The 139818-nt window shown below is 40.5% G+C and overlaps 3 protein-coding genes across 12 annotated transcripts; 2 read left to right on the top strand and 1 right to left on the bottom strand.

Moving 5' to 3' along the window:
- Positions 1–28119: 28119 nt before the first annotated feature.
- FAM114A1 (family with sequence similarity 114 member A1) lies at positions 28120–84771 on the bottom strand. 2 transcript variants are annotated; one of them, XM_082645307.1, is made up of 13 exons: positions 84416–84771; positions 74299–74386; positions 61201–61314; positions 60975–61081; positions 57742–57876; positions 52835–52987; positions 46353–46476; positions 41240–41331; positions 38790–38951; positions 37801–37940; positions 35166–35238; positions 30879–30932; positions 28120–29676 (listed from the first exon to the last, which is right to left on the bottom strand). In XM_082645307.1, exons 1-13 carry the CDS (start codon positions 84761–84763, stop codon positions 29575–29577), a joined length of 1692 nt encoding a protein of 563 aa, XP_082501433.1. In that variant the 5' UTR covers positions 84764–84771; the 3' UTR covers positions 28120–29574. The 2 variants fall into 2 exon arrangements, with proteins under 2 accessions (XP_082501433.1, XP_082501434.1); XM_082645308.1 differs by having other exon boundaries at positions 60975–61078.
- An 8648-nt stretch (positions 84772–93419) lies between these two features.
- TLR6 (toll like receptor 6) lies at positions 93420–110537 on the top strand. Of its 6 annotated transcripts, none has more exons than XM_082611685.1 (3): positions 96967–97031; positions 100829–101052; positions 107577–110537. In XM_082611685.1, exon 3 carries the CDS (start codon positions 107646–107648, stop codon positions 110037–110039), a length of 2394 nt encoding a protein of 797 aa, XP_082467811.1. In that variant the 5' UTR covers positions 96967–97031; positions 100829–101052; positions 107577–107645; the 3' UTR covers positions 110040–110537. The 6 variants fall into 6 exon arrangements, with proteins under 6 accessions (XP_082467813.1, XP_082467812.1, XP_082467811.1 ...); XM_082611682.1 differs by lacking the exon at positions 100829–101052 and adding an exon at positions 104977–105012 and having other exon boundaries at positions 96971–97031; XM_082611684.1 differs by having other exon boundaries at positions 96975–97031; positions 100785–101052.
- TLR1 (toll like receptor 1) lies at positions 93420–131108 on the top strand. 4 transcript variants are annotated; one of them, XM_082611691.1, is made up of 4 exons: positions 93420–93502; positions 121428–121492; positions 122781–123111; positions 128339–131108. In XM_082611691.1, exon 4 carries the CDS (start codon positions 128406–128408, stop codon positions 130794–130796), a length of 2391 nt encoding a protein of 796 aa, XP_082467817.1. In that variant the 5' UTR covers positions 93420–93502; positions 121428–121492; positions 122781–123111; positions 128339–128405; the 3' UTR covers positions 130797–131108. The 4 variants fall into 4 exon arrangements, with proteins under 4 accessions (XP_082467817.1, XP_082467815.1, XP_082467814.1 ...); XM_082611689.1 differs by lacking the exon at positions 93420–93502 and adding an exon at positions 96953–97031 and having other exon boundaries at positions 122781–123107; XM_082611688.1 differs by lacking the exon at positions 93420–93502 and adding an exon at positions 96953–97031.
- Positions 131109–139818: the final 8710 nt, after the last annotated feature.

The raw sequence follows: 139818 nt of genomic DNA, 5'->3' as shown, positions 1-139818 counted from the left end.
TATTCATATTGAATAATTTGGGTAGAGTTTCATAAAGGGCCTATTAAGCCAGGATGTGGGAAAACCAAAAAAGGACAGTATAGCATCCTAGGACTAGTAACTGGGGGCACTGCTACTGTCCCTAAGACTAAAGGGACAAGGAACTCAGAGAGACAGAGACAGAAGCACACACATAAACACACAGAAGGAATATGTGGGGAGGGCTGCCTGATAGGAGCTGTGGCTTTTGGTCATGGACACAACAGCCTGTAGTTGCCCTGAGGAGAGAGAATGAATATCCCAACTTGGCTGTTCTGCTTTTTCCCCAATGTCTAGTACTCCCCATTGGCCAAACCCAACCAGAGCCAGAGGACACTGGTGCTAGATTGAGACAGTACATATAGATTGGCCTCCCAGAGCACCAAGCAAAGTGGACAAAAGGGGAGGGCAGATCTGGAGAGACAACCAAAGGGATCCAGCATAAGTGGCCCAATACATCAAACTGGAAACTAAGTGCCAAGGAACACTTTGTCTTCAGGACTAGAGAGAGGCAAGTCTTCGTGCTTGGGTCTTTAGTGCAATCACAGTCTGCTGTTGGCTCAGAAATTCCTAGGGAGAATATAATGTCATCATATAATTGTTTTAATGAAATGTTACTGGCTATTATGCTTGATATTTCTCATTCTGGTCCTCATTCTGGGATGCTCAAGCTTGCATGTGAAGAGCTCTCCTCTGTCCTTTTACCAAATGCTTTTGGAGCACCTACTGTATGCCAAGAATTCTGCTACTCATTGGCAAAATAACATGCAGTCCATCAGTGGAGGAATCATTAGGGAATCCCTAATTCCAACTGAGTGTCAAGTACCATGACGGAGGCACCCACAAGGGACTTGGGGAGCGTTATGGGGAGACCCCTCATTCAGAGGACATGTTGCCTAGCACTTAATAGATGTCCAATAAATATTTAGTGGACATAAGTATTGAGTGAATGGATAAATCTCAATTTCTGTGATTCTCTACTAGAATCATGGACTCCTGTAACCAAAAGAAACTTGCATGAACACTTTCACTTTTATTTTATATAAGTGGAAAATAAGCCAAAAAAATATAGTGGCAGAGGCTGGAGGAGACCCTAGGTTTCCTGGGACCTGGGACCACACTGTCTACTTGGGGATATAAAGGAGGGTCCATGGCATAACAAAGGATTGGAGAGAGCCCTTAATCAGTGACTTTAGGAAGTTTTTTGTGTTCTTATAAGACATAGTTTTAATAAACGGTTTAAAAATTTTTTCCACTAATAATTTTCAGGTCAACAACATTTTTGTGTGAATAATATTTGCCTTTTTTTAAATCTTCAGACTATCCTTATGAATTCCTCTGGGCGATTTGGATTGAATCCTTCTGAAGAGTACTCATAATTCTATTCTGGTAATGAGTTAACTGGTAATAGTTGGTCTGGCTGAGGATGCACAATAGGAACCAGTAGGAGTGCTGACTGGTTGATGGAAACTAACTCAACAGCACTCATTTGACCCAGGAGATCAAAGGGACAGAGTTTTTTCAGGAAGGCATTATGAGTCATGGAAAACAAGCTAATGAAACCCATGGAAAAAGCAAGAGAACACTTACTCTCTTTGTTTATCCATCATTATACAGCTTACACTAGCCCCAAGATTTTGATTTTGAGGAACCAAAAACAGGGTTAAGGATGCAAATCCTTTCTCTCACTGGCCCACATTGCAGATCCTGATTTGATGTGTTTTCTTATATAGATGGATTGTTTCTATTTGGCAAATTGCTTAAGAGGACCTGGGTTGTTTGTTTATAAATTTGTTTGCATCTGTAAATCTTTCCTCCTTTTGGCACTGGGATGTTTAAAAAAAATTCAAAATACCAAAATAAAATGAATTTAAGTGAAGTACTTGAATGTTTAAATCTAATAACAACATGTTTCCTCTGTTTCTTTTGGCTTTCATCTTTTCATAGCTATCATTGATGTCAAGAATAATTATAGTTATTAATTACAGTAAAATCATATATAAAAAAGAGGACAGTTCTTAACACTGAAAAATACTTTCCAAGAATTAATATTGTTAAAATGGCCTTACTACCCAAAGCAATCTACAGATTTAATGTGATCCCTATCAAACACCCATGACAGTTTTCACAGAACTAGAACAAATAATCCTAAAATTTATATGGAACAATAAAAGACCCCAAATTGCCAAAGCAATCTTGAGGAAAAAAAAAAAAACCCAAAGCAGGAGGCATAACCCTCTCATACTTCAGACAATACTACAAAGCTACAGTAATCAAAACAGTGTGGTATTGGCACAAAAACAGACATATGGATCAATGGGACAGAATAGAGAGCTCAGAAGTAAACCCACACACCTATGGTCAATAATCTTTGACAAAGGAGGTAAGAATACACAATGGGAAAAAGACAGTCTCTTCAGCAAGTGGTGCTGGGAAAGTTGGATAGCTGCATGTAAATCAATGAAGTTAGAATACACTCTCACACTATGCACAAAAATAAACACAAAATGGCTAAAAGACTTAAACATAAGATATGACACCATAAAATTCCTAGAAGAGAACATAGGCAAAACATTCTCTGACATAAATTGTACCAATGTTTTCTTAGGTCAGTCTCCCAAGGCAATAGAAATAAAAACAAAAATAAACAAATGGGATCTAATGAAATTTACAAGCTTTTGTACAGCAAAAGAAACCATGAACAAAATGAAAAAACAACCTATGGAGTGGGAGAAAATATTTGCAAATGATGAGACGAACAAGGCCTAATTTCCAAAATATACAAACAGCTCATACAACTCAAGAGCAGAAAAACAAACAACCCAATCGAAAAATGAGCAGAAGACCTAAATAGACATTTCTCCAAAGAAGACATACAGATGGCCAATAGGCACATGAAAAGATGCTCAACATTGCTAATTACAGTACGTCCCCTACATATGAACCTTCAAGTTGTGAACTTTCAGAGATGTGAACATGCGTTTGCATGTCCAATCATGTAAGTTCATGTGTCTCGCATACCTTGTCACGTGTGTGCATCCTCTACAAGTGGTTGTGCTTTTGTGTACTTTATTGTACAGTACTGTATAGAGTACAGTAGTACAGTATCATTATTTCAAGCCCAGGATGTCCAGAAGCAAGAGTAAAAGCTGTGGTATATAGCCGATTGTGTTAGCTGGGTACTTAGGCTAACTTTGTTGGACTTATGAACAAATTGGACTTATGAATGCACTCTTGGAAGGGAACTTATTCGTATGTAGGGGACTTACTGTATTAGAGAAATGCAAATCGAAAGTACAATGAGATATCACCTCACACTGATCAGAATGGCCATCACTAAAAATTCTACAAATAATAAATGCTGGGGAGGGTGTAGAGAAAAGGGAACCCTCCTACACTGTTGGTGGGAAAGTAAGTTGGTGCAACCACTATGGAAAACATTATGGAGGGTCCTCAAAAAACTAAAAATAGAACTACCATATGACCCAGTGACCCCACTCCTGGGCATATATCTGGGCAAAACTATAGTTCAAAAAGATACATGCACGCCTGTGATAAACTAGAGGGGTGGGACAGGGGGGTGGGAGGGAGGCTCAAGGGGAAGGGCATATATGTATACATATAGCTAATTCACTTTGCTGTACAGCAGAAACCAACACAACGTTGTAAAGCAACTATACTCCAATTAAAAAAAGAAAAAAAAAAGATACATGTACCACTATTTTCATAGCAGCACTATTCACAATAGCCAAGACATGGAAACAACCTAAATGTCCATCAGCAGACGAATAAATAAAGAAGATGTGCTGTATATATACAATGGAATACTACTCAGCCTTAAGAAAGAATGAAATAATGCCATTTGCAGCAACATGGATAGACCTAGAGATTATCATATTAAGCGAAGTAAGTCAGACAGAGAGACAAATACATGATATCACTTATATGTGGAATCCAAAATATGACACAAATGAAACTATCTACGAAATAGAAACAGACTCACAGACATAGAGAATAGACTTGTGGTTGCCAAGGGGGAGTGGGTGGGGGAGGGATGGACTGAGAGTTTGGGGTTAGTAGATGCAAACTATTACATATAGAATGGATAAAAAACAAGGTCTTACTGGATAGCACAGGGAACTATATTCAATATCCTGAGATAAACCATAATGGAAAAGAATATCAAAAAGAATGTATATGTATAACTGAATCACTTTGCGGTACAGCAGAAATTAACACAAAATTGTAAACCAACTATACTTCAATTTTAAAAAGGAAAAGAAAACACCTTCTGGGAATTAAGGTAGAACAATCTCCTGATGTCATTATATGGTTAAAATTGCTTATCTGAGTAGATTTTCAGAGTTTAACTGCAGGGTCAGATTTAACATTAAGCAACCTAACAGGAATGAATGTTTCAGCACACAGGTTTTTTTGGTACTCCAGTTTTTTTTTTTTTTTTTGGTTAGATCACAAACTGAGATTCTAATTGTATAATTTAGGGGTTGAGGATTTGGCAAATGGAATTCTACTAGTCATACTTTTTCTTATTTGTATATCCCTGATTAATAGATGAGTCAGGCTCAGGTCTGGGATACTTCAGCAGGAATTGAGGGATGTCACACTCTCTGAGGTATGGATCTTATACAGTTTGAGAAGTCAAATTATTGTTTCCTTGCATATCTCCTATTATGATCTGACAAATGACTTGGAAATCAATGGCAACTTGGCTTACAAAAGGCATAAATTAAGCTTCAAGTTCTGTTACATTGTGGCAGCTTTTAGAAGCTAATTTCACTTATTTATTAAAATACTAGACTTTAACAGAAACTGTGAAGCACTGAAAGATGTAGTGTTATGGGCTGTCCGCCCACAGCAAGCTTACGATGTGGTGGAGGAGACAGGATATGAATGCCGCTAGTTATAATACTAGATGCAATGGTAAGATAAGTGTCATTAGCAGGCTCCATGCTTCATGCTGAGAGTTCACAGGCCAAAAGAACCATTGCCAATGGGGGTAACCTGGTGGGCTTCTTGGAAAGGCCACTTTTGAGCAGGGTCTGGAAGATGGCTCTTCCTGTTCTGTCAGTAGAAGTCAAATCTCCCAAGTATACATGTTCTCAGCCCTCATAGCCCTTTTCATATTACTCATTTACAATTATTTTTGTGGTTGTTAATTAATGTCTGTCTCCTTCTCTAGACTGGTTCTGCTCACCATACTATCCCTGGCAGCTGGTAGAATGCTCAGCTCACAGTAGGCGCTTAATAAATATTTGTTGGATGGAGAACTATTTCTTGAGCCTCCCTATGCATCAGGCACATTCCGTGTATACTCATTTCCTCCTCACAACTGCTCTCAAGACAGGTGTCATTACCCCTGAGGAAGCTGAGGCCAAGGGAAGCTCACCAGTTTGCCTGCCATCTCTGGACTAATATTTGGCTCCAGGCAAGGTCTGTAAAGCCGGTGCTGCTCCCAGGACTCGCACTGCGGGGTGGAGATGGGGCAAAGGGTGCAGGATCCTTGGAGGGGGTGCCTGAGAAAAGGGCTCCCTCCGAGAACACCAGCGGCCTCTCTTCTGGGAGTGCAAGGAGGCTGGGTGAATCTGCCTTTGGAAGAGGCCTCTGATGGAACTGCCTCGGCATTGCTGGTCCTGCATGTCTCCCTCAGCCCCACAGTTCTGCTCGCCTCCCTGCCCGCCTGGCTCCAATAAAAATGACCCTGTGTTCCCGGGCGCCTGGTGTGATGCCTGGCTTCCAGTCTACACAGCTGAGCCTGACTTTTAGTCCATCCCGGTTTTCAACTGGTTTCATGTCTGACATTGACCCACCTCGTGCCCCTTCCCTATGACTTATAGCTTTGTCGTCGTGTCTGTGGCTCTCACCGCAGGCTCCCCTTCCCAGCTGTGAGCCACACTCACCTCCTTGACCTCTGTGTCCTGCTCAGCAGCAGGGACCCCAGCACTCCATGCAGAGGGGTTCAGGTGTGGACTGGAGGGGGAGGGAACCCGGCGCCAGGAGGGGAGGCTCCCAGCGTTGCTCAGTCACTGAGCAGACACGGTGGAATTAGAGTGGTAGAAAGAGGGATAGAGAGAGACAGAGAGGATGTGAGGGGAGAATTGGTGGCACTTGGTAATGATTTGATGCAGGTGTGGGAATGAAGGTGGGGCAGGAGAAGGCGGAGAGAGAGAAGTGGCACGGAGGGCACCCCTCTGGATCTCTATGTGGGGAAAACAGCATCACCCAAATTTATAGCTGCTAGCTTGGGTTTCTAGAAGAATTTTCATCTCCCAGAGGATTCCCTTCAAACTTTACTTTCACCCTGGTTGTAACTTCTACTTCCCCCTGCCCCCTGCATCCTTAGTCATCCTGGATGGAGCAGTCATTCTTCAGACCACCTTGCTCCTTCTGCCTCCTTTCTGACTGTGACATCTGCCCTTTCCTTCCATCTGTAGAAATCCTCTCCACCCTTCAAAGGCAGAAAGGCTACCTTGTCCATGGAGCAGCCCCTGCTGACCGCAGCTGGAATAATGTCTCTTTTCTGTGCTTTCCCAGCATTTAGTCCTCTTGCAAAGTACTTCTCCATCCTGCCTCACACCACAACCATTGTACTCATGTCTGTTTCCCCACCAGATTGTGAGGAGACCTGGAACCACATCTTCTCCAGCTTCTGAATCCCCAGGGACAGGTACTCACCTCTCCCTATCCGCTCCTCCCTCGCAATGCTCATCAATGGAGCTTGACAGGTGTTGGCTGTAAATTCAGCACAGTGGTTACCTCTAAGGCGATGGGGAAGGGGCTGGGGCTGGGCAGCTACATGCCAGGGACTTCTAACACAACTGTTATGTTCTGTTATAAACTTGGTGGTGGGTATATGGGAGTCTTTGCCATGATTCTATGTAGCTTACATATATTTTAAAATATACTTTTGTACCTACAAAAAATTTAATAAAACCAAATTTTACAAAGGATAAATAGCATATAAATTGCATCTTCCTTTCTCCCTCTGTCAGAAGATAGCTCTGTCTGTCTCTCTCACAACTATATTTCTTTCCCTTCATGTAAAACATGGTAGAATAAAGACTTGGAATCAATTTTCTGACAGTTGATTCTCATGATCTGATTTTACTTCCTTCTCTATTTTTTATTTTACTTCTCTTCTCTGTCTGTAATTTTCTTAACCATCTCCAACTATTGGTGCTATTCCAATGGGTGGCAATCTTAGGATAATGAGTGGAAGGAAGTTCTTACATTTTTAAAATCCAAATAAGGTATGTTATTGATTAACTGAGAGATATGACAACAAAAGATGCATTTAAAAATCCTCTATGAACTGGGAATCATGTACTTTACTAAAGATAGGGTAGTCTAGAAGCTTCTATAATTTGAAGGACAAGATGGAGTATGCATGCAAGGGCATGGAGCAAAACAGGACATTTTGGCAAAAAATAATACTCACAAAATTCTTTGGATGAGTTATTTTTTCACCTGAGAGTTAAGGCTGTTTCCAGAGAGAAATATGGAGATAAATTTATTGCTTATTGAAAGAATATCATTTTGAGGTTTATAATTGAGGTACTTTCATCTGCAAATAATAGCAGGCCCAAATCAAAATGACAGAAATTATAAGATAAATTAAATTACTGTCTTACCTAATAGAAATTCTCAATAGGGTGCTTCCCAAGTTGGTGAATTCAAGAACTCACATCATCGAGCAGGCAGGTTCTTTCCTCCTTTTCCTCTCTGCCATCTTCAACTTGTTGGCTTTTGCCTTCAGGCTTCCCCTCTTATCGTTTCAAGAAGAGATTGTATTAAATGGTGGTGCCACAGCACCAGCCACCAGCACATTCTTACACCACAGTATCCTTTTTAGAGTAAAGAAATTTTATAAGAAGACCCCTCCTGGAAAGATTTCTCCTCATGTCAGAGCATCTAGAATTGGATCACAGACCCACCCTTAAACCCATCAATGACAGGACAGGGGGTTGGGACCATTATGACTAGTTTAGAAGAACTCAGATTTGCTTGGTTTTTAAAGAGGGGGGAGGAATTGACCATCAGAATGAAAACAGGGCTCTGTAAACATGGAAGAAGAGGAAATGACTATTGGGTGGCTCTGGGAGTGTTCCTCCTCAATTCCAAGGAGATGTGCAGAGAGAAACTGATTGAAGACAAAACACAGGCTTACTTATGTTTCCCCCCAGAACAATCTCTTGGGGGCATGCTAAGGCTGTTTGCCAAGCATGTGTCATTGCCCAACATTTCACAATGGGTGTCAACAGCATTGTCATGGGGCCATTATCTCCCTCCAAAGACATGTCTATTTTCAGATGGACTGTGAAAATAACCCAACAATTTCCACATAGAAAAGTGATATCAGTGTGTGATATTACAAAGGCAGGCACAACATTTGTAGTGAAGAGCTGCATGGTCGTCATTACCTTTCTTTCGTGGCCTTATATGACTTTCCTCTTAGGAATTCTCTCTCGTCCATTGAATGATGTCTTGGCAAGACTGCAAATCATGGTTTCTTTCCCATTGGCCAAGGGGTGACACATGACCCGAGCTAGACCAATTTGACCCACTTCCTTAGGACTTTGATTTATAGTGACATGAGGGTGGAAAAAAAGATCTGAGCTTCTTCATTCCAGCTGCTGAGTCATTCCTGCTTTTAGACACCCCAATATCTCCCTACCCCCACCAAACTGCCTTGTTCCCAAGCCTGATTCTCCAGTCTTCCCTTTGATTCTGTGAGCTACCAGTAACATCCTTGCAAAAAGATTTTTTCCTGCTTCAGTTTCAGAGTTGGTTTCTGTTGCCTGCTATATACATCTAACATCTACTTTATTTCATAAAATCATAGGATGTCTGAGCTGTAAGAAATCTTATAGATCATTTGGTCAATGCCCTTATTTTACAGCTGAGGAAATTGAAGCTCCCAGAGATTAAGGGTTTCACCCAAGGTTACATCACAGAGCTTGTCGGTGACAGAACTGGGAATAAGACAGGGTCTCCTTTGCCCAGGGTAGTGCAGTCAGTTTTTAATTTTAATTCCTTTTTAGTATAAACCACAGCCTGACTTTCTCTTCTCTCTCTCATGATTAATACAGAATAGTAACTTTAAAATCTTCATTTCCCCCTGAAAACTGACAATTTGCTTTGTGTAGTTAAAAAACTTGTTTCAGAGATAGTCTTTTCAGGTATATGGCATCTGGTAAAGACAGGCATCAGTTTATATCCTTATATGGAGCCTTAATTCCTTCCAGCTATCTATAAATGTTTATTTTTCTCTAGAAATTCATGTTTGGAAAGGAAGTGGTTTGCTCTAGGGAAACATATGGGCTAGGGTTCTGAAAGTGATTATCTACCATTTTTAACTCTAGCTTCTAGCTATGTGCATTTGGGGAGAGCCTTCCTCAACTCACACTAAAAGATATATATCTGCTCTATTTTTTCAGTTGCTTTAGGGCAGTAGTAACTCATATAACTGCTGCCAAAATAGCCCAATGTTAGGGTAGGAGTTGAGGAGGAGTTTAATGTAGTACTAATTATGTGCCTGTCTCTATTTTAAGCACAATACCAGAAGGTAAGTACTTTTATCAGGACCCCAACTTATAGGTGAAGAAATTAAGGCAAAGAGAGGTCAAGTAGTTGCTCAAGGACACACAGGTTTAAGTGGCAGAGTTGAGATTTGAACCCAGGTGGTCTGGGTTCAAAGTCCATGCCCTTAACCCTCTTCCCTGTTATACCTTAATTATGGAATCTCTCTATGGAGGTAAAGGTAGATCCATTTTCTTAGGAAGAGATTGTCTAATACCTTTTCATAAACACTTCTAGCAGGGGGTTCTATAACATGAATCTCTTGCGTCCCAACAATGCTTGGAGGGTATACTTAAAAAGCACTGCTCAACTGCAAGTACTCCTACACAACAAATGCTTTTCTTGTCTCTACCCATGCAACAAAGCACATCTAAAGAACTTAATTATTTGGTAGTTGTGAGAAAAATTGCACAGAAGGAAGCTTTTTGCTCTGGATGCTCATAAAATAGGATCAAAGGTAAATCATTTAATAGATTTTTTAAAGAGTTAGATTCTTTGAACTCATCTCAATATCCCCTTTGGTGAATGATATTAATTACAGTGCAAAAGCAGCCAAATATTGATTAGAAAAAGCTGTGAACTAAGTACCTGGAAATTCCCTTTCTGCTTATGGGTTCACAACATTTTTCTACTGGAAATTTTTTACAGAGAAACAGGAAATCATTTCTATTCCCCATCCTATTTTGGCAAACGGACAATGTTTTATTTTTAAGCAATTTATCAAAACAAAGTTCCACTATCAACAGTGCTTAAATGGGGGACACCTTGAAGATGGCGGAAGAGTAAAACGTGGAGATCACCTTCCTCCCCACAAATACATCTACATGTGGAACAGCTCCTACAGAACACCTAACTGAACACTGGCAGAAGACCTCAGACCTCCCAAAAGTCAAGAAACTCCCCACGTACCTGGGTAGGGCAAAAGAAAAAAGGAAAAAACAGAGACAAAAGAATAGGGACGGGACCTGCACCACTGGGAGGGAGCCGTGAAGGAGGAAAGGTTTCCACACACTAGGAAGCCGCTTCACGGGTGGAGACTGCAGGTGGCGGAGGGAGGAAGCTTCAGAGCCACGGAGGACAGCGCAGCAACAGGGGTGCGGAGGGCAAAGCGGAGAGATTCCCGCACAGAGGATTGGTGCCGACCAGCACTCACCAGCCTGAGAGGCTTGTCTGCTCACCCGCCAGGGCGGGCGGGGCTGGGAGCTGAGGCTCAGGCTTCGGTTGCATCCCAGGGAGAGGACTGGCGGCGTGAACACAGCCTGAAGGGGGCTAGTGCGCCACGGCTAGCCGGGAGGGAGTCTGGGAAAAAGTCTGGACCTGCCGAAGAGGCAAGAGACCATTGTTTTGGGGTGCGAGAGGAGAGCGGATTCACAGCACTGCCTAAACGAGCTCCACAGACGGGCGCGAGCCACGGCTAACAGCACGGACCCCAGAGACGGGCATGAGACGCTAAGCCTGCTGCTGCTGCCACCAAGAAGCCTATGTGCGAGCACAGGTCACTCTCCACACCTCCCCTCCCGGGAGCCCCGCCACTGCCAGGGTCCCGGGATCCAGGGACAACTTCCCGGAAGAACGCGCGGACGCGGCTCAGGCTGGCGCAACGTCACGCCGGCCTCTGCCGCTGCAGACTCGCCCCGCGCTCTGCGCCCCTCCCACCCCGGGCCTGAGTGAGCCAGAGCCCCCGAATCAGCTGCTCCTTTAACCCTGTCCTGTCTGAGCGAAGAACAGACGCCCTCCGGCGACCTACACGCAGAGGCAGGTCCAAATCCAAAGTTGAGCCCCGGGAGCTGTGCGAACAAAGAAGAGAAAGGGAAATCTCTCCCAGCAGCCTCAGGAGCAGCGGATTAAATCTCCTCAATCAACTTGATGTACCCTGCATCTGTGGAATACCTAAATAGACAACGAATCATCCCAAATTGAGGCGGTGGACTTTGGGAGCAACAATATATATATATATATATATATATATATATATATATATTTTTTTTTTTTTTTTTACCTTTTTCTCTTTTTGTGAGTGTGTATGTGTATGCTTCTGTATGTGATTTTGTCTGTATAGCTTTGCTTTCACCTCTTGTCCTAGGGTTCTGTCCATCTCTTTTTTTTTTTTACTTAAAAAATTTTTTTTCTTAATAATTATTTTTTATTTTAATAACTTTATTTTATTTTATTTTGTCCTCTTTCTTTCATTTTTTCTTTCTTTCTTTCTTTCTTTCATTCATTTTTTCTTTCTTTCTTTCTATTTTTCTCCCTTTTATTCTGAGCCGTGTGGATGAAAGGCTCTTGGTGCTCCAGCCAGGAGTCAGTGCTGTGCCTCTGAGGTGGGAGAGCCAACTTCAGGACACTGGTCCAAAAGAGACCTCTCAGCTCCACATAATATCAAACGGTCAAAATCTCCCAGAGATCTCCATCTCAATGCCAAGACCCAGCTTCACTAAACGACCAGCAAGCTACAGTGCTGGACACCCTATGCCAAACAACTAGCAAGACAGGAACACAGCCCCATCCATTAGCAGAGAGGCTGCCTAAGATCATAATAGGCCACAGATACCCCAAAACACACCACCAGACGTGGACCTGCCCACCAGAAAGACAAGATCCAGCCTCATCCACCAGAACACAGGCACTAGTTCCCTCCATCAGGAAGCCTACACAACCCACTGAACCAACCTTAGCCACTGGGGACAGACACCAAAAACAACGGAAACTACAAACTTGCAGCCTGCGAAAAGGAGACCCCAAACACAGTAAGTTAAGCAAAATGAGAAGACAGAGAAATGCACAGCAGATGAAGGAGAGAGGTAAAAATCCACCAGACTAAACAAATGAAGAGGAAATAGGCAGTCTACCTGAAAAAGAATTCAGAGTAATGATAGTAAAGACGATCCAAAATCTTGGAAATAGAATGGTGAAAATACAAGAAACATTTAACAAGGACCTAGAAGAACTAAAGAGCAAACAAACAATGATGAACAACACAATAGATGAAATTAAAAAATTTTTAGAAGGAATCAATAGCAGAATAACTGAGGCAGAAGAACGGATAAGTGACCTGGAAGATAAAATAGTGGAAATAACTACTGCAAAGCAGAATAAAGAAAAAAGAATGTAAAGAACTGAGGACAGTCTCAGAGACCTCTGGGACAACATTAAATGTACCAACATTTGAATTATAGGGGTCCCAGAAGAGGAAGAGAAAAAGAAAGGGACTGAAAAAATATTTTAAGAGATTATGGTTGAAAACTTCCCAAATACGGGAGAGGAAATAGTTAATCAAGTCCAGGAACACAGAGGGTCCCATACAAGATAAATCCAAGGAGAAACATGCCACAACACATATTAATCAAACTATCAAAAATTAAATACAAAGAAAAAATATTAAAAGCAGCAAGGGAAAAACAACAAATAACATACAAGGGAATCCCCATAAGGTTAACAACTGATCTTTCAGCAAAAACTCTGCAAGCCAGAAGGGAGTGGCAGGACATATTTAAAGTGACGAAAGGGAAAAACCTACAGCCAAGATTACTCTACCCAGCAAGGATCTCACTGAGATTCAAGGGAGAAATTAAAACTTTACAGACAAGCAAAAGCTAAGAGAATTCACCACTACCAAACCAGCTTTGCAACAAATGCTAAAGGAACTTATCTAGGCAGGAAACACAAGAGAAGGAAAAGACCTACAATAACAAACCCAAAGCAATTAAGAAAATGGTAATAGGAATATACATATCAATAATTACCTTAAATGTAAATGGATTAAATGCTCCAACCAAAAGACATAGACTCGCTGAATGGATACAAAAACAAGACCCGTATATATGCTGTCTACAAGAGACCCACTTCACACCTAGGGACACATACAGACTGAAAGTGAGGGAATGGAAAAAGATATTCCTTACAAATGGAAATCAAAAAAGCTAGAGTAGTAATTCTCATATTGGACAAAATAGACTTTAAAATAAAGACTTTTACAAGAGACAAAGAAGGACACTATATAATGATCAAGGGATCAATCCAAGAAGAAGATATAACAATTGTAAATATTTATGAAACCAACATAGAAGCATCTCAATACACAAGGCAAATGCTAACAGCCATAAAAGGGGAAATCGACAGTAGCACAATCATAGTAGGGGACTTTAACACCACACTTTCACCGATGGACAGATCATCCAAAATGAAAATAAATAAGGAAACACAAGCTTTAAATGAAACATTAAACAAGATGGACTTAATTGATATTTATAGGACAGTCCATCCAAAAACAACTGAACACAATTTCTTCTCAAGTGCTCATGGAACACTCCCCAGGACAGATCATATCTTGGGTCACAAATCAAGTGTTGGTAAATTTAAGAAAATTGAAATCGTATCAAGTATCTTTTCCGACCACAATGCTATGAGACTAGACATCAATTACAGGAAAAATATGTAAAAAATACAAACACATGGAGGCTAAACAATACACTACTTAATAACCAAGAGATCACTGAGGAAATCAAAAAATACCTAGAAACAAATGACAATGAAAACACAATGACCCAAAACCTATGGGATGCAGCAAAAGCAGTTCTAAGAAGGAAGTTTATAGCAATACAATCCCACCTCAAGAAACAAGAAACATCTCAAATAAACAACCTAACCTTACACCTAAAGCAATTAGAGAAAAAAGAACAAAAATAACCCCAAAGTTAGCAGAAGGAGAGAAATTATAATGATCAGATCAGAAATAAATGAAAAAGAAATGAAGGAAGCAATAGCAAAGATCAATAAAAGTAAAAGCTGGTTCTTTGAGAAGATAAACAAAATTTATAAACCATTAGGCAGACTCATCAAAAAAAAAGGGAGAAGACTCAAATCAATAGAATTATAAATGAAAAAGGAGAAGTAACAACTGACACTGCAGAAACACAAAGGATCATGAGAGATTACTACAAGCAACTATATGCCAATAAAATGGACAACCTGGAAGAAATGGACAAACTCTTAGAAAAGCACAACCTTCTGAGACTGAACCAGGAAGAAATAGAAAATATAAACAGACCTATCACAAGCACTGAAATTGAGACTGTGATTAAAAATTTTCCAACAAGGCTTCCCTGGTGGCACAGTGGTTGAGAGTCCGCCTGCTGATGCAGGGGACACAGGTTGGTGCCCCGGCCCGGGAGGATCCCACACGCCGTGGAGCGGCTGGGCCCGGGTGCCATGGCCACTGAGCCTGTGCGTCCGGAGCCTGTGCTTCACAACGGGAGAGGCCACAACAGTGAGAGGCCCGCATAAATTAAAAAAAAAATTTTTTTTTCCAACAAACAAAAGCCCAGGACCAGATGGCCTCACAGGCGAATTCTATCAAACATTTAAAGAAGAGCTAACACCTATCCTTCTCAAACCTTCCAAAACATAGCAGAGGGAGGAATACTCTGAAACTCATTCTACGAGGCCACCATCACCCTGATACCAAAACCAGACAAAGATATCACAAAGAAAGAAAACTACAGGCCAATATCACTGATGAACATAGATGCAAAAATCCTCAAAAAAAATACTAGCGAACAGAATCCAACAGTACATTAAAAGAATCATACACCATGATTAAGTGGGGTTTATTCCAGGAATGCAAGGATTCTTCAATATATGCAAATCAATCAATGTGATACATCATATTAATAAATTGAAGGAGAAAAACCATATGATCATCTCAATAGATGCAGAAAAAGTTTTTGACAAAATTCAACACCCATTTATGATAACAACCCTCCAGAAAGTAGGTATAGAGGGAACTTTCCTCGACATAATAAAGGCCATATATGACAAACCCACAGCCAACATTGTCCTCAATGGTGAAAAACTGAAACCATTTCCACTAAGATCAGGAACAAGACAAGGTTGCCCACTCTCACTGCTATTATTCAACATAGTTTTGGAAGTTTTAGCCACAGCAATCAGAAAACAAAAATAAAAGGAATCCAAGTCGGAAAAGAAGAAGTAAACGTGTCACTGTTTGCAGATGCCATGATACTATACATAGAGAATCCTAAAGACACAATCAGAAAACTACTAGAGCTAATCAATGAGTTTGGTAAAGTAGCAGGATACAAAATTAATGCACAGAAATCTCTTTCATTCCTATGCACTAATGATGAAAAGTATGAAAGGGAAATTAAGGATACACTCCCATTTACCACTGCAACAAAAAGAATAAAATACCTAGGAATAAACCTACCTAAGGAGATAAAAGACCTGTATGCAGAAAACTATAAGACACTGATGAAAGAAATTAAAAACGATACAAACAGATGGAGAGATATACCACGTTCTTGGAGTGAAAGAATCAACATTGTGAAAATGACTCTACTACCCAAAGCAATCTACAGATTCAGTGGAGTCCCTATCAAACTACCAATGGCATTTTTCACAGAACTAGAACAAAAAATTTCACAATTTGTATGGAAACACAAAAGACCCCGAATAGCCAAAGCAATCTTGAGAAAGAAAAACGGAGCTGGAGGAATCAGGCTCCTGGACTTCAGACTATACTACAAAGCTACAGTAATCAAGATAGTATGGTACTGGCACAAAAACAGAAATACAGATCAATGGAACAGGATAGAAAGCCCAGAGATAAACCCAGGCACATATGGTCACCTTATTTTTGATAAAGGAAGCCAGAATATACAATGGAGAAAAGACAGCCTCTTCAATAAGTGATGCTGGGAAAACTGGACAGCTACATGTAAAAGAATGAAATTAGAACATTCCCTAGCACCATACACAAAAATAAACTCAAAATGGATTTGAGACCTAAATATAAGGCCAGACACTATAAAACTCTTAGAGGAAAATGTAGGCAGAACACTCTATGACATAAATCACAGAAAGATCCTTTTTGACCCACCTCCTAGAGAAATGGGAATAAAAACAAAAATAAACAAATGGGACCTCATGAAATTTAAAAGCTTTTGCACAGCAAAGGAAACCATAAACAAGATGAAAAGACAACCCTCAGAATGGGAGAAAATATTTGCAAATGAAGCAACTGACAAAGGATTAACCTCCACAATATTCAAGCAGCTCATGCAGCTCAATATCAAAAAAACAAACAACCCAATCCACAAATGGGCAGAAGACTTAAATAGACATTTCCCCAAAGAAGATATACAGATTGCCGAAAAACACACAAAAGAATGCTCAACATCACTAATCATTAGAGAAATGAAAATCAAAACTACAATGAGGTATCACCTCACACCAGTCAGAATGGACATCATCAAAAATCTACAAACAGTAAATGCTGGAGAGGAAGTGGAGAAAAGGGAACCCTCTTGCACTCTTGGTGGGAATGTAAGTTGATACAGCCACTATGGACAACGGTATGGAGGTTCCTTAAAAAACTAAAAGTAGAGCTACCATAGACCCAGCAATCCCACTACTGGGCACATACCCAGCGAAAACCATAATTCAAAAAGAGTCATGTACCACAATGTTGTTTGCAGCTTATTTACAATAGCCAGGACATGGAAGCAACCTAAGTGTCCATCGACAGATGAGTGGATAAAGAAGATGTGGCACATAGATACAGTGGAATATTACTCAGCCATAAAAAGAAACAAAATTGAGTTATGTGTAGTGAGGTGGGTGGACCTAGAGTCTGTCCTACAGAGTGAAGTAACTCAGCAAGAGAAAAACAAATACCGTATGCTAACACATATATATGGAATCTAAAAAAAAAAAAAAGCTTATGAAGAACCTAGGGGCAGGACAGGAATAAAGATGCAGATGTAGAGAATGGACTTTAGGACACGGGGAGGGGAAGGGTAAGCTGGGATGAAGTGAGAGAGTGACATGGACTTATATCTACTACGAAATGTAAAATAGATAGCTACTGGGAAGCACCCACATAGCACAGGGAGATCAGCTCAGTGCTTTGTGACCACCTAGAGGGGTGGGATAGGGAGGGTGGGAGGGAGACGTAAGATGGAGGAGATATGTGTATATGTGTATATGTATATCTGATTCACTTTGTTATAAAGCAGAAACTAACAAAACATTGTAAGGCAATTACACTCCAATAAAGATGTTTAAAAAAAAAGTGCTTAATGATTACATCATAGTGAGATTTCTTTTTCTTACATGATTCTTTATTCAGAGTGAAAAATTCAATAGAAAAAAAGGTACTTTAAAAATTGTCTATTTTATTCCAGCTATCTAAATAACAGACTAATACTAGATGAAAAGTTTATTATTCAGTAGTAGTTGTTGCTTTTTTTTTATCATAATAATTAGATCAATGTGAGCAAAAAGGATCTCTTTCAATGCATGTTTTACTGACAGAAATGTCATCAGAGACAGAATTCACACAGGCTGTATTCCTGAGAAACCGCTGGTTTGCATGGGATGGGTAGGGGTGGAGGAGCAGTAGGGAGGAGAGAGGAAGAGGAGGTAGGAGGCTTCCTGCCTCCCTTGAGAACTGGTTGTATGAGCCCTGGGCATGTAGGCCTCCCCTCCCCGGGGACCCAGGTTGGCCTACCTGTGCCCCCAGCAAGCTAGTGTCTGAGCACCAGTAACGAATACTGGTATCTGATATAGAAATTACCCAATAAGTGTTTGTGGACTTAATGAATGGAGTGCTATGGGAGCCGAGACAAGGGGAACCTAAATCAAGGAGAAAGAAGTGAAGGAAAACTTCCTGGAGGAGGGGACAAAATCTGAGATTGAAAGGAGAAGTTGGCCAGGGTGTAAAGAACACATACGAAGGCACTTGGGCAGTTGTGTACAGAAAAGGGGGGCCTAAATTAAGATCTGTGTGTCTAACACACACACACACATACACACACACACACACGTGTGAGCTCCTGTAATGCAGGAGACAGAAGCATGCTCTCTTTTAAATAGTAATAACCATGCTATTCTCTTTCAAGGACATTGCAGTAATAAATGGGAGAGGGATGGGCTTTGTTAAACTTGATAATGTCAGGATTCTGCAGGGGAAAACTGACAATACTGTGATCTATTGTGATATTCTTCACACTCTATAATTTGAGCTTGTAACTGCTTAAACAATTAAAGATTAAGCAGGCAGGCCTTAAATGCTACTGCACAACTGAAAGAATGATTTATTACTCACAAGGTTATTGGAAGAGAGGGAAGTCAGATTGCATTCAGAGGAACACCACTGGAGGTGGCTGTTAATTGAGGCTCCAGATCTAGGCTTCCTTGTTCAACCTGGAGAGAAGCTGCACCTTCAGTCCGCCTTTTGGAGAGTTTCAATGCACAATAATAAACTGAAAGGTTTGGGAATTCACCACAGTTAAAAAAAAAAAGGTTTATTAACGGTTAACGCTCTTCTCAGGAAAATTCTTTTTTCCTTCCCAACTATCCCTGAGTACCAGTTTTTGAATCATTGCAGTAGGAGAAGATTGAGACACTGGAAGAAATTCCATCCCTCTTTTGGGGTTATATTATAGCCAGATTTTTAAAAATCCAGTCTAATATAAATTCCTTTAAAGCACAATTTGTGCTGATGATGCTATGCTGATTTTAGGAATGCCTATTTGCTGTTTTTCAAGTGCCTACAACTCAAAGTAATCAACATCCCAAAGCAGCATATTTGGGGATGGCATGTCCTGAACTCCTACACTTATATACTGCAGTGGCATATGCTGCTACCCTTCAGTATCTATTACACCAGTTCACAGGAATGATGAGAAGAAAGGGAGACAAGACTGAGGCAATGGGATTGAGGAAGATATACACAGAAGTAACTGATAGCATTTGGAAACTGATTGGGTGTTGAGGGTGAAGAAAAGCAAGAGCCCAGGGTGACAGCTAGGCTTCTGGTAGAAGTAACACTGTGCATCCAACTAAGACAGAGAATGTAGGAGGAGGGGGAAAGGTGAGGAATTCAATTCAGACATGTTCAGATTAAATTTACTAGGACACCCAAATATTGATGTACAGGTGTCTGGTAGGAAGCTGACTCTATGGCTAGAATCCAGGAGTGATATCAGGGCTCCAGGTAGAAATTTGGGTGTCATTAACATATAGGTGGGTGGTTGTAGAAACCATGGATATACTTAGTGGATTTTTTTGCCCAAACAGATTTATATAATTTTGGATAAGAGAACTGCAAAGTCAGTTTCAGTTTGAATTTCAAATTGAACCCTATTTTAATTACTAGAGGGTACAACAGGCTTGCAATAAATGTTACGTACTGACTGGATGAATATATGGATGAATGGATAATTGAATGAATGAAGGGTAGAGCTTCATGAAAATCAATAGATGTTTTCCTCTTCTACTTTATCTCATGATTTGTTTCAGTTTTAGCTCTGGAAAGAAGAAAAATATGACTATCTCAAAGAAGCAAGAAGGCCACAGTGGATGGGTTGTTTGGATGCAATACATGGAAGACTGTATTCCTGCTCTTAAAAGCCAATGAGCCTTTCATTTTTATGCCAACTAATTTCAGACCATTGATGTATATTACTCCCATTAGGTATTGAAGCCCTAGCAGTGGCTGATCGACTGCTGCCTTTGCAGCAAACCCAGATGGAGATGACCAGTCAAGCGACAGACTTGTTACTGTTCAGTAAGCAAACATGTTATTTTGCACATGACTTTCTTTGAGTAAATGTGAGTCTTCACTCTATATTCCTTGCCAGAGATCAACTGGTTTTAAAAGAAAGATATGTAGGATACCAGGCATTGGATTGAGATACCCATATCTTATATAAATGGCCATACTATGGTCCCAGGGGGCTGTAGAATAGTCCAAGACTCCTTAATAATCAATCACACTGCCGTCAAGACAATAGACAGGGCAGGTTGGAAACAAGTCTTCCATTACCACTGGTGGATGACTTTTACCTTTCCATGGAAAGGTAGTTCTGACTCTTCATGAATCATCGAGAAAATACTTAAAATGCATGGTTCTGGCCCCAAATGGTGAAAACGTTTTCACACCAGGCACCAAATGGTTTGGGCAATGCCAAGAAAATCCATTTTATAGTTCAGGAAGGTCATTAGGACTCAAATTCATTATCTGCTGAGACTTTTCTTTGTTTACCATTCATTACTCTCCTTTGAGTGAAATGGAGCTATAGGAACAGAGCACAGACCTCAGTTCACTCACCCCTGACACATTATTCATGTCTACAATTTCGCCATAAATTTGGAGAGGGAGAGACAGAAATTGCAAATGCAGGGATTTAAATCCCCTTGTGCTACATTTGTCAAGATGAACAGATTGTAAACTGCCTCTTGCAAATATGATATGCATTTGGGCATCAAACTAATAATTGTGAACCACAGACTCATTCATTTGTGTGGTGTTTCCCTCCAGAAGTTTCTGAAATTGCTTTTGTAGTCATTACATAGACGTAGAATTGTTCAGGTTTAGTAGGAAGATTAGAGAGACTATCCAGCTAAAGAAGTTGGCCTTTTCCAATGATATAGAAATGACAAATTTTTCTGTTTACATCATCACAGTCTTTACAAACTATGCATTTGGAATACTTGGTTTTGGGCTTTTTTGAGGAAAGGAAGGAGAGATTTGTATAGTCCTCAAAATTGTCTTAGAACTTTATAGAAACATTGATGACAAGGAAATCCAAATCATTTAGATGCTCTCACTCACACTACTGGCCCTTCTGTTGAAAAATAACCTGTGTATTTTACACTTTAAGTCTCTGGCAGGACCCTATCCTCTCGTCTCCCTCATCAGAAGCTATGCTCTTTTGCTTCTTGTTTTGATTTTAAAATTTTCATTATATAAGTCATCCATTAATATATTTTCATTATAAAAATATTTAAATATTATGAACAACACTGGAGTTTCCTTTGATTACTATGTCAAATTCTGATGTTCTCCCCACCCTATTGCAACCTTTTCCACCCCTGATCACAAGCATTGTTGATAGTTTTGTGTGTATCTTTCCAGATCTTCTTCTAGGAATGTGTGTGTGTGTGTGTATGTGTGTAGTATATTTTTGTGTGTGCACATGTTATTTGAGATAAAATATACTAGAAGTACCATACTGTAGCTTTCTTTTTTCACTCAGTGATACATTTTGGAGCTCCATTAGTACAGAGATCTCTTCCACCTTGTTATGGACTGAATGTCTGTATCCTCCCCAAATTCATGTGTTGAAGCCTAATCCCCAATGTGATGGTATTTGGAGGCAGGGCCTTGAGGAAGTAATTAGGTCATAAGTGTGGAGCCCTCATGAATGAGATTAGTGCGCTTATAAGAAGAGACATAAGAGAGCTTGCTCCCTCTCTCTCTTTGCTCTCTGCTGTGTAAGAATGCAATGAGAAGACAGCCATCTGCAAACCAAGAAGTAGGCTCTCACCAGACACTGGATCTGCCAGCACCTAGATCTTAGACTTCCCAGCCTTCAGAACTGGAGAAATAAATGTTTATTGTTTAAGCCACCTAGTCTATGGTATATTTATTACAGCAGCCCAAACAGATCAGGACACATTCTTTCTATTCTTTTTAACTGTTGCATAATATTTCACAGTATTGGTATACCATAGTTACTTATTAAGGTGGTTCTAATTTCTCACTATAGTCTACCCTGGCCTGATGAAGAGCCTTGAAAAATCCCTTACAGAGTGAATTCTTCTAAGTAAAGAATGTAAATTCTTCACTTTAATGGAAAAAATGTTTATGTACTTCTAAGCCCCCAAATCATGCCCATTTACGTTACAACACCAAATACCATTAAAATGGACACAAGGACTTCTATAGTTAACATTAACTCGATCAGATATTCTCCATCATTAATTACTCCATAATATGGCTGTTTCCATTCTCTTATTCAGTGTTTACAGATTGCACCTTTAAGACTTTGATGTATTTGTTCATTCAACAAATCATTACTGAGCCCCTACTATGAGCCAAACACTGGTTTGCATGCAAGGAATATGTTAACAGACAAAAAAATCCCTGTCTTATGGAAATTACATCCCAATGCAAGAGATAAATAATAGACAAGAAATATGTAAAGATGGTAGATAGTGATATATCCTAAGGAGAAAAAAACAAAGCAGGGAAAGGGAATATTGGGAGGGTTGCAATTTGACCTGGAGGTACCTCACCAAGAAGGTGTGCTTTTGAATAAAGACCTAGAAGAAGTGAGGGAGGGATGTGTGAAGCTGTCTGGAAGAAAATTATCCTATGTATCCCTGACTAAGATGCCCTCTAGGACCAAATAATTCTTTCTGACAGAAATGACCAGTCTTTTTGCCCTGCAGTGCATCATTAGTTTCTTGTCCTTTATCACATTTCCTAGCAGCGGATTTTTTCGCAAAGATAGTAGACTAGAGCTTTCTTGCAGAAGTGTTAAGAGGCAATCACAGTTTTCAGTGAGAAATGGACCACTCAGCATGAGATTTATAACATGAGGGAGAATGGGACACACAGGCTACCCACTTTCTCTTGGGATCAGAAACATCAGCAGGAAAAATGTGGTTAGCCTTCTGACAGGGAGATTTGTGGAGCAATTTGTCTCTGCCTGAGGCCACAGGGTAGAGAGAGGAGAGCCTAGGTATTAGCCAGAAGAAAAGAACTCAACCTAAGGGAAAATGAGCAACTTTTCCTTTTCTTGACCAGGCATCTCCTTGTCTGTGGGCTCTGACTAGCATTTTATACACTGCCTGTATATAAATCCTATCTCTTCTGAGTATCAGTTGGATAACCTCAGGCAGATTATTTAATCTCTCTGTGCTTCGCTTTTCATCTGTAAAATGAGTATGATAATAGTCTCTATATCATAAGGTTGACATTGGGAATTAAATTGAGATCATGGAGATAAAGTGTCTGGGACATAGTAAGTACTTAGTGAATAAGTTCATCATCACCATCACCACCACCATCATCTCTATCACTACCACCACCATAATTTCTTGGGCTTACCAGGGAACAGCACCAAGTTCAGGGACAAGCAGGCGTTACTGAGTACATCCTTAAAACACTTGTCTGTATCTCACAGCACCTGATACTGAAGATTCAGCAGAGAGGCTGCCTAAAGTCAGTAATCTTCAAGGCAAGGGAAGCATAAAACAACCCCAAGGTTCAGGCAAATAGTAGAGGGTTAAGGATTTTCAGAAAGGGTGGTGATATGAAAATGGGCTTCCTTGGCACCAGTGAAGGGGGAGGGAAAGGGGGAAATGGAGCCGTTTTAGGACAAAGGCACCTGGGAGACAGGCTGCTGTGCTGAAGTTGACCAGGGAGCTGCTTGATGTAAATGTCTGTGAAGCGGTGAAGAGGCCTGCGGTGAGAACCATCCAGGGGCTCAATAACCTTGCATGGCTTCATTCTGTGTCTCTTTGGCCCCAGTGTGTCCTCAGTTGTGTGGAAACAACCAAAGCTGACGACCAAATCTTTCAGCTACAAATCCACCTCACGGCATAAAGAGAACTAAACACATAAGTGTTCAGGTGTCTCTAAAATAACATGTTACTTTTCTCTTTTGTTGGGAAGTTCTACACAATAGTTTACAATGCTAGCTGGTCAGGACAGACATGGATTTGAATCCTGGCTCTGTTTTACTAGTTGTGTAAGACTGGATGAGTTACATAATTCCTTGGGTCTAAATGTTCTCATTTAGACAGTGGAAATTGTAATAATATCTACCCAATAGGGTACTTATGGAGATTAAATGGGATAATGCATATAAAACACTCAGCACAGTGCCCAGCAAACAGTAAATACATATAACGATCATTATAGAAATCTTTTGGCTGGATTGTTTTCTGGTGAGGTAAATGGGGAAAGGAGTGTATAAATGCAGAGAAAGAGAAAGGATAGAAGAGGAGACATGAAAAAGAGAGGCAGGATGTGAAAAGCTGATCCTGGAAGACAGGCACTGTCAAAAAAGTCCTGAGAGAGAAAAAGCATAAAGATGGCAGGGACTCGAGGCAGAGAATTAGCTTTGCTTTTTTGCCAAGGTTTCATCCATCTGGTCTTGGCTTCAGTGCTTGCTTTTTCCTCCAAATGCAGCTCTAGAAAGCTAGTGGTGAAACCCAGGGCAAGGAGACAGACCATTTCTGAATTACCCTAAACTTCTGTTCTCAGGGAAGGCATATATGAAATGTACATATTAGTCTTTTGCAGTATGGAATTTCTTTGAGACTAATAGAAGAGACAGGCCTGTCAAGTGAGTCAGCAGTGACCAAAGGCAGACATAATCCTTTTGCTTTTTGGCTGACAGCTCATTCAGAGAAAAATATTCTCTGATTCAGACAAAAGTAAATGTAGCTTCAATTCCAACACAAAATTCTTACCCTCCATAATCAGCTTCTATTCCCAGTCTATGATGACAAGAGACACTAGAAATATCAGAAACACCACTGATTTCTTACTGTTGGGTTGTAATAAGTTAATCATTGCTAAAGGTAAAATGCCCAAACGATAGAATAACTCAGATTATTTTTAGGATCTAAGTGTGTACACACACACAAAGAATTTAGATTTGTTTAACAGCAGATATTGTAGTGGAGCATCTATTTATAGGTAAGTATACAGGAAATGAACACAAACCTGAATAAGTTATGAGATATCTAGAAAAATACAACAAATGGTTAACCCCATGATTTTTTTCTTTAATGTGAAGAATGGCTGGTCTGAATCCACTCCTAGATTAGATTTTTGAATTCTAATCAACTACAAAATCAAGGCAGAATTGCAGTTCTGAACTGAATTTTCATTATGATCTCTTCTGATGTGCCTTTACAAACACAATAATTTAAGAAACCAAGTTGAAGCCTGGATCTGAATATCAGAATGTAGGGCACACTTAAGAGGAAGACCAAAGGGTAATTTTTACATTACAAAATTTACCTTGACCTTGAAGAGTCTGCTTTTATAAAATTAAATACGGATTGAAGTCATGTGTTATGATCCACCCCATCTGTTCAGCATACATACATACATTTTTTTTTTAGGAAAAAAGAGAAATATGCTTATTTCACATTTTTGCTGAATTACTTCATAAGACGTTATTTCCTGGACCTCTGAGATGGCTGTGACTGGAATCTGCCTGCTTTTGTTTCTAGCTTAAGTGCAGCCTGGCTGGCCTGTGCAGAAGGTAATTTCCCAGATATGCAAGCACCTCAGGGCAGCTGACTTCTACAAAGCACTGGAGTCACTCTCATTTCTCCGTTGGGACTTCTACCATGTAATTCGCACTTTCCTTTGCCTTCCCAAGGCTGGTGCTTCTTCGCCTTTGAGTTCTGCAGCTGAGGTCCATGGTTCCTTAGTGGGTGCAGCTGAAGCAGCTCATTCCTGGCACTGCCCCAGTGAGCCACACTGCTCATTTAAACATGGGCTTGATGTACAGCCCAGTGTGAGACCCACAGAAAAGAGAGGCTTCTGTCCTCGGTGGGATAGAATATTTAAGCTTAGGACTTTGCTTTAAGATTTGGGATTTTGCCCTTCAGAGCTGTATGTATCAATACCCCAAAGCAATTTTTTCTTGGATGCATTTTGCTTTGCATTTGAAATATGCTTTTGATGCTTTTTATTTAATAAGGCACAGGCACAGGACTACATTCATTATTTAGACTAGAACATCTTTTGCACTTGATGTAAGGAAAAAATAAAAAACTGGCATGCATGTTCAGGGTAATTGCATAGAGTGAAATGAACCCAATTTATGTAAAGGATTATTGAAGGAATACAAAACTTCCAAAGTAAGCCTGCTAAATCATTCATTCAGTAACGGACTGACATGTGCCCAGATCTGGATCCTGTGCTTTGCTAGCTTTTAAAGCAAAGCAAAGAAGCAGTTATTTAAAAGTGATGGTGGGGGGCTTCCCTGGTGGTGCAGTGGTTGAGAGTCCGCCTGCTGATGCAGGGGACACGGGTTCGTGCCCTGGTTCGAGAAGATCCCACATGCCGTGGAGCAGCTGGGCCTGTGAGCCATGGCCGCTGGGCCTGCGCGTCCGGAGCCTGTGCTCCGCAACGGGAGAGGCCACAACAGTGAGAGGCCCGCGTACCGCAAAAAAAAAAAAAAAAAAAAAGTGATGGTGGGGGCTTCCCTGGTGGCGTAGTGGTTAAGACTCCACCTGCCAATGCAGGGGACACAGGTTTGAGCCCTGGCCCGGGAGGATCCCACATGCCGCAGAGAAGCTAGGCCTGTGCACCACAACTACTGAGCCTGTGCTCTAGAGCTCGTGGGCCACAGCTACTGAGCCCGTGTGCCACAACTACTGAAGCCCTCGCGCCTGGAGCCCGTGCTCCGCAGCAAAAGAGACCGTTGAAATGAGAAGCCCGTGCACCGCAACGAAGAGTGGCCCCCGCTCACCGCAACCAGAGAAAGCCCGTGCACAGCAACGAAGACCCAACGCAGCCAAAAATAAAAAATAAAATAAAATAAAAGTGACGGTGAAAAACAGTATTGAAAGAGAGAAATCCTGGAGAGTGGATATATTTTAAGTGATGATTCTCTCTTAAATAATGTAATTCACAGACCATGGAGCTACTAGGCCCCAGGAATCATCCCTCGGCCTACGTTTCCATTTGGCAACCCTCGACATTCTATCATTAAAAGATATATAAATGCATTGTAAATAATGTCAACCACTTTTAAACGAATAATTATCTCTTGTTCTTTCGCAGATTTCTATTTCATTTTATGATTAAAAATTTTGCTATGCACTAAATGGGTGCAGTTAGGCTTAAAGTCTAATTTTGGGGGCTTCCCTGGTGGCGCAGTGGTTGAGAGTCCGCCTGCCGATGCAGGGGACACGGGTTCGTGCCCCGGTCTGGGAGGATCCCGCATGCCGCGGAGCGGCTGGGCCCGTGAGCCATGGCCGCTGAGCCTGCGCGTCCGGAGCCTGTGCTCCGCAACGGGAGAGGCCGCAACAGTGAGAGGCCCGAGTACTGCAAAAAAAAAAAAAAAAAAGTCTAATTTTGGGAATCTAGCCCCTTTGAAACTATTGGTTTCTTTTACATTTCCAGTTAACGTCTATAAATCCATCTGATGCTAAAACATCTGATGTGAAGAAATTGTAAATCTAAACCCTTCTGCTCTATACACAAAAAGTCTAAAATTTATGATGAGGCAAATGGAACACTTTCATGAGTTAATTGTTCTCTAGACTGAATAGCAGAAACATTTCAGGCAATCAAAAAGCAAGTAGGGGGACTTCCCTGGTGGCTCAGTGGTTAAGAATCTGCCTGCCAATGCAGGGGACACGGATTCGATCCCTGGTCTGGGAAGATCCCACATGCCGCAGAGCAACGAAGCCCGTGCGCCACAACTACCGAAGCCCGCATACTCTAGGGCCCGCGAGCCACAACTACCGAGCCCGTGTGCCACAACTACTGAAGCCTGAGTGCCTAGAGCCCATGCTCCGCAACAAGAGAAGCCACCACAATGAGAAGCCCGCGAACCACAATGAAGAGTAGCGCCCGCTCGCCACAGCTAGAGAAAGCCCGCGCACAGCAACAAAGACCCAAAGCAGCCAAAAACAAAAACAACAACAACAAAAAAAACCAAGTAGGAAAACCCAGCTTTAATTGATTCCTCAGAGAATTTTTTTTCCAGATTATAAATTCTTATATTTTCCATTTCGTTGTTTCAGGAGATACACAAATGAAATGCAGAATATTGGAAACTAAAATGCTGAGAAGTAGGATGATGTGAAAATATCCCTACTTTGCCTGTATGGAACTCTATCAGGGGAATAAAACCAAAAGTGAATGAGGGATTTTTTCACCCTGGCAAAAGTATAGGCTTCATTTGGCCTGGAGAGAGCCACTGTGCAAGACACCTTGTGACAGTACCTGGAGGGACGTCAGTGGGGCTCCCAGATAGGAACATTGTACAGGACCCCTCCCCAGAGTGACCATCTGGGGCTCGGGGCGAGAAATGCCCATTGACAAGGCCTCTCCTGGCCGCAGGGTCTTCTGTGCAGCCTCCTGGATTGTGACCATTTAGTCATCCACACATCAGCATTTTCTGTCTTTAGAAGCAATCATTACATTTGCCATTGGCGAGTGTGATCTGTGTATTCATGGAACACCTTGACTCAACTGTAGTAGATTTAAAAATGCAGTCCTGGGGGTCTACTCTGTTGTAATTCCCTTAATTTTCTATCTGAATACTTACAAGCTTTATGATTGTGCTATTATGTACTTATGGTCACAAGGATTCAATTTTAAACAAAATATTCTTTAGTATCCCGTTTCATATGTATTTTCATCCCATATGTAAAGTTTGGGATAAAAAAGTACAATCAGTTGAAGGGTAGAACATTTAAAAAAAACACTAATTTACCTTGTTCTTCAAATTTTTTAGGGTTTAGAAAAGTTAGTAGTATTTTAAAGCATTTAAAGAATTATTATAAATCCTCTCTCAGAATATCTGTCTCTACTGGGGTGAGATCATGTTCCTCTATTGTGAGCACACAGTAGGAGCTCAATAAATGCTTGTTCTGAGAATACATGACTATAAACAGATACTTACGTTCCTCTTTCACCATAATAGGTAATATCTATGAGTAGTGTTATCTCTGAAGGTGGCATTAATATAACAAAACTAAGTTTAGGATAAGAATTGATTTTAAGTCATACTATAAAAATGGGAAATTTAAAAGTGGAAATTTAAAGTCTTGGGTCTGCCCATGAATTTCCAAATACAACATGCTTGACCAGGAAAATAGAAGTGAATATTTTGAGTGAACTCCAGATAAAGGAAATTATTAATACAAAGCCATGTAAATTTAAATTAACATAAAGGAAACATAATTACTTGTAAAAACAACCATATACATTAAGAGAAATGATATTGTCTTTGAACTTGCATTCTCAATCTGTCTGTGCAAAATTGCTTGTAGTGTCTCCAAACAGGCATCTGTGGTCAGATGCGTCGAAAACATTCCATGAAATGGTATATATCAGAGCAACAGGGCCTGTTGTTTCCTTTAACTAGATGGAGTCTGGCCAGGTCATGGCTGTGCTTTGGAACGACTGGTCTGGATGTGTGAAACCTGCAGGACAGGCAGCAGCAGCTGGAAGGCATCCTGTATGTATGTGGTGCTATTGCAGCCCTATGAAGGGAGAAAATTGTGGTTGGAGGGTTATTGTCAGAGTTCCAGCTTGACAATTCCTCCCATTTGATAATGTTCCTTCTCCTCATATCCCACACTATTTTAGAATATTTTTCTTTTAATGTTGGTGCTTAAAAAAGATGTAAACACATTTCTTTGGATGTTTCTATTCTGCCTCTGACTGCCTGGGTTTCCTCTTAGCTGTGTCCTCCAGAGCCTGCCTCTATGGTTCCTTGTCTCTTCTTGTCAACTCTATCCCCCTCTGTGACTGTGTCTTAAACAATAACATTTGTTGTCACCACATTGTTATTCTTGTACCTTGGTAGTTTCCCTTAATGATAAGACCCAATTCCTAAACGCATTGCTATAAATACATAGGTAGCCCTCCCTGACTTTTTTAATTTCCAAATTTTGCATTTGACAGGTACTTCAGACAGCAAGAAACTACTGTATATGCATTGCCCATGTGCAAACTCAACTTGTCAACACCTTGTGGCTTCAGTGGGGTGCCCTGGGGCTACAGATGTGCCAGTTCCTTAGAGTTGGTCCCTAATAGGTTTTCCCCCACTAATCACAGGTGGAACACAGTGCCTCTGAGTCAAGAATGAGGCCTCCTGGGCTTCTTTTCTTCGATTTTACATCATTACTTCTGGCAAAGCCACAGCTGTACGGGGCAGCTGCATGTCCATGTTACAATGTCCTGATGGGTGGGCAGGCCACGGAGTGAGTGGTCACAGAGGATCTTGCCTCTGGTCACTGAACGGGCAGATGCTAAACATTCTACTTGTCATTTTTGCCAGTCTGGAGCTTAGACCCAGCTAAACTCAAGGTTATGTAAATGGAGGGAAGTGCCCATTTTTATGAAAATCACCACTGAGCAAGAACCCCTCATTGCAGCCAATTATCACAGTGTTGAATCTGGTGTCAAACTTGGCAGCAGAAATGTGCTTCTGTCGGGGGAAACAGCGACAGAAATAACATGCGAGCTTAGCATTTCTCTTTATAATCAGAATTCTTGAAAATGAGGTACTGCTGCTTCACCCGAGGGTTTACAGATGGTTTAACTACACAAATGTACTCAAAAAAGACTGTAGACGATAAAATTTAGAATTGCAATAACACTTGCTGCCTGGGAGAAAAAAAAATGTAGCTCTAACATTTGCTTTGATTCAGAAGCACTTTCTCTCCAGGAGGCCACTTACCTCTAACAATACACTATTGATCATGGGGTTAAGGACCTCAGCCTTCTTGTTGCTCTGTGGAATCAAAAGGATGAAATTGACAGATTAGGTGCTCGTACTCCAAGGCTTGTCCCAGAAAATGTAGATGCTGGCTTTGTTGAGGAATCTCTTAGAGAAGAAGGGGAGAAGTGGAATGCTTACTACAGACAAGGCTTCATATTTGGTGCTTCCCCTACACGATCATTTAATTTCGACAGAAATCTTAGGAGGTAGGTAGGTACCATGATAACCCCGATTTAAAGATGAGAAAATAGGGGACGTCCCTGGCAGTCCAGTGGTTAAGACTTCGCCTGCCAGTGCAGGGGGTGCGTGTTCAATCCCTGGTTGGGGAGCTAAGATCCCACATGCCTTGCCGCCAAGGAACCAAAATATAAAACAGAAGCAATATTGTAACAAATTCAATAAAGACTTTAAAAATGGTCCACATCAAAAAAAATCTTAATAAAAAAATTAAAAAAAATAAAGATGAGAAAATAGGAATCAGGAAGGTTGAGTAACTTGCTTAAGGTCATGTAGCTAGAAATTTACACTCAGACCTTTTAAACTATTTAAAGCTCGTAGCAGGTCTGGGATTAGGGGGAGGTGAGTGAGGTTGAGTTGTACAGGGTCGGATTCAGTCTTTATTTAAAATTTTGATATTTTGTTCATCATGATTTTTTGGTGTTAATTTTGATTTTTAAAATACTGCATTAAAATATCTATCTAGATGACTGGGGTTGTTTCTTTGTCTCTTTTTGTGGGGGGGAGTCCCCTTAAATTTGGTAGACATGTTAAGTACCTTTACTTGCCTATGCTAGCTCCAGCCCTGGTCTGTAGTCTTTTTTCTTTTAAATGCAAACACAGGTACTTGGTTATAGGGTGTGTTTTCAAGGTTGGCAGTAAAGTTAAAACACTCTTAAATATAACTTGCAAACAGGTCAGCATATCCCAGTTTGCAAAACATGGAAAGCAGAACCTGATATTAAGTAGGTGTTCAAAAAGTGGGAGTTAGTGTTCATGTCACCGTTATTATTATGTCCAGTCTTCTCTATCTAAAATGTTCAATCCACTCTTAGACAATAAATAATTACAGGGACTAGAAAGAAGAGGGCAATCTTAATAGGCTGCTTTCTCTCACTGTACTTGAAAGACTTTATGGCAAACAAAAGTGTATAAATGAACTATTTCTTCCCAGAGCACCCCACTTTCACTGACATTACTCTACCGAGGGCTAAGTAATGTCCTACTGGGGAAACCAGAATGGAGTCTTGGGAAAAAACTCTTTAAAAACCCAGTCATTTTAGTAAGTAACCAGAAAATCCATTATGGTTTGCTTTCATGTTTATTTGATTATCAATAAACCTCTAAAATATAATCAAAATGAGGGCAATAAAATGGCATTGGTTTTCAGAATCAATGAGATGTGCAAGCAATTTAAATAGAGTCTGGAGAGCAATATACACTCATTAACTTCAAGTTATGAATAATGGCTCTTTTAGAGAATACAAACAATGACGATGTGAATGATTCATCACAGCACAAGATGAGAGGTACTGTTGTAGTGAGATGGTATTTCAGTAAACTCCATTTAGATTTGGATTTTTCTTTCTCCAAACAATAATCTGTGTGTTCCTGATTTTGTTCATATAAACATTTGGACATAAGTGTGTGTGTGTGTGTATTTTTTTCTTTTTTCTTTTTTTTTTTGTGGTATGCGGGCCTCTCACTGTTGTGGCCTCTCCTGTTGCGGAGCACAGGCTCCGGACGCGCAGCCTCAGTGGCCATGGGTCACGGGCCCAGCCGCTCCGTGGCATGTGGGATCTTCCCGGACCGGGGCACGAACCCATGTCCCCTGCATCGGCAGGCAGACTCTCAACCACTGCGCCACCAGGGAAGCCCTGTGTGTGTGTATTTTATGTGTGTGTATTCATTCAAGTACACACTTATCTGCTAGAGCTTTGCTCCTCAAAATGTAGGATATGAATTAGGAGCACTGTTACCACTTGGGAGTTTGTTAGAAATGCAGAATCTCAGTCCTCATCCTAGACCCACTGAATCAAAATCTGCATTTAATAAACTCTCTAGGTTATTTGCTTGCACATTAAGGTTTGAGAAGCACTGTGCTGGAATACAATACATTAAAGGGAATGGAAAGCAATACCATGAATATTACCCACTAACATAAATTAATTAATGTTTAACATGAATCATATAAAACATATAACACACATAGACACAGACATATACATCCTCATCACTAGGCAACCGTAGAGAACCAAACAGTTAGCTATCTGTCTGCTTTGTCTGATGGGCAGCCAACTGGGAGTTGAGTCAACTGGGTGAATCGTTCACCCTTCTGAGACTCAGTTTCTCAGGTAGTAAACTGGAAAGAGTGAGAAGAGGGTACAGTAGAGCCTTGGGAAGCTGAGTCGCCAAGGTCATTCCATCCTGATTAAGAGCTCACACCTCTCTGTAAATCTAGCAGTTACACCAAAGTCCATGGGCATCAGTTAACTTAGATGATGCCAATCACATAAATGTATTTTATCAAGCCTATCCTATCAATGAGCTTCTACCCTCCCCCTTCACTCTGCCTGTTTACAGTGAAGCTCTATTGCTGAAGGCCTGAAATTAGACAAATATAAAAGCCGGTCTTTTACAAAATAGGAGAAGCAAACCATATTCTTTGACAGCAGAATGAATAGTTGGTATGTAGCTCATCCTTTATCAACTAAGCCACTTACAGAAGTCTGAGAGGCACACAACTCGGACAGCCCAGTCCACAATCATTTTTGTGTTTTCTGAGAACTGCTCTTTGCCTGGGGTGGGGGTGGGAAGAGGTGTACCCCAGCAGCAAAGTAGGTCTACATGATATGGCCCTGTCCTCATCACTACTGGAGACACCAAGATGCATATCTGAGCCTTTCAAACCTTCTCACCCAGGATCCTGGAATTTGAATGGAGAGAACTAGGAACTGCTGTAGTTGAGTCACATTAATAACAACACTTTAGAGAGAAGGTACATGAGCTCCGGTGATGGGTCCCCCACGGCTGCTCATATACCTCCACTACCTTTAATAAGCTCCCCTTTCTGTCTAAATTATTTAGTGCTTGTTTCTGTTACTTTGTGTTACAAAGAGAAATGTTGAAGTCCTAACCTCCAGTATATCAGATTGTGACCTTATATGGAGATAGGGTGTTGCAGTTTCAATTAGATAAGATGAGGTTGTACTGGTCATACCTTAATCCAATATGACCGCTGTCCTTATAAGAAGAGGGAAATGTGGACACAGACACACACAGAGGGAGGATGATGTGAAGATAGAGAAAGAAATTGGGGTTACACTGCTGCAAGCTAAAGAATGCCTGGGAAGCTGGAAGAGGCAGAGAAGAGTCCTTCCCTAGAGGCTTCAGAAGAAGCATGGCTCTGCCAATACCCTACTTTCAGACCTCTAGCCTCCAGAATGGTGAGACAATACATTTCTGTTGTTGAAGTCACCCAGTGTGTGGTACTTGTCAAGGTAGCCCTAGGAAACTAATACATTTGTAACCCAAACACCCTAGCTAAAACAGGAAGTGAAACTTGCTATTTCTCACGTAAAGAATCATCTGCCTTTGCATCCAGGGCCTTAAAAGGAAAAGTAGAAAGGTTGAAAAGGAATAATTGCCACTGTCTTCTCCAATCCCATTAGGTTGAGTTACAGAACATGACTGATTTCTAAAGAAAATAACCAGAAGCCATAGCTCCAAATGAATGCTGAACCTTTCAAAATCGTTGCCTCGAGAATAGAAACACTTCTACAGATTGGTAAAATTTTTTTCTTTTGGTCAAAGTTGAAGTGTAACAATAAAGCACAGACATTTTTGTCTTGTGTGGCTTATAAAATAGGCTTTCAGGGCAACAGTGAATGTGAATATTAAAAATGAATTATTTTACTAGAGACTGTGGAATTATATATCACAGATGTTAAATAATAGAAGGAACCTTAGTGAACAAATAAAGGGAATGAGGCCCAGAGAGGTTTGAAAATCCACCCAATACCTTGTATGTCTGATATGGTGGTATCAGGGCTAGAACTCAGTCAGATGAGAGCCTTAAGCTGCTTATAGCTAGAGAAGATATTCAGGCCTCGTTTTAGCAAATGTCCTGGCAGAGCTTCTGCTTTGTGGAGCTATCAAAGAAGGTACTGTGTCCTCCACTTCATATCACAGCCCCTTGTAGGCCTTCCCCTCAAAAAGGTGAAAAAAGAATCAGTATCATAATCTTACCCCAACAGTGGTTAAAGAATTTGTAAACTTCTCTGATAAGGAGGCCACTTCCTTGCACATTGCAGTAGTTAATCTGAAAGAAGAAAAAAAGAGATTTGGGTATTTTTAATAAAGAAAAAGAATTGTATTGTTAATACAATTATTGATATTAATACAGTATTCCCTTTAAAAGAAGGGCACTCAAGTTTGAAGATGTTCTGTAGAAATGTTTTCCTCAGTATTCTTCCATGATTCACAATCACAGTTTAATCTAATTCTCACCCTATCTCTTTTTCGAAGCAAAAGCATATGCAGGAAAATACCAGGCTTGAGCTCCACAAGGGGTATAAAACTCTTGCCAAGGGACTTTTCTCCAGCATTGTTCATTTGAAAATAATAATGAACATTCACTGAGGTACTATGTTAAATACTTATATATGCATGATCACATTTAATCTGTATAATGACCTTATTAGGGTCCATTATTATTCCCATTTTATAGATGAAGAAACTCAAACTCAGATGTCTCTTCATATCTTGATTTTTTTTTTTTGTTTTTTTTTTTTGCGGTACGCGGACCTCTCACTGTTGTGGCCTCTCTCGTTGCGGAGCACAGGCTCCAGATGCGCAGGATCAGCGGCCATGGCTCACGGGCCTAGCCGCTCCGCGGCATGTGGGATCTTCCCGGACCGGGGCACGAACCCATGTCCCCTGCATCGGCAGGCGGACTCTCAACCACTGTGCCACCAGGGAAGCCCTTGATTATGTTTTTATGAGATGCCTCAAAATAAAGATCCTGTAGAATATGTTTTTTAAGACTTACATCAAATACATCAAAACTTTACCCCAATGTTTATTCCAGCCATTCCATGCCTAGGACTTTACCCCAAGAAAATAATGCAAGTAGATACAAATATTTGACAAAGCAATGTTTGTCCTAACATTATAGATGATGACAAAAACTGAAAACAATCTACCTAACAATGGTGCATTTTGCCTGATTTTTTTTAACAATAAGTATGTATGACTTTTAGGAAGTGATTAAAATGCTATTAGCAAAACAATAACTTCAAGTTAAGAATCTTACATGTTAAAAAGATCTAGTGATGTCAGTAGAGGCAAGTTTCGTTCTGATAAATAGGGGTTCTGTCTAAGCTATGTATTCAGGTTTGTTGAGCTATATCCATCTATCCCTCCTTCCACTCATCTATCCATCCAACTACTCATCCATCCACCCAACCATCCAAAACTTATCTGCAGAAAGGGTCAGGAGTAAGGCCAAGGGATAGCAAAGAGTAGTTCTGCCTATGTTCTTGGGCAGGTGGGTGGAAAGGCACTTATTGTGCAGATATATATGAGGCCTTATTACATTTTGCTTGGAGCAGCTTGGTAAGGTTGGGACAATCAGGGGCTGAGAATCAGACAGGAGCTAAGGGTAAGGTTCTGCTTTCCATACTCAGAAACTTCTGACTTCAGCCCTCCTCTTTCAAATCAGCATGCAAATATAAAACAGTACTCAGATGTTTTCCTCTATACTTGAAACTTTTCCTATTTTGCCCTTTCCTCTTCCTTCTTTACGTCGAGACAAGTACATATTCTTTGTAGGCATTTTAAGGGCAGGATTGTGCAGTGCTTATAATATCTTCGATTTTCACGTTTAGATATGAAAATCTACACTAGATCACAAATCTGTACAAGTGAGGAAAAATGCCATCAGAGACACTAATAATGAATTTTTGGAAGGTTCTTCCACCAAAAATTTGCTCCCCAACCTACAATGACAAATGTAGTAATAAGTGAAGACTAGTTAGCTAGCAAGTGAGTGAATGTGTTGAGATGTGTATGTGTGTGTGTGTGTGTGTGTCTGTGTCTGTGTACCCATATATTTTTAGTAGGCTCTTATTTTGGCTCCTGTGTCTATATAATAATGAGAGGGCATTTGGACCTGTGCTGATTTTCTATACCACAGCTTACAGTCATATGCGTAAAAGTTAATGACTTATTCTTCAGCTCCATAATCAACTATTTTAATGAACGCTCCATACCAGCTATTTTCATGTGTATAACATTATATATATATATATATACACATTTTTATTTCACTAAACTAATAATAGTAGCTTATTGAAGAATAAACATATGATAGCAAATACGCACGCAAAAGCAATCCACAGTGAACTGGCTTATGTTAGTGACCATCATTGCCAGAATTCAGAATATGCAGAGCTGGTGTAAGTCCCTCGGAACAGTGGGGGTGTGTTTGCATGTTTCTGTGAAACTAGTTGAGAAGGTCCATTAAGGTGTCTTTTATCTGTGTGGCATGTTGAAAATGTAATTATATTCAAAGGTCTGTACTTTCAAGATTCTGATCTATTAAAACAAACACTTAGCTCTGAATGATTTAGGGTGTCTTCCCTTAAATCTCTTCATAAATAATTCCTGGAATGTCTAACTAATTATTACTGTTCTCGCTAACTTGGTTCATTTCTTAAGAGAGTCCTTATTTCTTAAGATGACCACAGAACAATGGAATTAGTTGACATGAAATCTGAATCTTTAGTAGGTGAGGGTGTATGCGTGTGTGTGCGTGTGTGTGTGCATTTGAATGGCACGTATACATAAAATTGGAAAAATAAGAATTAAAAGTAACATTTACTTTATCAGAACTTTTGCTTGGTCCTGAGCTGGTTTTTCCTCTTCTTGTCCATGAAGAATTAATTCTGCTACTTTATGAAGCTGCTCAATACAGCGAGCTGTTACTTCTGCCAGGCTTTCGATGGACTGCATGTATGCTTCCTGAAAGCAAAAAGTACAAGTCAGAAAATTATTCATTGGGCAGATGCTTTCTAAAAAACTCCTGTGACATTAAAACAATTATATAATTCCTGGAAAAAAATTCCCCAAAACAAATATGACCAGAAAAAATTTACCCAAAGATTAATGGGTGTACCTAAGACTTTTCTAAGTGGAAATGCTACCATAAAACAGAAGTGTCACCAGGTCCCAGGGACATAACAAGCCTTCTTCACAGCTGGGTCCCCAGTTCTCAGAGCAGTGCTGGGCACACAACAGACAGGTACTCATGAAAGCGTGTGGAAGGGTGGCTGAATTGAACAGACCTCAGTGGACATTTTTCTTTAGAGCAATCTAATTTGAAACTTTCTCTAAAATTAAAATTCAATGTAAAATGAAGTTATTACAAACTCATTTTTGAACATAGGCAGATTATAAATTATGAATATATAAATTTATTAAACTACAGAATAAAAACTGTGGCAATGAAATGCTTTTTTGGAAAAAGCTTCAATTACCTCATTAGTTATGGGGCATAAGGACATGTTATGGTTACAAATTTGATATGATGGAATTTTACCCTAAAGATAAATCAACTATGTTCTTAAATATCTTTTTTCCTTTAAATTATAACTGTAAGGCTATGGAGGAAAGCTACAATATCTATTCTAAATCACGAAATGTCCTGGTATAGAGAAATTTTAGTGTTTATTACATTAATACTCATATTTCTATAGTGTGGAATAGGGTATAAATGAAAATGAAATGGCTTTGCCTCACTTAAAATTCGGCTATTGATAAAATGAACATAATATTACTGCTCTTTAGGCGGACGATCTGTAATGCATTTACCTCGACTGTCTTAGTTTTCCTTTCTTCCTTCTTGTCTTCTTCGGGGTTTTCAGGTTTCTCTTCCTTTTCTTCCTTCTCTGTTTTGTCCTCTGACTCTTCGGCCATGTCTACTGGCACCACAGTTTGATCCTCTTCCACCCAGTCATGAGCTTTTTTCATGGCCTGCAAAGGCCCCCAACCAAAGCAATATGTTTATTGTACAAATATGGAGACACAAAAGCCAATCCCATGACTTGGATCAAATCCTAAACCGCCAAGGGTGGTTCTCTGTACGTTTAAAGAGTGATGGGGCAATTCCTCAACTTCCTTAGAAACACCTTGTTGTTGCTTTCTGGTAAAAAATACAGTAAGAAAAAGGGACAGAATAGAAAGAATGTATGGAGAGATAACTGCAGGGCCAGAGGAATTTTTGGAAAGCATTCTAAAATGATACTCAGGGCTTCCCTGGTGGCGCAGTGGTTAAGAATCTGCCTGCCAATGCAGGGAACACGGGTTCGAGCCCTGGTCCAGGAAGATCCCACATGCCGCAGAGCAACTAAGCCCGTGCGACACAACTACTGAGCCTGCGCTCTAAGAGCCCGCGAGCCACAACTACTGAGTCCATGTGCCACAACTACTGAAGCCTGCGTGCCTAGAGCCTGTGCTCCGCAACAAGAGAAACCACCGCAATGAGAAGCCCTCACGCCGCAACAAAGAGTTAGCCCCCGCTCACCGCAACTAGAGAAACCCTGTGCACAGCAACAGAAGACCCAATGCAGCCAAAAAATAAATAAATAAAATCTTTAAAAAAATGATACTCAGATAGAAATAAAAATGACCATCACTTTGGAAAAGCCATAGTATATTTTTCACTTTTTGTGACCAACTGTAAAATTTCATATATATATATATATATATATATATATATATATATATATATATATATATATATGAAATTTAGCCAGGGTCATTGCTAAAGCAAATTTCCTCATCTGCTATGTCTCATGAAGCCCTTAATATTTCATGAACCTAATAATGTACCACACCGGAAGATGAAGATGGCTCTGTTCCTCTCCAGCCATGCCAGAAGCTCTCAGGGCGGGGTCGGGGGGTGGGAACAAGAGAAGAACTGTGATGAGTTTCACTTCACATGAGTGCAGTTTGAGCAACTTGTGGCCTTAAAAGTTTTTGAACAAGCAGAAACCACCTTCCCTATCTGTTACTCCCTGAATTTTGAAAGGGCAGACTCACCAGTTTTCATATTATAGTTTAAGCTGTTTGCTTAAGTTGCATCTGAGCTTATGCAAAACTTACTTCTCATTTGAAAGCTTGCATGTCAAAGTTTAACGTGTCATGGTGTTGATGGCAAGTTAATGGGGAGAAGATTAGGGGAGACAAAACCTAACAAACCATGCTTGGTGTGTCCTCTTTTAGGGACAAAGGTTTACCTATGTAAATAAGCCAGTGAGACCTCGGAGGCACCACACACACTCTCTGAGCTGCGGCAGGTGCTGTGTGGAGATGAATGAGGCAATTTCCCTGCTGTGTTCAAGTCACTGACCTGCCAGAATCAGTGACCTCTATCAGAGATAAAGAAATTGCTCATCTCTCCACTTCACTGCCTCAGTCTGCCCTTTCCTCACGCACCTTGATGAGTGAGGACCTGTGTCAACCACTGATCGCTAAAGAGAAGAAAGAGAGCGGGTGGTGGTGGGATGAACTGGGAGACTGGGATTGACATGTATACACTGATGTGTACAAAATGGAGGACTAATAAGAACCTGCTGTATAAAAAAATAAATAAAATAAAATTCAAAAATTCCAAAAAAAAGAAAAGAGAAGAGAGAGAGAAAGAATGGGAAAAATGACACTTTTAAGTAATTAATGATCAGTGACCTCATTAAGAAATGCCATAGCAAGACCTTGTAGGAACTTGCAAAACATCCAGTGTTACTCTCAGAGGAACCCAGACAGTGAAAGCTCAGATGGTCTTAGACACGACAAAGCACCAGCTTTCCAGTGGGAGGGGTTGTGTGAGTGGCCTGGCTCTGGCAGATGTGCTTTCTCTGCCTAATGCTGGCATGTCACTTTCGAGGGGAGGGGAGATGGAATTTGAAAAAGCCCTTTGGTGATTCCGCACCTTCTTTCCTCCTGTAGGCTGAGGATAACCACTGATCTGATCTAAGACCCTATTTTAAGGAGAAATGACTTGTTCAAGGTCACAAGGTAATTACCAGTGAAACTGCAACTAAAACGCAGGTCTCAGGACACAGCCTAGCAGGTTCTCTGCAGTCACATTTCATGGTGTTGCCTCCTCGAATCTTAATTACTGACCTGGGACTCCCCTCCCTCTATGTGCCACTGGGACTTGGGGTTTTTCTATTTCAGGTGGATTTCTGGAGTTTACAACCGAGACCTTTTAAAAATAAAACAAACCAACAAGCAAAAACTGAGATTCATACGGTGCTGACCTTATTGAGTTTGTCAGGCGTGGCCGCAACATGCAATTCAAAGAGAAGCTCTGTAAGCATGCTAGCAAATTCTTCTCCCTTTTCCTCTATCCCTGGAAATAGAAAATGACAGAAGTAAGAAGCATGATTTATTTTTCATCCTTCAGAATGTGGCAGCTCCCCCAACTTTACAGCCCGCAGTCAGAGTATAAGTGGGGGCAGCAGCAGCCCGCCCTCCAGCCGCTGGGCAAAGACGAGCTGTGCCCGTGTATGAGCACAGAGGCGAGGCTGCAGCTGGGCGAGGGGCTGGTGGAGCCTTGCTGCTCGCAGCTCTACCTGGGGCACCCCTGGGCTGGCCCGAAGGGCACATGAGGGCAGGGAGGGACCTACTGGTCTTGTTCACAGCTATAGGTGGTCAGTAGCTGTTTGCTGAATGACTGAATGAACAAATGAATGACCCTTCTCAGGCTTGAGAGCCCTGGGACAACACTGTGTTTATGACTTCCAGTATTGTTATGCTTAGCATTGCAACCCTTAATGATACTCAGGGTACCCTTTTAGGTCCACAGAGCTACAGTACTGAGCAAGCAGAATTAGTCTCCATGCATCATCTACTTATATCTTAATACTTATAACAACATTATATCTCTGGAGAAATTTCCCACGGTTTCCTAGGACACCTGCCTGGTCCTACAATATTACATAATGATATGTCTTCCCTTCAGATTGGAAGCTACCTAAGGATACAGACAATATTTGTTTTGCTCATTCCTGAACCCAGAGCATCTAACACAGTGCCTGGAACATAACAGGTGCTAAAATGAATATTTATTGAATAAATAATTTACTAATATATTATACCATAGATACTAATATATGGATTATCTATAATATAACATGTTATATATATATATATATATATGTCATGAAATAAAAATAACAATATTATTGGTGGGCAATAAAGAGGAGAGATCTTTAAAAGTTACAATATTATATCTCTTGTTTGTATCTACAAGTTGAGGCCATTTTCAAAGTTTCTTATAAGTGCTAAAGAATTGATATCACAATGGATTGTATCACCAGTTTGGGGCGGTAGTGGAAGGATAAAAGCATCATTCATCTGGCCTTATTACATGATCTCAGAAACCCTCTGAGAAGAAAATACCGTGGCCTATGTTAGTGGGTGAAGGCAGTAGCTTCAGAGAGGATTAAGCTATGTGAGAAATACTGTATCTAACACTTGTCTGCTTGTGCTTATTTCTGTTTTAGAGACAAAATGGTTAATCAGCAGCTTGTGAAGATAGCCAGGATAACTTGTAGGTCTTTGTTCAAAGAATTTGGCCTAATCAGTTTATCATCACCTAGAATTTATATATTCTCATTGGGGAGCAGGTCAATAAACAAACTAGAGAAGTAAAACATATATGTCAGGTGAGAAGTTTTATGGAGAAGTATAAATCAAGGGAGAGGAATAGGGACAGCTGGGGGTTAGGAATTTCAAATGGAGAGGAGCTGAGAAAATGGCCTTTGAGTAATAACCCAGAGGAGGAGAGGGATGAGCCACACAGATCAGGGGAAGAGCCTTCCAGGCAGAGGCACTGCCAGGGTCAAGTCCAGGAGGGAGTGTGCCTGGCTTGCTCAGGGACAGCAAGGAGGACAGGGTGACCGCCACAGGGGGAGGGAGGCATGTGCCTTGCGGTAGAGGGAGAGATGGCTGTCTTTGTTCACAGTGAAGCTGATACAAGCAAATCATAAAACCCATAAAGCAAGTGCTCAGATGGAGCAGTCTTCTGCAACACTTGATCCAATTCTCAGGGGTATTAAGAAACCTTCCTTGGGGAGGTGATGCCTGAACAGACCCTTCAAAAATGAGAAGGCTTTAGTCACATGTACAAAGGGAGAGCTGGAGGGCTACTGAGTCAGAGAGAGAATGAGAGAGAGAGAGAGAGAGAGAGAGAGAGAGGGCATCAAAAGCTGAGATTCTGTCTCTGTTGGGCAGAGATCTTGGTCTCATCCTCTCTAGGTAGGCAAAGTAAGAGGGGCAATTCCCACGGGGTCTCGTTTCCAAACTGCCTGGTCCTTCTCCTCTCCGTGAGGCAGTGCTGCAGGGCAGAAAGAGACCTGGACTGAGGCCGAGGACGTGGAGGTTCTTCCCCAGCTCCTGCACTGGTGGCTCTGTGACCTGGGGCCAGTCACAGGGCTTCTTAGCCTCCATTTCCTCCTCTGTAAATACAGGATAATAAAACCCAGCCATCTACTCTTTAGTGTTATTGTAAGGAGCAAATGATACAACAAATGTGTAAGTATTTTGTAAACACTAGAGTTTTATATAAACTATACTGTTAAGTGTTACAAAGATATAAACATAGGGAGATTAAAAATATTTGGGAGTAATCAACACTGAATTAGGATACACGTACTCTCTGTAGCTCCAGCTTTTAAATGTGCATTCGTTCTATAAGACAGAGACATACACCAATCACTTGTAACAAATGTTTTAGGAAAATCATCACAGAGAAAAATGGACGTAAATAAAAAACAGATGTTAAAGAATGTTGCAACAAAGAATACCTATTACTACAACTCTTGGTCTGTATGTGTGGCTGAGAAGATCTTCACCAAGTCAATAAAAAGAGAAAATATCTTTAAAAAATCTTTTCACAGCAGTGGTAAACCAAATTAGAGACCCACGGCAGTGTGATAAAATTACACTCCGCTGGTAGGACAAACATGCAAATCATTAGCTAATGTTATTAAATGCAGAGGAGCCCAATATTAAATTTATCTAAAAATGACAGTTTATTACATTTTCTAAGACTACCAAATACATTATTTAGGTGTTGGGGGCTTTTAGGAATGCAAGTGCTTACAAGAAAAAATATGATGAGAATGCTGTGGTTTCTCCCAGAATTTTGCTCCTGGATTGTCTGCTCTCCCTCACTAATGAGATTGCTCTCGACAGCTTTTAATTAATCCCTCACCTTTCTGGAGTCGTAACACTCCATCATATGGATTGATTTAATGACAACCCTGCTGTTCTTCTCTCCCATTCTTCTTTAGGTGTCTAAATGACATTTATTTATTAAATTAGGTTAATTAAAAGTAATTGTGTTTTGATAATCTGGAGCTGCCCTTTAGGAAAATGGACATATTATGGGAGGTAACAGGGTTCCATCACTTAAAGAGAGATTAATCTACCATTTCTTAAGCATGCTGTTCAGGACTTCAATTTTTTTGGGGGGGTCATATTCAAAAATCTCCATTTACTGAAGCTCTATATTAAGACTGGAACGTAACACATGTAGTAACATTTTCTATTGAACAGGATCGAATCAAGTTTTCTCTCCAAGAAATTGCACTAGTTGGGGATGCCATACTGCATTAACTTACACTGGAAACAATATTTCTTTGATGTTAGGGAGAATTTGGGATCCTGTTTTTATCCGTTCTGAATGACACCCCCAATAAGGCAGAGGTCTACCTCAGGCATCATAAACTGAAGAAAAATAGCCTGCATCTTTTTGGTGATTGTTACTCTGGAAAAGAGGCATCTACATTAGTTCATCTTGGGTTCAGAATACTAGCTGCATGACCTTTGACAGCTAGTATCTTAGTTTCTTCATTATTAAAGCAAAGACAAGATTGTCATCCTTTGTGACCTTGTAGAAACACACAAATGCTCAAAAACATTGTTCTCCAACTGTCTCTTTGATATTGACCTTTTCCTATGCTTCAGTATAATTGATTCTTCTATTTTGATGCAGTGAGCATAAATCTCATTAAACTGAAGGCACATAAGGTCAGCATGCGGGGCTAAAGCGGGAGATAGTATTTAAAAGACAGTTTGCAAATCCTTAGAATAATTTTGCCCTGAGCATCTAGGCTGAAGCATTTGAGCTCTTGTGTTTGAGCTTTGATTAAAGGTATGTAACACGTCTGGGCACAAAATGTTTCCAGAGAGTGATGTACATGATACACATGTACATTATCACAAGTACAATTGTAAATAAAAGTTATCACTTATTGCATCTTTACTACTTTCCTGGAATTGTGTTAGCACTTTTAATAATAATAACAGCTAACACTTTGAGCAGTTCTGTGTGCCAGGCTCTGTAATATGTTTTTGCATATATTATCTAATTTGATCCTTACAATAGCCCTCAGGAATAGGTATCACTGTCTCCATTTTACAGGTAAGATACTGAATTTCAGAAAGGTTGTATAACTTGTTCAAGGACAAATAGCAAGTGAGTAGTGAAAATGTTGCAAATAAGATCCTTCAGATGATCCCAGGAGAAACCAGCCTTGTGTGTCCAAGGTTGCTTAAGTTTTCAGCGTAACCTACGTGAAACAACTGTCTAGTGCTTGGTGATGACATCAATCACTCTCCACGTACACAGCAAATGCTTTACTATATTCTGCTCCCAAATGGACAACTTAATCATTAAGCACATCCAACTTTGGGAACCTCTTTTCCTCTCTCAAGGAAGCCTTGTTTCTCACAAAATAGGTTCTAGTCTCCTTGGGGTCATGTCATTGTCTGGCTGGAAGACTGTGTACCTGGCTCACTTTAGTGATTGACTAAATCAAACCTGACAAATCACGCCTTGATGCACCGTGTGCCTTTGTTATTTTTTGGGTGAAGTGTAGGCCACTTACAAATACACCCTAACTCCTACCCACAGAAATTAAAAGGAAGAAGAAAAATATGAAAAGAAATCCATTGAAAGACCTGCTCACCATCAACATCAACCACATTCAACAACTTCCACATGCAGGTAAAAAAATCAGACACTGGAGCATGAACTCTAGTCTTCAGGGCCTTGTTGAGTGCACTGTGCTCTTTGTTCACTTGACCAGATGCATTTGCTGTGTGCTTGTGACATGCCAGGGACACCAGAGAAATAAAGGTGCCTCACTCAAGAGTTCCCGCCCAAAGGACAGGAGGACCATAGGTCAATGTGTGACCAGCTCCTGTAACAAGAGCAGATGCACAGAGAGTTTGGAAGTGAGCAGGAGAAGCACCTCAATTAAGTAATTCTCCCCTGTTCAAAAGGCTATGCTTATTAACAGCAGTTTCGTAGGGATGGTACCAATCGTTTGTCTTGCTATTTAACTGGTTATTTTCCTTTACCTTGCACTTCCTGATTCTCTTCATTCTCTAATTCTTTGGCTGCAAAGATATCTTTAATGGAAATTAGGTCATTTTTTAAGACTTCCAGCTTCTCTCCATCAAGTGATGCTAAAAATGACTGAACCTGAAAAAAAGAAATAGGTCAGCATAACTGTCATCTTTTCTTCTCATTAATGATGTTTACGTACAGCTGTGCCCAGTTCTCCCAGGTGATACATGGTGTGGGAGGTAACACTGGGTTGAATGTTGGATTTAACTGCCTAGTAACTGTGCAACTTTGGGTAAGTTACGTAAGCTCCTTGGGCCTCAGTTTTCTCATGTTTTTAATTGAATATATTTGACAGATAACATTGTATAAATTTAATGTGTATAACATGTTATTGATACATGTGTATATTGTAATATGACTGCCACTGTAGCGATATTTAGCACCTCTATCACATTACATAATTATACTTTCTTTTTAGTGGTTGAGACAATTGAAATTGTCTCTTAGCAAGTTTGATGATTATAGTACAATACTGTTGTCCATATGCCTCATACTACACATTAGATCTCTATGGCTTATTTACTACTTTTGCAAGTTTGTACCCCTAAGTAACATCTATCTTATCCTCCCCCCAATCCCCTGCTAACCACCATTTTACTGATTTTTATGAGTCTGACTTTTTTGAGATTCCACATATAAGTGATATCATGCTTATCTCACTTAGCATAAGATGCTCAAGGTCCAACCATGTTGTCGCAAATGGCAGGATGTCCTCCTTTCTCATGGCTGAATAATATTCTACTGTGTATATATCTCACACCTTTTTTAATCCATTCATGTTGATGGGCATTTAGGATGTTTCCATATCTTGGCTATTGTGACTAACACAATAAACATGAGAGTGCATATATATCTCTTCAAAATCCTGTTTTTGGCTTCCTCAAAAAATTAAAAATAGATCTACCATGTGATCCAGCAATTCCACTTCTGGGTATACACCCAAAGGAAATTTTCTGTTTTAAACTGAGAGCCACACTTCATTGTGATCCTTTGTGGAATAAATGAAACAACATTGCACAAGTGCAAACAGCAGATGCTAAGTAAATGTTGGTGGCAGCTCTTCTGTCATAGTGGCTGAAAACATACCTTGGTGTCAACCCTAGATTCAAATATCAGCTCTCCACTTATTAATTATGTGACTTTGGGTAATTTACTTAACCTTTCTGTGACTCAGTTCTCTTATCTCTAAAATGAGAACTTATAGCATCTACCTTAAAAAGACTGTTTTGAAGGTTAGATGAAATGATGTACTCAGGAGTATTTATCGTGGTCAATAAATTATATATATAATGTAAACAAACATATATGTAAGACAGAAAACAAACTTATAGTTACCAAAGGGGAGAGGGAGGGAGGAGTACGGGATTAATAGGTACAAACTACTACATATAAAATAGATGAGCAACAAAGATTTACTATACAGCGCAGGGAATTATACTTAATATCTTATAATAACTTATAATGGAATATAATCTGAAAAAAATAACTGAGTCACTTTGCTGTACACCTGAAACTAACAAACTAGCAAACAAACTTTAACAAGATTGTAAAGCAACTATACTTCAATAAAAAAGTGTATGTAAACAAATATCTAAATAAATAGTTGTATGTATATTACAGACATACATACTAATACACTTGCTAGATGTTTTATGGTACTGGGGTTACAAAAGCGTACAAGATACATTTTTCTTCTCAGAGATCTTACAGTCTCAAGGAGGGAGGCCCATGTGAACATATAACAGCCACACCAGGTGTGAGTGTAGTGACAGTAGGGGGTTTCCCAGCAAGGGGGCTGCAAGGCCCCTTGGGGAGGCGAGAGGGTGAGCAGGGATACTGCACAGAGGATGATGCTTAAACTGGTGCTCCCTGTTCACTGTCTTCAGAACCCCTCTTTTGAAACTGTCCTTCATAAGCACTTAAAAATTATTTGTACAGATGGTCAGTCAACCTCTGTGAATCTGAAGACCATTTGAATTTCCAAAATGGTCAGAGTGCAGGAGAACCATATAAAAAGTGAAGTCTGACTATAAAGTAGTAAGGTTTAAAATTTTTCATTCTGCAGGTCAAACACTTGCTCTGGAGGGAGAGCCAGCAGAGAAGCTGCCACACTCTTTGGATTGTGTTTTCATATTGATTATGGTAGTAGACTTGCAGTCCAGATGAGTGAGAGAGTTAAAGAGGGCATCGTCAAGGCCAGACACCATGTCCCTAAAAGTTGCTAATGCACATCATCAGGACGTAATGCAACGGGCACCAAGGCTCTGAGAGGAAGTTCAGGGGGAAGTCATCAACACAAAACCCATTAGGCACCAAGTTCAGCAGGTGGAAGTAATGCTCCCTGCATGCTGGCCGCCACCACTCCCTTCTGCCCTGACCTCTTCAGAGTCTTCATTTCAGCTCATACACTCAGGTTTAGGGCTCACGGTCCTAGATATGCCCACATCATATCTTTATGCTTCAGATATATTTTCTAAACAGCACTTTTCTCAGAGTAAAGAAAAATGGGCAATTGAATAAATGTTAAAGTACAATGCTTAGTGAAAAAGTATACACACATGTGGGGCCTCTTGGTTTCTCTGTGTCTTCTGAGGGTAGCCATCCTCCAGGAGTGAATGCATTGGGGTTTTATGCTTTTGGCATCTCCCAGGAAGGGTTCTTTTTAGTGAAGTACTCTTTGGTCAGCATCTTTCTATTACAGCATCTCTTTTGCTTCCTCCTAGTTCATTCCATTATGTTAGCACGATGTGCATTAAATCTTTACTTCAAACCGATAATAAATAATAAATAATCATGCACTCCTCAATATTCATGGAATGCTGATTATATGCTTGGCACTGTGCTTAAGTGTTGTCAGGGACACAAGGGTAAACAGTCTGCCTTGTAAACCTTTTCCCTGAAAGGGGGTGTGGGGTGTCATTTTGAGGATTCTTGTTTACTGTTTTGGTTAAGTATTGAGTATAATGGCAATAAAAATATTAGGTTTTCCTTAAGATTTATAGTACAGCACGTTGCCATGTCTGTTGCCATCCTAGAATCAATCTAGTAGGTAGTAATGATTCCTTATAATTCTGTACACCCTGTCTAAGTTTCAGCCAATGGAATGTTAGCAGACGAGATGTGTACCATTTCTGGGTTAGAGTTTTTAACAAATGGGAACGTCCCCTCTATATTCTCTCTCCTTATGCTGGTGGGATGAAGAAGACAACAAGGCCCTAGAGGAGAGTGAAATCCAATACATTAGACTTGGTCATAGGGGAGTCCAGAGGGCCAAAGGGATGTGCCCACCGAGAACCCACATTCCCACTTCTAGATCACTCTCCAGGTAACTGAAGTTTCCCTTTCATGATCTGTATGGACCTCTTCCCCAGGCTGTATTCCCTATGGTGGGACCATCCACTGGAGTGTGCACTCCTAGGCCCAAGGGATGGACAAAGGTGGCCGTTTGCAGGGGATGTGGATGGTGCTTGAACTGGGGCATCCTCACTCGTGCCAATGAGGGTCCTTGAAGCAACAGACAGCTGGAGATAAAGGAAAGAGAGCAGGCAGGAGGGCGATATGAAAATTTGAGGAGTCTGAGAATTCTAAATGGGAACCTGGCCTTCCAGGCCATTATGAAAGTACATTTGTCAAGGAAGGATGACAGAATGTATTTTAACAGTTTGTTTCCAAAAGCTCTTTAACTTTTAAATATTTGGTATGTGCAGGGTTGCCAGATAAAATATAGGAGGTCTGACTGAATTTGAATTCCAGATAAACAATGAATGTTTTCTTGGTATAAGTGTATAACTCAAATATTGCATAGGACATATTTATACTAAGAAAGTATTCATTGTTTATCTAAAGTTAAAATTTTGTTAGTCATCCTGTATTTTTATTTGCTAAATTTGACAATCCCAGTAGGGTCTCCATTTGTATTCTTGCCAGGAGCCTGTGAATATTAGGATGGGACTAGTGGAGCCATAAGATGGACAGAGCCCGGCTTCTGGATCCCTAAATGCTGGAAAGCTGCCTGCTGACCAGACACTCATATCTTGGACTGTCACAGGAGTGAGGAGAACTCTTACTGTTTTTGACCCATATATTTTCAGGACTATTTATTATAACACCCAGTAACTATTATTACTAAGCCAAGAAAAAGTTCTGCATTTCTCACTATGAAAACTACAAAAATCTCCAGGCTGGGGAAAGAAAGCAGAGCTTGTGGGAGCAGTATGCCAACAGAGGGAAATGCCCCCCTCCAGGGACCAAACTGCCTTCCTGGCAACATCAGTCCTTTGGGGCTCTTTTCTAGAGGCCTGGGGCTGTTTTACAGCTAGACCTGCATTGGAACTAGCCAGAGTGGAATGTCTCTCTACCACCGTGATAGATTCAAGGGGCCATGCTCCCCTGTAATGTTTTCAACACACACAATAATACACAACACACACAATAATAACATGTATATATAAGAATGCATATAAAAATAAAATGTCATCAACATTATATATGCATATACATGTGTATGTATAAAATGGCAGCTAACGTTTATTGACTGTTTATTATGTATTAGGCATGCTGCAACTAGCTTCACATGGATTATCTCATTTAATTCTTTTAATAATTTTACAAAGTTGATTATCATTCCCATTTCATAGATAAGGAGATTGAGGTCAGACAGGTCCAAAACCATACAGCTACTGAGTGGCATTTGATCACATAATGTCTGACCCCAAACCCTGCTTTTGTAGGGAAAAGTTTGTGCTTTAGTGGAAAACTACATTTTCCAGATCACACTTTACCAGATTATTGGATTCCGATTCCATGGGAGTAATTTTATAACTCCTTAAAATGTAGATAGCTGATAGCAGTGCAAAACAATAATGAATTTTGCCCAGTGGAGGGACAACCTCTCCTTCTATGGAAAAACCAGGTTTGTGTGCATTTGTACATTCATTTCAAAATTGCTTTATTTCATATGAATTTGTGCTTCTTCGGCTTTTCCTTCGAACCGGTTATAACATCTGTCTGGTTCTTTCATTTAATTAATGAGGTAAGTAAATTCTTTGATTTGTGTTCATTTGGTATCTGCATGAGTCATGATTTTGCTTTAAAAATAATGACCCGTTAACAGTTTAACCACAAGACTGTCAGTGATGGCTGATGGATAACGAAAAAGGAAATAAACACAGAGTAACTTGTAATTCTGTAATCTTGTGTGTGTGTGTGTCCATCCTGTTTGGTTCTTGGTTACCTGTTATATGGCAGAAGTCATCTTTCCCTGACTAGGTGGGCTTCAAGAATGTCTCAACCCCCCAAAGTCCAAATGTAAGAAGACAAGGCCAACAGAGAGTCAAAAATCACTGTTCGCTTCTAAGGCTTACTTCCAAGTTCAGCCTCCTGTCTGAGGACCTGCCTCTCCCCCAACTAAATGTCACTGAGATGGCCCATGGCCCCTCCCAGGAGGTCCAGAGGGTACTGCCTTGTGGCCTTCACTGCAAAAACACCCCAGACTATAGTCAGCCTGACTCACAAAAAGAGCAGTATATACAATTAAATGAGTTAATAGTTTTAAAGTACTTAGATTAGTGATTATATAAATGCCATATAAGTGTTTGTTAAATAAAAACACACACATTTGGGGACACACACACACACATACACACACACACACACACACAGATCCTTTTACAAAAAAGAAATCACCAACCCTGCTGACTTCCACTATTCATGTTTGTTTTCTTGGGATCAGAGAGTGTGAATGTGCAGGGCTGTTAGGTAATTTCCCAGAGCTCTGTTCAGGAGCATCACTAAATAGAACTTTAATGCCCAGTAAGATAATCCTGCCCTTTGTGGCCCAGGCATTCTAACAAATGGGTGAATAAATAACTATATCATCCATGAAACTAAATATATTAGAACCCTGCAGTCCGGGAGAAATACCAGCTGCTTTGTCTCCACTGGGTAGGAATGAAGATGTGGCCTGGCAGGGCACCTCTGATCTGGGTACTACATCATCAAAGGGAGGCACAGGCCAGGCGCTGACAGCCAGGGTTTGCACGGCCTTTTGGGCCGTGAGTTGGGGTTGGTGATGACTCCTATCATGCTGGCCCTCCTGGGGCTGGTGAGGGGGAACAGCTAGGCACAGGATAGAGAGAAAATAATATGGAACCTGAGGGGGTTCATCAGGCTGGACAGTATCTGTGACCTCAGCACAGTAATGAGGCTCTAGAAAGGAGGCTTTCTTTCATGTTTAAGAAGACGTATTCACTCCAGATGCCTCTAATGTAGTAGACAGTCCTCAGACCCCAAACGTGGGAGATGAGTACAGGGACCCTGTTTGTGTGTGTGTGTGTGTGTGTGTGTGTGTGTGTTTAATACTTTTTTTTAAACATTAAAAAAAAAGAAGACGTATTCATGAGCATGCTACTTCAAATGACGAGGACAGACATACCTTGCTTTCGCTTTCATTGGACAGAATTTCCAGGGCTTCCAGGTGTGACAAACCCTGATACTCATCAAACAGCATCCCGTAGTGTGCGGTCCTCTCGGCCGTGAGCTGCTGTGCCAGCCTCTGCTTCTCCTTCTCTTTGGCTTCCCGCAACATCTGCACAAATACACAGTGTTTGTACATTAGGTGTACGCTTAAAAGCCGCATTTCCTGTGGAAGATGTTGGGGGAGATGAGCACTGACTTGGTACTTGTGAAGTGTAGGTTTTAGTCACTGTGGAATTTCTAAAAAAATGACTTTTTGCATTGATCTTACTCAATTTTTTACATAATATTCCACTTTGAACTTTTCATGTTCATATGTACACAGCAAAACAAAGCAAAAGTTCTACACCCAGGAAGAGGATTGAAAAGCAAACAAAAGCTGACCAGTGGTTTCTACTGAAGTGTTTTCCATGTGTGTGATTAATCTTATTTTTTAAAATGTCCAGATTTTCTACAATGAGCAAATTCTATGTACAATGGGAAAGTTGAATCTATTGTGACAGGATTAATTGCAACTTGTGCACCTAGGCAGACTTCAAAGCAAAAATAAGCTGGTCTGATTTTATTTGTTATTGAAAAATTTTGTGTGTGTGGTTATTAAACATCTTTGATGAAAATAATTAATAAAATATAAACTCATAGTGTATTCCTCACCAGATACTTAATATAAGTATTAATATAAATAAGAATGTTAGCTTATCAATTCTTTGATAGATTGGTTTCTAGAAATACTGTGAACCGAGTTCCTCTCCAGTTTGATCATTTTTCTCCAGTTATTTTTCTGTTGATTAAATAATAAGACAGTAAAATAAACACAAGTCCACCAGTTACTCTTAATTTCCTGCCTTTGCTTTCTTCGATTCTAAGCATCTTTTATGTGATTCCTCATCAAGGTGACTGTGGCATTTAGTTTATAGGGTTCTTTACTATCTGTGAAGAGCACCATAAATGCACTGGCCACCACAAGGTCACAAGGGGAAGATCATGAAAGAATAGATTTTGGTTTTTATTATGTGTCAAGAAACAATCAGCTTCATTCTCCTTTTTGGTTCTTGAGGTTGTTAACCCCAAACCCACCAGGCTGCAGACAGAATTCTCCCTCCTGCCTGTCTTTAAGACTAAATAAGTATAAGATCTGAAAGTTTTCAAAACAGCCCCATCAAATCATCCCTGGGAATTGTTAACATTTACAATAAAACCCAGCTACTCCCACGGATCTCACTGGCTTGGTTGTGGTGAAATAAAGTAACAAAGTGACACTGAAATTGCTTTCTTTCCTATACCAACTTCCATCTCTAAATTCTAATTCAGGTTAGAGGGAAAAAGGGATGCAATAAAAGGTAAAGGGAAATTGTCACTTTGGAATGATGTGGATTCACCCAAGAAATGGAGAGTGAGATTAAAGTGGCCTAAAGAAGAACTAACTGGCTTTCGGGGTGCTGCTGCTACATTCCTTCTGGAGAAGAAAAGGAGATTGGTTTAAATAGCAGTGAGCGATTCTGGCATGGAAGACTTTGGGACAGAAAGGCAGCTTTGGAAACTTACACCAGTGGGATCTTAGAATCATCCTGTCCCCATGTTATTCAAAGAGTAAGACAGAATGCATGAGAAACTTAGGGAGGGCAAGCATGAACATTTCTGATGTCTAGAGTTATTTAGTGTGGATTAGGAAAAACATAACAGATGTCCCTCTCTCAGTTGATGACAGCTTCATCCTTGTAGCTGCTCAGGCAAAAACCCTGGAATCATCCATGCCTCTTCCTTTTATCTCATACTCCATATTCAGTCCACCAGGAACTCTGGATCGACCTTCAAACTACACCAGAACCAGCCTTCATCACCACCTTCATGGCTTCACACTGCTCTGAGCCACCATTATCCTTTGTTTAGATACATGCAAACGCCTCCTGAGGAGGCTGTGAGAGGGGAGCATAAATGACCAAGAGCCCCGAGGGTGCGCTTTGAAACCCACTCTTCATTTGCACTGAGGTCATGCCTCTTACCACCTCCCCCTGCCAATCACTGGTGCAGCAGGGATGTTAGGGCAGACCTTCTCCTGGGAGACGGAAACTCCTCTGTCAGTGGACTTTGGCTGAAGGACTCTCCCATGGCTTTGCCAAACCTTCCTTAGACTGCACAGCAGTCTAGGATGATTGCACCCAGTCTCCTTTCTTGTTCCCCTCCACTGGGATCAGATTTGCATTGTGGTCTGATGGCTCTCCCCCAACTCCCACAATTTTCTCTCACATTGTCATTTCTACCAATAAAATCCTTGCACGTTTAAACTTACCTTGGCATCTGCTTCTGGGAGGATGTAGGCTGATACACACTCTAACTGGTCTCCCTGCCCTTCACCCTCCCCCCAACCTAGTCTATTTTCAACACCGTAACTAGAGTGATACTTTTAAAATCAGATCTTGTCACTCCAAAACGTTGCAATGGTCTCCCCATTTCACTAATAGTAAAGTCAAAGGTTCTTACAAATGCCCTCCATGATCTTCCATCACCTGCTCCCCATGACCACTCTGGCCTCATCTTCAGCAACTCTCATCCTGGCTCACTCCTCTCCCACCACACAGCATCCTTGCTCTTCCTTGTTCATACCAGACACTCCTGCCTCAGGGCCTTTGCACAAGCTGCTCTTTCTGCTTGAAATGTGCCTCACCCAGATTCTGCATAGTCAAGCCCCTCATTTCCTTCAGGTATTTGCTCAAACGTCATTCATGTATCTTCATGAAGTTCTCCCTCACAATCTGACTTAATACTTAACCTGCCCCTCACTCCCATATTCCTGATTACCCTCTTTCTGCTCTACTTTTTCTATTTTTTTGACAGCACTCGTCATCTTCTAAAATATGAGATAATGTTTATTGTTTGTTTGTCCCTCCTCACTAGAACAAATCTCCATAATGACAGGGATATTTACTCATTTTGACCACTGATGTATCTCAAGTGCTTAGAACAGTGCCTAGCACATAGTGGACATTCAAAATGCATTGTGGAGTGAATGACCGAATGAAAAATTACTGTTTGGAAGGAAGTTGAAGTGGGTAATGGCCCCCCACATATTTTTCTCCCCTTTCTATGAGGCTGGAAGTAAAGGATTTTAAGATGGTAGAGCCACAAGACGTGGGCTGCCCACGAACGCTAACACTATAGGAATAAAAGATAAAACTTCTTCATTTTAAGCCACATTGATACTTGGGTTATTATTATTATTTTTGGTTTTGTTTTGTATTTGTATAACATCTAGTGTTAATGTCCTGATTAATACAAAATCTATTTTCTTCTTTAAGGATCAGGAGGGTGATGGTCTAGCTGATCTTGCCAAGTCCGTACCTGGGCTGTAATATCACAGTGGTTATATGTGGGTTACTCTGGAAGAGCCAAGAAGAAATAACCTAAAAATCAAACTTTTCAGGAGCTGCCACTAACCTGTTGCCAGTGATAGCTCCTTTGTGGCTTCCCAGCACTGAGCCATGGGAAGATGTGTTTGTCCTGCCTGTGAAATTGATATGATCCTGCATCTGCTGCTCCTGATTTTGATAAGACATAGAGAGACCTGGTGTATCAGACTCTTAAGGGGGAAGGGGAAAAGGGGCATGATTGACACTATGAGGTCTGAGCTGGTCATGTGTCAACAGAAGGAGCAAGTTCGGTATTAGAGTTTTGTATTTGGAAAATAAGATAAACATTATTTTTAATTTTACTGACTACTGTAAGTAAGCAAAACATAGATTAAATTCTTCATACCATATTTCTCAAGGAGGAACACTTTAGAGCTGGAAGTATGAGAGGAGAAGTCTAACCTTGCACATAGTAAGAGAAATATAAATTAAAATTCCAATGAGATACCATTTCTACCTATCATCTTGACACATAAAAAAGACAATGACAACAATTAACATTCTCAGGTGCTAACTGTTAGTCAGGTTCTATTCTAACTCATTTCATCCTCACAACAAAGCTATCAGTAGGTATTGATGTTCCCAGTGTACAGATGAGTAATCTGAGGCACAGAAGGGTTAAGTCATCTGCTCAAGGTCATGTAGCTAGAACGTGGTAGAGCTGGAATATAATGGTAATACAGACTGAATGTTTGGGTTTCCCCAAAATTCTTATGTTGGAACATAATCCCCAGTGTGATGATATTTGGAGGTGGGGCCTTTGGGAGGTGATTAGGTCATGAGGGTGGAACCCTTACGAACAGGATTCACGTCCTTATAAAAGAGACCCAGAGAGCTCCTTTGCCTTCTTCCACCATGAGAAGAAACTGTATGAAAACGTCTGTCTATGAATCAGAAAGCAGGCCCTTACCAGACACTGAATCTGCTGCTATTCTGATCTTGAACTTCCCAGACTCCAGAACTTTGAGAAATAACTGTTTGTTGTTTATAAGCCCCCCAGTCTGCAGTATTCTGTTACAGCAGCCTGAATGGTCTAAGACAAATGGCATCAATAGAATCATCCTCAAGAAATTACTTAATAAAGCAAAGTACAAAGGAGCATGGTTAGTATGCTAACATTTGGTTGAAAAAGTTTGTATGTATATATGTGCACAGGTATATATATGTATATGCTTAGCTATATCTATCTATATAGTCATATCTATATCCATATCTATATCTATATCTAAATCTGTCCATATAATGTCTCTGATAGAATCTGTAAGAAGTCGTTAACAATGGTTGTCTCCCATGATGTGTGGCTGGGGAAAGGGGTGCATTAGAAACTCAATTTTCACTCCCTGATATTTTGTGTCATTTGAATTTGACATGTGCTTTAAAATATCTATTAAAAAAGGTAAATAAAAATCTATTCACTTTATTGACCAAAAGAACAAATCACAAAAGTACATAATCCCACCTGAGATAAGGAAACGGTTCTCTCCATGAGTGTCTTGGTCCGCTTAAAACCTGGGTCACTTTCTGCAAGGACATTCATAGTTTTCTTGCCAATGAATTCCAGAGCATCAAGACCACCTGTTAAGACGCTTTTACCCTGCCAATGAGATAATTGCACGAGATTAGGTTTTCATGTTTTGCTGTTCCGAGGCAGTCAGCACCTCCTAGACTGCACTATCGTCAAATATTAAAAGCAATATAGGGCCTCCCTGGTGGCGCAGTGGTTGAGAGTCCGCCTGCCGATGCAGGGGATACGGGTTCGTGCCCCGGTCTGGGAGGATCCCATATGCCGCGGAGCGGCTGGGCCCGTGAGCCATGGCCGCTGAGCCTGCGCGTCCGGAGCCTGTGCTCCGCAACGGGAGAGGCCACAACAGTGAGAGGCCCGCGTACCGAAAAAAAAAAAAAAAAAAAAAAAAAAAAAAAAAGCAATATAAAGTCACTGTTTTTCCTCATCAGGAGATTTATCATCCATTTAATCCTATTTTCTTTTCCGTGGAAGAGCGTATGTCATATAATTTGTAGGACACGAAATGTTATTAAATAAGGATGCTTAAGAAAACCAAAGCACATTAGGGATTAATTTTATTGGCTGTGTGTATGAATAGATATGTTCCTAAGACAAAAAATTAATAGGTGACCCAATTGCTGTTTTTGTTTGAAAAAATTTTAACCCAAGTAACAGAATTATTTGGAGCAATCTATAAAAATGTCAAATACTCTTGCCAGTTTAGGGAATTCTTTAATATAGGGCCCTAGAGTGTAGGACCCTCAGGCTGTTTCAGTGGCTCTTGCATACTTTCAGAAAGTAGCAATAACCGCCTATAATTAGTATTTTCATGAATTAAGACAGGTTGATTCCATGTGCTTCTGGCTTTAGAAATTGTTCTATTATGTAGTTAACCACTGCAAATTCCTTTGCCAGTCACTGTTTCTCTTTTTTTAAAAAAAAGAGTAAAACAACCAAGATTTACTCACATAAACTGTACATACAAACAAAACTGCTTACATTTCTTTGCAACATCTTCTTTGCCTATACCCCAACTATACAACTACAATTACAATATGCATATATCTGTGTTTTTTCTCACCTTACATGAGTTTGCATAGGTTATATTTTATTATTACATTATTCTTTATAGGCGTTATCCATTTTCATAATTATCACTTCAACAGCAATATTTGATTTCACTGATTAATATGCTTTATTAGTCATCTCCATCTTGGACATTTAGACTGTTTTCCGATTTGGGAGCCAATCAATAATCACACTACAAAACAGAGTTTTTTTTTTTTTTCTTTTTTTTTGGCGGTATGCAGGCCTCTCACTGTTGTGGCCTCTCCTGTTGCGGAGCACAGGCTCCGGACACACAGGCTCAGTGGCCATGGCTCACGGGCCCAGCCGCTCCACGGCATGTGGGATCTTCCCGGACCGGGGCACGAACCCATATCCCCTGCATCGGCAGGCGGACTCTCAACCACTGCGCCACCAGGGAAGCCCCAAAACAGATTTTTAAATGCACATATTTTGGGAGGACTAGGGGATATCAGCAATTCACACTTTTGCATAATTTGATTTACTTTCTCCAACATCCTGTGAGGGATTACTTCAGTAGAGAATAAGATGGGAGAAGGAAGGATGAAGGGACTTTCAGTAAGAGCAGACTTGGTTGGGGGGTGTCTGGAGCTTGGGAAAAGGGAGAACCGGAAGGTTGGAGAGCACACAGAAAGGAATGTGAGGATGCTGAGGACAAACTCAGAGGGCCCTGCCTCGTAGCTCAGGGAGACCATGGATTTACTTCTTTTTTTTTTTGGCCATGCCTTTGTAGCATGCGTCATGTGGGATCTTAGTTCCCTGACCAGGGATCGAACCCGCTTCCCTTGCGTTGGGAGCGTGAAGTCTTAGCCACTAGACCACCAGGGAAGTCCCCATGAATTCACTTCTTACGCCAGAGGTAATGAAAGCACTCTGTCTTATCTCCAGCCCTACAACCCTCCCCGCACACCTGCTTTGGGCATACTGGACTTGTACTGCTATCCGACTCCTAAAACATACTTGCTGAACCCCTTCTCCCTGCTTAGTCTAGAGGACCTCGAGTAGCAAGGAAAGGAACAGCCATTTCCTATTTCTGGCGTACCCTGACCTGAAGTCTGGCTAAGACACCCCCATATGTGTGTCCACAGCCCCCTCTTCTTCCCATACAGCACTGCATTTGACACCTGTTAAGTTGCCTCCACCTTCCAGGATGTTATGCCCTCTTGTCTTTCAGCTTATGCCCAGCATCTAGCATAGCTCTTGGGATATTATGCAAGCTAATTACCTTTTCTTTTAAATGAATGAATGAATGAATAAATTGGATGTGAGCCATATTTCTTAAAAAAAACTAGTTATTTGGTTTCACATAGCAGAAAGTAAACCTTTTCTTTCTGATCCTGAAGACCAGTTAACTGCCTTATCTCAGTTGGGGTGCATCCCCCTTTTTTCATTATTCATCAGTGTTTTGTTGTCAATAACAAGCTTCTTAAGCTTCTTTAAAAGGAAGGGGCCTGGGAAGGAGGGATGTGTATTAGGGCTATTCAAAGAAAGAGGAGAGTAGGAATTGGGAGGTAGGGATGGAGGAAGAATGTTGGTCTTAGTTATCTGGAAACACTTTAGAAACATGTTGGGGAATGTTCCTGATTCTTTACTGGTATATATATATATATATATATATGTGTGTGTGTGTGTATATATATATATGTGTGTGTGTATATATATATATATATATATATATATATATATATATATACACATATACATATATACATACATATACCTGAATCACTTTATAACTTTTCAAATTGAAGGTTAAGAAACATAGAGCATCTCAGAAAAACAGCTCTAGGAAAGAGTGCTCTCTCCCCACAAACAGAGGCTGTCCTTGCAGCCATTGGAAAGGACACTGTTATATCAGACTGAAAAATGCTCCTTCTAAGCAGCTCCCTTCTTTTAAACAAAAAATGTATTTCATTTTGTTCTTATCATTTTGGTTCCAAGGTTATGCCTACTCTGTGGAAGAAAGCATAACAAAATCATAATCCAAAGTTATGAGCAAGACCATCTTTTCTCTGATGTATCTAGGTCACTGGTAAATAGAAATATCAAAAAAAGGCACTGGCAGACCTCAGGGAAAACAGAGGAAGCAGCTAACGACTCACTGTGTTCTGAACCGCATTGGTGATGGCTGACAGCATGCCCCGAGACCCCGATGAAGGAGAAGTGGGTGGGCTTTCTGCAGGCCTCTGATCTGCGGCTGCAACTGCTACTAAAGAGAAAAACACCCTTTTAGAGTTCGTTTTGCTGATATGAACTTGGAAATCTATTTGTGCACATGGTGTAGTGCAGCCCAAGTCCAAGAAATCCCCAAATAAATGCACCACTCACTTTGAGGGATTTCATTTGCAGTATCAGGTTGGGCCCCTTCGGAAGAGCCAGAGTTCACACTATGAATCCGGAGGGTGGCCCCTGCTTTTTCCTTGACCGCTGTCAACCCATGACCTGTCAGGAAATAAAATATGGCTCATAGATACAATAGAAGCCCACGGTCTGCAGGTTCCATAGCTCACCTCCCAGAGCTCTTGTAAGCTGTAGGTGTATATCCCGACTGTGAGAGAACGTGGTGATTAACAGCACAGACTTTGCGAGCCCTCAGATGTGGGTTCCAGTCTGAGCTCAGTTTCACCATCACCCAGCTGGGTGACTTTTGAGAAGTTACCACCTCTCTGTGACTCAATTTCTCCACCATGTTGTCAGGAGGAGCAAATAAGTGCATGTACAGGGCTCCCAGATGCTTTATTAGTCCCTCTTACTTCTCACACTATCTAACTAGCAACCTGGGGTTTCCAACCCAAGATATTATCTGTGAAGGGTATCCCTGTCTTACCCTCTTTCCTCTTTTCTAAGCTTCTCAAGGCAGGTATGTGTCATTCATTTTTTGATTCCTTGCAGGCCTATCCTATTGTAGGTACTCAATTACTACTTGTTGAATAGAAATCAGCTGAGGCTTAACAAAGTGTCAGTCATTCCTTTAGTACGGTCTGTATGTGTGAGAGCAGGGTCTGGAGATGACATGTCAAGATCCAAAGGCGAGCCAGTGGGAAAACCAGAAAGGGCACTCAACAGCTCTGATAGTTATCTTAAGCAGTAACAGTCCAAACACAAGATGTAAGAATAGTCGGCCAGTATGAGGGGCACTAATTTTACTCTATCTGAGCCGGGACAATCCCTATAATTCCCTGGAGCCCAGCACAGTGTGTATTCAATATCAATAACTATTTAGTGAATACAGAGCTGACCTTCTCATCCACTACCCCCGCCCCACCCTGGACACATACACACAAACAAACTTTGGCTTGACAGAGAAATAGCTTTGTCTACATTTTATTTTGGAGCCATTTTTTTCTCCTTAGAAAACTAATAGTCTAGTGATGTCCTAAGTGGCTGTTTGAATTCTTGGAGAAGCAGCCTGGGCTGCCATCATCACAGCACTCACCTCCCCCTTAGTGCTCGGGGAGAAAATGAAAGATTCACTCAGGACCCTAGGCAACCTCAGGTTGTTGAAACCCAAGGCAGCAGCAATATTAATATCTGGGGGAAAAAGGGCCAAGTCACAGCAGGATTTGAGAGCCAAAGAGAACCATCTAGTTGTAGAGGGCACCATTCAAATGACTGACCATCCATCTCCTGAATAAGAGAAAGACATGGATGAACTCCAAACCCAAAGAGTTATATTTCATCAATCGTAAGCTTGCTTATCAGAGGGATCTTAACTTAATCACGGCACAGAAATTTGCCAAACTGATAGAGGACTAATTATATCCAGTGGGAATCACCTGTTATTATACACTATCTAGAAAACACTGAAACTTAGGAAACATTATTTACAATGTTTACAACATTAATTACATACAGAAACATATGACTATATTCATGTGTAGATCATTAGACACAGTCCAAATTAATTATTGAGTTACTTTTAAAAAAGATGCACTATAACTGCTAAAAGTAAGACTTGATTCTCTCTAGCTTCTAATTAATTCAAAGCATTTCAGTGGAAACTCACTGGAGTTTCAGTAACACATGTAAATTATGGGATATAATTATCTAACTTTATCATATACTGAGCTCATATTCCTCGACATCCTTTAAAAGCACAAATATTTTCAAAAAGGAAATAATGTACATCCAAATCTCCATCCATGATTCTCATTTAGATTTCTGAGAGCTAAAATCAAGGGATAAATGAGTTTCAGAAGGCTGGTAGGCATCTGCTATATCTTCTTTGTGTAAACTGTACAAGAGAGATGATTCCATATCCTTCCCTGAGACTATTCAGGGTTTAATGAACTTCACTGTCATTACCTCCTCTTTCACCTTCTGCATCCCTTTGCAGGCTAGAGCCATGTCTGAATCTTTTCCCGGGGAAGAAAAGCTTCTCACCATCTCAGCTTCTCACAAACGACTATGGATATGTATACATCACCTGCCTCTAGAAAAATCGCTTTGTTTCTGGAAGGAAATACCATTTTATGTGTATAATAAGTAGAATGTGTCTTTTTAACAGACATGACAATAGGCTGCTACTCCACCTACACACACACACACACACACACACACATACACACACACACAAACATACACACACTATTGAGGTATAATGGACGTACAAGGATTTGCACATATTTAAGATTCCTCCAATTATATTTTCTAATTAACAGTTCTTTTTTTCTGAGTTCTTTTGTTAGTGAAAGTACATCTTTAACTACATTCTACTAGAAATATAAAGCTATGGTTTTTCATAGCTAAGGTTTAGACTCTATGCCACACCCTACTTTGAAGAATAACTTCTAAAATTTTACTTAGTGTGACATCTAGTGCCCAGACAAGGAAGTAATAATATGGAGCCACTGCTGCCTTTTGACTGAGAGTGATTCATTTTCAGAGATACTGATTTTGTTCTACCAACAACAGAGAAAAACAACCAATATGAATAGTACTACAGGTATAGTTCATGGATTCATTTCTTCACATGTCATCATGAACCCTAAGTATCCCCAAGAAATGAACCCATCCAAATTCTATCGTTCTAAAGACGGAATATCCTCTACTCTTTGACTTACTGCAGTAAAAAGGTGAGTACTGCAAAGAAAGTAAGATAATACATGCCGTGATACTGTATCATTTAAAAACAAATGTTAAATGATTGGCTGGTGTTTAATTTATCATCCATACTCTAGTGGAAAACACCCTAAACTTAGAAGTCAGGAGTCTTGTGGAGGAATTTTGGTTCCATCAGTTATTAGCCATGTGGTCTTGGTGACCTTTCTGAGTCTCTGTTGCTGTGTCTTCTCTGAAAGGAGGTTTATAACATCTACCTCCCAGGGTTTTATAAGGTCACTGAGAAGAAATATGTGAAACCCTTGGTACTGGTCAACATTATTGAGCACTTACTATGTCCCAGGCACTGGACTAAATATTTTCAGTGTAGTAAATTATCTTATTTAATCTTTTCATTATGAAGTAAGAGATACTATTATGCCCATTTCACAATTGAGAAAACTGAGACCTGGTGATGTGAAATTACTTGCTGAAGGTCCCCAAACCAATAAGTGGCAGAGGCAGGATTTGAACCCCATATTTCTGACTCTAAAACTCACTTGCTCAATCACTATGTTATGTTAAGAAAGTCTTACATGCCATTTGTAGTTGATTAAACGTCATTTTAGTCCCATTTCTATAACTCCTGGGAAATCAGATACTTAATCAGGAGCTTCCTCATCTTTAAAATATTGGTTTATGTTAAAATTAGCTTGAGTTACCTTACCTTGACCAAACAGCCAGGTGAAGGTCACCCCTGCAGTGAAACCTTCCTCTAACCCTGGCCCTCCCAGCTGTGCCTTGGGTTGGTACAGCTTAATGTTTTTAGGATCATCCCTGTGCTGTGCAGGCACAGATCCCAAGACACTGTATGGTGCTGTCTTCTACCTCCAGTTTAATATTTTCTCAAAAATTTTTTACCAACCTCACTTCTTGTTGAGAAGATCAAAACCCCATTGAAGGGAGGTCTCCCCTCTTTCTGGAGGATGAAAATAATTTGTTGTTGGTGGGAGGGTCTCTCTGACCAAGTGGTAACTTAGGGGAGCAACAGTAGTTCTACACAGCACCCTGGATGACTGGGTAGCCTTATGGGTACTTTCTGCTGGTCCCTTATCATAAAGGACCCCCCAGGAGGGCAGCAGCTAACTTGTTCAGAGGGTTCTCCCCTTTTAGATTGCTTTAATTTTTAATATAACATTTCCTTCTTTTTCATTTCATTTCTTTTTCTTTTTAAAAGGTGGATATATAGAAAAGAAACTTTAAAAAAAATCCCATAATCCCATTTCTCTGATATATCTGGTTGATTTCTAAAAATAAACATTAGGTTAATCTATATCAAGGTACTGTGAGAGTTCATTATAACATTTTTGCAACTCTTCTGTAGGTCTGAATATTTTTCAAAATAAAACTTTTAATTAGTGATAAAAAATGTAAAATTAAATAAATAAGTAAAAATAAACATTTATAATGTTAGCAAAATCAGAGTATAGAAACATAGACAACAGAAGGTGGGCCAGCCTCTTTCTCCCTAAACAGTGCCTATTGACCTAACAGCCAATACAGTCTGTGAGCTTACAGGGGCCTATGGAATGATTTAAGACCTGAAAAGAAGTATTGGTTCTAAAAGACAAAAAAGAAAATTTACAAATTAAAAATTAAATAATATTTACTTAAATGTATTCAAAAATGTAATACTTGGTCAACTAGTCAACTATAGTTCAAGTAAATTCAACTCTTCCACAGTTATATATAAATTATATATTTAATGAGGGATGTGGGTGCATTTTATTATATTTGTTGTGATATGACAGGGACTTCCAAAAGGAGGGGGCTCTTAAAAGACTTAAAGAGGCCCTGCCTTCCTTCCAGCCCCACCCCCTACCCCCCATTTCCTTCTAAGGATAACAAGTCTGATTTGTTTCTTATTGATTCCTTTCACAGAAAAGTTCTGAAAAGCACATCCCTACATATAAGTGTCTTGGACCCGGCTTCACCATATACAGTGGAGGTCTCAGCATGTGTAGATGGTGGTGGAGGCTGTGTGTGCTGCCTGGGATCCCAGTGCTCCTTCACCCCTGCTGACAGCTAGCTCTCAGCTAAACGCCTCCCTTTGAAATGCCCTTCACCAAAGGGAATTGGCTCCTTCAAGACTGTACTGTAATGACTGGTCAGTGGGGAAGTTGGTGATACAAAAGCCTGGTCCTGTGCCTTATGCCCTGGGACAGCTCTGAAGAGTCATCCCAACCCCCAAGCTCCCTATGGGATGGGCTGTGGCCTCTGGCTCAACTGCATTGCAGCCCAGTTCCGCTTTCCTAGTCCTTCGCTCTCTTGCAAGACTTGTTCCTGAGGGTCCTTCCTAATAAAACTCCAGGACACTCATCCCTGCCTCAGTTTCTCCCTGGGCATCCGATCTAGGACACTGATCTACCTCATTCTTTTTAATGGTTGCATAGAATCAGAATTCCACTGAATGGCTCTGTCATGTTTAACATTCTCTGTGGATGGATACTTGGGTTGTTTCCAGTTTCTCATACATGCCTGGTGAACTCCCTCAGCTCTTTCAGGTCTCTGCTCAAATACCATTTCATTAAGATCTACCCCACACCACCCTTTTTAAAAGCTTAACCTGTACTCCTGACACTACCTTATATTTTTCATAGACTTAACACTTTATAACCCTCTCTATAATTTTCCTACTCATTATGTGTATTTTTATTTTTTAATTTTTAAAAATTTTAATTTTTTTGGAGTATAGTTGATTTACAATGTTGTGTTAGTTTCAGGTGTACAGCAAAGTGATTCACTTATAAATATGTATATAATCATTCTTTTTTTAGATTCTTTTCTCATATAGGTTATCCCAGAATATTGAATAGAGTTCCCTGTGCTATACAGTAGGTCCTTGTTGGTTATCTATCTTATATATAGTAGCGTGGGTACGTTCATCCCAAGCTCCTGATTTATCCCTCCCCCCAATATTTCCTCTTTGGTAACCATAAGTTTGTGTTTGATATCTGTAAGTCCGTTTCTGTTTTGCAAACAAGTTCATTTGTTTCAGCCTTTTTAAAAATTAGACTCCACATATGAGTGCTATCATAAGATATTTGTCTTTGTCTGACTTACTTCACTTAGTATGATAATCTCTAGGTCCATCCATGTTGCTGCAAATGACATTATTCCATTCTCTTTTATGGCTGAGTAATATTCTATTATATAAATATATACCACATCTTCTTTATCCATTCCTCTGTCAATAGACATTTAGGTTCCTTCCATGTCTTGGCTATTGTAAATAGTGCTGCAATGAACATTGGGGTGCATGTATCCTTTCGAATTTTGTTTTTTTTTCTGGGTATATGCCCAGGAGTGGGATTGCTGGATGCGTATTGTTTATTGTCTGCATCCTTCCACGAGTCTGTAAGCTCTACTCCAAGGTCTTCATCTTGTTTACTCACTGCTTTACCTCAAGTGCCTAGAATAGGGCCTGGTAAGATATGTATTTGCTGAGTGAATTGCATATTGAACATCTTTGGACATATACATTAATGAACTTTTGCAAAGAATAAACAGTGGAACTGCTGGACAGAGGACACATGCATTTAAATTTTTTTTTTTTAGAAGAATTCCTGTTTACTTTATTTTTATTTATTTATTTATTTTTTTAAGATGTTGGGGGTAGGCATTTTTATTAATTAATTTATTTATTTTTGCTGTGTTGGGTCTTCGTTTCTGTGCGAGGGCTTCCTCCAGTTGTGGCAAGCGGGGGCCACTCTTCATCGCGGTGCGCGGGCCTCTCACTATGGCGGCCTCTCTTGTTGCGGAGCACAGGCTCCAGACGCGCAGGCTCAGTAGTTGTGGCTCACGGGCCTAGTTGCTCCGCGGCATGTGGGATCCTCCCAGCCCAGGGCTCGAACCTGTGTCCCCTGCATTAGCAGGCAGACTCTCAACCACTACGCCACCAGGGAAGCCCCTTAAAATTTTATAGATAGTGTTAATTGCTCTTCTGAAGGTTGTGCCAATTTCTACTCTTCTTTGGGTGAATTTTTGAGAAATAGAACAATTTAAAAATATTGGCTGTAAAACCGATAGCTAGTGGGAAGCAGCCGCATAGCACAGGGAGATCAGCTCGGTGCTTTGTGACCACCTACAGGGGTGGGATAGGGAGGGTGGGAGTGAGGGAGACACAAGAAGGAGGAGATATGGGGATATATGTATATGTATAGCTGATTCACTTTGTTATACAGCAGAAACTAACACACCATTGTAAAGCAATTATACTCCAATAAAGATGTTAAAAAAATAAATAAATAAAAATAAAAATATTGGCTGTATTTCAGACTCTACTATCAATGAATTCAAGATATTATAGTTGTGAGAAGTAGTTATTTAGAAAAACACATAGATGGTGTTGCTGTGCTCAACTAAAGCCAACTTCAGGGCAGCAGAAACTGCAGCCAATCAACCTTCCCTTTGGAAAAGTCTTCTCTCTCCATAATGATGGTTGATGCCCACTCTGTAATTAGATACTCACTTCTCTTTAGGCTCAAAATTGAGAAGAAGAGTTTCTGAACTCATAGTGTTTGCCTTGCCATCACATAGGAATTCATTAACTTATTCATAGATTGTAAAGGATTGTGAACAAACTCCAAGCATTAATTCTATTATCTTTTATATCAATGATCCTTGAGAATTTTCACATCATCAGCAATGCCACCTTCAAAAATGAATCCATGGGATATTTATACTGAAATACCTAGTTAAGAGTTCTTACTGTAGTATCATTCTGACAAGTTTGCCGTTCTCTGTGATGAAAAGACATGGTTATTATTTCTGACAGTGCTGGTAGAAGACTTTCATTAAAATGTGCTGAAGGAAAAAATCGTGTAACTCAGGAGAGGATGAGGAAGGAGAACAATGGTAAATGTGAAAAGGTAAATATGCAGATCAGATCTCTCTCCCCCTCCTCAGGTACTCTTATACAAGGTGCTGAGACTCATAAAACTGTCAAAACTAGAATTTTAAATAAACATGTAGGTCATTTGTAGTATCTGGAAATAAGTTGATCTATTCTACTATAGAATTTTTACCTTGGTATATTTGTATATATCTCAGCATTGTTGACTTTCATTTTGATTACTGGTCCATCACTTAGCTTAGCAATATATTCTATGATTAAGTCAGGTCTCTAAGGTGCTTGTGGGAAATCACATCTGGTTCTCACAACAGTACTTTGAATTATCATCAAAATTGCTTTTTCTTTTTTTTTACATTTTCCTTTCCCACTCTGGTTTCTTCCTGGATCTTAAATAACAACCATTTTCATTGTATCTTATGAACTTGTCCAAAGGCATGAATGGAGGCTGATCAAGTCTTCTTAGAATGTGATAATAGTGTGGCTGTCAACGAAACTAATGCAGGAGATATGGCCTCTCCAAAAACAATTGTTGGCTGAGAAATGTTTGATTTTATATAAGCATTGGAAAGGTTGCTTTTTCTCACTTTCCCTTAACCTTGGGGGTCAAAGTAGTGAGGCAAAAGATAAAATATAAAAATACAGTGTATCAAAAAGTCAATCAATTTTCTATATTTTTCTACTTAGCACAGTGGTTACAAATATCTTTCTCCTGCTATATACAGCTACAAACTATGGAATCATCATATTCTGGAAGATGGAAGGAATCTTAGAATTTCTCAAGTTCTTCTACCCATACTTTTCCAAGTAAGGAGCTGAGTCTGGAGAGGTTCAGTGCATAGTGTAGCTAGGTAGTGACAATTCTTTGAGATCACAAGTTAGTAGCAGTTGGGACCGGGTCTCAGGTCTTATGACTTCTGATACAGTGCTCTTTCCAGGACAGAACCACCTTCTAAATCTTTCCATTCTCCAATTACTCTCCTGCCAACTCTAAACAGTTCTAATGATTGTGACTGCAGTTTTTCAACAACTGTAAGAAGTACCAGTTTCTGTTTCTAGTGCTCAATTGACAGCTCTGAGTTTTGTTATAGATGCTGTCTTGCATAGAATTCCATCTGCAACTGGAATTACCCCGGGGGTAACATGAGGTTTCTGAGTGGGAATTAATTGCAATAGAATATGTCACAGATTATTTTCTTTCTTTACTTTCCACAGGCAATTTATAAACCTTCAAGAGTTTGTCTGCTGCTGTGAGTGCTCTGTTTTCCAATAAGTTGTTTTGTCCTGTGATAATAAACTGTTAATGCTGCAAAGCCTTGGATGGATATTATTTGCCTGTACATAATGGAAGGTCTGCCTTGCTTGCCTCTCTCAATCCAAAGATAGTAGCTCAAGATAGACCACAGCCCAGGACGGTGCCCATAACTTTTTCAAGCTTCTGTAAACAGGTGGTTGAACCCTATTCTAACCCTCTGCTTCAGGCTGTGAGCCTGGCTGTGACACCTCTTCATTTGTGGGACACTTGTGATCCCTGTTATCTTTTGGGAGTCGAATTCCCAATCACCACCACTGCCTGTTTCCAGCCTTGGAACCTAAGCCTCCCGTTATGCTTCAAGTTTTAATTCTCTATCAGGTCCACCAAAATACTTATCTCATTTTCAAGTATATACTGGTATTAGTTTAGCTACTATTATTTTGTAAAGTTAAAGCCCATCCTGACCAAAAATCTCCAAAATATACCTGGAGAACAACTTAGAGATGGCATTCAGCTATCTTGTTATTGCATTTATTGGGGTTGTGATGACCAGTGGTGATGAACAAATTTAGTCTCTACATCTCTAAAGATAGCTCCAATTTTTCCAAAGGGATTCTTAGAATGAGTATCAATATTTCAAATTTTCTTTGCTCTCCCTCATGTGCCCTTTGGTCATTGTGGGTGCAAATAAGAGAAAAATGCGAAGATTAAAATGCTTTTCAAACTTCCAACATATATCAGGGAGACAGTGCTTTGGGAAGGATCCCTGGTATTCTCCTTACTTACTGCAAATAATAATAAATCCTTCCTTCTCCTGAAAAAAAAATTCCAACATGTAGCCAGAGCCCTTAAAAAATACTAAGTTTCGGGCTTCCCTGGTGGCGCAGTGGTTGAGAGTCCGCCTGCCGATGCAGGGGACATGGGTTCGTGCCGTGGTCTGGGAAGATCCCACGTGACGCGGAGCGGCTGGGCCCATGAGCCATGGTCGCTGAGCCTGTGCTTCCGGAGCCTGTGCTCCGCAACAGGAGAGGCCGAAACAGTGAGAGGCCCATGTACCGCAAAAAAAAAAAAAAAAAAAAAAAACAAAAAAAAAAAACTAAGTTTCTGGCATCGTTGGTATAACTGATGAGGTTTTCAAACGGAAAAGGGAGGTTTGTTAAGGAGAATTGAAAGATCACCCCAAGATTCTCAACCCTGGCATATGCAACATGTAATCCCCCCACTTTGAGTGTGGACAGGATTGTGAATATGATGGGATTCATTCCCATGATTAGGTTACATTATACAGTAAAGGTGAAGGAACTTTTCAGAAGTAATTAAGGTCCTTAATCAGTTGAATTTGAGTTAATCAAAAGAGAGATCCTGGATGAGCCTGAACTAATCAGGTGGGCTTTAAAAGGGACTTGGGCCCTTCCTAAAGGGAGAGATTGGAAGCATGGGAGAAATTATCCTGCTAGCTTTGAAAAAGGACCGGAGGGCAGCCTCTAGGAGTTGAGTGACCCTGGCCAATAACCAGCAAGAAAAGAGGGGTGTCAGCCCTACAACCACAAGGAACTAATTCTGCCAACAACGTGAATAACCTTGAAACTGACCCTGAATGTCAGATGACAATGCAGCTAGCTGACACCTTGATTTCAGCCTGGCAAGTCACTAAGCAGAGAACCCAGCTATCTTGGACCTGAATTCCTGATCCATAGAAACTGTGAGATAATCACTGTATGTTGTTTTAAGCCTCCACATGTGTGGTAATTTGTTACACAGCAACAGAAGTGAATACAAGAGGGTCTACTTGAACTTCATTCTGATATTTGATGGGGCAATGTGTGACTGTCAGATCATCTCAGAGGAACCCTGTCTCCACCAACCATAAGAGGGAAATGGCAGTAGTGATGGCACAATGATTCTACTGGTCCACAGGCAGTTATCTCCCCAGGTTCTTCTGGATCAGTTACTGCACAGAGCCAGGTGAGAAGAACCACAACTTTTAGGTGGTTGCAACATTAACAAGACACAACATTTATTCGGGGTGCCTTAGGGAAACCTCAAGAGTAACCCCAAACCCAAGCACAGGCTAAAGATTAAGACACTGACTTGAGGTCAAATTAAAAGATGAGTGCCTACAAGTATGGGCTGGGACCTGCCATCGGAGTCACAGCCTGATTTTTAAGCAGTAAAGCCAGCATCATCTACTGGTTATACCTGAATCAGGTAACAAAACCTAGAGGTCTTGGAGCACAGTCCACCGGATGAAGGCTGCACTAGGCTGTATATGTTCAAAGGTCAGATTACAACAGGACACTGAAAAAGATAATGGACAGTAAATTCAACAGGCAAGCCGCCAGTTGATGGATGGAAAACTTTATAAAGGTCCAGCAAAGCCCAAAGTCAAATGGTGAGGTGTAGTCGCTGACTGATAAGAAACAATAGCAAAGAGTCAGACCTACCAGGAGCAAAGCAGTCACAGGTGAGTGCACCTGTAAGTGTACCAAAAACACCTGCACATGACACCCACAGGGCAGCTGATAGCTGTCTTTACTGTGGAAGGAGCTTATATTTAAATTTTTAACGAGAAAGTAAATCCTTTGTCTATAATAGAACCTTCTGAAGCAACAAGTTCATTATAAGCCAGGGCAGTTCTGGACACCATTATAACTGGAAGCACCCAAAACACTGTACTGTTTTATGACGTAAACCATGAGGAGAGCTGTATAATTTGGTGACCATATAATTTACTGTTCCATGACTTATCACAACTTCAAAAACTTTTAGACTGCACATTTTTAATTTTGGTTCAGAAAGCTGGCAATCCTGAGTGTTGCCAGTGGCAAGATCCATTTGAGAGCCACTAAAAGCTCAACATTTTCCCTAGGAAGTAGGATGCCTTCAGGTTCCTGTCCTCACTCCTATGAAAAGACTCTGTCCTGTTCAAAAAACAAAACAGGCTCTTCTACTTTAATCTGATTAAATTTTCCATCTGCATCTGTAATATCCATGGCATACCTGGCCTTTCAATTAGCAATAGAAAAAAATTTGCTTTCCAGGCTTTCATGCAGAGGGCAATGTTTATTTGACCACCATCTACTTCTTGCCAGAGCTCTCCTGATACTTGACAGACATAGAATTAGGAGAATGCAATCTATCCATTCTTCCAGGGAGTCTAAATTCTATCAGATTAGGTATCTGGCCCTTCAACTGTTTGTGACCATGGTCCATTAGAGTGGGGTCAAAGACCTCAGCTCTGCTGGTTTTAGGAGTAACAGTGAATTGGACCAATTCATGGCCCATCACAAGATCCTCATGCCACAGAGATACCTTGAGAACACCTGAGTTAGATGATCTGCAAGCTGTGTTACCTGTGACTTCCCCTGTCCTACTCTTCACTCTCTACCCTCAAGATGAAATGCTACAGCTACATTATCATAGACATGTTTATGTTGTACCTTCAGTTTTCATGAAGAGTGGATACAAGAAATGGTCACATGAAGAATATTTTGACAAACCTTCACTGATGAAGACATTGTCCATTATATTTTCTCTTTGTATACGAGCCAATACGAGACATTTCTTCAAAAGTTTAATATGAGGAAAATAAATTTATCTAAATAAACTGTCTTGTTTTATCACTCAGTGAGATAGATAATCTACTGGTAGCCAAGAGTCTCAGAGTTAAGGTCAATGTTCAATTATATTAGCCTTGATATATATCTCCTCCCAACCTGCATATTTCTTTTTGTATTTGTATTTTAATACCCTGTGATGAATGCCTTTTATTGAGATACCTCAAATCCTTTTAGGGAGTAGGCTATTTATATATTTTAAAATGTTCAAGTGGGATGATAATCACAAAGCATTAAGGATATATTATAAAAGCCTAAATCTTATATTCGAAGATGCAGTATAATATAATGGTTAAAAGCCATACTGTGTGGTTCAAAGCCCAATTCAGCCACTCCTGACTTTGGATAATGTTTAACCTCTCTGTGATTCAGCTTCCTTACCTCTAAAATGGAGAAAATAAGAGTACCTCCTCATAGGGTTATTTTGAAGAATAAATATATTAATATACAGGAAGTACTTAGAACAGCAAACACGAAAAACAATTTGCTCTTATTATGTCATGAGCTAATGTTAAACTCTATCAGTACGTGATATGATCAAAATGTCATATCCTATTTGGCTCCTGAACTTTATCCATTCAAACGCAATGTGTAATGCTTACCTACTGTGGCAGATGCTGATGAGAGCAGAGATTTGCCCCAGGAGCCCCAGCCTGCCCAGCCCCCTCCATGTGGAGAGGAATCCACGGCCTGCAAAAAACCAGATTACCCACAAGGTCAGCAATTTCATTTATCCCTGAATGGAAAAACACCCATTCATTTGAAACAAAGAGAAGGTTAAAAAAAAATCACCAACAACCATATCTCATTGGCTTATAGTTTATAAGGGCCATAAACCAGTCTACATTGCAATGTGTACTTTGGAACCAAATTGGTTTGTAGTGGTGTTGGCTTCTGAGGGCTTAGCTTGAAGTGAGAAGGGAATGTGATGTCAACTAAGATCCAAATCTCCCATTATCTGGAAGACAGGGATAGGGCTGTGGAGGGGAGGGGGAGATTTAATATTTTAGGGTACAGAGTGATTTCTCAAAACTCCAAAACAACCTTGACTCATGCAATTTTTACAGAACTAAAGTAATGTGCTCTTCAAGGTAAAGTTAACTGTCAAATCTCTGGGGTGGTAGGAGGGAGCTTTGGCATGGATGGTAGTAGGCAAAGTGTCTAGAAAAGCATCAATAAGCTTGGAGATGGCGAATAGCAACAGGAAGCCTTTTGAGGTAGACAACTTTCAAGGTGTCCACTCCACTCACGATGACCCCTGTAACTATATCTCTCACTGTCCCTGGGCTCCCTTGATTCAAATTCTTTTTCCTAGGTATTTCGATTGGGACTGAGATATTCTGGTTCAGCTTGAATAGAAGATAAAAATTCAGACAATGTGGGGTGACCATATTCTACCCACCATACAGACTAAGAATTAAGAGAAAGCACAGTGAGCAGAATCTTCTCTGAGATACGCTCAGAGAAGCTGTTTGGATTCCAGAGAGCTTCTCAGCCTCTGCTTCCTGTCCCTCTTCAAGGCCCTGCTGCACTCCTACGTTTGGGTTTCATGAGATTCTAGCACAGTGCTTCTCTCTCTTTTAATGTTTTGTTCACTGTTGTGTCCACAGAGCATAGGATTCATGGCGTATAATGAGCGCTTAATAAATTTAGTTGTGAAATAAATGACTGAAATTCATCCATTTTCTTAGGTGTGCTTAGTTTCTGTTACTTGCAACCAATGCATCCTGACTCGGTGGAACCACAGCTTTCCCTTCATATCCAGGAATGCATTATAGAAAATGAGGCAAGAACACATTAGGAGATGGAGAATAACAGCTCTTTCACTCCAAGAAAAGAAAGGAAGAAGTTAAGAAGGAAATGAAAAATTCCTACAGAGTTTGTAGATTCTATAACTTTTGACTCAAGGCTGGTCCATCATCATCCCCAACTTCCTTCTGCATGCAGTCTTCCACTCTTATCTTCCACTCTTGCAGATAAGGGTGGCCATGTGAAACAGTTTTGACAGATGAGATATAAATGGGAAAGGTTTTGCTTTCATGATAAATTACACAGTTTTGTCTGGTGCCGACTCTCCCCTCTCCTTTTTTCCTGCCCTGAATGTGGACCTGATGCTTGAAACTGAAGCAGCCATTTTTGCTGCCATGAGGGAAAGGCCAGGGAATCACAGAGTCACTGGTCCTGGTACTGCTAAGCTACTAAACAAATGTGAGTTGTTGCATATCTCCATTCTTTCTGTTAAGTGAGAAAAAATTAATTGTTATTTTGTAAGCTAATATATGTTGGGTTTTAGTTACTTGCAGCCAAATGCATTCCTAAGTGATTCACCTCGTAAATATCAAACATCATCCATCAGCATAGACTACTGGTCAAGAGTAAAGGTTATGGACTTAAATTGCTTGGGTTTGACTCCAGGCTCTGCCACTTGGACATGTTAGTTACTCAAGTCTTTTAGCTATCACTGACTCATTACAAAAATGCAACCATAAGTATAAGAACCAATAACCTCACAGGGTTATTGTGAAAATTAAAAGAAATAATTCACATAAATCTGTAAGCATAGTGCCTAGCACATAATAAATACTCCAGAAATGTTAACTAGTAATAATAATAAGAAGAAGTAACTACATTTTTAACACTAAGAAGCAAAAAGCTTTGAAAGTTGGCTGACATTATTTTTCTGTTTGGAAACAATGAGAAGCTTGTTAACATGAATGGAAATACTCAAGATTCATGACAGTCTGCTTTCATTTTTGGTGTCTACATTGATTTACTTCACTTCAGCAATGAAGCCAGTGGCAATTTTATACCATCATGAAGACAGATGTAAGTTGGTGATTAATACAGTTCTTTCATTGGACAAATTTCTACCTATGTGATTAGGGAGAGTTAATACACTTAGGGGTGACAGTTTCTGACTCAAATTTACAATACTTAATATGCCCTGACAGCTGGTAATTGACTAGCAAATGGAAATTAATGTTAAATGAGTCTAGAACTTTTTGCATTGTGACTACTTCAATTGCCTTATTAATAAAGCTCCTTTGACACTGAGCTGTGACTTCCTGAGCAGCTAAAAAGAATATTTGTTATCAATGGCAAATACTCAAATAACTAAATGTGCACATTTAATATAAAACCACAAAAACTGAATGTTTGACATAAATTATAAATATATCTCATCTTGAGTATTGTCTCCACTTTAAATAGCTTTAATGTCACATGCTTATGAGACTATAAATTAGGCAGCATGGATCTACTCAGATCTCCCATTTTCATATATGGATATTTTAAAGCTTTTTTCTCACCCTCACCCATGTAACCCCCACCTCCTTTACCAGAGAACTTCACATCCTAATTTACAGAGAAAACAGAAGCCATCAGATGAGAACTCTCTCAACTTCCTGTCCCTTCCTCATAAACTCACAGAAGAGTGACCACATATTCTAATAGCAAATCAGACTTGGTTTGATCAAGAGGGATCTCCAAAACTCAACTGGAGATCATTTAAACATCTATAACTGTTGTGTGGTCCTAAGAACATGAAAGAGTGCAAGATTCTATCAAGTTCGAAGTTCTTTAAATTTAAAAGACATTTATTTATTTTTAGGCTATCAAGTTCAAAGGTATCATTAGATAGAAAACTATGTACAAATCTTAGAATTCCATCAAATTCAAAGGCCTTTAGCATTTAGATAGAAAATATATGTACCTCTCTTAAAGGATAAAGACCAAACTGGTTGTCCTATTTCCTTGAGTAGATCAAGAATCAGATATTGTGTATAACTTTGGTCTTGGGATGTGGACAGTAGGAGTTATGAGACCAAAGCCTTTTTAAGTTTTGTAACTTGTGACACAGCTGTTCTAAAAAGGGCTCAGTGTGACATTTGGGAGGATGTAAATTACTCTGGATGCCTGCAGCTCTGTCGAAATATTTGCTTGAAAATGGCCTCAGTTATTCCCAGGTAATCTTGTTCTTTGGTGAGTATGCATCATTCAACTCTAGGAAGATTTAACATCAAATATGGAAAGGTTTAAAGCATGAAATATGCTATTAATCATTTTGTGCATATTTGGTCTTTTCTATACTACTGATGTTTAAGGAATATGACTGATTAGAGTGACAATTTTTTGAAAATCATTTTAAAATGAATAATTGAATTATTAGACTTCTGATTTTTAAGCTGAAATCTTCCTAAGTTTATGCATAATGTTATGCCACCTAAGGGGTTGTTTAGTCTACTCTATAAATTTAAGATTTACAACAATTTTTAAGTACTCAGCAAGATTTTGTTTAAGTAGATAAATGAGGTACTTAAAAAGTATATTAAGTTTATAGATGTAGTTTAAAAATATTTGACAGTGTTTAAGTTGGCAAAAAGGACGAAGCATTAATCAAAAGCCCCTTGAAAGTGACTGTTCAATTATGTTAGGCTTCTAAATAGAGTAAGATTTGTGAGATGAATGTAAATACTAGGGAGAATTGACATTGTGAATCTGTAACCTTAATATATTGAACACTAATTGTTTAAACCAAATTAAAAGTCTGAGTAGCTTTTTTTTATGGACAAAACACACACTGGCCTACACCAAAAACCTATCTCAATACAAATCTAACTTTACTGCACCCCCGGTCACAATTACTTCCTCCCCTTCTATCATAACGGAGATGATATCTTCCTCTTAGTTATAATTATCACCTCCATCTGAACTCCTCTGGGCTTGGGAAGGTTGGTTCTCCCTTTTTGCCTGGTTTTTCAACCTTTCTCTCTGGCTGCTTCCCACATTTAATGATGTGCACGATTCCTCCATCTTAAAACCAGCAAATGAAAATCACAATGACAAAATGTTTCTTTCGAACTTCTCTGGCTTCTGCTCCATGTCCTTCTTTCTTCTTCAACTCTAAAAAAAGGTGCCTGCCTTCTGTATCCACCCCCTCCACTCCTCTACCCACCATGGTGACTCTCCCATGGTCACTATTTCATGAAACCATTCTCACCAAGATCACAATGGCTTCCTCATTGTCAAAGCCATGGACTCATTTTAGTCATTTTATTTCTTGACCTCTCAGTAGCATCAGAAGCTTAAGCACTTTTCAGTTCTTAAAAGACTCTATTCTCATGGCTTTCATGACCTATCTTTTGACTCTTGCTTTTTTTGTCCATCCCTTATTATGATGATTTCAGTTTACTTTAGAAAGTTTCCACATGCATATTGTGATATTATGGAAGCTCCTTAGATTAAGTTACAACCCAACTGCTTCCAGCATTCCAATAAAATACACACAGTCCAGGTGGTCAGCTGGCATCCTAATCAGGAAAGCCATACCCCAAAGGCAGCTATAATGAACACTTCTATTATTTGCATCTGTATTAACGTATTATGCTTTGCTAATTAGCATACTGAATTACAGAAATGGGCTTTAACTGGTAAACATGGTGGACTGCTGACTAGCATTTTAAATATCTGAAAGGGGTTCTAGATGGTGAAATTAAAGGTGTTAAACACTTGTAGATGGTTAAATATATTTTAGAGCCTCTTCCTACCTTTACATGAATAGGGTGTAAGAAAGGGTTTTTCCCTGTACTAAATGATCTTCTATCCATCTCTGAACTCTGGAGAATTCTGGTTTCTTGATGCCAGGTATAAGGGAAGAAACCCCTGCCCCTAGAATTCTAGACATTTGCATTGAATGCACCTTTCACGCAGGGTAGTGGTCAAAGCACCTAAAAGTCCAAAACAATGGCACATTCCCAAGCCTACGTGAGTTCTCACAAACTATCTTTAACTTTCTTGTTAATTAATGTTTAATTTTAAAATGTCAGTGTAGTATAATGTGATTTGAGATTTGATTTCATTTATAGAATGAACTTTGCTGGCAACCACAACTTATCAAAGAGCTGTCCATGACCAAAGTGGCTTAGAGACAAGAGACTTCAGGGCCAGGTCCTTGGCCTCTGTTCTTTCTTTATTTATATATAACACCTGGGCAATCTTACCCACTCCCATTACTTAAATAACATCCAGTTGCTGATGGCCTCCAAATCTCTCTCCATCCCCTGGGCTCCAGACCACTATAACCAACTGCCCACAAAATATCTTCACTTGGATGTCTCATCTCATGTTCAATATGGAACTCACCATCTTCTCAATTTTACACGATTCCCATATTAGTGGTTCCCAAACACGGGTCCACAGATTGACTGCAAGAGTATTATCTGGGGGAACTTATTAAAAATACAGAGTCTTGGTTTCTACTGTGATCTTCTGAATAAGAATCTCTCAGCAGGCTTCCCTGGTGGCACAGTGGTTAAGAATCCGCCTGCCAATGCAGGGGACACGGGTTCCAGCCCTGGTCCGGGAAGATCCCACATGCCGTGGAGCAACTAAGCCCGTGCACCACAGCTACTAAGCCTGCGCTCTAGAGCCCGCGCTCTGCAACAAGAGAAGCCACCGCAATGAGAAGCCCGCACACCGCAATGAAGAGTAGCCCCCGCTCACCACAACTAGAGAAAGCCTGTGCACAGCAACGAAGACACAACGCAGCCAAAAATAAATAAGTAAATAAATTTTTAAACAAGAATCTCTCCGGGTTTCTACCGAGAATCTGAATTTCTAACAAGCTTCCCAGGTAATTCTAATATACCACCAGATTTAGGAAGCACTGCCCAATATAGCCATAAGGCAACACCATCCACCTGGTTGCCCAAGTCAAAAATCAGGTGCCATGATGGAGAAAAAAAGTCAGGTGCTTAAAAGGAGAAATACTCCAACAGAATTGGAGCAAACTCTACTCACTCATTTAAGAGGCAAAAATCTATCATCAGCATGTCTTGGCCTATGTTCTCTCATTTTTGTCTCTGTTGATAGCAATTTTATTGCTCTTAAACACCCTGCTTTTCCTTTTCCAGGGACATAACTACTGAGTGGTAGTCTATGTTTTCCTTTGAGAGTACTTTTAGTTGTAGCATTGCGTTCTTTACCTTCTTCATAATTGGCCTTATGCACTGGTGTAGGACGGTAGGGATGAATTTTTTTTTATTCTGGGAAATATTTCTTGGTGCTAAAAATTTAGAGAAATTTTATCTAGATTAGATCTTTTAGGGGCTGATAGACTGGTATATAATAAGGTCCCACAAGATCTCTGGGAATAAATGTCGCTCCAGGCTAGCACTCAAGACAAACATCTCTGAATGGAGGCTGAGGACTTCACTGACTCCTTAAGGTTGATTTGAGTGCTCCATCTAAGGCTACCTTGTGCCTGTCCTATCTAGTACTATAAGACATGCTATAGTTGCTTTTATGCAACGCTGCCTTACCCAACTGATGGTAGGCGTCCTGAAGATAGTTGTACTACTCAGATTCTGGGGCATAACTCATGTATCCTGAGGCTGGTTGAGGCCTTAAAGGATCTAGTACAACCTCCGAAGTTCAAGGGAGGCTGGGGACCATCTCTTATGGATGTTGTAGAGTGGATTCCTGAAGGAAGCCTTAACTCAATGGCTTCTGAGTCTGTACATCAGAATGGATGAGAAAGGGGCCCTAAAGACAGAAATACCTTCTCTGAGTGCATCAATTGTGAACAGTGTGATCCTTCAAAGTAGAGGTGCCAGCTGAGCAGCTGGCAGAACCACTGGCCCCAGGCCCCCTCCTTGTCACACCACCCTACCTGCCAAGTTATGGCCCCCATGCTGGCTCAGGCAAAGGTGAAGCTAATAACGTGGATTTTAAGGGAACTCAGACCACTTATAGAAAAATATATACATTTAAACCCATTATCACAAAATCTAGTGTCCTAGATTATATAAGTTTACTTCTTCAAAGACTATTCTGCCAGGTTTTTTTTAAGCAGGCATTTTCCCTTAGAAACTTTTTTTAAAGGTGATGAGATTCTTTTAGGCTCAGATACACCTGGAATCAGATAGGTTTTGGAGCTTGACTACTCCTATAGGACTTGACATTCCTCAGGGGAACTGTGTTCAAGATCCAAACAGCCAACCTGTAAATGAGCTTTTCATTGAAGATTTTTTGTAGAATTCATTATCTGCTGAATCAACAGAAGAATGGTTGTTTTCATCACTGCAAAAGGACTTCTTATAAGTGTCCAACAAACAGCAAATAAAACAGCAAATGAACAATGCTTGAAGACAAAGCACAAAACTGAACTCTTCTATATTAACCTAAGATACAAGGATAGGCTGCCACGAGAGATAGCAGAACCCCCATTTTCTGGTTCTGGTAATTATTTAAAAGAGACTATATTTGTACCTATTTAGAAGGGTTTAAATGGAACCTGGGTGAAAGAGATATATCCCTTCCCTTCAAGGCCCTTCCAGCCACCCATATCAGCTTTCTGCCTTCTTAGAACCAATATACTCACAAGAATTCCTCCTACACCCCATTTCTATCTGAGCTCCTGATGCAGTGCCACACACATACATGCAGAGCCATGGCCCCAACTCTGTGGCCAATATTTGTATTTCCATCCAGATACTTTTGTGATGCTTCCTTAGGAGGAAATGCTCACCTTTTCAAAGTCCTTGAAAGCTATCAGTGGTGCTGGGAGAGGAGGGGAGTATCTGTCTGCCAGCTGGCTCTGTCCCTGTAGCACTAAGGAGGTTTATAAAGTGCTTGCAAGAGTAGGATTCATTTGATTTGCTCAAAATTTAGGAAGATGGATGTGTAGGAGCATACTGACTTTTTTTGTGCTATCTTTATTAGCAATCTTGTTATAACTTTTAATTGTTTTTATTTTTTAATTTTTAAAATATTATTATTTTTGCAGTACGCGGGCCTCTCACTGTTGTGGCCTCTCCCGTTGCGGAGCACAGGCTCCGGACGCACAGGCTCAGCGGCCACGGCTCACGTGCCTAGCCACTCCGTGGCATGTGGGATCTTCCCAGACCGGGGCACGAACCCGTGTCCCCTGCATCGGCGGGCGGACTCTCAACCACTGCGCCACCAGGGAAGCCCTGTTATAACTTTTAGAAGTCTGAAATTGGAATGTATAATCTAGCCTTCATGAGCTCACATATTTTGAATCAGTGGAGCTTTTGTAGTTTCTTTAAGTTGTCTTCGGTCAGAATGGTGTGGCTAAGACATAGTTTCTTAATGTACACAGATATGTATCAATAGTAGCACTTACAATAACAATGGGAACCAATGGTCCCGCAATAGAAAGACAGCATGGAGGGAACCCAGGTTCCAGAGTCAGGCATATAGGTAAATACAAGAATAGGGTATATCCTATTGGTTCTGTTTCTCTGGAGAATTCAGGCTAATATACATCCTGGCATCATTATTTCTGAAAGCTCTCTCAGTGGTTGAAATGTTCAGCTAGGGTCGAGACCCTCTGGTCTAGGAGTTCCCTCAGGGGTGTCCATGGATGGCTTTAAAGGGTCTGTGATATCATGGAACTTGTAAACAAAATTTTACATGTATGTTTTCATATCTGATCCAAACTCCCATCTGGTCCTCAAATGCCTTCCATGACGTTCCTGCAGAATGACTGTTTGCTTTTGTTTAAACATCTCCAGTGATGGGAACCCCGCCTCTTCCCTGAGCAAGCTCATCTTATCTTAGAACAATTCTAAGAGTCGCTTTGAGGAAACTGTGGCTCAGAAGCTTGATTCTGAATAAAAGAATCACAAAACATTAGTTGGAAGGATACCTCGTGGTCTTCGTGTGCAAAGTCCTCATTTTACAGAGGAAAAACTGAAGCACAGAGAAATTAGGTGTCTTGCTCAAACTAACAAAGTTAACGATAGATGGAGGATGAAAACCCAGGCCCCCCGACCCCCTGCTTCGTTCCCGTCCCTCACTGCTTGAAGCAGAGTCACCTCAAGGCAGTGATCTGTGGCACTCCAGGAGAGCAGGGCTGGGCCTGGCAGAGGGAAGACTCTCATTTCTCCTATACCATAGCATCCTTCTATAAGGCAGGATTGGAGGACAGTGCCTCCCCACCCTTTCCAGTCCCCACAAGGATGGAGGGGAAGGTGTCAGGAAAACCCAGCTTGATGGTCATATTGATGTGGAACCAGGTACCACCTGGGAGACACAGGCCTGTCTAATCTCCCAGAGAGACAGGTGCAGGCACTGAAGGGAAGCATGAATGTGTTCTGCCTCTGGTCCCCTGGATGGCGGTATGTGATAATAAATGAATGATCTGAATGTTTAAGATCTTCACAGTAGATTTGTAAATATGTATTAAAATTTGAGTGATGTTAAAGAAACATTGACTTGTTTAGGGTGGAATCAGGTTCATTAATAATTTGGACTCATTACATTCAATATTACAATATCTTCCATTTACGACTGAGTAGCTTAATATTACTGGGTTGCTTAATATCTCTGAGCCTGGTTGCCTCGTCTATAACTTGAGGTCAATAATATCCAGCTTAGAACCTCAAAGAACTGTTGTATAGAGTGAATTACATAACATATAGAGTAGCTAGCAGAGTGCCTCGCACACAGGATGTGCCCAATAATTGGTGATTGTTATTATTAATAATAAAACAATTATCAAAATGCAAATATTATAATGACCAATTACTCTCATATATGCCTTTTCTCACCACACAACACATCTCTGACGACAGAGGTAATGTCACAATGTATACTGAACTCCTAATCCCTACCCACAGAGCCTGGCACAAATCTATGGCCGTGGTAGTATCAGTAAGAACTTAGGTTGAACTGAGTCAAGTGAACCACTCCTACCGGATTACTCTGTTCTTTCAGGGGTATTTCGGATCCAGGTTCTCCCTCGAGGCTGACGGAGTCAATGCATTCAGCAAGGGCATCCTCAGTCACTTCTCCATTGGGGGGGTGCTCCACAGGACCGGGGTCTTTGGGCTGCTCAGTGAGTCCAGTGTCAGCAGTCTCTGCACCCTGAACAGCCGCATTTTCATGCACATCTCCTCTGGGGTCAGCTGGCGTTAGCTCATTTGAAATCGTAGCTGAATCACAGTGAGCTTCTGCATCTTTGGGTAAGGTATCACTATTGGGCATGTTGGTGCTTTCTGCTTTGTCTCCAGCGGCTAAGGTGTCATCGCCATCATCAGACATTTTAATATCTGTCAACATGGTTACAAACAAACACCTTATGCTTTAATCCAAATTGTTAAACTTTAATTCAAAGCCCTGATTAAGTTAAATCTGGTGGGAGTAACCTTTCTTCTACCAAGAAGAAAGTTTATGTAACCTTGGGGTAGGCTGAATAATGGCTCCCCAAAACATCCATGTCATAATCCTTGGAAGCTGTGAATGTTACCTTATATGGCCAAAAGGACTTTGAAGATATGATTAAATTAAGAATCTTGGATTATCTGGGTGAGCCCTAAATGAAATCACAAGTGTCCTTATCAGAGAGAGGCAGAGGGAGATTTGACTACAAAGAGGAAAAGGTGATGTGATGACAGAAGCAGAGATTGGAGTGATGCATTCTGAAGATGAAGGAAGGGGCCACAAGCCAAGGTACACTGGTGGCCACTAGAAGCTGAAAAAGTCAAAGGAAACCATTCTCCCCTCAGAGACTCCAGAACTATAAGAGAATACATGTGTATTATTATAAACCACTATGTTGGTTGTACTTTGTTACAACAGCTATAAAAAACTAATACAAGCCAACCGTGCTCTCTTTAAACTTTCATGGATCTCTTACTTGGTATGAAGAAATAAATATTCATATGGGAACTAAGAGTATTATCTGTATCTGTGAAAGTGTTTATTTAATATGACTTTATTAATTATATTTGTAGCCATAATGAGAATAAGCATGGAAAATACCTGAGAGCTTATAAAAAATATTTGACGTTTGGCTTTGCAATGTGGTCTGAAATTCAAATTGAGAGAGACATACATACACATAAGTGTGCCCTGTTGGGTACCAGCCCGTGAAGGCCTGGGCTATATTTGGACAATAGTTTAGATGGAAAAACACAAGGAAGAAACAGAAAAAAAGAAGCCAATATTAAGCCAAATAAGGAATGTAGCCATTACAAAATAACCTACAAAGCAGAAAACTCTTTATGAAGCTTGCAAGTTATTGCTATCATATCGAACAGTGCAGTTCAATAGAACTTTCAGTGATAATGAAAATGTTCTGTATCTGCACTGGCCAATATGGTAGCTAACAGTCACCTGTGGCTGTTGAGCACTTAAAATGTGGCTAGTGCAACTGAGGAACTAATTTTTAATTTTAATTTTAGGGAATTCCCTGGCGGTCCAGTGGTTAGGACTTGGTGCTTTCAGGGCTGTGGGCCTGGGTTCGATCCCTGGTTGGGGAACTAAGATCCCACAAGCTATGCGGTGCAGCCAAAAAAAAAAATTAATTTTAAATAATGTAAACTTAAATTTACACAGGTATGTGTGGCTAGTGGCTTTTTTTTTTTTTTTGCTGTACGCGGGCCTCTCACTGCTGTGGCCTCTCCCGTTGCGGAGCACAGGCTCCGGACACACAGGCTCCGCGGCCATGGCTCACGGGCCCAGCCGCTCCGCGGCATGTGGGATCTTCCGGGATCGGGGCACGAACCCGTGTCCCCTGCATCGGCAGGCGGACTCTCAACCACTGCGCCACCAGGGAAGCCCGCTAGTGGCTATCTTACTGGATAACTCATATCTAGGAGGCTTATTCAAGATGATAATTTTCTTAGTCTAAAATAAAGACACAGTGTTCTCACTATACAGGAAGCCAAGTCTCAGGAAAATCAGTGGGTATTTTTGTTGACCTCAGTGTTTACCAGTTGGTCAAATCTCTGGTCACTGTTAAAACCACAGTATATGGGAAGTCATTTTACATATTGGTCACATGATGGCACAGACTTAGAACTCACATGCCCATGCCAACCCTCTTGTCCCCTCAGACATTCCCTAAAGTTGTCTAGCTATTTTCTTTTCTTTTGCTACATTCTCTCCCTTGGTGAATCATGTTCCTTTCTCACAGTTTTACACACTTCTATGTTGTGACTCTCAAATATCTACCTCCATTCTATAGAGACAGAAAGTAAATTAGTGGCTTCTAGAGGCTGAAGGGAGAGGAAATGAGTAATGGCTGCTAATGGGTATAGATTTCTTTTGTGGGTGATGAAAATGTCCTAAAACTAGATAGTGGTAATGGCTGTACAATTCTGTGAACATGTTAAAAACCACTGAACTGCACATTTAAAAAGAGTGAATTTTTAGTATGTGAACTTTGTTATGTATGAATTATATCTCAATACACTGCCATAGAAAAAATTCTACCATTGGATAAGCAGTTCTAATCGTCAGCTGAACATCTCTTTCTGTCCCAAAGGAAACCTGTTGTCTTGCCATTAATTCTAGATCTTCATTTTGACCTTTGTGTTTCTTTTAATGGCACCTAGATTTCTCCAATAACCCAAGCTTAAAATCTCAGAGCTGTCATTGACCAAACCTTTACTCTCTCAAGAATATATAATATCAATAGCTATCATTTACTGAGTGCCTATTAAATCCAAGCTCTTTAAATGTGCTATCTCCTGTGAGTTAGATACGACGAGCTTCATTTTACAGATGAGGCAGCTGATGCTCAGAGGTCACACTTTAAGGAACAGTGGCAGATTTGAGATCTGAACCCACATCTGACTTTGAGATTGAGCCACGTCAGAGCCCTATCTGCAATGCCACTTGCCTCTTCTCTTACATTCAACCAGTGCTCAAATCCTAGAGGCTCTTTATTCAGAATCCATATCCTTTCTTTTACTTCTATTTTCCCTGCCATCACCTTCAATCAGGTCCTCAATTTGATTCATGTTGATTTCAATATTGGGTTCACCTCTCCACTGTTCTCCCTTTCACTTCCCCATCCTTCCCCACCCTTTACCTCACTGCTTTAATTACATCACTTCCTGCTCAGACAGCCTCAGGGGCTTCCCACTTCCTATTGAGATGAAGCTACATCCTTCAGCTGCCATCCAAGGACCCCTGTGCTCTGATCCCACTAGGTTTACCTCCCACAATGCCCTTCCAAATCCTTAAGTGAGACAACATAAGTATGTGAAAAATGCCTGACATTCACAAAAGAACCTCAGGTGGCTGTTGGTTCAGTATGATGTTTTAACATATTTAAGGCCCATTTAAAATAACTGCCTCCTCTATTTTTGTTCTTCCCAACTGGATATAATTTTTCTTCCTCTGAACTTCCCACAGTGCCTTGCATCTGTCTCACTTTGGAAGGTTATAATCGTCTTTGATCAGAGTCGTTTTGAGTGTTTTCCTACTATACTGTAAATTCTATGAAGACAAGGATCTTCCTTGTTTTGTCTTCGTATTTTACATAGCACTTAACATGGTTTCTTGAACATAATGGGAAGCTCAACAAATATGTGTGTTGAGTTATATTAATATTTTTGTGGAGATTTAAAATTAAAGTGTAATTTGGAATGAAAGCAAGCAGAAAATGTCTTTACCCCATTCACTACTCAGGAGTTATCTTACAGCAAGTGGTTCCAAATGACCCATATTGTCTTTCCTTTGTTCCTTCACCTCCCAGATAACTGAGTTAGAATGTCTCTTTTTAAACAAAAATACTTGAATTCTCTGATAACACACCTGTAAACAAGTCTACAGATGGGAAAGGCAAATAATGCATATTTCCTTTTAGGTGGGATATTAAATTTCAGATATTCAAGGTTGGATATGGTCTGTCAATGAGTATGGTCAATGCCTAGATGAAATAGTAAAGAGTGAAAAAGGCCACTGTACAGAAAAGGAGTAGTTACTGTGGTTCATGGGAGGGGGATGAGATTGAGGGAAAAGCTATCATCACATGGAAACTTACAAAATCTTTATGAAAACCTTGAGTCAGGACTGGCCTAGGAGAGGGGCTGCCAAACTACAGCCTGCTGGCTAAATTTGCCTTCCCTCTGTTTAGGTAAATAAAATTTTATTGGAACACAGACATGCTCATTTGTTTATGTACTGTCTATGGCTTCCCTAGTACGCCAGTGGAGTTGAATAGCTGCAACAGAGACCATATGGCCCACAAAATTGCAAAGCCTGAAATATTTATTAGCTGGCCCTTTATAGAAAATGTTTGCTAACCCATGGTCTAGGACAGTGCTTGACGGCCATGGCCTAGTGTTCTCTGTCCTAATTTGCCCTATCCCCGCCTGGGTCCTAGGGGCACAACCATAAGGAGAATGGGTCCATATTGGACATCACTTATATTCCCATTTTTTGTTCATCAACAGCTGGTCATAGGCACTGTCTGATATCTTAATTTTTTGTAAGATAATTTGAAAATCCTTATTAATCTGGATTATTAAGAAGTTCCAAACTATTTCACTTCTCTATAAGCAGGAACATGAGAATAAACTTGGTTATGATAAACATTCATGGGTGAATAAAAAGCATTATAAACACTTTGTTGTATCTGCTTCACCCTCAATTGTTGTGATACTGTTCCCAGTGCTAAAATATTTCAGCACATACCATGTGACATCTATGTGAGTTAGCTGTATTTTATGCCCTGAGGGTGGCTGGTTAACATTTGAAGTGCCCTATTCAGGAATATACTCTCCAGGGTCTTTACTTACTTAGCATTTCAGATTCTGTAATGGAGTGTTCACCTTTTGAGAGGGTTCAATTATCCCTCTCTCTCTGATCGCTATTTATCAGGGGGTACTACTTATCCTAAGGGGTATTACAAGCATTTTTCACTGATAAAATGGAAATAGTGCTTAAAGTGGATTGGCAAGAAATTATGCACAGGTGCTTTCAGCTCTTCCATTTCCAGAGCAAAAGATTATATTCAGTCCAGCAGCTATTGAACTTTGCAGTAGAGTTTTTCTAGTTCTTCTGCTAATTGCAGGAGAACATCAAAGCCTGATTAGAAGGTTAGCTGAGTCCTGCCACCAGAGCAGTCCTAAAAGCAAAGAGAGCTAGGACTTCATCAACCTACAAGGAACAAGCTACATAACTGAGCCTGGTCGCTAATATACATGTGAGTGTGAGGCAGAACTCCATCTGAGAGGTGGATTCATGGTACAGTCAGTCTTGGTAGTGATGCTGCACAGAGGAGCCCTACAGTCCTCATCCATCTCTGATGGCCAAACTGCCCTAAGTCAGCTCACCTCAATTGTGGAAAAATTATCGAACAAAACCTCTCTTCCCTGCAGCTGCTCTGTATTCAAGCATCAACATGAAGCCATTCCTTCAGAAACACGCCCGAAGTTCATCTATCAGGTGCTGAACCAATACTGTTAGGAAATATTTATGGACAACTTATAAATTTCAGAAAGACTATATTTTTACATCTGTTCAAATAATGAAAATGGTCACCATAATATTCAGCCCTACTTTAACTTCTAATTGTACATGAACTTCTGCCTGTTACAGGTCCACATTTTCCCTAAACCAAAAGCAAAAAAGAATGCCCCCCAAAACTTTTTTGTCCTGGTAGACCTTTGTCTACTCTGGATGTTATTATGACAGGAGACATGTAATCATTTTTAAGACGGTGACCTTTTGTCTGAAGCCATTAGAAAGTCTGTGTTCTAAAGACACAGCTGTTTCTATGCAGTGACTGTTGGTGTCCAGAAGGACTACAACTGTGATACATGCTATTTCCTGGGATAGCCCCCATCTCTGCCTGGATGCCCCAGAAGCAGTCAGACTTAAAATCTCCCCTGATTTATGGTTTGGAATGTTGATCACTGCAGCCACGTCCTGTGGCTTTGATGCTAGGGAGCCTCAACCCACAGAAACAAGGAGGCTTCTTCAGTAAATTCCAAGGAGAGGAAGAGTGGCATATAAAGAAGCCTTTATGGGCTGGGAATAAGTTGGTTTTTCATGAGTAAATTCATTCATCACCTAAAATGCTCCCAGAACTATGCTAGGTATTGGAGCAGCAACATCATAGCTCCAAAAATAAGTTTAAAACGGAAGACATGGTTACTATCCTTCAGAAAACAAATAATCTGTTTTCATTTTATTCCTGGTCAGTGAAGGCCCAGGAAACTATTGCATCTAACATGAAATGGTTAAGTGATGATGCAAAACAGCACATCAAAGCAGGGAAAGATGTGCCTGAAATAGACTGATCTCATACATGGGAGAACCTTGATAGCGGCTTTGATAGTTATTCAGGCATGATGGGATAAGAGTATGTGCAAATGCCCAAGAATGAATCTAGATATTCAGAAGAGATGCTGTGTGGCTGGACCAAGAGCGATATGGAGGAATAGCGAGGGATGGGAGGGATGGATGCTGAGGCGCAAAGAGCCATGCTCTGGTCCCACCATCCCTCTGTGGGCGTACAACTCATTCTTGTTGGGCTTCCTCACTCCCTCCTATCTAGGGTAAGGCTGGATAAAATGATCTGGATACTCTGTTCCCCAACACCACACTGCAGGACTGGAACCAGTCCATGATGACAGAGAAAAATGAGGACAAGATAGCGAGTTTTGCATCAATCTAAATTTATTAAATGTAAAGTACTGCCTTCATCTTTCAAGTTTAGCCTTCGTGCTTTTCCTGGTATTAAAATGTCTTTCATTTTACGAAATAGTGGTGTAGTGCATTGATTTATTTTTTAATGGTCTCACTTGGCAAAATAAGAATTTGGTAATACCATACCCTGTGTGAAATCACTGCTCTCAATTTCAAAAAGTGCCAGTGAAAGACCAGGAACAAAAACTGTGGATAACAGGCTCTTAACCAGGTTGCAAGAGTTTCTATGGTGCTTGACAAGTACACGTGCCCAGAGCCCAGTCTCTTTTTCCTCCCGTCCGGCCTCCACATGTCTGCCAGGTAATTTTATGAAACACGGAGAGGACCTACCTGCTCCCCTGTTTAAAAACCATTAGGTTTAAACACCTTTGTATGGCATCCGTGGCCCTGCACAATCCAGCTCCAATCTCTCTATCCGCTTCTGTAACTCTCAACACACCCGACACTCTTCCCTCACCAGATACTCCATCACTGCCGGCACAGCTCATAAACATCCCTACCTCTGCTTATGCTGGTTTCTCTGCCCAGGATGCCCTGTCTCCAACTGCCTGGCAAGCTCCTATTTGTTTCTCAATGTGTAATGTCACTGTTTACTTTGAAATTTTCCTGAATTTGTCCCAATCCTTCCAAAGAATGAATTACCCTCTCTTCCATGTTTCTCGTGATACCTTGCATGGACTTCTATGGCATTTAAAAGGAATATTTATTTCTGTGTCATTCTCTCCTCCAGAACTGTGACCAACAAGCACATAGCTTGGCTTTGGATCCTCTAATATTTACTGAACTGAAATATATTGTTTGATATTGATTAAAAAGAAACAACGTTCCATATAAGCCTGGTCTTATAAATAAATGGCTGCTTATATGGTCTGAATCCCTGAGATTCAGCAAGGTTCCTTCCTACCCTCAAATTCCTTCTGCACTGGCTCCGTGGAGCCTCAAATTCCACCCTGAAAGTTTCCTTCTTTTGCTTAAAGCTTATGATGTAAGGAGTTTATCAGTCTTTCCTGAGCTCAGGTTTTGATGGAGAAAGGAAGGAGAGAGCAGGGAATGGATATGGGTGAGGTAGGAAAGGAGCACTAGGCGGAAAAGAGGGCAGAGAGAGGCCTCTGAGGAGTAAGCCTGCCTCATTCTCAGTTTCCTCAGGTTGGCTGAGGTCTTCTGGAGTTCAAGAGATTGATTTTAAAAAGCCACCTGCCTGACTCTCTCCGTGTTTAGGATGGGAATTGATGGGATCGGTAGGACAGAGATCACTCTTAAGATGATACAGAGAAGTCTCCTACTCTAGGAAAGGGCAGTGAAGTTTAGGCGCCTGATCTGAGATAGCTGGAAATACTCACCAGATTCCAGGGAAGAAGATGAGCCAACTGGGTGGGCAGGTGGGGGGCTGGGGAGCTGGCGTAGGGAGTAGGACTCAACCTGGGGGCTGTGAATGGAGGTGCTGCTGGCTTAGGGTGCTGGCTGGGGTGGAAGAGCCAGCACGGCCGGCGTCTGCAGGGGGAGAGATGATGAGCTTGGGTGGGAAGTCAAGGCCTGAGCTCAGTTTTCCGAGGCCAAGGGCAGCGAACCCCGGTATGGAACTTGCTTCCTCTGTGCCCCCAGCTGCGGAGACCCCGCAGCCTACCTCTCAGTCGGCCCTGGGACCTTGGGAAAACTTTTTCCGACTTGCATGGTGCTGTACCGGATACTTCGGGAGCACAAGACAGGCTCCGCAGAGGTTCTCGCCGGCCGAGGGGGCAGAGCCGGAGTGCGGGCGTGTGGGTGTGTGCATGAGCGTGGACCCGGAGCGACACACACTCACACACACACACTCACACGCCCGCACCCACGCAGGGCCCTCGGCCGCTCCGCTCGCGCCGCCCGGGACCCTCACCCCCCAAGGCCGGTCCTCCGGGTCCTGCGCCCCGTGCCAAGCCCCTGCCGACTCCGGGAACAGGACGAGCAGCGACGGCAGGGTCTCCCCACCACCCCGCGGCGGCTGTCCCCGCATCCCCCCGCTTCTGCCCGCCCGGGGAAGGGGATGACGGCGAGAGGTGCCCAGGGTTCTTACCGCTCAGGCGGCCGAGTGCGCGCGGGAGCGCCCGCCGGGTCCCGCCCCGCCACGTCGGCAGGGCTGGCGGGGACGCGGCCTGAGGGCGGGCCGGGAGAGGGACGGGTGCTGATGGGCCGAGCTGCCCCGCCCCGCGGCCCCGACAGGGCCCCGCCCCCCGTGACCCCGCCCCAGCCCAGAGCGCGGCGGAAGCCTCGGGCACCTCCCTCCCCAGGCTGTGGGGGTCGCGGCCGCGCTTCCGACCAACCTTGGGGAACTTAGCTTTTCCGGCTTTGTGCCTCCGGGTGAGCTGGAGGGGCGCCCACCCCAACCCAGGGCGGGACTCGGGGTTCTCCGGATCCCTTTCCTTCCTTTAAAAGCTCCCAGGAAACCCCGCAGAGAGTTTCACCGAGAAGGGGCCGCTCAAGTTCAGTAAGAGTTTTCGATCCCCTGGTGGTGCTTTAAACAGCTTTGTCTTACCCTGTTTGTGGGAGTGTAATATGATTTAAAACCAATCAACCGAATAAAAATACTTTCTAGAAGGCCAGTTTAGAAATGCGGATCAAAATTCAAATGTATTAGCTTTGGCCCAGGAATTCCACATCTGCGAATTGTACCAAGTAAACAGTCAAATATGCAAATATGTATGTCCAAGGATGTTTATTGTGGTTGTTTATGCCGGGGAAAATAACGCGGAAATAATCTGTCCCCCAGTAAAAAGATTGGTGAAGTAAACTATAGTAACTTCAAACAATCTGATATGCTGTAGTCATTAATTATAACTGTATGTCCAATTTGTTGATATGGAAGGAAGGCGGGCCATAGCCGAATATTAAATTGAGAGCAAGGGAAGCTTACAAAAGTGTGTATATAGTATAAACCTATTCTTGTGAATATGTATATGTATTGTAATTTTTTGTATAAAGTTTAGGGCAAATTTAATTTTAAAAACAGTGATTCTTTCTGAGTTCTGCCATTGTGAGTGTTAGCAAATTGTATTCCAGGTGTGACAGGTGTGTTTTAGTGTACCACAGACACAAACACTATTGCCTGTGACTTCTGTGCCTGCCTAGGGCATAGCAAATACCTTTGCCACACCTGCCCCTCCTTGCCTGCTGAAAAGCAACAGCCCAATCAGGCATTCCTCCGCTTGTTTTTAAATTTAAATTTTATATTGGAGTACAGTTGATTAACAATGTTGTGTTAGTTTCAGTTGTACATATACATGTATCTATTCTTTTTCAAATTCTTTTCCCATTTAGGTTATTACAGAATATTGAGCAGAGTTCCCTGTGCTATACAGTAGGTCCTTGCTGGTTATCTATTTTAAATATATCAGTGTGTACATGTCAGTCCCAAACTCCTAATCTGTCTCCCACCACTCTTCCCCCCTGGTAACCAGAAGTTCGTTCTCTAAGTCTGTGAGTCTGTTTCTGTTTTGTAAATAACTTCACTTGTATCTTTTTTTTTTTAAGATTCCATATATAAGCGATATCATATTTGTCTTTCTTTTACTTCACTTAGTATGATAATCTCCAGGTCCATCCATGCTGCTGCAAATGGCATTATTTCATTCTTTTTAATGGCTGAGTAATATTCCATTGTATATATGTACCACATCTTTATCCATTCACCTGTTGATGGACATTTGGGTTGTTTCCATGTCTTGGCTCTTGTAAATAATGGTGCTATGAACATTGGGGTGCATGTATTTTTTTGAATTAGAGTTTTCTATGAATATATGCAAAGGAATGGGATTGCTGGATCATATGGTAACTCTATTTTTAGTTTTTTAAGGAACCTCCATACTGTTTTCCATAGTGGCTGCACCAATTTACATTCCCACTAACAGTGTAGAAGGGTTCCCTTTTATCTACACCCTCTCCAGCATTTATTATCTTTAGATTTTTAACGCCATTTTGACTGGTGTGAGGTGATATCTCATTGTAGTTTTAATTTGCATTTCTCTAATAATTAGTGATGTTGAGCATCTTTTCATGTGCCTCTTGGTCATCTGTATGTCTTCTTTGGAGAAATGTCTATTTAGGTCTTCTGCTAATTTTTTGACTGGTTGTTTGTTTTTTTGATATTGAGGCACACGAGCTGTTTGTAAATTTTGGAGACTAGTCCCTTGTTTGTTGTATCATTTGCACATATTTTCTCCCATTCTGTGGGTTGTCTTTTCATTTTAGTTATGGTTTCCTTTGCTGTGCAAAAGCTTTTGAGTTTAACTAGTTCCCATTTGTTTATTTTTGTTTTTATTTCCATTACTCTAGGAGATGGCTTGAAAAAGATATTGCTGCGATTTATGTCAAAGTGTTCTGCCTATGTTTTCCTCTAAGAGTTTGATAGTATCTGGCCTTACATTTAGGTCTTTAATCCATTTTGAGTTTATTTTTGTGTATGGTGTTAAAGAATGTTCTAATTTCTTTTTTTATTTTACGTGTAGCTGTTCAGTTTTCCCAGCACCATTTATTGAAGAGACTGTCTTTCCTCCATTGTGTAGTCTTACCTCCTTTGTTGTAGATTAATTGGCCATAGGTGAGTGGGTTTATTTCTGGGCTTTCTATCCTGTTCCATTGATGTATATTTCTGGTTTGTGCCAGTACATACTGTTTTGATGACTGTAGCTTTGTAGTATAGTCCGAAATCAGGGAGCCTGATTCCTCCAGCTCCGTTTTTCGTTCTCAAGATTGCTTTGGCTATTCAGGGTCTTTTGTGTTTCCATACAAATTGTGAAATTTTTTGTTCTAGTTCTGTGAAAAATGCCAGTGGTAGTTTGATAGGGATTGCATTGAATCTGAAGATTGCTTTGGGTAGTAGAGTCATTTTGACAATATTGATTCTTCCAATCAATGGTATATACAACATGGTATGTCTTTCTATCTGTTTGTGTCATCTCCAATTTCTTTCATCAGTTTTATAGTTTTAGGAGTACAGGTCTTTTGTCTCCTTAGGTAGGTTTATCCAGTTTTCTTTCTCCTTTGACCCAAACTGTACCTTTACAATAAGAGACTATCAATCAAGCAACAGGTTTTTTTGCCAACTTCTAATTATGCCCTTTTACTCAAATGCTGCTGCTTCAAGCCCACCTGGTTTATTTCAAAACTTTAATTTTTGGCAATGTAAGCAATTTTTATTTAAAAAACTCAGGAGTAGTTAAAAAATATAGAAAACTAGAGAATAATATTGAGACAGGCTGGGACCTGGGACCCTTTACTGCACTGCTTGCACCTGGACACATGTCTCCTCAAGCAACAGAATATAAAGAAACTATGAGGGACTAAAGATAGCTCCATGCATGTGCAGTTGGGGCAAAATATGAACAATAAGATACAAAAAAGCCAAAACCCAACTGCCACTTCTGAAGTGCCACGAGCAAAAGCAGGGTCCTGAGCATGATCCCTGCATGCAGCACCACCAAGGGGGTGGGCAAATAACCGAAGCCACCCTCCAGCCCAACCCACCAATCTGCCCTCACCCTCACCCCATTTAAGGGACCAGCTCACCCACCTTGGGGATCAAGCAAAGGCACCTGTTACTTGTTTTCAATCCCTCGTGCTGCAGCACGAGTCCCCATAAAGCCTTGCCTGAATTCCTCGTCTGGCCTCTTAGCAATTTCTATTGATTAAAGAGTATAAGAACCCAGGTTGGGAACAATATGACAAATACTTATGTGTGTGAAGGGAAGTAGAAAATGGTATGACAATATGTAGAGTTAACGAATTTTATTTTTTGCCACATTTATTTTAGAACCTTCTTTTAAAAAGAAAAAAGTTACAGATGTGTTTGAAACCCTGTTCCTCCTAGTCTCCACCTTCTCCGGAGGTAATGGTAAGGAGTGTCCTGAGGTTGTTGTGCATCCTTCCCACCCATAGTTCTATTACATTTGACTGCACATATCCTCATTCATCAACACTATATTAAATTGTTTTTCAGTGTTTTAAAATGTTATAAATAACATCCTGTACAGTTGTTTACTCAACATTATATTTTTGAGAATCATTCATATTCATACATGTAGCTCCAGTAAATGCATTTTTTTTTTTTTTTTTTTTTTTTTTTTTTGCGGTACGTGGGCCTCTCACTGCTGTGGCCTCTCCCGTTGCGGAACACAGGCTCCGAACGTGCAGGCTCAGCGGCCATGGCTCACGGGCCCAGCCGCTCCACGGCATGTGGGATCTTCCCGGACCGGGGCACGAACCCGTGTCCCCTGCATCGCCAGGCGGACTCTTAACCACTGCGCCACCAGGGAAGCCCTCAGTAAATGCATTTTTAAGTCTTCATGGGATTCCATTATATGAATGTGCCACAATTTATCCATTCCCCACACAATGGACATTTAGTGTGTTTCATGTTTCACTATTACATGTTGTTACATGTGCTGAATGCCAATATAGTGCTATCTACTATATTGCATATAGAGCTGCAACGGTCAACTTTGTATATGTTTTCTTGTATCCCAGGCTAGAAATGGAATAGCCAGTTTACCGTCACTAGATATTATGAAATCGTTCTACACTGTGGTCCCAGCCATTCATTAAACAAAAATTTTCTGAGAGTGTGCTACATACCTAAAACTGATCTAGGTACTAGGGATGAAATAAGGAGCAGAGTGAATTCCTGCCCTCCAAGAGCTTATATTCTGTCGCAAGGCAGATAGACTCTAACTAGATAATGTGCCAGGTGGTGGAATAAAACAGAATATAGTCTACAGGGTCTAGGGAATGATGGGCGGGAGCAACTGTGGTCAGGGAAGGCCCTGCAGATAAAGCGGCACTTCACTGTAGACTTTAAGGAAGTGAGGGAATGAACAACGGTGACATGTGGGGACAGTTTCAAGCAGGGGGAATGGCAGGAGCAGTGTGGGAGCATGCTTGGTGTGCTCACAGAATGGTAAGATGGCCAGTGTGGCTGGAGCAGAGGGAGGATGGGGCAGAGTGGAAGGAGGTGAGGCCACAGAGGCACTGAAGACTGAGAGATGGGGCAGACCAGGCAGTGCCTTGCAAACCATGGTAGGGATTTGGCTTATGCTTTGAGCGGCAAGGGAATCCTTACAGCTTTTGAGTAGGAGTGTGCCATGATTTTAATTGGGTTGGGATGGGGTTGGGGGGGGTGGAGGGAAAGGAGGAGCCAGACAGACCAATTAGGAGTCCACTGCAGTTACCCACGTGAGGGAGTTGATGGTTTGGCCACGTGGGAGTGGTGGAGGGCATGAGAGCGGTTTTGCTTGTGGATATATTTTAAAGAAACACTCAACAAAATTTGCTCATGGATTGGGTGTGGAGTTTGAGCGAAAAGAAAGAAGTCTCAAATTACTCCAAGGAATTTAGCCTGCAAGAATAGAAGTATCATTTACTGAGATGAGGAAGGATGCAAAGTGGACAGGTTTGGGGTTTGAGGTAGGTGGTGGATGGACCTAGAGATTATCATACTAAGTGAAGAAAGTTAGAAAGAGAAAGACAGATACCATGTGATATCACTTATATGTGGCATCTAAAATATGATACAAATGAACTTATTTATGACACAGAAACAGATGCACAGACATAGAAAACAAATTTATGTTACCAAAGGGAAAAGGGGGTGGGGGAGGGATAAATTAGGAGTTATATAAAATAGGTAAACAACAAGTCCTACTGTATAGCACAGGGAACTGTATTCATTATCCTGTAATAAACCATAATGGAAAAGAACATGAAAAAGAATATATATATGTGTATATATATATATATATATATATATATATATAGAGAGAGAGAGAGAGAGAGAGAGAGAGAGAGAGAGAGAGAGGGTTTGAGAAGATGGGAGGAGAATAATTGGAGATAGTGAGTAAAACAACTTTTTCAAGGATTTCTGGTGTAAAGAGGAGCAGAGAGGAAGAGGTTGTGGGTTCAGAGGAGAGTTTTGTTTTTTACTATGAGAGAAATTGTAGCATTATATGCTAATTGGAATCATACATTAGAGCAAAAAAATGATGATGCAACGTAGAGAGGATAATTGTGAAGGGATTTCCTTGAGCAGATAAGCAGGAGTGAGGTTCAGTGCTTAATGGGGAGGAATTGGCTCGACACAGAGAGTTCATTCAGGAGAACAGAGGAAAACACAGATAGAACAGGGACAAGTAGGCGCTAGTAGAATTTTGGAGGGAAGATGTGGAAATGCTCTTCTGGCTGCATTTATTTTCTTCCTGAAAAATGAAGCATCAGCAGCTGAAAGTGAGGAAGGAAAGGAGGTGTTGGAAGCATAAGAGGAGGATGTGTCAAGACAGTGAGAGTGAATGGGCTAGGGAAGGGGAGCAAAAAGGATAGTAGGATGGCTTCTCCCTCTTGAGGTTGGGACCCAGTCATGAATTTCAAGTGAGACAGTCAGCATGGGTGTGTATTTTCTCCAACTATGTTCAGCTGGTCAGGCTCAATATAGTCCAGTGGCGAGTTGGATTTAACCTGGGTTGAGGAGAGAGGAGTAAGGTAAATGAGGGTGAATTCAGAGAGATGATTAAAAGGGTGGACCATGATCTTTCAGTCCAGTGCAGTGGGACTGGGGAATTGTTGGCATCTGAGAGAGTTAGAGGTGCTAGTTGAAAAGCGGGATGCTGGCAAGAGAGGTTATGGAGAGAGCACAGCCGTTGGTAATAGTAATATGTAGGGTACAATAAGGGAATGCATGGCTGAGGTAAGTTTCAGGACAAGCTCATTAGAAGAGAGAATATCAAAGAACTAAGAAGCCAGGGGAATGAAAGAATCTCTACATAGCTACTGAAATCACTAGAATTATGACAGTGGTGGTGTTGGACTCAGACAGTGAATGGTGCAAAAATAATGAATGAGGGAGTGATGGGCCTGTGGATGGCTGCAACCAGGAGGGGTAGGTTTCAAGGGTTGGAGGGAAGAACAGTGATCTGGAAGTAGCAGTGAGAGTCAGGGAAACCTACATCACCTCCAGGCCCTGAGGTGTGAAGAAAAGAGGGACCACTGGAGACCACTAGGGACCACTAGAGGGCGCGGTGTTCAGGATGGCGTTTAGGTCTCAGGGCGCCCTGATCCTCACTGGGTTGGAGTGGAATCACCTGAAGAGCTTTCAAAATAATACTGATGTCTGGCCCCATCCTGGACTATTTAAGTCAGAATCTCTGGACATGTATAAGAGGTCCTGTTTCCTCACATTGTGACCAACACTTGGTATCATTAGATGTTTTAATTTTTGTCCATCCCAGGGGTGTACAGTGGTGTCTCCTGGTTGTTTTAATGTTATCCTGTTATCCATTTGATTATATATATCCTTTGCTAATTCCTACCCCTGCCGCCATTGGGTTTGTTAGACATTTTATTAGTGATTTATAGGAATTCTTTATATATTTCAGATATTAATCCTTTTGTGGTTATATGTGTTAGAAGTATCTTCTGGAATGTGTTTTGTTTTTTCTTTTTAATTCAGCAGAAGATTTTGGTTTTAATATTAATATTTAATATCTAAGTTATCAATTTCATTTCTAGTGGTTTGTATATTTTATGATGCTGATCATTTTTATATAACTTGTTTCAAAGCTGTTGGTAGGCAATTGATATTTTTTTATTGATTTTCCAGGGAAAGAGAAGGTTTTTTTTGTTTGTTTGTTTGTTTTTTTGCAGTACGCGGGCCTCTCACTGTTGCGGCCTCTCCCACTGCGGAGCACAGGCTCCGGATGCGCAGGCTTAGCGGCCATGGCTCACAGGCCCAGCTGCTCCGCGGCATGCGGGATCCTCCCGGACTGGGGCACGAGCCCATGTTCCCTGCATTGGCAGGCGGACTCTCAACCACTGCGCCACCAGGGAAGCCCCAAGAGAAGGTTTTTTAAAGAACAAAAATCATTAAAGTAATGTCTTGCTTCTGTTTATATGGGGACAGTATATTTGCTGGCTTTGGACTATTTTACTTATCCCACTATAAGGCTATTTTATTTTTTAAAAATAAAAGTAATGCATGTACATAGTAAAAAAAAAAATTAAACAGGACAAAAGAGCATAAAATGATGAGTAAAAATATCTCCCTCCCTTTGTTCTTTGGCTCAAAGGTAACAGTTTCTTAAGTATCCCCTCAGAAAAAAAGATTTTTATGCAGATGTCAGCATAAGTATGTAGACCCTTGTGTTACATGCCTGGGCTGCCATAACAAATTCCCACAAATCAGGTGGCTTAGAACAAGAGAAATTTATTCTCTTACACTTTTGGAGGCCGGAAGTCCAAAATCAAGGTGCTGGCAGGGCTGGCAGCTACTGGTGATTCCAGGCATTCCTTGGCTTGTGGCTGCAGAATTCCAATCTCTGCCTCTGTTTTCACCTGGCCTGTTCCTTTCTCTGTGTGTGTGTGTCTCTCCTCTGTGTGTGCCTTACTCCTGGCAAGAAGATAACCTGTGCAAATGTCTGAGGGACCGGATTTTATGCAAATACTGAAATACTCTCCATACTCTTCTGCCCTTTGCTTTTCTTCATTTAATAGTCTTTCCACCTCAGCATAAAAAATGTGAGGCTTGCATAGAATTCTAAAACTCCTTACTATAATGACTTGTCTTCCATGGAAATCACTATTCCAGACACTTTTTATTTATTATCTTCCCAAAAAAGTCACAAGCACTCCCATTTTGTGGATGAATAAATGGAGTCTTTGAGGTTAAGCCACTTTCCCAAGGCCATACAGCTAGGACATGGCATTTGGAGGACTTCTGCCCAGCACTGTCTGTTTGTTTGTTCCACTGCCATGCCATCTTGCACATTACCTGATTTTTGTGGGTTTTCTCATCTCCTTAAAGACATTTCTCAGAATTCTAACAGCCTCAACAAGAATAGCCTCTCTGTTCCTGAAAACCAGCATTATTATGCAATACCCTAATGAGCGTTTGTGACCAAATGCTCATAAACATTTTGTCATTGTGTGATGTGACCAAATCTGCAGCGATGTATGTGTGCTTATTTCTTAAAGACTTTGGCTCAGTGTTGTTTGAAATTCCCTCAAACCCATAGTTGGTTCCTTTCTCTTCTGCCTGTTTCACAAAGCTGGCTTCCCAGGGTCATAGGCACCCACTCCACTCTAGCCGTCTCCTCTGCTCATTCAGCAGAGATACAGCCACTGCTTGTTGATCCTCCCCAGGCCTGTGAAGGCTTCCCGTTATGTTTGATGAGTAAGAATGAATAGTAAGAAGTTGGCCTTTCCTTCCTCCTGAAAGCAGAAGTGATTCTAACCCTGATGTCCAACTTTGTCGTGGGTCAGACTGTACAGTCTTAACTTGTTTTTTTAACGATGAAATAATGCCAAACAGTGGGATTAATTATAGAATGATTATTTAACTCATATGTTCAGTTCTTTACAGAACCTCAGTTAAGGGAAAGTCTTGGGAACAGGGTATCCTGGCTGCGTGAAGTAGCTGGTTAATCAGACATCCTCTTTTTGTATCATCAAGCTTTGTTGATATTGTTCTAAAATTATTCTAAATGGCCTTTAGAAATTTGATTTTTAATTAGTCTTGCAGGATCTCGGTGGTATTTATTATTTTAGAATTAAAAATGAAAACATCTAACAATACCAAATGTTGGTCAGAACATGGAGAAACAGGATGTAATTTCCCCCCGGGTGTGGTAACTACTAAACTTTCCTTAAAAGTTGATTTTTTAAAAACCAGTTCTTGAACCTAAGTTCATTTTATTTTAAAGTATCCCATCCAGCTAAAGTAATGCTTCAAAACTGATTGATCATGGTAGTTGCAATTATATTGGAAATATTAAAAATGGTGATAAAACAGGCAAAGTTCAATAACTTTCCATTGTGGTGACAATTTAACATTCAGGCTGCAAACTTTTACAGATAAATATCACCTTAGAAAAACATTTTTCTTCATACTGAAATTGTCATAAGCTGCGTGATCATATAAATTAAAATTTTTGATTACTGTTTTAATCTGTAGCCCAGAAAAACCTACTGACCACATGCTTTGCTCAGGACCTTTAAGGGGAAATTCGTGTGCAGGGGTAATTCCAGTAATGTCCGACAGGTGGCGCAAACCGTTTTTTATGGTATTGCTTTACTTGAACTAAGGACTTGCATTTTGTCAAGCACTTATTTTTCCGTGCATTTAGAAGTTATTTTCTCTTCTTCTGAGAAAGAAATCTTGGTAAGTAAGAAGCCTTTTGTGGCTTTTTCAAATTATGGAATAATTACTTCAAATAAGCAAGAAAATGCTAACAATTGTATAGGAAATAGGTAAAGTTTCTTTTAAGTTTTTGCAAAATAATTTAAGGTTGTTTTTTTTTAATGTTGCAAGCGTTCTTTTTATTAGACAAGAAAGATAAACATATGGCTATCTTGAAAGATATAAAAATAACTAGCACTTGTCATAGTTAAGGAAAAAACTAACTGATGTTATTTCTTCCTTCTGTTTTTGTCTACTACATTTTTTCTTTTCGCCTTTCCCTAGTTCCTTGTTTTCAGTAAGGTTTACAGTAGTTTGTGCCGCTGATATGGCACCTATCACATGTTATGTATTTTTACCACAGGTGTGAGTGTTTGATCCTTCCTGTCACATGGTTCTATAATTGTTTATTTGTGTCTGTCACTAATTTATAAGCTTTTGAAAGCAGGGATTATGCCTGTGCTATTCGTATTTATACCCCCAGCACTGGACGTCTGGGGCAGTTCTGGCACATACACTCTGAATAAACATTTATTAAATGGAGGAAGTGGTGGGGACTGGCCCAGAACTTGCCTTATTCAACTTCCTCACCTAAGCTTTGACAAATAAAACAGTATTTCTCTTGCATATTTGTTGATTTGATTATGGAATTGCACGTTTTTCCGGTCTTTCCTTTTTCGTAGTTTTTATTTTCATAGATCCTATCCATCATTTTCTTTCTTGATATAGAGCTTCTTCCATCTGTCTCCCCCACCCACACCTTTCATTTGAGGCATTAAAGAAAAAAAGCAAAACAAAAAACCTTTTACCTTTTCTCTCTTACACTTCCTTTAAAAAAAAAAAAAGTTGTGACCTCTGTAATCTTCCGCTCTCTCATCTCCCTTTTTCCCCCCCTCCATATTTTTTTTTTCTTAAATAGAGAAGCTCCTGGCTTAAATGTAAACACTAGAAAACGTTTGAGGACATAAATGATCGGGGAGGAATATTTGTGTTTTGGAGGCAGAGTGATATACAGGAAGCTGATCAACTTTCCCACGTAGTGGCTAAGTTTCAGTCCCCTGAACACAGACACCATCCAGAGACCTCTGAGTGGGTTCTCATTCACGGATGTCAATTGTCTATCACGTGGAAGAAGTTCTCCCTCTCTCTCTCTCTCCACACAAATGCAAGTGTATTATATTTCTTTAAATATAGAATACTTTTATATTAGCTATATTTCCAGACAAGCCTTTCAACTTATAGAAGATGTTCAAAATTAGAAATTTTGGAAATATAAATTCATCTATGAGTTAGAGATCTAGAGATAACCACTGTTAGCATTTTGTATATTTCTTTCCATTCGTTTTTTCCCCTAGGCTTTTTGTACATGTCAGGTTTTAATCATATTTAACAAAACTAGAGTCCTACTGCACACACGATTTTGAATTCTTTTGTTCACTTAACATTATATCGTAGAAATTTTTTTTCCGAAGTGCAGTATTTGAGGCTGCATGCTATTCCATGGTATGGGTGTACCATAACTGATTAAACAATTTTCTCTACTAGTCATTATGATTTTTTTCAATTTTTCATCTTCATGAGCAACCTCATAGTAATATTTTTATGTGTATTTCTTTAGAAGAAAATTCTGAGAAGTGGAATTGCTAAAATAAGGGTAAGCATATTTTTAAGGAATTTATACATGGGACCAAATTGCCTTTCACAAATGAACTAATTTTTCATTCCTGCCAGCAGTAAGTGAGAGTTCTTATTTTAGTCCCACCTGCCAACACTGGGTACTATATTTTTGAATTTTCCCAATTTGGTAGGTGAAAATAATCGTGCCTTTTAAAAAATATTTAAGAAAAAAATTCCCATTTGATTCACTTTATCTTTTTATACTTAAATATCTTAAATTATAGGCGTGCTAATGATTCATCTCTAAATGCTTCATTCTGTATTTCTAAAAAGAGTACATTTTCCTAACATAGCCAAATAACATTATAAAACATTAACATTTATTTCTTAATAGAATCTAATACCTGGACCCTCTTTTTTTTTTTTTTTTTTTTGCGGTACACGGGCCTCTCACTGTTGTGGCCTCTCCCGTTGTGGAGCACAGGCTCCGGACACACAGGCTCAGCGGCCATGGCTCATGGGCCTAGCCGCTCCGTGGCATGTGGGATCTTCCCGGACCGGGGCACGAACCTGTGTCCCCTGCATCGGCAGGCGGACTCTCAACCACTGCGCCACCAGGGAAGCCCTCACATGCAGGTTTTTGTGTGGACATAGATTTTCAGTTCATTTGGGTAAATATCAGGAGTGTGATTGCTGGCTCATATGGTAAGACTATGTTTAGCTTTGTAAGAAACTGTCAGACCGTCTTCCAAAGTATCTGTACCATTTTGAATTTCAATAATGAATGAAAGTCCCAGTTACTCCATATCCTCACCAACATTTGATGTTATTTCAGGATTGTTTGGCCATTCTAACAGGTATGTAGTAGTTCCTCATTGTTTTAACTTGCAATTCTCTAATGACATGGTATTGAGTACCTTTTCATGTCCTTATTTGCCATTTGTATATTTTCTTTGGTGAAATATCTGTTCAGATCTTTTGCCCATTTTTAAATTGTGTTGTTTATTTTCCTGTTGAGCTTGAGTTCTTGATTTATTTTGGATACAAGTTCTTTAACAGATATGTGCTTTGCAAATATTTTCTCCCAGTCTGTGGCTTGTCTTTTCATTTTCTTAGTTGCAAAGCAGAAAATTTTAATTTTAATGAAGTCCAACTTAACATTTTTTCTTTCATGGATTGTACTTTTCATACTATGTCTACAAGTCATTGCCAAATTCAAGGTTACCTAGATTTTCTCCTATACTAACCTCTATAAGTTTTATAGTTTTGTATTTTACATTTAGGTCTATGGTCCATTTTGAGCTAGACCTTTTGTTTTTTGTTTTTTTCTTTGCATGTGGAAAGTTCTAGTTCTTCCAGCACTATTTGTTAAAAAGACTATCCTGTCTTCACTGAATTGTCTTTGCTCCTTTGTAAAAGATCAGTTGACTGTATTTGGATGGGTTTATTTTTGAGCTCGCTATGCTGGACAGTTGATCTATCTGTCCATTCTTTCACCAATACCACACTGTCTTGATTGCTGTGGCTTTATGTAAGAATTGAAGTTGGGTAGTGTCAGTTCTTTAACTTTGTTCTTTTAATTTTTTTTCCTATGAATGAACAATACTTTTTTATTTCTCTGCATGCCTTATAGTTCTTTTGCTTCAGTCAGACATTTTGAATATTATAACGTGGTAACTCTGGAAATATTAGGATGTGGTAACTCAGATTCTCCTCTTTCCCAGGGTTTGTTGTTGCTGCTTGCTGTGGGGTGTGGTTGTTTATCTGTTTAGTGATGTTTCTAAACTATTTTTGTAAAGACTGTATTCCTTCTTGTGTGTGGCCATTGAATTCTCTGTTCCATTGGCTTAGTGGTCAGCTAGTGATTTGACAGAGATTTTCTTAAACATCTGGAGAAAAAAAACCAAACCAAAACAAAACAAAAAACACCTGATCTTTGCAGATTGACTCTGTGTTGAAGCACTTCTTCAGTGCTTATCCAGGCTGTTTACAACTCTGCCTTAGCTTTTACTTTCTGCTTGCACGGAGCCTAAAAGCCAACCAGAGGTGAATGTTTAGGATTTTCTCAGGTCTTCTCTGAGCATGCATCCAGCCCTGGGCATGTTTATGACCTCTAGATTACCTGGGATACATGGAGCTTTCCAGAGCCTTTTTTCTCCCATGTATCTCCTTTCCCAGCTTCCTCCTTCTCTGGCTTTTTGGTGTGTCTGCAGCCTGCCCCATATCTTATCCCTTGCTCCAGGTAGCTGTGGCTAGTGTTCATGCCTTTAAAGGTTTTTGAAACACTGTCCAGGAGGCTGCTGCAGCCCTGGGAAAGTTCTGAGTTGGATGGGATGAAACAAAGGCACGCTCCTGAGTGGATCCCTCAGAGAGCCACCAGATAGGTTATAACACACACCACAATTCTTTGCTAACAAGGTCTGTATTGCCTTTCCTGGCACAAGCAACTTGTATAACTGGAAAAAATAACACATTAAATTATGGGGACAGAAATGATTCTGATAATGAATGAAGAACTCATTGAAATTTTGTGTTTAGTAAGCTGAGGTTTGAGAGCAATCGTCCAATCTTTATACATCTTAATGTATATTTTATTTCTAGAATTTAGATTCATATCAAGATGTTCTGAAGAACAGCAACAACCCTCTAGGGGATAGCCACTTCAACATCATGACCAAAGACAAAGAATCTGCTGTCAGAAACCTTCATTTTGTTTACATCCTGACCTTAGTATTTGAAACCATAATACATTTCTCTGATGAAAGTGAATTTGTGGTGGACATGTCAAAATTAGGCCTTATTCGTGTTCGCAAAGACCTGTCACCAAAAACCAAAGTCTTAGATATGTCTCAAAACTACATATCTGAGCTTCACCTCTCTGACATCGGCTTTCTCTCAGGGCTGAAAGTTTTGAGACTTTCCCATAATAGAATCCAGTGCCTTGATATTAGTATTTTCAAGTTCAACCAGGATTTGGAATATTTGGATTTATCTCACAATCGGTTGCAGAAGATATCCTGTCATCCGATCACTACAAGTCTCAAGCATTTAGACCTCTCATTCAATGACTTTGATGCCCTGCCCATCTGTAAGGAATTTGGCAACTTGACTCAACTGAATTTCTTAGGATTAAGTGCTACAAAGTTCCAGCAATTAGATCTACTACCAATTGCTCACTTGCACCTAAGTTGCATCCTTCTGGATTTGGAAGGTTATTTTGTGAAAGAAAATGAGAAAGAAAGTCTTCAAATTCTGAATACAAAGGAACTTCACCTTGTTTTTCACCCAGATAGCTTCTTCTTTGTCCAAGTGAACATATCAGTGAATAGTTTAGGGTGGTTACAACTGACTAATATTAAATTGAATGATGACAACTGTCAAGTTTTAATTAAATTTTTGTCAGAACTCACTAGAGGGCCAAGCTTACTGAATTTTACCCTAAACCATATGGAAACAACTTGGAAATGTTTGGTTGGAGTTTTTCAATTCCTTTGGCCCAAACCTGTAGAATATCTCAATATTTACAATTTAACAATAGTTGAAAGCATCAGTGAAGAAGTTTTTACTTATCATGAAACAACATTGAAAGCACTGAATATAGAACATGTTATAAACAGAGTTTTTATTTTTTCACAGACAGCATTATACACAGTGTTTTCTGAGATGACTGTTACGATGTTAACCATATCAGACACACCTTTTGTACACATGCTTTGTCCTCAGAAACCAAGCACATTTACGTTTTTGAACTTCACCCAGAATATTTTCACAGATAGTGTTTTTCAAAATTGCCACACTTTAACTAGATTAGAGACACTTATCCTACAAAAGAATGAATTAAAAGACCTTTTCAAAGTAGGTCTTATGACTAAGGATATGCTCTCTTTGGAAATACTGGATGTTAGCTGGAATTCTTTGAAATATGATAGACATGATGGAAATTGCACTTGGGTTGGGAGTATAGTGGTGTTAAATTTATCTTCAAATATACTTACTGACTCTGTTTTCAGATGTTTACCTCCCAGGGTCAAGGTTCTTGATCTCCACAGTAACAGAATAAGGAGCATCCCTAAAGATGTCACCAGTCTAGAAACTTTGCAAGAACTCAGTGTTGCTTCCAATTCTTTAGCCCACCTTCCTGGATGTGGTACCTTTAGCAGCCTTTCCATACTGATCATTGACTATAATTCAGTCTCCAACCCATCAGCTGATTTCTTCCAGAGCTGCCAGAAGATTAGGTCCCTAAAAGCAGGGAACAATCCATTCCAATGTACCTGTGAGTTAAGAGACTTTATCCAAAGTGTAGAACAAGTATCAAGTGAAGTGGTAGAGGGTTGGCCTGATTCTTATAAGTGTGATTATCCAGAAAGCTATAAGGGAACCCCACTAAAGGACTTCCATGTATCTCAATTATCCTGCAACACAGCTCTGCTGATTGTCACCATTGGGGTCCCTGGGCTGGTATTGGCTGTTACCGTGACTGTCCTCTGTATCTACTTGGATCTGCCCTGGTATCTCAGGATGGTGTGTCAGTGGACCCAGACCCGGCGCAGGGCTAGGAATGTACCCTTAGAAGAACTCCAAAGAGCTCTCCAGTTCCATGCTTTTATTTCATACAGTGAACATGATTCTGCCTGGGTGAAGAATGAACTTGTACCTTGTCTAGAAAAAGAAGATATAAGAATTTGTCTCCATGAGAGAAACTTTGTTCCTGGCAAGAGCATCGTGGAAAATATCATAAACTGCATTGAGAAAAGTTACAAGTCCATCTTTGTTTTGTCTCCCAACTTTGTCCAGAGTGAGTGGTGCCATTATGAACTCTACTTTGCCCATCACAATCTCTTCAGTGAAGGATCTAATAACTTAATCCTGATCTTGCTGGAACCCATTCCACAGAACAGCATTCCTGGCAGGTATCACAAGCTGAGGGCTCTCATGGCACAGAGAACGTATTTGGAATGGCCCAAGGAGAAGAGCAAACATGGACTTTTTTGGGCTAATATTAGAGCTGCTTTTAATATTAAATTAATACTAGTCACTGAAAATGATGACGTGAAAGCTTAAAAAAATAAAAAGATCAGAAGTCCAACTTAAGAAACCATTATTAACTTGGATTCTGATAGACACTGTGCTTTCAAGTTATTGTGGATGCTGCCTCCATTAACTCCATGCATTCAGGAAGCCCTCAATGAAAACTGTGTTTCAGTTGAACTGGGGACCAGACTGGGGGCTGTGGTGGTGCTCAAACGTGCTGGTGACAGGTAGCTCAGTCTTCTGGTTGAACCATTCTGTTTCAAATTGAAACAAGCTCTTTTGAGTAAATGCTCAGTCGTTCAAGGACATTTCCCCTCTCTTCTCCTTTCCCCAGAGGATTTTGTGTGAGCAGGAGTTTATGAAACTTCATGGCAGGAAAGAGTCCACCTCAGAACTGTATGCAGTGGTACTTGGAGTGTCCTGTGGATCCTCATCGGCCTCTGGTCGGCTCTGTTATCCTGCTCTGCTTTGGGGCTGGGGGAAAAATTAGACCAGATATGGAAAATAAAGATACTTTTTTTTTCTTCACATCTGAGTAATAGTTTATAAAATGTTTGACTTTGCTACACAAATATGCAATTAATCAGTAACGACTCATGGCATTGGTAGTCTATGTATATAAAGGGAAATAGAGTCTTAGTCATAGGCTGTTGAGGCCAAAGACATGATTTACTGGCTTGCCAAGGAAACTCAGAGCCAAATGTATTTGTAACCGATTGAATAGGAGTTATCTGGTTGTGTTAGAATTTTGGCGAATGCCTCAAAGCTGACAAAAGGCAGTAAATATCACCACATTTTAAACAGATATTAGACACAGCCAGGCTGGAATTACTAAAAAATAGCAGAAAGAGGTCAGTAACTATCAACTCATATTACCCATTTTCAGAAGACTGGCTTCAAAAGGGTGATTAGAGAGTCATTATGCAGAGGTTCTAGACTTATGGGGAAATTGCTTTGGATTTATTCCAAAGGCAAACGAGATGGGCTCTAAGCTTAGGAGAAGAGTAACCTCACATCTTACTCCAAGCCTGAAAGCTTGCAGAGTAACGGGAATGCACAGGTCCAGTGCGGCAGACAGAGTATGGAGTGAGAGCTCTTGGAAGAGCTGGATGAGTGTCACCTATTGGCAAACAATGCTTTGCAAATATAGGTGCTTGATAAATAGTTGTTGAATGAATGGATGAGTGCTTCTCACCTGGAGAATTCAGGAGGTAAGAGGGTGGCTTGGGCAGCCCGAAATGGCAGGATGAGGAAAGAAAGGAAGCAGTGATTGCAACTTACCCTCCCATTATTTGGCAGGGCAGAAGTGTTGTGGATTTCCTGTGGGCCATAATGACCATGGGAAGGGTATCTGGGCTTGAGTTGTCATGATACGATCTTAGCTAATAGGGCAGCCTGTTGTGCAAAGGGACAATACTGCTAAGAGGCAAGGGGTTATGGAGAAGAGGCATATGACTTGGGGGGTCAGGGGGATGCTGCAAGAGGTCAGCCAGAGAATGTGCCACTTGCATCAAAGAGCTGTGCAATGTGGGATCCCCCCCAAGGCCTCTGAATGACCCACAGATGCATCCTGTGAAAGAGCCAACATTTGAACTCCGCCATAATCAGAGGCAGAGGCATGATACCCTGCCTGCCTTATCCAGTAGTTAGTTGCAGGGAGACTTGCTCCTTTTTCTCTAATACTCTCTTCACTTATAGTGGCCTGGGAACATCCAGAATATAGAGAAGGCAGAGAAGATGGAGGAAGAGTGATGATATTGACCACACTCCTTCCCCGCTTCACTGCAAGAAAGGCCTGAGCCAGGGCCAAGCAGAATTTTGAATTAGGTGTGAGACTGATGTTAAACTGGACTGGCCTGGACATTTCAATGCCTGAAATAGAGGTGCAGTTACTAAAATGAGACTTGTCACTAAAATCTATGGGATGCAGGATTCAGGATAGATCCTGAATAGATCCTTATAGAGGGAGAGATTCAACAAAACTTGCTTGTAAAGCTATGGTTAGAAAAATAAAGCCCTTTCCTTCTGGACTTAGCTCATTCAATAAACTGGTTTCATAATTAATAGTTATAAAGAAATTAGCCTTAATGAAATTGTATTAGAGTCATCTTCTGTCTGCATTAAGCCTTCCTTCTCTTCAGGAGAGCACTTACTTTCTTCCACAGGCCCTCTCCCAAATGGTTAGCCTCTGTTGGACTTGTTCCCTAAACTAAAAAATCCCCAAGCCAACAAACAAAACCAAAACAGCAAACAACTGGGACTTCCCCGGTGGCGCAGTGGTTAAGAATCCGCCTGCAAATGCAGGGAACACAGGTTTGATTGATGGTCCGGGAAAATCTCACATTCTGCGGAGCAACTAAGCCCGTGCACCATAACTACTGAGCCTGCGCTCTAGAGCCCGCGAGCCACAACTACTGAGCCTGCATGCCACAGCTACTGAAGCCTGCACATCTAGAGCCCCTGCTCCGCAACAGGAGAAGCCACCTCAGTGAGAAGCCTGCGCACCACAAGGAAGAGTAGGCCCCGCTCGCCACAATTAGAGAAAGCCCGTGCGCAGCAACAAAGACCCAACACAGCCAAAAATAAAATAAATAATAAATAAATAAATTCATAAAAAAAGCAAACAACAACAAACTATGTCACACATTCTAAGTGATCAAATATTTTTAAATGGTTCCAATATGTTTCCCACAAAATACTGCTGACAGTGAAAACATAGAATTTTGGCATTTTCAAATAGAATTAAACAAAACCTGTATTTTTGTCACATATGAAACCATACACATTTCAGACATATGAAAGCTCTATCATAAGAGATCAGTTTGTTTTTTAGAGAAAGATGTTCTATCTCCAGGAATCCTCTGATTCCTCTTTTGAATTCTTCCAGTTGCAAGTAGCAGATACCAACTTGGGAAAGGGCGTGTTTATTTCAAGGATACAGAAGTGTCTCATGGACCCACGCAGCTTTTGTCCTATTCTTCCCTCCCTTTTTTTCTATTGCCACCCCCAGCTGAGTCTGCAGGCCATCAGGGACAGAGTGTGCATGTTCCACCCTGTAACCTGGAGCAGAGTATCCGCTGTCCCGACTAAGCCACCAATGTCTCTCACCTGTGTGACTGCAGTAAACTCACCGGCCTCCCTGCTTTTACTCTTGCCTCATACATTCTCCAAACAGCAATCAGAGTAATTATTTTTAAAGTATAAATTATTTTAAGCCACTCCCCTGCTTAAAACGTTCTAATGACCTCCCCTTGCAGTTAGAACAAAAGTCAAGCTCTTTGTCATGACCTGCTGTCATGGTGGTGGGTGAGGATGGGGATTGAGGAGTGGGGAGCAGGGTTACCTGCCTCGTGACCATTATCGAGAAGGGTGGTATAGGGGTCTGCTAAGGCTGCCCTGACAAAATACCACAGGCTGGGTGCCTTAAACCACAGAAATGTATTTCTCACAGTTCTGAAGTTCTGAAGTCCAAAAAAAGGAGAGATTGGCAGAGAAGATGGGATGGAGGGGTGTGAGAGCATGACTAAGAGACAGTGACTGGATGACTGGGATATAAATGGAGGAGAGAGTGATTCTTAATGAGAACACAGAACACAACACTGGGAAAGGAGGAAGTCACTTTCTGTCTAGATTTCTGGAGGTTGGAGGTTGGTTTGATCAGAAGAGAATGAGAATAAATTACAGGCAGATAAAGAGACTTAAAGGGATTTCTAAAGCCACAGGGACTTTCTGTTTTTTGCTTGTTTGTTTGGCCTCATGGCATGTGGGATCTTAGTTCCCAGACCAGGGATCAAACCCACGCCTCCTGCATTTTAAGCACAGAGTAAGGAATCTCAACAGAGTCAAGTCTAAATATGAAGTAATTTTTGTGAGCAAATTTCAGACATCTTCAGCCCTTTTGAGGTATTAACAGTGCACTCTAGCTTAACATTTTCAATCTCCAATTCCATCTAAAGGTCTCCTTTCTCCATATCATAGGGTGTAGCCTTACATCATAAACACTGGTATCTCAATGTTGCTGACTCTCTCACTGCTGCCCCTTTATGTATAGGTACCTGGGAAATGTGAGGATGGGGTGATGGTGGGGATTGCACTGTCTGGTTCAACTGCTTTAGGAAGTGCTTGGCCCGAATTGTTGAGAGCTCTCCTTAGACTATGGGGTAAGTAACACTTCCTAGTCCTTGGTTTTGGACCCAAGTCATAGGAAAAGTTCCAGTCAATACCCTATACCATAATCCGTAGAACCAACAGACAAGAAGGGAAACCAAAATTGTCAGTAGGCTATTGAATTATATGGCAGATGAACAACCTAAAAATCTATTCTAAATTTGGATTAAATAATCATTTAAAAAAGACATATCAAAAAAATAAAAATAAAAAAGACATTCATAGCAGTAGACAGAGAAAAATGGTATGGATTTATGTCAATTGGTTCAGAGAGTTCACTTCATGGAATGTATCCTAAGGAAATAATTGCTCATACACATCCTAAGAAAATGGATGAACATGCTGCTTATTGCAGAGTTGTTTATGATAATAATGTGAAGTTTGGAGACAACTTAAAAAGATTGCTTGAATACATTGTTAATTAAAATATTTTTAAAATACATTGTAAATAAAATGGAATATTATTCAGCCAATAATAACAAAGCTGTAGGTGGATATTTACTGATATAAACAGACATTTATGATGCATTATGGATTAAGAAAAGCAGATTAAGGCTTCCCTGGTGGCGCAGTGGTTGAGAATCTGCCTGCCAATGCAGGGGACACGGGTTCGAGCCCTGGTCTGGGGAGATCCCACATGCCACAGAACAACTAGGCCCGTGAGCCACAACTACTGAGCCTGCGTGTCTGGAGCCTGTGCTCCGCAACAAGAGAGGCCGCGACAGTGAGAGGCCCACGCACCGCGGTGAAGAGCGGCCCCCGCTCGCCCTCGCACAGAAACGAAGACCCAATAGACCCAAAAATAATTAATTAATTAATTAATTAATTTTAAAAAAAGAAAGCAGATTACAAAACAATACTTGTTCCAGTGCCATCTGAGGGGGCAGGTGTGTGTGTGTGTGTGTGTGTGTGTGTATGTATGTAAACTGTACAATCTTACTGAATAGCAATTTGGCAACAGGCATCAAGAGCCTAAAGCATGTTTATATATATATTAAAAAGTCTGCATGGTTGCTCCAAAAATGATATTGGTTTATCTCTATATGGTAAGTTATTATTGATTTGAAATTTTGTTTTTATTTATTCATATTTCCTGTTTTCTTCAGTAAACATTTATTACTTGAATAATAAAAAGATCAAATTAACTGAAAAATTATGTTTTAGGAGAACATATACACATATATTTATCTGACCTTGTTATGAAGAAGAACTCTCTAAACCTAAAAGCAACATATAGCAGTAGTCTGCTGGAGCTGGTTTGTACACACTTGTGAGAACCAGTGGTTAAATATTCAGAAATTTTGCAGGCAGGTCAGTTGGTAGCTAGAAATCAGCTATACTGGAAATACTTACACCATAGATATTGACAAGTGCTAAAAAATCAGGCTTTTTATTTTTGTTTTGTAACCTGGTTCACCAGCACACAACTAACTGACAGTAGTAGCAAAGAGAAAGTCAACTTACCTGTTTATATAAAAAGTTACGTATTTATTGGTTCAAAAGATCATGAGATAAAAAGATAAACAATGAGGGAAGATGTTTGCCAAAAGTTTGATGGAGGGTTAGTGTCAGTAACATAAAAGAGAATGTATAATTAAATAGTAAAATCATAACCCTGATATAGGCAATGACATGAACAAGTAATTCACAAAAGTGATAGAAATTATCAATAAACATGAAAAACCACCCAAGACATTTATTTACTCCTTCCAGGAATTTATCCTAAGCCAACAGTAAAAAACTTGGACCAAGATTGTGTACAAAGTTGCTGGTTAACATTTTGTGAAGCTAAAAGAGGAACCCTCCCCTCAGGTCAGTAGCTGGAGACAGGTTGGCCTTAGCCTAAGATTTACTCAGGTGGCAACTTAAAAAAAAATTGCTGGAAAATTTTAAGTAGTTAAGGGGGAATTAACTAAATGCTAAATGTCCTAGTGATGTCATTTTTCATTCCCAGCCAGCTTCATGGGGCACAGTTTGAACTCTAGGGTCAGGTTGGAGAGAGGAATTGTGCTTTCTGTCAGGAAAATAGGGAGGGAAGAAAGGAATGGAACACAGCTGTGAGTACAGCTGACCCTTGAACTTATAAGATGAGTTTGAACTGCACTGGTCCACTTACACACAGATATTTTTTCAATAAATATGTACTACAGTACTACACTATTTGTGGTTGGTTGAATCCAAGGATGCAGAACCACAGCTACAAAGGGCCAACTGTAAAGTTATAGTCATATTAGGCACCCTTAACACCTGCTTTGTCCAAGGGTCAACTGAACTACGCTGGGAGAGGCATCTCCCAAACTAGGACACTGGGGTCAGAGCATTTGTTTTCTTCCTTGTTGATTAAGAAACAATACTTCTGCCTCTTCCGGAAAAAAAAAAACACTCACAAACTAGAAACGGATGGGAACTTCCACAACCAGATAAAAAGCATAGATGGAAAACTCACAGCTAACATCATACTTAATGGTTCTCAAAGCTCTTCCCTAACATTTGGAGCCAGATGAGGATGTCTGCTCACACCACTTCCGTTCCACATTGTACTGGGAGTGCTAGCCAGGGCAGTTAGGCAAGAACATGTTAAAAGGTATCCATCTTGGAAAGGAAGAAGATGACATTTTGCAGATGACATGATTTTAATTGCAGAAAATACTTAGGAATCCACTAAAAAACCATTAGAACTAATACACAAGTTCAGCAAATTTGCAAAGAAGATATGTAAACGGCTAATCTACACATGAAAAGATGCTCAATATCATTAGGTACCAAGGAAATGCAAATTAAAACCATAATGAGATACTGCTTCATTCCCAGTAAGAAGGCTATAATAAAAGTCAGATGATAACAGGTGTTAGCAAGGATGTGGAGAAATTGGAGCCTTTATACACTGTTGGTGGAAAGGTAAAATGGTGCAGCTAGCCTGGAACTCCTCAAAAGGCTAAACACAGTTACCATACGATGCAGCAAGTCCATGCCTAAGTATCTAAGTATATACCCAAGAGAGAGTATGTCTACCAAAAACTTGTACATGAATGTTTATATATTCATAAGAGCCATAAGTGTAAACAACCCAAATATCCATCAGCTGATGAATGGATAAATAAAATGTGGTATATCCATACAATGGAAAGTTATTTAGCAACAAAAAAATGAAATCCTGACACATGGTTCAACATGGATGGATCTTGAAAACACTAGTCTAAGTGAAAGAAAAAAAACCACACAAAGAACCACTTATAATATGATTCCATTTATATGAAATATCTAGAATAGGCAAATCTATAGAGATTAGTACAATCTATAGTGGTTGTCTAGGTCTGAGGCAAATGGGGCATTGGAGGGTGACAGCTAAGGGGTGTGGTTCCTTTCAGGGTGATGAAAATGTTCTAAATTGCTTGTGGTAATGGTTGCATAGTTCTGTGAATTTATCTGAAGTCACTGAATTGTACACTTTAAATGGGTGAAATTTTTTATGGTATATGAATTATATCTCAATAAAACTTTTGTTTAAAAAAATAAACAAGTACAGGTCACATGTAATTGGCAGAATGTTTACATTGCCCTGGATCCAAAAAGAAACACCTGGGTATGGAATCAAGAGTGAGCAGAAACTGCTATTGAGAGAAGTAAAGAGGTGCCTAGAGTCTAAGATATGGAACCTCTGTTTTGAGTTAGCTCTTTGAGCTGCTATTGACTGGACTTAGGCTTGTACTTATTTGCATGGCTGTGATAACTCCATCTAGGCTCAGGCCATCCAATATGGTAGAGCCACTAGCCATGTGTGCCCATTTGAACACCTGAAATGTGGGGAGCCCAGATGAGATGGGCTGTGAATGTAGAACACACACTGGATTTTGAAGGCTTAGAATGAAGAATATTATATATGATATCTTATTAATAATGTTTTATGTTGATGGCATGTTAAAATGATATTTTGGATATATTGGGTTAAATATTTTAAAAAGTTAAAAGAAAGCATGTTCTTTGAGAATTAAAGTTTCTCCTTAGGAGAGGTGGATATATCTGTGCCTGGGTGTACATAATTACAAGTATGTTTGTCCCCTGGTTATCTATTACAGGGGTCCCCAACTTCCGGGCTGTGGACCACTACGGGTCCGCAGCCTCTTAGGGACCAGGCCACACGGCAGGAGGTGAGTGGCGGGCAAGCGAGTGAAGCTTCACTTGCTGCTCCCCACCGCTCCCCATCGCTCACATTACTGCCTGAACCATCCCCCACCCACCCACTTCTGTGGAAAAATTGTCTTCCACGAAACCAGTTCCTGGTGCCAAAAAGGTTGGGGACTGCTGACCTATTGGATAATAGGGAGAAAAAAAAAGAGGCGGGTGGGCAACTCAGAGTGGGGATGAGCTTGAAGGGAAACACAGGACTTTTTGAGTGTTAAAGTGCTTTCTTTCTGCCCTGCTGACTTCTCTGTCCTGGGCATTAGTTTCTAGATTTGGTTCACAAAGTCAAATGCCTTTTGGGAGCCAGGAACTGAATTGTTAATCAAAGAGCTCCCTTATCTCCAGTTATGGACCTGGGGGAAGTAATGGTAAGTGAGAGTGGAGGGGGGGGAGGACGTACATTCTTTCAGTCACAGAAATATATTTATAGACATGCCTCCCCCTTAAACAAATTGTGAGGGGATAGGAGGAAACAGAGATAGACAGAATAGTACAAGTCAAAAAGAATCTCAGGGTTCTTAGGGAAGTTGACTTTGCTTGCTGTGAGAGAAAAGCTGATTCCAGCAAGAATTGCATCCAGCTTGTATAGGACATCATGCAGCACCAGGCTGAGCACAAATTCAGAGGAAGACAGCTAGCTAGCATTTCTTAGCTTTATTTGCCCATTTGTTATTTTGTTACTGTTGTTTTAAAAGACCAGAGTGGAGTTATCAGGTTGGATTCCTTGAGCGTGCCGACAACATCAACGAACCCACAGGAAATGTCTTAGACCTTATCGGAGAAAAGAGAATGTTAGCTAGCGTGTTTTTCACATGGAGATTTCAAAAATCACTTTTTGAAGAAAGTTTGAAATATCCATGGAAAAAAATTTGAGCACCAGAGTTTCTCTGAAAACCAGTTTGTCGGAAAAGACATGATTAGCATCCATTTGGTAAAAGCCCATGAGTGATCTTCTCTATGAATGAGTTTTAGCGAAACTTTGATCTTGACCCCTCGCTCTTCCCTGTTTCAGCCACCTTTAATAGTGGCCTGATCAAAAGCCAATTAGATGGACTTCCCCGGTGGCGCAGTGGTTAAGAATCCGCCTGCCAGTGCAGGGGACATGGCTTCGAGCCCTGGTCCGGGAAGATCCCACATGCCACGGAGCAACTAAGCCCGTGCACCACAACTACTGAGCCTGTGCTCTAGAGCCCGCGAGCCACAACTACAGAGCCCACGTGCCACAACTACTGAAGCCCGCGCGCCTAGAGCCCGTGCTCCGCAACGAGAGAAGACACTGCAATGAGAAGCCTGCGCACCGCAACGAAGAGTAGCCCCCGCTCACCGCAACCAGAGAAAACCTGCGCACGGCCACAAAGACCCAGCGCAGCCAAAAATAAATAAACAAATAAATAAATAAGTGTATATATATATATATATATATATATATATATATATATGGCAATAAGATAAGCAAAGCACCTGGAATACTTCAGGCCAGGACCCCTACCTCCACCAGCAATTTCGAATTCAGCCAATAAATCATCTGTGGATTATTAGCACCACCTCCTTCACTTCCTTAGTGTAGACAGTAGTGAACTAACTGTAGTGAAGGAGAGCCACGGAGAGGCAATTCTATCTTAATGCTGGGTCTAGCAATTAACCCGCAGACCGTTCTCTACATTGAATAGGAGAAAGTACGTTTACACTGACTGTGTAATGTAATTTCAGTGGGTTTCAGTAGGTGGCGTGAAAGAGCTTCCCCACCCCAGCCCCAAACATTAAACGTGGTTACCAGTGAAATAAACGTTTCAGGAAGTACTTGATTTTCCTACAGACTACCAACAGGACAGAGGAACAGGGCATCTTGGTAAGCGACATCTTTTTAAATTCTATAAAATAAAATAATGGTAAAATGAGTCGTTAGACACAAAAGTCTCGGACATCTCTATGATTAAATCCTGGGTGTTTTTGTAAGTGGTTTATTTCTGATATGTACTTATTTATCAGCTCCTTGTCCTAAGTCAGAGAAAGGGTTTGTGTGTGTGTGCGTGTGTGTGTGTGTGTGTGTGTGTTATTTTTTCCTGAATGAACCTCATCTCAGGCGTGATTTGCTTTCAGGAGATATGTTTCAGTTGGGAGATGAATATTTGGGTCACAAACGTCTCCTCATGGGTTTCTTCTAGAGCTGCGAGGTGTTGATTTCAGGTAACACTGCTCTTCATCCTGTCCTCTTGGTTTATCCCTTCGCAGTGATTATGCTGAGGACAATGGGTTATAGGTAAATTACTCCTGGAGGCCGTGCTGCCGAATGACTCGTCTGTTTTTTATGGGCAGGTTCATTTGAGTTTTTTCTCTGGGTTGTTTCCACAAGCTATTTATTTATTTAGTTCTGTTTTCTCAGACCACTGAAACTATCCTGGGGTGCTACTACTCAGGGGGAATTGCAGGTTTTGAAAATGTTTCCCAGGCTATCCGCAATTGGACCCAAAGAGTTGTCAGTGCATCTTTACAACAGAAAGCAAAAGTTCACAAAACCACATAGGAAACAAAGCAGAAAAGCTCTTGAACTGGTTCTGATCCTTTCAGGCTGTGGTTAATAGCTAGTTGCCCTGGTGCAAAGAAAACTCTCAATAAATATTTGTGGGACTGAACTTAATGGGCCAGATTGTATGAGTATTAGCTATTAAGACAAGTCAAAGTCCTGACTGGATGCCCCCAAAATCTTCAAACAAAGGCGATTCGCATGTATTGATGCATTGGATCATAAAGGGTGAGGCTAAACCTATCATAATCATGAAAATAGACATAAACACACCTGGAGATATTTTTATACTTTCTAATTAAAGCACCCTATTACTAATCAACTTTGCAAATAATAATTTTATTTGGCAATAAAATAGTTTTGAGTTTCTACTACAGATGAGATTCAGTGCTGGTCATTAGGACTTTGACAAAAAATGTTGATTTTTCACTGATCTAGCAAATTTAATATATACAATTTATAGCTCCTGTAAGTGCCTAAAACTCAGTTCCTCTTGTATGCAACACTTTGGCTTCTTAATTATAGAATTCTCTTTTTTCTTTTAGGTAAGAAGTGGATTTATTTAGAGAGAGACACACTCCACAGACAAGAGTGTGGGCCATCTCAGAAGGTGAGAAAGACACCAGGGTATGGGGTTGTCAGTTTTTATAGGGGTGGGTAATTTCATAGGCTAATGAGTGGAAGGAGTATTCTAGCTATTTTGGGAAGGGAAGGGGATTTCCAGGAATTGGACCACCACCCAGTTTTTGATCCTTGTGGTCCATCTTGGAACTGTCATGGTGCCTGTGGGTGTGTCATTTAGCTTGCTGATGTGTTACGGTGAGCATATACCGAGGCTCAAGGTCTAGCGGAAGTTGAGTTGTCTGCCATCTTGGGCCCATTTTGTTCTAATCAGTTTATGTCATGTCCTTGGGCTATGTCATTCTTTCACAGGTTGTGACCTGCCCCCTTCCCTCCTGTTTCATTCCCCCCTCAGAGATTTTACTCCCATATTCTTATGGGAAGCAGAAGGGCAATGTTCCGTCTTCTGTAAGAGCTTCAAGGCTGAGTAGGGGCGTTGACCTTGCCTGTCAGAGTAAAAATCTCTGGATGCCTGATCTAGGGGCCCCAGGGGCAGGACAGCTCCTTGTTTTAAGTCAGTATGGGCTGGAATCCTCACAGAGCCATCATCTTGGTGTGGAACCGTTGTAACTGCTTCCGTAGCCTTTCTGTGAATCTCCTTGATGATGAAACACTTTTTGTAACAGCATCAGAGTACAAAAATATCTATAAATGACAAAAGACTTAAAAGGTATGGTTAAACATCTGATTACAGTGTAATCGATAAAGAAACTTGATTACAATAACCAGAATTATGAATGATTACATTTAACTTAACATACCAAATAATCCTAGTTAAATATTTCTCTTTAAGATACCTCAGGGGCCCTCTAAAGTTAGCTGGAAATCAAAAGAAACTTAATTAAAATTTGACATTTGGGAAGTTTGTCAAAAAGTTTTAAAACACTTGGCACATAAGATCATAGGTCACTGTGAGACAATACTTATTCCTTAACTAAAATTACAAAAGATCTCAAAAACAAATACAGATCACTTAAAGGCAAAGACACTCATACTATCTCTTATTAAAAGCAGGATTTCAAGAAAACTGTGGAGGGAGAAACCAAATCCAGACTTGTCCCAGCCCACTCCCAACAAAATCCATTTACCCAACTAAATGTAATCCAATCTTAGAAAATCCTGATCATGTATAAGTCTTTTCAGTATTTTTCATTCTTCACACCTTTTTTTTACTAAAAACACTTTTCTTAAAAGTTTTTTTCACTTTGAGTTACTTTTCTTGTTGACAAATTTGTAACAGATAGAATAAGGTCTTATATGACCTCTAATAAACCTAGGTACAGGACTTCCCTGGTGCAGTGATTAAGAAGCCGCCAGCCAATGCAGGGGACGTGGGTTCGAGCCCAGGTCCGGGAAGACTCCACATGCCACAGAGCAACTAAGCACGTGCACCACAACTACTGAGCCTGAGCTCTAGAGCCCACAAGCCACAACTACTGAGCCCGCATACCACAACTACTGAAGCCCGTGCACCTAGAGCCCATGCTCCGCAACAAGAGAAGCCACTGCAATGAGAAGCCCACACACCGCAAGGAAGAGTAGCCTCCGCTCGCCGCAACTAGAAAAAGTCCGCGTGCAGCAATGAAGACCCAATGCAGCCATAAGTAAGTAAGTAAGTAAGTAAGTAAGTAAGTAAGTAAGTAAATAAATAAATAAATAAATGTATGGGGGAAAAAGCTTAAAAAAAAAACCCTAGTTACAACAGAAGTATTATACTTAACATTGATGACTCTTACATGTTTATATTAATCAAACCAACAAGCTTAAGCCACCTTCAATACCAGGTATCAGTTTAGTAGTGAATATTATCCAGATAACATGAACCTGAAATTCATTCTGGCCAGATTATTTTCTGTTTCTGAGTATTTATATAAGCACTTAATTTTTTTAAGCCTATTAAGTAGAGCTCTTTTACAAATTCATTTTTCGCAATATCATACACCTACAACACACATATAGATACATATGAACACACAAACAAACACAGAAGCCTTATAGTACCCATTTCAAAATTTCAGCCCTCAGTCAGGTATAGCATAAAAGCCATCAGTTACAAGGGGCTGGATTGAAACTGGGCTTCTAGCAGATGGAACAAACCCTTTTTACTAGTGTTTACAGAAAAGGCACTTAAGATTTCTATTACCTTGGGGCTTCCCTGGTGGCGCAGTGGTTGAGAATCTGCCTGCTAATGCAGGGGACACGGGTTCGAGCCCTGGTCTGGGAGGATCCCACGTGCCGCGGAGCAACTAGGCCCGTGAGCCACGACTACTGAGCCTGCGCGTCTGGAGCCTGTGCTCCGCAACAAGAGGCCGCGATAGTGAGAGGCCCGCGCACCGCGATGAAGAGTGGCCCCCGCTTGCCACAACTAGAGAAAGCCCTCGCACAGAAACGAAGACGCAACACAGCAAAAATAAATAAATTAATTAATAAAAACTCCTACCCCCAACATCTTCTTTAAAAAAAAAAAAAAAGATTTCTATTTACCTTGACCAGTCAAGTTCTAAATTATTTTACCCTCTTTTTTAAAATTTCCATTTAAAAAGATGTCAGAGATTAGGGTTCCTGAGAAGACCAGATAGGACATTTGCATCTCAAAGGTACAGGCAAGTTCCTCCTAGGATGACTTTGTTTCGCCTTTGTTTAATACTTTCAAGCCTCTTAAGATAAATAGGGAAGGCTTTGGGAGTGGCAAAAGGATTGGTGGGTTTTGGATTATTTTTGGAACCACACCTCTGGTCCTGTAAAGACTACATTTCTAAAACAAGGACAGTTTTGTTTTCCTTTTCAAAGAATTGGGTGGTTACCTCAATGATATTGAAGGACTGACATAACCATTCACCTATGTTGGAAAGTTTTACTTTTCCTTATTTAGCTTAGGGGAGAAGGCCTCTTCCAAAATTCCTATCAGGGTCTGAATATCTAGTCAGACCAGTGGCCTCCTATTTTGTTAATCTACTTACAAACTTTTTTTTTTTTTTTTTTTTTTTTTTTTGCCGTACGCGGGCCTCTCACTGTTGTGGCCTCTCCCGTTGCGGAGCGGACCCAGCCGCTCTGCGGCATGTGGGATCTTCCCGGACCGGGGCACGAACCCGTGTCTCCTGCATCAGCAGGCGGACTCTCAACCACTGCGCCACCAGGGAAGCCCTACTTACAAACATTTTTGAAGATCTTCCTTAGGTTTAAGAAATTTGTACTTTATATTTAGACACTGTATAACCCTTTTTACTTAATAATCACTGGCTGGATATCTTTGGCCAAGCCCAGAACCTCGATACTGCACATTCCAGGGTCTACTAAGGCTTCTATTTTAGCTTCAGATTTTATCTGTTCCTTTTTGCTTTTTGTTAGAACCATTTGGTGATGAGCGTGGTTCCCTTGCCCCTCGGGAAAGAGTGGCCCCTAACTTAGTTAACAAATCTCTTCCCATTAAAGGGATGGGACAGTCAGGCATAAACAGAAAGGAATGTAAAAAGAGCTGGCCATTGATCTCCTCAGGTGTAATACGATGGTTTCATAAACAGAGTGCTTCAAATAATGACTATAAATGAAAGGGCAAAATGGAGGTTGAGCAAATAGAAGATATTTGAGTCAACTAATTAAGCTAGATAGAAAACTGAAGCCATGCTTTCATTAAATGCTTGAAGACAGGCAGTTTTGATACTGACCGGGGTTCTTGGCCTTCCCCAATAAATAGAAACTGACTAGAGGCCAGACAGGAAATTCAGGCAAGGCTTTATTGGGGCCCCTGCCGCAGCAGAAGGGAGCAAGAACAAGTAACAGTTTCCCTTGCTTGCTGGCCCGAGGTTGGGGGCGGCGAGCTGGTTCCTTATATGGGGTGAGGTTAGGGGTGTGTCCAGGGGGTCGCTGGAGGCGTGGCTTGGTGGTTTGCCCTCCCCTTAGTGGTGCTGTGTGCAGGGGGCATGCGCAGTACCCTGCTTTTGCTCCCGACACCCTGTTTTTGCTCCAGGCTCTGTAGAAGCAGCAGCTGGGCTCTTTTGGTCTTTTTGTGTCTTTTGTCCAGAATTTGCCCCAACTGCACATGCTCGCAGTTATTTTTAGTCCCTTATAGTTGTTTTGGTGTTTTTTGTTGCTTGAGGAGTCATTTGTCCAGATGCAAGCACTGCAGCACTGCCACAAAGGGTCCCAGCTCCCAGGCTGTCTCAGTTTTATAAATTTAAATTTGTTGTGATGGTTGCTGTTGTTAAGGAAACAAAGACAGCTTTCATCTTGCTTGTGATGGGTTCACTGTGTGCTAAGCACTCACGTCTGTGTGTGGGATCCTGGCTCTGCCCCTTGTCTCTCCGGTCACACGCTGTGCACCATACCTGACGGTGCTGATCACTGCTTCCTTGAACTCTGGAGTTTGGCCAGAAAGTTAAAAGATCCCCAGATTTGGATTCAGGTTTAGGAATAAGTAGGGAAACCTACTCGAGCCATAAGCCCAAACCACTTTTACTTCAATATAGCTTATACAGGATGGTTCTGTTCTGAGATATTAGGCACTGGCCCAGGCAGTAACTGAGTATTATTTTTATTCTCATTGAAATATTTCTCCTTGTATGAGTAGCTCTTTCAGGAAGCTAGAGAGGAAGACTTGGGACATGTCTGGGTCTTTCACCAAATACAAACAATGACATAAAAATACCACCCTTACTTTTTTTTTTTTAATTAATTTTATTTTATTTATTTTTGGCTGCGTTGGGTCTTTGTTGCTGCGTGTGGGCTTTCTCTAGTTGCAGCAAGTGGGGGCTACTCTTTGTTGCGGTGTGTGAGCTTCTCATTGCGGTGGCTTCTCTTGTTGCGGAGCACGGGCCCTAGGCACGTGGGCTTCAGTAGTTGTGGCACGAGGGCTCAGTAGTTGTGGTGCATGGGCTTAGTTGCTCCTTGGCATGTGGGATCTTCCCGGACAAGGGCTCGTACCTGTGTCCCCTACATTGGCAGGAGGATTCTTTTATTTATGGAATTTTTGAATTTTATTTTATTTATTTTTTATACAGCAGGTTCTTATTAGTTATCTATTTTATACATATTAGTGTATATATGTCAATCCCAATCTCCCAATTCATCCCACCACCACCACCACCCACCCCCCGCCACTTTTGGTTGCAATGGTGAATGGGATTGTTTCCTTATTTCTCTTTTTGATCTTTCATTGTTAGTATATAGGAATGCAAGAGATTTCTGTGCATTAATTTTGTGTCCTGCAACTTTTATCAGATTCCTTGATTAGCTCTAGTAGTTTTCTGGTGGCATCTTTAGGATTCTCTATGTATAGTATCATGTCATCTGCAAACAGTGACAGTTTTACTTCTTCCTTTCCAGTTTGTATTCCTTTTATTTCTTTTTCTTCTCTGATTGCCGTGGCTAGGACTTCCAAAACTATGTTGAATAAGAGTGGCGAGAGTGGACATCCTTGTCTTTTGAATAAGACCAAATTTAGGCACCAAACTGTGTGTAGATAACAAAAGGTAATACAAAAAGAATCCTAATTCAACCACACAGGGACGGAACTCTCAAAAAAGCCATGGTGGGGGTACGTATCAAATGTAGAAAGTACACCGGCTGTGAATCCTAGTGTGAGCTCTAAAGGATCTTGGGGAGGTTGGGGTCAGAGGACTCGCCTTGAATGTGTAAACCCAACTGGAAGCTTGTTCACTCATAGATGTGGAGGCCAGAAGTCTAAATTCAGGGCATCAGCAGGGCTGTACTCTCTCCAGAGCCTCTCTGGCTTCTGGTGGCTCTCTGGCTATTGGCATTCCTTGCCTTGTGGGTGTATAATTCCACTCTCTGCCTTCATATGGCTATCTTCATATCTTTATATGGCCTTCTTCTCCATGTCTTTGTTGTCTCTGTCAAATATATTCCTCTGCCTTTCTCTTTTTTATAATTTTTTATGCTTAAAAAATTCTAATTATTATTTTTAACTGAAATGTAGTTGATGTAATGCATAATGATTTGACATTTGAAAACATTATGGAATGATCACCACGATATGTCTAGTAACCATCTGTCCCCATACAGAATTATTGCAATATTATTGACCATATTCCTTATGCTGTATATTACATCCCCGTAACTTATTTATTATATAACTGGTGGTTTGTACCTCTTAATCCCCTTCACCTATTGCTCCCACCCTCCATCCCCCTCACCACTGGCACACATTTATTCTCTGTATCTATGAATCTGTTTTCATTTTGTTCGTTTTGTTTTTTAGATTCCACATATAAGTGAGATCATGTGGTTTTTATCTTTCTCTGTCTGACTTATTCCACTTAGCATAATACCTTCTAGATCTAACCATGTTGTTGCATATGGCAAGATTTCATTGTTTTTTTTTAGTGGCTGGGTAATATTCCATTGTATACGTATACCACATCTTTATCTTTTGTCTATTGATGAACACTTAGGTTGCTTCTGTATCTTGGCTATTGTAAATAATGCTCCCTCTTTCTCTTATCAGGATAATTGTCATTGGATTTAGAGACCACCTAGATAATCCAGGATGATCTTCTCAAGATTCTTAACTTAATTATCTCTACAAATACCCTTTTTCTAAATTAGATAATATTCAGTTAGGAGATTAGGACATGGTTAGGAGGCAGACATATCTCTTTTGGGGGGAGGGTCACCATTCAACCCATTACACATCCATATTAAAAGTAATTCGATTAGAGATAGTATAATTGCTTGTAAATATGTACATTTTCCTGGTTTCAGGTTGTGTGACTCCAAATAATGTAGCCTTCATTTAATGAGTCTCTAGTAAAAAATGTTTAATGTCAGCCATGCCTAATTTAATACAGTCAATTAACGTTGAGTTTTTTTCCCCTAGGATCTGTATGTGTATCAAGATGCTCTGAAGAATAGCAACTACCCTTAGGATTGTCTACTGTTACAAAATGACTAAAACAAATTCTAGCATCTTCCATTTTGCCATCATCTTCATATTAATACTTGAGATCAGAACCCAGTTATCTGATGAAAGTGAATTTTTAGTTGACAGATCAAAAACAGGTCTTACCCATGTTCCCAAAGACCTATCCCTGAACACAACAATCTTAGATATATCACAAAACTACATTTCTGAACTTCGGACTTCTGACATCATATCACTATCAAAGCTGAAGATTTTGATAATTTCTCATAATAGAATCCAGTATCTTGACATGAGTGTTTTCAAATTTAACCAGGAACTGGAATACTTGGATTTGTCCCACAACAAGCTGGAGAAGATTTCCTGCCACCCTACTCTGAACCTCAAACACTTAGACCTCTCATTTAATGCATTTGATGCTCTGCCCATATGCCAAGAGCTTGGCAACATGTCTCAACTAGAATTTCTGGGGTTGAGTGCCACACAGTTACAAAAATCCAGCATGCTGCCGATTGCTTATTTGCACATCAGTAAGGTTTTACTGGTCTTAGGAGACACATATGGGGAAAAAGAAGACCCTGAGAGCCTCCGAGACCTTAACACCCAGAGTCTGCACATAGTTTTCCCCACAAGAAATGAATTCCATTTTATTTTGGATGTGTCAGTTAGTACCGCCGTAAGTCTGGAACTGTCTAATATCAAATGTGTGCTAGATAATAATGGGTGTTCTTCTTTCCAAAATGTTCTGTCAAAACTTCAAAAGAATTCAAGGTTATCAAATCTTACTTTAAACAACATTGAAACAACTTGGAATTCCTTCATTATGATCCTCCAGTTGGTTTGGCATACAAACATCAAGTATTTCTCAATTTCAAATGTGAAACTACAAGGTCACGTTGACTTCAGAGATTTTGATTATTCTGGTACTTCACTGAAGGCCTTGTCTATACACCAAGTTGTCAATGATGTGTTCAGTCTTCCACAAGGTTATATCTATAAAATCCTTTCAAATATGAACATCCAGCATCTCACAGTGTCTGCTGCACACATGGTCCACATGGTCTGCCCATCCCAAATTAGCCCACTTCTGTATTTGAATTTTTCCAACAATCTCTTAACAGACATGGTTTTTAAAAACTGTGCAAACCTGGCTAATTTGAAGATACTCAGTTTACAAATGAATCAGTTAAAAGAACTCGCAAATATAGTTCATATGACCAAGGAGATGAAGTCTCTACAACAATTGGATGTTAGCCAGAATTCCCTAAAGTATGATGAAAGTGAAGGAAATTGCCCTTGGACCAGAAGTTTATTAAATTTAAATATGTCTTCAAATATACTTACTGACTCTGTTTTCAGATGTTTACCTCCCAGGGTCAAGGTTCTTGATCTCCACAGTAACAGAATAAGGAGCATCCCTAAAGATGTCACCAGTCTAGAAACTTTGCAAGAACTCAATGTTGCTTCCAATTCTTTAGCCCACCTTCCTGGATGTGGTACCTTTAGCAGCCTTTCCATACTGATCATTGACTATAATTCAGTCTCCAACCCATCAGCTGATTTCTTCCAGAGCTGCCAGAAGATTAGGTCCCTAAAAGCAGGGAACAATCCATTCCAATGTACCTGTGAGTTAAGAGACTTTATCCAAAGTGTAGAACAAGTATCAAGTGAAGTGGTAGAGGGTTGGCCTGATTCTTATAAGTGTGATTATCCAGAAAGCTATAAGGGAACCCCACTAAAGGACTTCCATGTATCTCAATTATCCTGCAACACAGCTCTGCTGATTGTCACCATTGGGGTCCCTGGGCTAGTGTTGGCTGTTACCGTGACTGTCCTCTGTATCTACTTGGATCTGCCCTGGTATCTCAGGATGGTGTGTCAGTGGACCCAGACCCGGCGCAGGGCTAGGAATGTACCCTTAGAAGAACTCCAAAGAACTGTCCAGTTCCATGCTTTTATTTCATATAGTGGGCATGATTCTGCCTGGGTGAAGAATGAATTAATACCAAACCTAGAAAAAGAAGATATAAGAATTTGTCTCCATGAGAGAAACTTTGTTCCTGGCAAGAGCATCGTGGAAAATATCATAAACTGCATTGAGAAAAGTTACAAGTCCATCTTTGTTTTGTCTCCCAACTTTGTCCAGAGTGAGTGGTGCCATTATGAACTCTACTTTGCCCATCACAATCTCTTCAATGAAGGATCTAATAACTTAATTCTGATCTTGCTGGATCCCATTCCACAGTATTCTGTTCCTAGCAGCTATCACAAGCTCAAAGCTCTCATGGCACAAAGAACGTATTTGGAATGGCCCAAGGAGAAGAGCAAACATGGACTTTTTTGGGCTAATCTAAGAGCATCCATTAATATTAAACTGATGGACAAAGCAAAAGAAATAAGTCACACACAAATCTAAAAATATTCCTCTGCTGCATTCGGAAAAAATGTTGGTGCTTTTGGAAGCTCCAGCAATGACTTTATTTTGCATCAATATGGATATAAACATGATTCTGAATTTAGGATGTAAATAAAAATGTGTATGTCCTTTCAGGCCCCAGTTCCCCATATATATGTGGTAATAAATTTGGTGAAATGTTAAAATTTCATCAGTTTAAACAGTTAATTTCTACCACATGAGGAGTGATTTACCTATTTCATTTTTTTTGTATTTTTGAATTTTATTTTATTTATTTTTCTATACAGCAGTTCTTATTAGTTACCTATTTTTTTTAACATCTTTATTGGAGTATAATTGCTTTACAATGGTGTGTTAGTTTCTGCTGTATAACAAAGCGAATCAGCTATACATATATATATATATATATATATATATCCCCATAACTCCTCCCTCTTACGTTTCCCTCCCACCCTCTCTATCCCACTGCTCTAGGTGGTCACAAAGCACCGAGCTGATCTCCCTGTGCTATGTGGCTGCTTCCCACTAGCTAGCTATTTTACATTTGGTAGTATATGTAAGTCTATGCCACTCTCTCACTTCATCCCAGCTTACACTTCTCCCTCCCCGTGTCCTCAAGTCCATTCTCTACGTCTGCGCCTTTATTCCTGTCCTGCCCCTAGGTTCTTCAGAACCTTTTTTATTCTTTTTTAGATTCTGTATATATGTGTTAGCATACGGTATTTGTTTTTCTCTTTCTGATTTACTTCACTCTGTATGACAGACTCTAGGTCCATCCACCTCACTACAAATAACTCACTTTCATTTCTTTTTATGGCTGAGTAATATTCCATTGTATATATGTGCCACATCTTCTTTATCCATTCATCCAATGATGGACACTTAGGTTGCTTCCATCTCCTGGCTATTGTAAATAGAACTGCAGTGAACATTGTGGTACATGACTCCTTTTTTTTTTTTTTTTTTTTTTTTTTGCGGTATGCGGGCCCCTCACTGTTGTGGCCTCTCCCGTTGCGGAGCACAGGCTCCGGACGCGCAGGCTCAGCGGCCATGGCTCACGGGCCCAGCCGCTCTGCGGCATATGGGATCCTCCCAGACCGGAGCACGAACCCGTATCCCCTGCATCGGCAGGCGGACTCTCAACCACTGCGCCACCAGGGAGGCCCCATGACTCCTTTTGAATTATGGTTTTCTCAGGGTATATGTCCAGTAGTGGGATTACTGGGTCATATAGTAATTCTATTTTCAGTTTTTTAAGTAACCTCCATACTGTTCTCCATAGTGGCTGTATCAATTTACATTCCCACCAAGAATGCAAGAGGGTTCCCTTTTCTCCACACCCTCTCCAGCATTTGTTGTTTGTAGATTTTCTGATGATGCCCATTCTAACTGGTGTGAGGTGATCCCTCATGGTAGTTTTGATTTGCATTTCTCTAATGATTAGTGATGTTGAGCAGCTTTTCATGTGCTTCTTGGCCATCTGTATGTCTTCTTTGGAGAAATGTCTATTTAGGTCTTCTGCCCATTTTTGGATTGGGTTGTTTATTTTTTTAATAGTGAGCTGCTTAAGCTGTTTATATATTTCGGAGATTAATCCTTTGTCCTTTGATTCGTTTGCAAATATTTTCTCCCATTCTGAGGGTTGTCTTTTTGTCTTGTTTGTAGTTTTCTTTGCTTTGCAAAAGCTTTTAAGTTTCATTAGGTCCCATTTGTTTATTTTTGTTTTTATTTCTATTACTCTAGGAGGTGGATCAAAAAAGATCTTGCTGTGATTTATGTTAAAGAGTGTTCTTCCTATGTTTTGCTCTAAAAGTTTTATAGTGTCCGGTCTTACATTTAGGTCTCTAATCCATTTTGAGTTTATTTTTGTGTATGGTGTTAGGGAGTGTTCTAATTTCATTCTTTTACATGTAGCTGTCCAGTTTTCCCAGCACCACTTATTGAAGAGACTGTCTTTTCTCCATTGTATATCCTTGCCTCCTTTGTCATAGATTAGTTGACCATAGGTTTGTGGGTTTATCTCTGGGCTTTCTATCCTGTTCCACTGATCTATATTTCTGTTTTTGTGCCAGTACCATATTGTCTTGATTACTGTAGCTTTGTAGTATAGTCTGAAGTCAGGGAGTCTGATTCCTCCAGCTCCATTTTTTTCCCTCAAGACTGCTTTGGCTATTCAGGGTCTTTTGTGTCTCCATACAAATTTTAAGATTTTTTTTGTTCTAGTTCTATAAAAAATGCCATTGGTAATTTGATAGGGATTGCACTGCATCTGTAGATTGCTTTGGGTAATATAGTCATTTTCACAATATTGATTCTTCCAGTCAAGAACATGGTATTTCCATCTGTTTGTATCGTCTTTAATTTCTTTCATCAGTGTCTTATAGTTTTCTAAGTACAGGTGTTTTACCTCCCTAGGTAAGTTCATTCCTAGGTATTTTATTCTTTTTGTTGCAGTGGTAAATGGGAGTCTTTCCTTAATTTCTGTTTCAGATTTTTCATCATCAGTTTATAGGAATATAAGAGATTTCTGTGCATTACTTTTGTATCCTGCAACTTTACCAAATTCATTGATTAGCTCTAGTAGTTTTCTGGTGGCATCTTTAGGATTCTCTATAAGTAGTATCATGTCATCTGCAAACAGTGACAGTTTTACTTCTTCTTTTCCAATTTTTATTCCTTTTGTTTCTTTATCTTCTCTGATTGCCTTCCAAAACTATGTTGAATAAGAGTGGCGAGAGTGGACATCCTTGTCTTGTTCTTCTGATCTTGGAGGAAATGCTTTCAGTTTTTCACCATTGAGAATGATGTTTGCTGTGGGCTTGTCGTATATGGCCTTTATTATGTTGAGGTAAGTCCCCCCTATGCCCACTTTCAGGAGAGGTTTTTTTTTTTTTTTTTGCGGTACGTGGGCCTCTCACTGTTGTGGCCTCTCCTGTTGCGGAGCACAGGCTCCGGATGCGCAGGCTCAGCGGCCATGGCTCACGGGCCCAGCCGCTCCGCGGCATATGGGACCCTCCCGGACCGGGGCACGAACCCGTATCCCCTGCATCGGCAGGCGGACTCTCAACCACTGCGCCACCAGGGCGGCCCCTGGAGAGTTTTTATCATAAATGGGTGTTGAATTTTGTCAGAAGCTTTTTCTTCATCTATTGAGTTGATCATATGGTTTTTATTCTTCAATTTGTTAATATGGTTTTCACATTGATTGATTTGTGTATAATGAAGAATCCTTGCATCCCTGTGTTAAATCCCATGTGATCGTGGTGTATCATCCTTTTAATATGTTGTTGGATTCTGTTTGCTAGTATTTTGTTGTGAATTTTTGCATCTATATTCATCAGGATTCACCTATTTCTTTGGTAGGACTGAATTCATTGAATTTATCATGTAATCAAGAGAAGCACCTATTCAAACAACTTCAGTTGATAAATGTCCCTTTGTGCCAGGGTCATTGTTAGAAAACTCCATGCATTTTATACTTGTAGCTGGGTTTCTAAAGCAGATTTCTAAAGCTATTGGTGTCCTCCTCATTTCCACTCAGCATTTGCCTCTGCATGTTGAAGGCTGTTTATTGCTAATACTGGAGACTCTTTGCCTGAGGGATTTTCTTCTTGGCCATGAGAAGCCACTTAGTCCACACAAAGGGCAATTCAGAAGTGCTGGAAGTTGTCCTTGGAAGCAGCCATCAACCAATGCCAGAAAGGAATTGGCAGATAAATACCACAACTTTCTCACCCATTTTGGGAGAGACAAACCCGGGGTATACTTTACATTCTCCCTGAATCCCCCAGTAGGATGGAATTCTGATTCTCTATGGTAGAAATGACTTTATTGGCTTCCTTTCTATTTTTATTTCATATCCTCATTCCTCCAAGGGTGTTTCCTGGGAACACCTCTGAAATAAACTACTTGCAGTAGAATACTTGTCTCAGGGTCGCAAACCAAGAGTGTGTTGCACTTCAGGCCAAATGGAAATTGAGTCTGGTTTTCTGTGGCTGGATATCTTCCTAAGATTCTAGTTGTCTGAACTAGCATGCAGGAGAGCCTTTGCTCTTTTGATCAGAGGGAGGAATATAGTCGTTGTGTACTGCTTCTATACACAGCATCCCTGTCTTTGGGAAAACTATTAAAATAGGGCATGAGCAGATTGGAGCAGTGCAAGGAATGGGCTTTATCAGACTTTCTTCCCCAGCTTTATGATATCAGCTATTTTCCATACTCATCAGTCAGTCTCTAGAGACTTACTCTGGCAGCCAGTGCTAGGCAGGTGTAGCCCGGCAGCACCTTGTCATAGCTGCACCATCTACTTCTCACTTTATCCCCCATGATGTCACTAATACCACTCTACAGGACGTTTGTAGAAGCCTGTTCAGCTATTCTGGTCTATGCACAAACCTGGAAGTACAAGAGATACCCTGGGAAGAGATCCTTGACTTCTAAAGGGATGGGAGTCATTAGATAAAATTTCCTTTCTCTTTTATTCTTGGGTAAAAAAAAATGAGGCATAGTCTAGACCATTCCTCAGACTCCCCCATGGGATTGAAACTTACTTGCCCACAGGAGTATCCAGCTCAATAACTCACTCTTGGCTTGGCTTTCCGTTCTTCCTTGTTTCATTCTTCTCAGTCTCCTCATTCTTGAGCCCTGAGATAACGTCTTCAGAACAAATGACCCACACACAAAGCTCTTGTCTGAGTCTTCACTTTTGGGAGGAGAAACCCACGTAACACTTAACCTGTGCTAGTTGTTTCTTGCCCTAAAAAACTTACAGTCAGTCAGAGGACATTACATGTATGCAGATAACTAAAATAAAAATAATGAAACAAAAACATAAATGGAAGCTCAGAGACCATTTAGATTGAGTGAAAAAAATCTTCATAGGAGTGACGGTTTTTCCACTGGGCCTTGAAAGAAGACTGTTGGATTTTTCAGTGTGTAATTATGAAGAATGAAAAGGCCATTCTAAGTAGAAAGATGTGGAGAAGACACGGGAATACCCAGGCCTATTCTGGGACTGGTATCTTAATTTGACTGGACCATGAAGTTTATGAAAAACAACAGTGAGATATAAGCATGGCAAGTTAGATTAAGATCATATTGTCAAGGGTCTCAAAAGTCAAGCTATGGAGTTAAAATTTAGGGCTACAGGAAGGTCATCATTTATATTTCATTTATAATAGAAAGCAACTTAAAACCATGAAATATATGCTAAAAATGTATGAAACCTCTCGTTGTGTAATGGAAGTTGCAACAGTTGTTAGAACTGGATTTTCCTGTTTTCTCTAGGATGAATGCCCTTCCTGTATTGAACTTCAATATTTCATAACCAAGTTTCAATTGTTCATTACTAGTTGTGTATCAGTTTGCTAGGGCTCCAAATCCGGGTAGCCTAAACAATAGAATTTTATTGGCTCACGGTTCTGGAGGCTAGAAGTCCAATATCAAGTTGTTGGCAGGGTTGGTTCCTTTTGAGGGACGGAGGGATCTGTTCCAGGCCTCTTCCCCTTGGCTTATAGATGACTGTCTCTCTCTGTGTTTCTTTGCATGGGCTTCCCTCTATGCCTGTTTGTGTCCAAACTTCCCTTTTTTATAAGGACACCAATCATATTGGCTTAGGGCCCATCCTAATGACCCCATCTTAACTAATATAATATACATGATTCTGTTTCCAAATAAGGTCACATTCTGAGGTACGGGGGTTTAGGACTTCAACAAATGAATTTTGGGGAACACAATTCAACTCATTCCATATTGCAAGTCTAAAAAAAATCCTCAAAGGGAGTTATAAAGTCAATTAAAGTTTATTTAACAAACTCAAGATTTTGAGAAGTTAGATCAATCCTATATGTAAATATCTGATCTCATAAGTGGTCTTAGGGAGGCCCCTTGGAGCTTGAAATTGTATTTGTGGAATCTCCTGCTCAAGAATTCAAAGTTGGGAGATGAAGAATCAGTTCAAAATGTGAACAAATATATAGTAAGGAAAGTAAGAAAGATGTCACAGGTAAAGGAGAATAAACATTGCAGGGACTTCCCTGGTGGCACAGTGGTTAAGAATCTGCCTGCCAGTTCAGGGGACATGGGTTCGATCCCTGGTCCAGGAAGATCCCACATGCCATGGAGCAACTAAGTCCGTGCACCACAACTACTGAGACTGTGCTCTAGAGCCCACAAACCACAACTACTGAGCCCACGTGCCACAACTACTGAAGCCCGTGTGCCTAGAGCCTGTGCTCCATAACAAGAGAAGCCACCACAATGAGAAGCCCGTGCACCACAACAAAGAGTAACCCCTACTCGCCACAACTAGAGAAATCCTGTGCGCAGCAATGAAGACCCAACACAGCCAAAAATAAATAAATAAATAAATTAATTAATTAATTAAAAAAGAAAAAAAACATTGCAGATTGGGTACATAAGCACGCTCTGATTCGCAGCATCTGGGTTTTAATGCTAACTCCATTACTTATATGAATGACATTGGATAATTTACTTTAACTTTCTAAGCCTAAATTCATTATTTGTAAAATGTACCCTTAGAGTAGCTAGCCAAGACCTTTAGATTTCCAGGTATGAATTAAAGACTGTTTACAATACGTCCCCCAGAGGGCAAAGTTCACATGGCCAACTTTCCAAGTGGTTCTTTTGAAGCCCCTTTTCCTAGGATTGAGGTAAGAGGGAATTCATAATATACCAAAAACCCTCTCCAAAATCCTCTTCTAATCCTTAATTTCTCTCAGACTTTCCAATCTTTTTTATTGGCTAGAAGTCAGCAAAGGGTTGCAATTATCTAGTCTCACACTTCATGCAGGGTTCTCGACCACATTGAAATTAAAATAGTTCCATTTTTATCAGCTTGTTATATTAACAAGACTGCAAGGGAATGGGCCTTTAATTTGGAATATATATATATGTATACATATATATGTGTGTGTGTGTGTGTGTGTGTATATGTGTGTGTGTGTGTGTGTGTGTGTATATATATATATATATATATATATATATATATATTCATGATCTTTGACCTGTAATTCCACTTCTAGAAATCCATCCTAAGGAAATAAGTTGAAATGTGGACAAATATTTCTTTACAAATAGGTTAACTGCAGAGTCATTGTTAACAGTGAAAAATTTGAAGCACTCCAAATTTACAACAATGGAAGGATGTGCTGGGCTCATTTAGTGATGTATTTTACAATTATTAAAAGTAGTATATACAGCTAAAATGGTAAATTTTGTGTTATGTGTTTTTTACCACAAACTAAAAAAAGGTATAGGAAGTCTTTCTTTATTAACATAAGAGAATGCTTATATTAAAATATAAATGAAAAACATAGGATGCAAAATTGTATGCACAGGATGGTTTCAATATGTTAAAAATAGGCAGAGAAAAAAGTCTAGATGAAAATATACAAAAACATTATCACCACTTGCCTGTGCTTGATGCTTGCTTTTGCTTTTACATTTTTCTGTACTTAAAATTTTTACAACCAACAAAGAAAGGAAATGGGGTTTAGGAGAACAAAACTAGGTCTCCATTAGACGTGAAAGCAGCAGAGAATAAAGGTTATGAAGCTGGGTTCTGCAGATAAGCATTCTGGAATTAAATCCTGGCTCAATTTCTCTATAACTCTGTGTCTTTGGATGAATTCCTTAACATCTTCCAGGCTCCTTTTCCTCATCTGTAAAATGACATAGTAACCATACCTCTCTTATAGGATTGTTAAGAAACCAGAGGTATAATGTGTGGAAAGTCAGGGTCTGGCTACGTACTCTAGGGCTGGAGGTGCACAGTCGGTAGGAGGAACAGTCCTGAGACAGGCTACCCCAGCCTGGATTCTGCCTCTTCCATCTCCTTCTAGTGACCCTGAGTGGTTATGGAATTCCTCTCTGCTTTGTTACCCTGGATGTAAAATAGGAATAGTAATACCTGTCTCATACTGTTGTTAGGAGCATTAGATGAGTTAATATATGTAATGTCAAAGAACAGTGGCTGGCACAAAGCAAAAGTTCAATAAATGCTATCTCTTATAATGATGTCATTATTATTGCAATTATTGTTATCTTCATTATCTTATGCCACCAAATGTAGAACTGGAGCTGAGCTGCGGATCATGTTCAGTCTAAATTGTCCTGGGCTTTCTAAGATTAAAGAAAATCATAAAAGGGACAGAATTTGACTACAAAAAAACCCTGCTGGAAACAGCTCTATGTTAACAAACAAGCAAATGAATAAGCAAACAAAAACCACTAAAAATGACAAATGGGGAAATAATAAATTGGGAAGTAAACCGGTAGCTAACATCACAGATAAAATTCTCTTTTCCTTTGTTATAGAAACAACTAATAAGATAAAACAGAAAATCACTAAGATCCCAACTGATATATTGACAATGAGCTGGACAGCTCCAAACAGGATCCAGTTAGAAAAGAAACACATGAAAAACTTCAACCCCATTAGTGCAACATGATTGTCACCAAAGTTTCTAGTTGTGGGATTACCACTTCCTTTTATTTTCAAGTAAAACAATTTGGGCCCCCAACCTCTGTGGTGACAGGAAATCTGTCCCTCCTGAGGGTTTCAGCGGTGTGCTGAACTTCCTTGTTACCTCGCCTGCTCTCTTTCTGGACTGTTTCTTCCTGTGTCTCCACGATACTTTGGACCAGCTCATCGCTGCCTTCCTTGGCTGTTCCTGAGCTCTCTGATGGACTTCGTCCTCATACTAGGACACAGTCGCTTCTTGAATTCCCCAGGTTAACACCTACACACAAGTGGATGACTACCCTTAATAAAAATCCATTATTGGGGCTTCCCTGGTGGTGCAGTGGTTAAGAATCTGCCTCCCAATGCAGGGGATGCGGGTTCGTGCCCCAGTCTGGGAGGATCCCACATGCTGCAGAGTGGCTGGGCCTATGAGCCATGGCCACTGAGCCTGTGCGTCCGGAGCCTGTGCTCCGCAACGGGAGAGGGCACAACAGTGAGAGGCCCGCTTACCGCAAAAAAAAAAAAAAAAAAAAACCA

Source organism: Mesoplodon mirus (assembly GCF_964341445.2).
Source record: "Mesoplodon mirus genome assembly, chromosome: 2".
NCBI lineage: Eukaryota > Metazoa > Chordata > Mammalia > Artiodactyla > Ziphiidae > Mesoplodon > Mesoplodon mirus.
The sequence above is the reverse complement of the archived record's forward strand: the minus strand, read 5'-3'. Positions and strand labels throughout refer to the sequence as shown.

What these genes read in the sequence shown, in the direction of transcription:
- FAM114A1 (XM_082645307.1), bottom strand. Translation starts at nt 84,763, where the DNA reads ATGTCTGATGATGGCGATGACACCTTAGCCGCTGGAGACAAAGCAGAA. An exon ending in CCAATGAAAGCGAAAGCAAG is followed by an intron (nt 46,477 to 52,834) that starts GTATGTCTGTCC and finishes TCTTTTTTTCAG; the next exon opens with GTTCAGTCATTTTTAGCATC. An exon ending in ATTCTTTAACCACTGTTGGG is followed by an intron (nt 30,933 to 35,165) that starts GTAAGATTATGA and finishes TTGATTCCACAG; the next exon opens with AGCAACAAGAAGGCTGAGGT.
- TLR6 (XM_082611682.1), top strand. An exon ending in GTGGAATTGCTAAAATAAGG is followed by an intron (nt 105,013 to 107,576) that starts GTAAGCATATTT and finishes TTTTATTTCTAG; the next exon opens with AATTTAGATTCATATCAAGA.
- TLR1 (XM_082611691.1), top strand. Translation starts at nt 128,406, where the DNA reads ATGACTAAAACAAATTCTAGCATCTTCCATTTTGCCATCATCTTCATA.